Source organism: Amphiprion ocellaris, chromosome 6 (genome assembly GCF_022539595.1).
Source record: "Amphiprion ocellaris isolate individual 3 ecotype Okinawa chromosome 6, ASM2253959v1, whole genome shotgun sequence".
Taxonomy (NCBI): Eukaryota; Metazoa; Chordata; class Actinopteri; family Pomacentridae; genus Amphiprion; species Amphiprion ocellaris.
In genome coordinates, this window is record NC_072771.1 from 26,026,316 (window position 1) to 26,152,242 (window position 125,927).

The 125,927-nt window shown below is 40.1% G+C and overlaps 3 protein-coding genes and 1 long non-coding RNA gene across 11 annotated transcripts; 2 read left to right on the forward strand and 2 right to left on the reverse strand.

Moving 5' to 3' along the window:
- The first annotated feature begins 1,452 nt into the window (after nucleotides 1-1,452).
- pcsk5b (proprotein convertase subtilisin/kexin type 5b) lies at nucleotides 1,453-94,273 on the forward strand. Of its 3 annotated transcripts, XM_035953831.2 has the most exons (38): nucleotides 1,453-2,135; nucleotides 6,212-6,316; nucleotides 18,022-18,174; nucleotides 21,400-21,543; nucleotides 23,386-23,462; nucleotides 26,962-27,050; nucleotides 28,380-28,552; nucleotides 31,611-31,823; nucleotides 33,066-33,166; nucleotides 37,151-37,254; nucleotides 38,817-38,934; nucleotides 42,883-43,071; nucleotides 44,090-44,226; nucleotides 44,816-44,938; nucleotides 45,099-45,201; nucleotides 49,139-49,332; nucleotides 51,574-51,658; nucleotides 53,543-53,646; nucleotides 53,795-53,933; nucleotides 55,374-55,489; nucleotides 64,075-64,177; nucleotides 64,348-64,484; nucleotides 66,738-66,938; nucleotides 68,651-68,719; nucleotides 74,247-74,307; nucleotides 74,397-74,542; nucleotides 75,143-75,349; nucleotides 75,737-75,820; nucleotides 76,092-76,278; nucleotides 76,368-76,582; nucleotides 77,862-78,104; nucleotides 78,222-78,455; nucleotides 78,555-78,732; nucleotides 78,825-79,042; nucleotides 79,522-79,622; nucleotides 79,772-79,982; nucleotides 80,354-80,699; nucleotides 93,089-94,273. In XM_035953831.2, exons 1-38 carry the CDS (start codon nucleotides 1,956-1,958, stop codon nucleotides 93,282-93,284), a joined length of 5,784 nt encoding a protein of 1,927 aa, XP_035809724.2. In that variant the 5' UTR covers nucleotides 1,453-1,955; the 3' UTR covers nucleotides 93,285-94,273. The 3 variants fall into 3 exon arrangements, with proteins under 3 accessions (XP_035809724.2, XP_023138159.1, XP_023138158.1); XM_023282391.3 differs by lacking the exons at nucleotides 64,075-64,177; nucleotides 64,348-64,484; nucleotides 66,738-66,938; ... (13 more) ...; nucleotides 80,354-80,699; nucleotides 93,089-94,273 and adding an exon at nucleotides 56,928-59,179 and having other exon boundaries at nucleotides 1,464-2,135; XM_023282390.3 differs by lacking the exons at nucleotides 64,075-64,177; nucleotides 64,348-64,484; nucleotides 66,738-66,938; ... (13 more) ...; nucleotides 80,354-80,699; nucleotides 93,089-94,273 and adding an exon at nucleotides 56,919-59,179 and having other exon boundaries at nucleotides 1,465-2,135.
- Nucleotides 84,038-89,037, reverse strand: rfk (riboflavin kinase). Its single transcript, XM_023282393.3, has 4 exons — nucleotides 88,479-89,037; nucleotides 87,140-87,291; nucleotides 86,323-86,425; nucleotides 84,038-86,095 (listed from the first exon to the last, which is right to left on the reverse strand). The coding sequence occupies exons 1-4, from the start codon at nucleotides 88,558-88,560 to the stop codon at nucleotides 85,923-85,925; spliced, it is 510 nt and encodes a 169-aa protein (XP_023138161.2). The 5' UTR covers nucleotides 88,561-89,037; the 3' UTR covers nucleotides 84,038-85,922.
- On the reverse strand, nucleotides 86,058-101,371 carry LOC111576639 (beta-1,3-galactosyl-O-glycosyl-glycoprotein beta-1,6-N-acetylglucosaminyltransferase-like). Of its 3 annotated transcripts, none has more exons than XR_008602026.1 (6): nucleotides 96,630-96,666; nucleotides 96,417-96,510; nucleotides 87,140-87,291; nucleotides 86,631-86,973; nucleotides 86,323-86,425; nucleotides 86,058-86,095 (listed from the first exon to the last, which is right to left on the reverse strand). XR_008602026.1 is itself a non-coding variant. In XM_023282401.3 (5 exons), exons 2-5 carry the CDS (start codon nucleotides 96,923-96,925, stop codon nucleotides 95,019-95,021), a joined length of 1,281 nt encoding a protein of 426 aa, XP_023138169.2. In that variant the 5' UTR covers nucleotides 96,926-97,316; nucleotides 100,826-101,371; the 3' UTR covers nucleotides 93,736-95,018. The 3 variants fall into 3 exon arrangements, 1 of the variants encoding a protein (XP_023138169.2); XR_008602025.1 differs by having other exon boundaries at nucleotides 86,060-86,095; nucleotides 86,591-86,973; XM_023282401.3 differs by lacking the exons at nucleotides 86,058-86,095; nucleotides 86,323-86,425; nucleotides 86,631-86,973; nucleotides 87,140-87,291 and adding exons at nucleotides 93,736-95,504; nucleotides 95,635-96,039; nucleotides 100,826-101,371 and having other exon boundaries at nucleotides 96,630-97,316.
- Nucleotides 101,372-101,976: 605 nt separating this feature from the next.
- Nucleotides 101,977-117,214, forward strand: LOC129349147 (uncharacterized). Of its 4 annotated transcripts, XR_008602029.1 has the most exons (7): nucleotides 101,991-102,069; nucleotides 102,375-102,530; nucleotides 102,710-102,801; nucleotides 111,391-111,567; nucleotides 112,467-112,567; nucleotides 114,324-116,933; nucleotides 116,997-117,214. It is a non-coding gene; the product is annotated as an uncharacterized LOC129349147 (long non-coding RNA). The 4 variants fall into 4 exon arrangements; XR_008602028.1 differs by having other exon boundaries at nucleotides 101,977-102,065; nucleotides 114,324-117,214; XR_008602030.1 differs by having other exon boundaries at nucleotides 101,979-102,069; nucleotides 111,387-111,567; nucleotides 114,324-117,214.
- Nucleotides 117,215-125,927: the final 8,713 nt, after the last annotated feature.

Below are 125,927 nucleotides of genomic sequence, written 5' to 3' on the forward strand. Positions count from 1 at the left end.
CCAAATCATACTTAAGTAAAATTACAAACACACGCATTGGCAGAAAAATTTAGTTACATATTAAAATAAAACTCTTGCTTTGATTCCTCTGGCTGATGTAATATTATATATGACACCGTTAGAGTATTAATACAGAAGCATCAGTGTGTCAGTGGCATGTTACTGCTGGAGCTGCTGCTGGTGGAGCAGGTTTGAACTACGTTATATTCACTTTTATATTAAAGATGCCAGATAAATCAGAGGTTTGTCAGACAATTAATGAGGGAGAGTTAACCTGACACACAAAGCTGTTTTCAGTTTGAGGACATTTTCTGGAATGTTTGATTTGTTGGTGAGATATTGGATCATTTGAATATGTCTTAGTTTAGAGGGAAAATCAGCAGACATCTGAAATATGAGCTGAACTTTTTGTAAGACGCCAGAAGCCAAAAGGGTGAGAAAGCACCGGTTTTAATCGTTAACAATGTGTTGTGTTTTTAAAGCGTGAAATATTGTCCATTGTGTAAAATTCATTATTTTAAAAGTGAGTGTGGTGTAGTAGAAAGTGCAATATTTTTTTCTCTGAAATGTATTATTTAGGTGTGAAATGTATTGGAGTGCAGGTATAAATCAGTGCAAAACTGAAAAAGTATTTCAAAAGTGTACTTAAACACAATACTCGAATCAGTGTGTTTAGTTACTTTCCACTACTGCTTAAAGTGTGGCATGTTTGATTAGCTGTGTTTTTCTGCAGGTTTTGCTGCTTTTATACAAATCTTTGTCAGTGTTAAGAAAGGCAAGTTGTTAAGAGAACTCTCACTTTTCAGTCAGTTTTATCTTTGCCAAAAACAGACCTGAGCATGCCAACACTCCTTCCAGTTACTTACATCAGGCAGATGTTACAAAGTCTTAGTGGCCCACAAAAACATCTATCAAAAATCCTTTATTCCCACTGCAATAACCATCCTGAACAAACTAAAATAAGACACTAAACAGTACATGTGTGTCCTTATCGGCTGCTGTTTCTTTTAAACATTTCTTTTAGACGTCTGTGCGTTTTGAGCTTCTGTCCTAAGTGTGTTTTGATATGAGTTGCATCTCTGTCACCGCTTGGGGCAAACAATAAAGTTAATCTATTCTACTACATTCTATCTAACTGCAGATACACATTGTTGGGGGTCACGCTGCATTTTCCAAATTCAGCTGAGAGTTGGGACAAAATAAAAAGTGCTTCAAATATAAAGTACAACTTCCAACCAGCTTTGATTCTGAATTTTTTTCATCCTGGAGGAGGCCCTTGTATCTGGGCCCCCAAGTGACTCTCTGGCCCCCAGCTGGACCCCCTCCCTGCGCCGAATCTGCCAGACGGGCTGTCAGCAGACGATCCAAGCTGAGTGTCTTTAAGACCCAGCGGAGCTCGGCAGGGAAACCCCGCGGCTTTAGTTGTTTCTACTCTCCAGAGTGTCAGCTAGTTATTTGTGGGGAGGCGCTGTAGCCATTTCGCCACATGAAAGCCCGATGAGCTGAACGACCAACATCCGAGTTGTTCGCGGAGAAGAGAAATCAGCTTTGAGGAGCTCCGCGCGTACGCACACGTCCACCAACTCGCGCGCAAAGACGCACGGCGCACAGACACGCACACTTCCTCCTCGTCCTCCGTGGAAAAAAAAGAAGAGAGAGAGAGGAACAGAGAGAGAGAGACAGAGAGAGAGAGAGAGAGAGAGAGAGAGGGCGCACGAAACGCAAACTTCCAACTCTCCCATGTGGAAAGCAGAGGTTTGAAGATAAGGTGTATTTTTTCCTCTCCGGGGCTCCATTCCTCCCCCCTTCTCTCCCTCTCTTTCTCTCTCTCACAGCTTTTGCCCGGATATTTGTGTTTCTATGAGAGTCTTGCTCGGCGACAAGAGAAGTTTGGTTGTTTGCCTGGTCGGCTGAGGAGGAGGAGGAGAAGAGTCTGGTTAAAAGTAAGGGGGAAGATGGTCCACAACGCCGCTTGGAGAAGAAGCTTGCTGTGCGTCCTGGCGCTCAGTCTCGGCTTTGCGTCTCCGCCGTGCAAAGCTCGGATTTACACCAACCACTGGGCAGTCAGGATAGCCGGGGGACCCGAGGTGGCCGAGTGGATAGCGGAAAAATATGGCTATAGGAACATGGGACAGGTAGGTGGCTCATTGCTCCGGCTCAAAGTTGTCTCTTATTTATGTGTTTTCTTGTGTTTTGCCAACTCTTAAAAGTAGGACACGCCGTTGCGATGTATTATCCCTTCAGCAGTCGACAAACGACACGAAAGGTCTGAAGTCCAAACCTGAGCCCGTCTCAACTCTTCCTGCAGCTCTCTGACTCTCAGACAGAAGCTGCAGGGAACAAAGAAAGAAGAATAAGCGCAGGATGGCACAACAGGTGCCTCCTCGCCGTGTTTCCACGGATCGGTTTGCTGACCATCAGCCTCAGAGCTGCTGCACTCGGTGGTTCTGACACACCAGTGAGACAGTCGGGGCTGTTTGCTTTATGATCCTGGAAGGGACTTCTAAAGATCCTCAGTGAAGCAGATGCTTTCCTAACATTGTTTTGATAGTGAATGTGGATTTGACTCTAAAACATCCCCTCACACATCCTGGTTTGCACGGCAGCTTTACCTTATAACTGGAAAACATGGCATTTTGAGCGCTATATGGAGGAAAATAGGGGTTTCAGTGTTGCTCAGGATTGTTCCTGGACCAGCTGCTAACAGACGGAGCTGCTTACACTTAAGATGAATTCTTTAGTCGATGCTTCCATACATTTTATTATCAGCAAATTGTTTGGGTGAATCTGTTTTCCTTTTGTTTATGTGGAATAAAGCACCGCTAATAGACAAATGTCAAAATGAGTGTCATTAAAACAAACACTGAGCCAGGCTTTTAAAGTTAATCCAGCAAGCATATACATGCCTCCACAGTCCAAGGCCCTACAATATTCATTAGATCTGACACTTCTTCCAACAGCAGGTTGTCACTGCTTAGCGTGGTCTAAAATAAATCCTAACCACATCTGTTAAAATGTGTTCACAACCACAGTGAGGGGTGTAAGGTTTGTCTGTCTCTCTGCATATTGTGTCATTTTATTATTGAACTAAATTGTGCACATGTGAAGGAGGAGGAGTTTCTGTGGCCACTTGGAAATGTGTTTTGACAGAGTTTAAAGAGTAGTCATGTGCTCTTTGTGCACATTAGAAATACGCCTCACAAACGCAGACCCCACACATGCTCAAATACGACCGAAGTACGTGGGTAGTTCAAGCCTGCACTTGCCAGCATTCGACGTGAAGGCAGCATGGAACAGAGGGGGGCATTCTGACAGGTTGTTGTGGGGTAGCCTAGTCAACAGCTATTGAACCCCCCTCCCCTCCTTCTCCACCTTATCCAGCCTGCCCACCCACTATACTCCCCAGAGAGCAGGCCTTAATGGCCTCGTTTATCCCCTCTCTTTGACGGGAACTAATGTGTGGAGTCCTCTCACCCCCCCTCCCTCTTTCCATACCACCCCCCCATAGGAATTCCCCTGTGGAGTGCAATGTCGCCCCCAACCCCCACCGTTCGCCCTAATTTCCATCTCAATATGGAGCGTTCATTGGACTTTGACACCTCGTAGACAAGAGTTTTACTTCACTTCCTGGTTTTGGGGTCAGCTGAAAGCCGCTCCCATGGGAGCGATAACAGCACACTCTGGTTGCCTAATGTGAACTCTGACATCCCGTCATCAACCCTCCTCCCGTTCATGTCAGTGCACTGCTGATGTATATGGAGAATGAAATTAAACTTAATGAAGTGAGATGACAGAATGCAGTTTGATGATGCTCCCGATACAAGTGTTTTTAAAGTTATTTCAACTTACTCTGGCTATTAAAGATTGGAATGTTTGTGATATGTGATTTTGGGATCTGACTGCTAAATGAGAGAAGGATGAGAAATTTGTGAAGGGAAGCAAAGCATTTATAAAGAGACAAAGGGGGATGGGTAGAAAAAATGTGGCAGAGGGACAATATAGTCTTCTTGACGGGGTTGGAAAGAGGAGAACAGACAAAGATAACCACACACTGGGAGATGGAGGAAGGAGGGAGTGAAAGAAGGGACGATAGATGGACGGATGGATGAAAAGAGTTGGCATGGAGTGAGAGAGCACCTCGTTGGGGAATTCTGGGTAATCCTCTTAACCATGGAGCCCCCTTCCCAGACTAAGACACTGGCCCAAATTGAGTCTAAATCAGCTGACAAGGCCCCAGACGTGGATATCTGTTCAAATTGGTGTTTTGAAGAGATGGAGAGGACGTGGAGCTGCTGTGAGGGAGAGTCATAATCCTAAGCCAGACGTGGACAGGAGCTGGTGGCATCAGTAACAGTTTATGAGCTTATTTGTACAGTTTGTACTAATGTGTCAAAGGCATCATTGCAGTAGCGCTTTGGTATGGAACATTTGCAAAAATGCAGCATCTACAGTAACATGTAGCTGTGCTTCCACTAATGCTTCACTCATACTGATCATTTTTATCCAAACTGCTAAATCTCCTGCTCTGAAAACCGTCAGTATTTTATTCTCACACTTTTTGGTTCATTGATTAGCCTTTGGACACGGTTGCTGATTTTAATTGTCATTCTTGCCCAGTCGGTGTAAGGTATAGTGGGGTTAGGTGGGTGAAAGGTAGTGCAGATTGTTCTGAAAAGTGGATGAAGGTTGTAGAACACAACAACAGCAAAAGTCTCATCAGTTTTCTAACATCTGTCCACGTTTGCATTCAAATGCACATAAATGAAATAAATATTTTATCAGTATTGTCCTTGATGCCACGTAGCTGCAATAAGGCTGCAGCACAAGTTAGAAAACAGATATTTTGCAATTGCATTCACAATCCTTTTGAAACCTGAGATGTTTTTCTTTGCTAAGGTAGAATTTTGAAATGTTGGTGTGATCTCATCTTGTGTCATGCCCGTCGTAGTCCTGCATGAAAAGCGCTCATCTTAACCACCTTTTTTCAGGCAAAATCTCAAACTGTAGTTTGGTAGTTTGAGCCAGCTTTCTATGGGGAAAATAAATCTTATCACCTTTTGGCAGGTCTTAGTAGCATTCTGCATCAGATGACAGAGAAATTTATTTGCATCCACTGAAAGTTTGTTCAGCAAGACGTCAGTGAAACGTTGTTGTGCAAGTAGTTATACTCCAGAATTTGTTGGCAACACGAGTCCCAGTAAGCAGAGGTTATGCAGAGGTTGTGATTCACAAATTCCCGTTGACTGCGCCACCGGGCATAAAATGGGGGAGAAAACAAACATCAGAGAGATTTTGCACAACCTGCACTGAAGCTATGACAGTAGCAGTGCATGTGATTTTATCAGCACAATTTGTTTCTCGGTTTTTCGGCGAGTAAGTTGGGCAATGTGTGTGTATATACATGAGCTGAAAGCTGATCTAATGAGCTCTGTGTGGTGGATCTCAGCCACGGATCAGTGACGCATCACAGGACCCTTGGCAGCCATGACAGTTTGATCATCTGAGGGATTGTATGGTCTTTATCAATTATTAAAACTAATCACCGTCCAGCAGCTTGCCTTCTGTCTGTCATTGTCTGCCTGTGGTTCCTCTGTCCTCCTCCTCTCACTGTCACTCAAATGATTGTACATTTGTCTAACTCAGTCTGTGTTTTTGTGCCATTTTGCTATTTCTATAAGCTTTTCATTTAAACAAAATTACAAAAGGTTCATGTGTTGAAATAATTACGTGTTTTAAAATACTTTTCCACTTTAGTTATGGCCGTTTTCACTCACTACAGGACTTGTACAACCTGAAAAGGTGGATGTTTAGATTCTTATCCATTACACAACACTATTATGGAAGCACCTGATCAGTCCCAAATTCAATCTGCAGTACGACAACCAACACGCAGCCCTAAAGTCATAAAGAATAATAAAGATCTATCTTAAGCAACAAGAGGAACATGGAGTACTGCAGTAGTTGGTACAAACCTCACAGAGCTCTGATCTCACATAGACTCAGCTTGGGATTACATGAAGAGCCAGAGACAGCTTTGGCAAATTTTCCATGATTCTTCGAACAATCTACCTGTCAAGTACCTTGAAAAACTGTGCAAAGCAAGCATATCTGTAAGAATATTAATGCTGGAGCAGCTGTGATTTTTAGGGCATTATTTAAAAAAAAGGTTACGGAATGAAAATAAAATCTATGACTGTATGTGTGTTTTCAGATTGGAGATCTCAAAGACCATTATCACTTCTTCCATAGTCGGACTATCAAGAGGTCGACCTTGTCCAGCCGTGGTCGCCATAGTTTCATCTCCATGGAGCCCAAGGTAGGACGGTGGTATTGTTTGGTGAATTATAGGATAGAATCAAAGCAGTTTCAGTTTAACATATGGCCCATGTTCCAGTTTTTCCCAGATACATCATGGTGTTTTTTCAGGCAGAGTTTGCTCTGTTGTCATGGAGATGACTCTGTTGCAATCACATGACCTGAGTCAGCATCCTGATCATGTGACCAAACTTCCATTCTGGATGACGACTGAGCAAACTCCGACTGCTAACGAAGATTAAGAGATTCTGTAGAAAGCTCTGGTAAAAGTCAGTGGATCTTGGAATATGATGTTTTTATCGAACAGCATGACTGAGGTTAAAAATTGACTTTTATACTGAGAACAGTTTGCCAAAATTCTCGACATTTTTGGACGACTTTTCAGGCATTTCTGACCAAGGCTTTTCCTTGAACATTGCTCACTTCTTCACCGTGTGTGTTCATGCATCAATGCTGTGGACAGTGTGTGGACTCTGCTTTACACGCCAGCTCAGCTGACCCCACTGTTCTGTCCTCGTTCCTGCAGACAAGATCTGCACACAAATGGGGTATCGCAGGGACACACTGTTCATAAGGACAGGAACACTGCAGGAAAACCCCAATTTTCTTCTCATCTCATGCTGTAGTGATGAATCCTGTCCACATACAGCTGAATAATGCCATGGGGTGCATTCTGCTACTTTTCTAATCCACAAACGCATTAATTTCAGGTTTGATCGATAGGTTTACTTTGGATTCTATAAAGATAATTTTTCTTTGAAACAAAAAAAGTCAAAAACCTTGTTGGCGGCTTCTAAATACAGGATTGATTACACCTCGCAATCTAAATGTGTAGCACAAAACAACACACTGTTAACTCTGTGTTTTCCTGGTTTGCATTTGCTCACTATCACTGGCTGTTGGATGTGATTGAAAACACAATTTAATCAAAATCTATTGAAATTCAATTTTCTGTTGTAACCCATCAAGTGCACAGGGCCACTGAGTAGACAGAGTGGTGTACCAGAAAGAAGGACTAACCAGTTAATTGGATCTGTTTAATCAAAATTTCTGCAAAAGCTGGATTTCTTTTTCTGAGAATGCGGCTCACTTAAGTTAACAGAAAGCCTTGGCCTGTCAGCACAGCAGCTAATTCCCTCAAACTACACTGCTGTATGTGAAGTTAACCTGATTTTAGCCACAGATACCAGTCCTTAGTTGAACTGTCAAACAGTGAGTGGACCCACGGAAAATTTACTCCAGTGGTCATTTACTGTATTATACTATGATCAGAGTATTATGAAAACATAAAGTAGCTGACATGGTTTCTTCTTCGCTTCAGTTAGGTATAAAGTACAACCTTGCAAAGCATCTTAGTCAACTGAACAGTCTGTTTTGCTGTGATTTGGTTGAACTGGCCTTGCAAACAAACAAAAAAAACAGTTTGAAATATGGTAAACCTGTACTCTTGTCCTGTCAGTGCTCCACCAGTTCATCAACCCCTGACTGCATTATAAATGAAGCTTTAATCTCACAACACTCTGTGCTTTGTCAAAACACACGAGCCAAATTGCAAATCAAACTTGGTGGGTATTCAGTAGAAGCACATGGTGTATCCATTTTTCAAAAGACTTTCTTATACTAATGTTTTATTTAGATGTATGTGTAAAGAGTGCTGAAACGGATAGCTTCAAATGGGTCTCTGTGACAAGGCAGTGTGTGGAGATGACTCATTCTTGACATGTGAAAAACATTTGCTCCTTCCTTCACCTTTTGCATATTTCTGTCATCTTTGCGTCTGACTCAGACTTGCTGATGTCAGCCTGTTTGATGAAGCAGGCCACTTTATCAAACAGGCTCAGACTTGAACCCGGGAAAACAAGGCAAAGACACTTTTTGGAGATGTGGGGTTTTCACACAGCAGCAGGTGGATTCAGTATGCATGCATTAGTTTGAATCTGTGCACATGAATGCATGCTGACTGCAGAGGAATGGTAATGATGCGTCTGTGTGTTTTGAAAACGAGGATAAAATGGGAAGACGAGAACAGAAAGAAAAGACAGCGCCTGTCACCTTCTGTTATTCACTGATCTTGTTGTCCTCCGGCTCGTTGTTTCTTTTCAATTTCCTTTTGTCTCTGTCTGTTTTTTTTTTTTCGGTCCACTCAGCTTGTTTTGTCCACCTGCTGTCCTTACCTGTCATCCCTTTTCTTCTCGTCTCCTTGGACTCCCTCTTCTGCTTTCTTCTCTCATTGTAGCTTTCAGCATACTCATCTCCCTCCCTCTGTCTTTGGTTCTCGTGCCCTCTTGGGCCTGACACTGTGCCATAGTAGAGGAACGTTTGTGTCCTGGTGCCAGCTGGCTGAGAGACTGAGAGATTTCAGAAGACTAGATCAGAGAGAAGAGGTTAAACGGAAGAAAGGAGAAAATGAGCTATTACAACGGAAGGAGGGTGAAGGGAAGAGGGGAAAGATGGATTAGAGAAACCAAATCAAGAAAAAAGTGGAGTGGAGAGACATGGAGCTGTCAGTGTTGCTGTACCGTAATCTGCGGACCTGTCTGTGGGTTCGGGATCAACATGACGGCCAGTTTGGCAGCGGCGCAGCCTGGCATGCTGCTAATGATGTTTTGCAATCAGGTTTTGTAATAATGGCAGCCATGTGTGTTTTGTGTGTGAGTGAGTCAGAGGGGTGTAGCGATGCCATGAATGGCGCACCCTGCCATCCACAGTGCTCACTGGCACGCACGTTACCATGGTGATGCAGCACAGCACAGATCACCGCTTTATGGCACCCGCCTAACTGCGCTGTCACTTGCCTGTCAGGTCAAAGACGAGTTCCTTTTCCAGGCTGATGAAAGGTCATTTGCGCATGTAGAATATGCATCTTCATTTTGACCGTTCGCTTTGGTGCATTTCCTGTAAATGCGGCAACTGTGGCTCTGTGGGTTGCGGTAATTTTTGCAGCATTCTGCACCGACATTGCTATGGGGAAACAAGGAGAAGCGTGCAAAACAGGGATGATTGTTTTTCAATTATTAATTTAGTACTTTTATTCTCGATTAAATGACTAATTGTTTTGTTGTAAAATTTCAGAAAATCCCAAAGCCCAAGATGATGTTTTGAAAATAATTCAGTTTCATGTCAAAGACATTTTTTTTAAAAGTCAAAAAAGAGAAAGTATTTACATTTTAGAAACTGGAATCTGAATATTGAGACTTTTTTCCTAAGAAATGACACAAAAAAATTAATCCATCATTTGTTACAGGTCTAGTGCAAAACTAGGTGTATTTGGACACGTCTCATGGATCTGTTCAAATAAATATGATTTTTATTCTTGATGGTTTACATCCTCTGAAACACTTTACAAGTCTGACACTTTTTGTTTATGTGTCACAATGTAGAAGGCTGTTGATTCAGCTGCACCGTGTATTTTTCATGGTATAATGCTTTCCCTTAATGATAGTCTTTAGGTGCAACTTATTGCACTGCATAACTACTCAAATAAGTCGGAATAATTTTATATTTTTATATTACTTAAAGCTAGTTATGTATTACCCTTTTTGCTTTCTTAAATTGTAATTTAAGATCATGGTAGGTGGAAGATAATGCCCATTTCCGAGTTTATTGCTAGTGAAACACACATCACATGACCTTTTAAGTTTTGTGATGGTTTTATCTTACTATATGTAAAGCTCAGGGTTTTTAATTTCCAGTCAATTTTTTTTTTGTGTCTTGAAACAGGCCGACAGTGTTGACCAGTGCCACAGATTAATTTGTCGTAGTTGCAGCTGGATTCTCTCATTAGTGGACACATCTGTTTTACAAGTCTTGCATCAACTGGTCCCATGCTTAGCAGCAGAAGTTTTCTCTCTCGGCTGGTTGTGGAGAGTGGAGTCCACAGGAACGCCGCCAGCTTCCTGAGCTACATTGTCTTGCAGGGTGGTCCAGTTGCGTCCATCCTTTCTGCCTCCTCTTCTGTCGGAATTACCTGCCTGTCTGTTCTACTGAAGTTCAGATAAATACAGTTATTCATTAAAGTAAAATGACCTGTGTTCATCTTCACAATAGCAACAGCATTTGGACTTTCAAGTGTCCATTGCAGACAGTTCGGCTGTTATCAAACTTCGCCTCACACGTTTTAAAAAAAAAGAAGGCGATGTGGATGGATATGTCGGCTGATTAAGTCAGACAGCAAGTTGTCCCAGATGTAGATCCCTAATGCATTTAGCAATAATGACTTTTCCAGGCAGATACTTTGTGTTTACTTTCGGCTCTGAGACAAGCATACGTAACGCCTCATAAAAATCAGGCTTATTTGGAAAGCTGTAGGGGGCTCTCTGGGTGGAGTGCAGAATTAGCATGACCCACAGTCACTTTAGCCGCATTAATAGGAAATACGCCAAGCAAGCTAAACGAATTTCTCCTTTAAAGGTCCAGTTGGTGTGTAGGATTTAGTGACATCTAGCGGTGAGCTTGCAGATTTCCTCTTACCTCATCTTCCACTTCCACGTTTGCAGAAGAGCGTTGGGTTGCTACTAAAACTTTGAAAATTGCAAAAGACTCCTCTAGAGCCAGTCTTTGGTTTGTCAATTCTGGCTTATGCAGCAGCATGGCAGCGCAGCGTGGGAAAGGACCTGCTAGCTCCGTAGATATATAATCGAAAGTAACGTCAACATAATTCTTATTCTCAGGTGGTTATATACTCATGAAAACAGAATTATGAATATCCAATTTCTTTTATGCTAACACGTCCTCCTGAATTTGACACACTGGACCTTTAATTTGTGTGAAAATCTTTTTGTGTAATAGTCTTGTCATACACACATATATGACGGTAGCTTTTATACATGTATGGATAGCGAAGGCCCAAATTCATTTTGTATTTAAAGTAATGGGGCAAGTGCAACTTTACAAGATCATAAATTTCCATTTGAAGTTAGTGTTTAATCTCAGTCAATTAATCTGAGAAACGCCAAATGATAAAATATGCAGTGGTGCCAGTGAAATCTAAAGCAGCACTCGGTCTGCACCTTGCACTGCTATGCTGACATGTGCCCATGACTCATTCATACTGGGAGTTCCAAGAGCGTTTAGACAGCCGCAGATTTTTTTTTGTTGTTGTTGTTGTAGCTCTGCACTTTAGTTTTTGGTGTGAAATGAGTTCAAGTAAACTTAGTCTGCTTTCTCTGAAATCTATTTCCAGCAATTTCAAGTTTACTGTAAACAGCAATTACAGTACTACAGTGGTTGTTTCTGCTTTTATAATTCCCGTTTGAAGTCTGCAGAGATTAGTAGAGAAAAAACAACTGCTGAACGTCATCGTGGCTGTCTGTTCGTGGCGTTCTGCTACAGGAGCGTGGTGTTTCCAGCCGGTTTCACTTAGCGAGACTCTTGTTTCCTTCAAATCCTTTATCCTGACATGTGCAGGAAAACTGAGGGCCAGGTGTGGTTTGCAGCTGAATTCTCGCTGGGATACACTAACATGCAAATGACTGTGACAACAAAATGAAATGTCGATGTTTTTGTGATGTTTATGAGTCGCAGGCTTCTCGAAGTCATGGCGCATTAGGAAAGTATTTTACCACCTTGTAAAGCCGCTTGAATAAAGTCAAATGAGCTCAAATTCATTTACTAAACAGCTGAAGTCCGCTTAATATTTATCCCTTTTGGCTCACTGAATTTTTTGATCACCCAAGTGTCTTCAGAGCTTGCTGTGTTCATAAATATGTGGAAGACAAGGACACTCATAGCATCACAGAGCCTACACAGACGGAGCTTGTGCACCTGTCAGGACCTCAGGGATAATTTGCATGCCAGGTACTAAGAGACTACACACAGTCCCAGGTACAGACTTCCATTACATCGGGATGCTTGTGTGACATTTTGTGCGAGACTCCTGGATCTGTTTTTGCATTGAATTTGTTTAACAGATGAACCATTAAAGAGTCGACGCCCTGAGACGAGCACCTACAGCTGGCCAGCACAGCACCACGGCTCGCACCGTCTCTGAGAAGTTGTTCGACTCAGCGCCGAGTCTCTGAAATGCACTTATGTTCCAGAACTGGCTTCTCGTCTCATCAGTCCAAAGGTTGCTGTGGGGATTCTGCTCACTAGCCTTTGGCCTTTTTTTTTTCTTTAAATACCCTTGCCTTTTTTTTTTCCTTGCCTGCAGCTCAAACATCGTCACACAAACAGCAGTGAAAGTGGATCAATTTGTTCCCATTTGTTCTATTGAAGTGAACTCTTCCCCAGTTTCCCCTGGTTACTGACCCAGCCAGCAAGAGCCACCTGCAAACCCTTAAACAGAGAGCGAATGAGCGAGAGAGGGAGGGAGGAAGGGGGTTGGAATGGGAATGTGAGAGAAAGACAGGCCATCTGAGAGAGAAATGGGCATCTGCCGAGAAGAAGACCAAAAACGCAGTGAAGTAGAGACAGCGAGAAGGAAGCAGATGAGGGAGAGAGATGAAAAAAGTAAGAGTGAGATAGCGGAGGGAGTTGGAGAGAAGGGGAGAAAAGGAGGGCGATAGCGAGGTTCAGGTGCTAACAGATCATTCTTCTGCTCCACCAAGCTGGAGTTGGCTGAATGGAGTAGAAGGTCATGCCTCAGAGCCGGCCAGCGAATTGGCACTAAAACGACGACAGTGATACATGGGCAAGTTTAAGAGGGAATATTGTCTTTGTTTGGGAAGGGACTGGAAGATGTGACACAGCTGATGTGGATCACTGCAGGCTGTTGTCAGTGAGGGATTTTCAGCAGGCACAGAAAAAGAACAGCAGAGCTTTAGAAAAACTGTTGGATACCAATATTTGCCTCAAATCATCCTACGAAAAGCGTAGTTTTTAAAATAGAATCCACGTAAAGACACCAGCAGTGTGAAGATGAAAACCAGGGAACCACTTTTAGACATATGTTGCTGAAGTTACATATTTAACATCACATGAAACAGTAAAACATGTGCGTGTTACATCCATTCTACTGTAGTGTACTTAGCAGATATTTGAGGTATGTCATAATGTACTATAGCGAGACAGTGATTCCTGTATGATCATTAGACTGTGGTGAAACTGCTCTCTGGAACAGTTCTGTGTTTCCAGGAAAATCAATAAAAGTAAATTATCAACCCCTTTCCAAGTGTAAATGCTGAGTTGTTTTATATATAAATACCAGCAGTGCTGTTTAGACATCTTGATGTTAATGTCAACATCCCGCACATCCCCACTGAAACCTCTGGACTTATTTACTTGGCCTTCGTACTCATTTTGATGCTGTTGGTCACAGTTGGCTTGAATAATTTTCATTTGGCTTCAACGGTGTTTTTCCTCCTCTTTATCCTCTCAACATTCTTAAACAGAAAACCCCAAGTTGTGAATAATGTGAGGAGTGAAAATGAGGACATTGATGATCAGTTAGAGATCTTTCCAGGACTACATGTATTAGCTAGATTATTTTCATCTGCTGATTATTTTCTCCATTAATCGATTAGTCGTTTGAACTGTAAAATGTCAGAAAATGGTGAAAATAGTTGGTCAGTGTTTTCCAAAGCCCACGGTGAAAATCTCAAGCATCTTCTTTTGTTCACGAACCAAAGAAATTTAGTGTACTGTTGTAGAGGAGGAAAGAATCCAGAAAATATTCAAATTTAAGGAGCTGGAGTCAGAGAATTTAATTTTTTTCCCCTTAAAATCATTACTCAAACCAATTACTCACTTGGGGAATAATTTAGTAGACAACTTTAAAATTAATGAATTAATTGTTGCAGCTCTAATTGCAACTTTGCAAATTAAATGCTTTTGAAAACTATGTTCTCTTATTATAATGAAGTTAAAGAGAGTTTTTAGCCTGTAAACCTAAAGTGAGAAACATTGTTTTGGCTGAACATTTCATTTTTCAAAAAGTGTGACTAAACCAAAGGAAGGCACAGATTGCAAACCAGCCTCATCTGGTCTCAACTCTGTCAGGTAGATGAATGCGTCAGCGTTTCAGCAGAAACAATGCATCAGAAATGCTTTGAGTCTTTTATTCACTACACTGTCCGTATGTAGGATGGGAAGTATATAGCTGCAATAATACCTTGATTGATCCTCAGTCTTGTCTTTCTTTAGGGAGCGTGGAGGTCATCGTCAGCACCAGGCTGAAGAGTTAAGGGTTCTTGCTCTTCTAACTGTCAGGGTGTCTTGCTCAAAGGCACTACAGTCACGTGAATGTAGCATGTAGATACATTAACCCATTTCTATCAAAATGAACAGAAATCCTTGCTTCTATATGGTAAAAACCCATTTTATTGTGCTTTGCATGTTTTAAAAACTTGGACTTAAAAGCTGCAAGAATAAGAAGATGTTTGCTCCTGCCATTCCTCAAGCCCCACCTCATCTAGTTAGCCTCCCAGCTTTGCAAGCCAGTCAATTGTGTTCAGTTGGCAAGCAGGAAGGGAGGAACCAGTAGTTGTCCAGCTAGAAATTTGCATAATCCTGCCCCATCGCTACTTCCAGGTGAGTTATACAGAATGAGCAGCGGCCTCTAAGCCCACCAGGTTAGTAAACTTTCTTAAGCTGCTTTTGATAACTGTAAAACGTCTCCTCTATGAGCAAAACAAACCAAATGTTCTGTTGTTAGCTGCAAGAGTAAACACTAAAGTCTTGATGCACTCCCAGCATCTGTGGAACTGAAGCCTCAGTAGATTACTTTTATTATTGATGGTAATGTCACCACGACAACAGGATAATTCTTAGCGTTGGGTTATTAGGTGACCAGTATTACTATTCACTTTGACTGTATGCCAGCATGAGGAACACTCCGATGTCAGAAACTCTGAGACCAATTTGAAACAAATTAACAATGACTGTTACTGTGTTTAGCCTTTTGTTACCTCTTGGAAGCACTTCTTACAGCTAATTTAAATGTGAAACTGAACAGAACCTTCACTGTGCCGTATCAGTCGCCATGGTGATCTAGCAGGTTGAAAGAGCATCACCTTCATGACATGAACAACTCTGACTTTACGCTCAACATATCTCACTAACTCATTAATCCTGCTTTGTAATACAGCCCTCTGGTCTCACACTCATTCAGGTCTAGCTGGTACACTGTTTTTCTCCCCGCTGTCCTTCACAGATGCAGAGACAGTCTTCTTCCTGAAGGGGACATGGACAGCAGCAGCTAAGCTACAATTAGAGCTACAGACACTGAAACAGACCAGTTAGAGCAAAGCTAGAACAGGGGTTACAGAGTCATAGTAAAATGAACCATTGTTGTAGTGTTTTTAGCAGAGAATTGAAAGACACATGCGCTTTTGTTAATTTGTAAAGTAAAAAAAAGGCACAACATGGGTCCTTTTTAATTTGTAGGTCCAAGACATGAGAGGTAAACTACACAAAGGATCCAACTTCAGCAGAATCATTTCTTGTCCTTTTTATTCTTTTTCTTTGGCGAAGTCTTTGTCTTGTCAGTCTGTAGAAGAATTTATGACAGTGGGAGAGGATTTGTGGCGACGTGAGACACAGTAATTCACTCATCATCAGGCCTCCTTGGAATAACCAAGTTGCGGACAAGAGCAGTTAGGAGTTGCACTGCTGATCAAAGATTGTGGTTGATGCTATGCTAATGCATGCAAATTGTAATGATACACCAGTGGTTTTGCGCAGACACTCTCGCACAATTCCTGATGACGGTGTTGTTTTGCGGCTAATGGCGTGTGTAAACGGTTGCTTTGAAGCTGATGGTCCTGATAGAAGTTGGAGTGAAATGAGCTGAGACCTCGGCAGACGGGAGGAGCATCAGGCTAAAACGAAATATCTCACGGGGTTTAGACTCTTTATCTTTCTCTCTGCCCTGCTTTGCTCTTTTCTTTTTCTCCCCTATCTTGCCCTCTTAAAAGGGAGTTCTGCACAGTTATTAAATGACGTCACCTGCTCCATCGTTTCTTCCTCTCCCTCGTTTGCAATCTATATGGGGCTACATACTTGAGTTATTAAATCGATGTTATTTATAAAATCAATTATCCTCTCTCCACTTGCTGCCTTTTGGTCTCTTTCGCTATTTGTTTTCGCTTCCCTCCCCTTCGAGCTCCGTCTTTTTTTATTGACTCTCCTGGGACTCGTTCTCTTCAGCTCTTTATCGCCTCTCCTCTCGTCTTATCTTGTCTTGTTGCCTCGCTCTCCAACTCTCCGGAGAGCCTGGCAGATTGTTTCAGTGCATGAGACCAGATAATCACTCTGCAGTCATTATGTCAGCTATTCTCTTTTTTCTCTCTTCTGCGCTCTGTCTGCTGGAGCCGTATTGATGTGCAGAAATGCTTTGTCCTTACAGTTGGACATTGTTCACTAAAGTCTCTGGAACTGGCAAACTGGGCAACAAAACAAAACCACTTTTGCAGTGTGAAAATTATTCTAATGATTATCTGCTACGACTGGAGTTTCTTTGTCTGTACTTCGTGCATCAGCTCTTAGTTCACAGAGGATGGTGCAGGAAGCATCGCAGAGGGATTGCACATTTACACTGGAAAATACTGTATAAATAAGCAGTAGCTCCACAGCATTTCATCTGAACATGTACTGCTAAATTTCTCTTATAGGCTGTGTAAACTGTTCCAGAATCAAGTTTAGGTGCAACCTCGGTCTGAAAAATCCCCAAGTTATTTAGTACAGCAATATTTACATCTTTCACACAGATTTACACTTGCTCTCTCTCCGTTTCTTGTACGTTGTACCAGTCTCATACCTGCTAATATTTCAGTTTCTGTGTTGTCATCATTGGTGCACGTAAACTTCTGATGAAGTCTTTTTAGACAGATGAAGTCTGCTAGACTAAACATAAGACTTCAGGGTTTTAAAAAGAGTTGACCAGGGCCAAGCAAGTGGGTCCAGCCGTGAAATTCCGATCCAACAATGCCGATTTTGAAATCGGAAAATTCCGTCTGAAGGAGAGTGGAGCGAGATTCCTGCCAAGGAATGCCTTGCGCCTTGAAGCGCGCTCATAACATTTGAGAGATTGATGTTACCTGAGAGACATACAAGTCTTGGTGCACATGTGTGTGTGTTAGTCTGTCTATTCACAGACAGGGAGATATGTGCTGTTTTATTCACAGCAAAACTATTGCAGGCTAAATGTGTAAAGGGTAACATTTAGATGGCTAAAAGGATAACTTCTAAAAATAATAAATCTGTGTTTTTGTGAGGCTTCTTGAATATTTGCTTCCACAGGTACTTTATGTGCTGCTGCTGTTTCTCTGAGCAGCTTATTTTAATGGGTAGTTATTTTAACCTTTTTCCACGTTTACGTGCAGAGATCTCACAAAGCTTTGTTACGCGTATTTATGGACAATCCATAAGCTTGAAATTGCCTCACAGCTGAGCACTGACACCTTTACCCCCTCAATAAAACAAAAAAAAAATGTCCCTCTGGGCAGTGTCTCTGTCTACAGTAAGAAAATGTCATCTAGTCTCATGACTCACACATACAGAAAATCAATTCTCCTCTGCTGCTTTGTAATGTCTTCTCTGTCCTGGTTGGTCAGGCATAACAGTATCCTTGTCACATATATTATCTGGAGATGGTTGGTATCTTTGTTCTCTGTTTGAGTGCATCACATAAGGCAAACAATAAGAAGTATAACCACTACATATGCACTTTTTTTTGTTAATTGAAGATGAACTCTGTGAAGTAACTCTGTGTGTTGCTATTCGACGGCTCCTCAGTTTCTGCTATCTCCCGTCTTTGTGTGCGTTCAGGTGGAGTGGATACAGCAGCAGGTGGTGAAGAGGAGGATCAAGAGGGATTACAAACCGGTCCCGCCCCTTTCCCTGTCCAGCCCCGCCCACAGCAGCACGGCCCAAAACAACATATTCTATAATGACGCCAAGTGGAGCAGTATGTGGTACATTGTAAGTAGCTGTGCACCGAAATCCCTCTCTGTTTGCATGTCCACCGCACCAAAGCAGAAATATCAGAAGTTCTGGAGCACACAGAGCCAATGAGTCAAGTCTATGCCATGTTCGTCTGTTCTCCTCAAAGGATTGTGTGCAGTTGTTTGCCCACATTTATCCAGTTTGTGGGTCAAAGGCTGGCTGAGGTTATGGCATGGTTCTGATTACTGCAGGTTCAGTGGATCTCAGGGATTTATGTGTGTGTGGACTTGACTGAATAAAAGAATAGAAAGGTTATAGTAACAACATTTTTGACATACCTCAATTTAAAATGACACAATTTAGGGTCAAAGTAAGATTTTCTGTGTCTATTCATAAGTATTTGTCACAGAAATGTCCACCCACAAGTAGGAATTTCCCTGTCTCTGTTTTTGAATTTTGAAATCGTTTCCCTGTGCTGTTGTGCATTCAGTCAGGTTTTCAGGCTTATCACCTATTTACATACACCCTCAGATCATTGCTCTTTTACGTGGATCTGTGTGTGTCCTCCGCTCTGTCAATTAATAACTTAGTGTAGATAAATTATGATACTTTGACCAGAGGTTTTATATTTTTCAAGCTTTAGGATGGAACTCTGAACTTATTGCTTGTGTTTGTTTAGGTTTAGATAAATGCTTCCTCCGTTCAAACCTAACAAAGTTACCTGACATGGGCTATGGTCGTCAGTCTGGCTGTATATTTAGTTTTTTTTTTGTTTGTTTGTTTTTTTAAACTTATTCTAGAACACAAAATTCCCCTTATGTTCATGAAAAAAAATGTTATTAGTTAGTACCAGTAATTTAGTGTCATTTTCAAACTGGCATCACTTTGAAGTTACCTACAAATTATCAGAATTAATTCAGATTTTAGTGACTGTGTGAGATGGCTTTAATAAGATCTTGGCCTCGGTCTGTTGTCAGACTGACAGTATTAGTTGGAGGCCGTTGGTGTGTAATGAACCGTCATTTGTTGTGCTACAGTCTAACTAGAAAGTAGTAAAGCAGAAGTACATTATCAGGTCAGATCTTCCTTCGGTATCACTCGTTTGTTTAAAAAAATTGTAATGTTTAGTTTATTTATTCCTTTCTCCTTTAATGGAAAGCACAAACAAACCAAAACAGTAAACATCTCATACATAAAAGGCACATGTTCTGATTGACTGTTTCAATCTGAGTCAAATTTTTGCTTTTGTTTGCTAAAGCTTCAAATCGTCTGTCGGTCTCGCAGGTTAATTTTTTGGATTGCCCACCACAGATTTCAGCGCCTTCCTCTCATGATTTTCAACTTTCCCGTCAGACAGCTGAAAATCTTACAGTTTAAAATGTTCTTTAACCAGTTCAACCCCAAAACGCACAAGCATGTTTGAAAGCCATGTAGTTTTCTGTAAAAACTGAAAAAGCTGTCAGATTTTGACAGTGCTTGGGCTTCTGTCAGGAAACCAAATCAAAGCATAAAATTATGAAGTGATATTTCACATCATCCTGCACGTCCCAATTAAAAGTGGCCTAAAGCAAACCATTCGCTGTATCCAGATTTTATAAAATGCAAAGAAATTCTGTGCCTCTTGACATAACTAGGGAGCTATTAGTAGCACAGCGGTTGCCAGCAGTCACATGACAAAAATGTAGAGTTTTCAGCTGAACTGCCCTGAACTGCAGGCTTTGTATGCATGAAGTAGGCAGCAGACAAGTACAAAAACCAATTCAAACTGTATTTAGTGAAATATCTACAGTGTGTATTACCACCATACCTATAGGCACTTGGAAAAATGTCTAACATGTGGATTCCAGGCTTTTATTTTTTTTCTAAAATAAAAAAAATCTAAAAAGTGTAATTTTCATTCTTTTAGTTTTTATAATTCATAGCTTTATAACTGTCATACTGCGCAGACGACATTTTCGAGTCGAGTTGGAGGTGTGAGTAAAAACAGAACTGAAACTGCTCGGTGTTCAAAGGGTTAATCAGACGCTTGATAACAGATCAGCTTCAGCCAATAAATGCATTATCATAAGACAAGTTTACAAGAACTGTGAGTGGCTGAGATTCAGCTGAGTCAGAGCCTTTGGTTCAGTGCTAATGGACCTCAGGAGGTAGGAAGGTAAAAATGGAACACGTGTAAACATTTCCCCCCATTGATTTGATCTCATTGTATTCTTTTGGGGTTTTATCAATACTGGTCAGTTTGGTATTTTCAGTAACACAGTTTTTTTTAAATTTGGCATTTCATTCAAATAGTGAAACAGTATTTGGTTCAAACTTAATATTTTCACAAAAATAGCCTCAACTGAAGGATGTAAGCCATCTCATTGAACATTTGACAACTGATAGTTTGTCCTGCTGTCATAGTTGACAACCGAAGCTGAGTCTGGGACGCCTCCTGACATCCTGACAGAAACGCTATCAAGTCAGAATTTTTTCCGTCTCTCCCATCGTGTCACGGCAGCACACTCAGCACACACAACGTGGAAGTGAAAGATAGGCTGAAGAACTGTCCTCTTTGTGCAACCCATAGCGATTTGTTTATGTTCTTGTTTCCGGTAGCTGGTTCCTAGCACTTCTCTCCTGACGACAAGGACGATGACGAGCTATAATTGATGCGTGATCAGTGTGGAGTCTGTCATGCGCTTCAACCAAGTCACAGCAAGAGTGAATAACTCTGTAATATGGATTGACTGATGTGGTGTTTTCAGTAATTGGAAACGATATATATGCAGTGAAACTGATAATCTCATCTTCAGAATGTGGAATAGCACAATCTCCACACAAAACTTCACTGAAATGCCTTTTTTATAGTTGTCTTCCATATTTTGAATTAATAGAGAACTTTTCATCCTCTATTCTTCATTGTCGATAGGCCATGAATCATTTATTCTGACTCAGTCCCTATCTTACTGTCTCGTATATTCTGTTCAGACCTGGCATTAGACATAATAAGTGTAAGCTAAATGATTTTTATTATGGTTTAACAAGGCTATATGAAATTTTACATTCAATTTTTAAGACAGGCCAGACTTGAACTTGTTTGGACTTGGTTATGTCAGATTGTGCTCCTGTATGACAGGTGACAATGGACCTGCTTGGCGTACGTAAAGAAAAAGTCAAGTTGTACTGCAAGAGCCTGATGGACTTTGCTATCCCCTACCTCATATGTTTTTCTTTTCCCTCCACCTGCTCTCCTCTCACCATCTGCTTCCATCTCTCCAGCACTGTAACGATGACGTCCATAACTGCCAGTCGGATATGAACATCATGGGGGCGTGGAAGAGGGGCTACACGGGTAAAGACGTGGTGGTGACCATACTGGATGACGGGATCGAGAGGAACCATCCAGACCTCTTTCAGAACTACGTGAGTGTGTATGTATGCGCGTGTAGGGCGGCTATGAGCGGCAGTGTGTGTATGTGTGTGTGTGTGTGTGTGTGTGTGTGTGTGTGTGTGTGTGTGTGTGTGTGTGTGTGTGCATGTCGGATGGTTAGTCATCAGGGAAATCAGTGTTAACTTCTGTATGTGCCACTGCGTGTGCATGAGGTCTGGGGAGGTATGCGAATTCAAATGTTTATGTGTTTGTATTAGTGGCTGTGAGTATATCTGATTCAGGATGTGTGTAACAGGGCCACAGCAGTCTGATAACATATATGCATATATTCCTTGGTAGTTTTCCCCTTTTTGTTGATTTTCTACATTTAATCAGCAAAGATTGATAAAAAAAAAAACAGTTCCCTTTTCAACAAATTTATGTCAATTAATTAAAATATTAGATTGAGTCATTGTATATTTATTTATCCCTTTAATGTGACTTTCCTAATTTTACACTGCAGTCAATTGGTGCTAGAAGTCACGCAGTCGGTGAAAATAAATCATGTGACTACAGTGAATGTGTTTGAAGTGTCATAGTATAAATACAGCAGTATCTAGAAGGTAAAGTCACTGTGGAATTAATCCTCCTGACTATAACTTCACCATAAAGACAAATGGACGCTCTATGGAACTTAACGAAAAGGTTATCCAAAAGCATAAGTCAGGGGATGGATACAAAACAAATCCAAGTCACTGAATACCCCTTGGAGTGTAGTTAAAACCATCATTAAAAAATGGAAGAAATACGGCACATGCAAATAGAATAGAATAGAATATCCTTTATTAGTCCCACAAGGGGAAATCTGCAACGTCACAGCAGCAAAGTGACAGTAAGAAAATGAAGAGAAGACAACTATAAATTGAAGAGGTGAAGTACATACAGTATAAAACTGCCTCGAGCCGTCTGTCCTCAAAAACTGTGTTACAGTGCAACAAAAAGACTAATGAGTGAGGCCACCAAGACACCTATGAGTCCTCTGAAGGAGTTACAAGCTTCAGCAGATGAGATGGGAGAGACTGCATAGAACAACTGTTACCTGTTCTTCACCGGTCAAAGGTTTATGAGAGAGTGGCAGAGAGAAAGTCACTGTTGAAAAATGCTCATATTCTCGACTAGAGTTTGCTAGAAGGCATGTGAGAGCGTCTGAAGTCGGCTAAAAGGATCTTTGGTCTGATGAGACCAAATTTAGGCTTTTTGGCCATCTGACAAGACACTATATTTGGCTGACATCAAACACTGCACATCATCACAAACATACCATCCTCTCTGCAAAGCATGGCGGTGGCAGCGTCATGATGTGTGTGTATGTTTCCTCAAACCTGTGGGTGTACAGGTATGTGTGTGTGCATGTTTATTTGTTTGCGGTTACAGACTTTATGTGCATGCTGAAGTATGTCTGCCTCAGACCAAGGCCAGATAGTTAGAGTAACTTCTCAGCCTGAAGCAGCAGGTAAGACCATCAATCAACTGTGCAGATAAAATGATTCACACCCTGTTTGACAGGGCCAGCGCTGCTGTTATTAGCTACTCTTAATGCCTGAATTTGTTGATGCCGAGGGGCGAGTGGCACGGCAGATTGGGTTAGCTCTGATTGCATTCGATTTGCAAAACTGTTGTGAGTGATGCTCATGTGAAGTGTTTGACTCGGTTCGAGAAGCGTTTTAGTGTTCTACAAGTCAGTGATGCACACACACACACACACACACACACACACACACTGGTAATGTGTGTTTTCTAATAAATCAACCTGTTCACCATCTATATTCAGAACATTATTCCAGCCGTTATTTTGGTGTTTGATATGCATATTTTGACCCCCGTGTCTCCTCCAGGATCCTCAAGCAAGCTATGATGTCAACAGCAACGATGTGGATCCAATGCCTCGATATGATGCAACCAACGAAAACAAGTAAGAGAACAATACCGATCCCACAAACAAGAGGGACAAACATAATTTTAGCCGTTAAAATTGGGTTCAGGTAAAAATAAGCATGTGGCTTCAGTGTTTTGTTGTTACTTTTGCCAAATACTCTTCAGCGTCTCAGTGTTGATTGGTTTTCCCAGAAGCCCTGTGCTTCAATATGTTTGTATTTGCAGAGTCCTGACTTTGTTGTGGGTGCGATGAGCTACATTATTGAATTTGACTGTGACATTTGTGGGTGGGTTGTGGTTTTTCTGTTTGGAAGAACTCGTGTGTATTTGTCTGTACCGTATGTGTGTAACGGGAAAAAAAGAAACTCTCTTGCCTATGCACTTGTCTTGTGCCAGTTTGGCTTTGTGTGTGTGTGTGTGTGTGTGAGTGTGTGTGTGCGGTGGCAGCGGCTCAGTAATGTATTGTCTTAAAGAGACATGAGGCTAGAGAAGCAGCTTAATGAGCTGGTTCCCTTTTAGGGTTGAATCCACTGTTGTCTGTGATGTTTTGTTTGTGGGCAGAATTATGGTGTACTTTTGAACTTTTTATATGACTGTTAGCAATGAATTCTCATACGGGATTGAAGAACTAAAGATAATCATTGCGGTCACATCTTCAGTAGAAGCTGAATAAATATGAAAAGTTGATGTGAGATTCCCGGCAAGTTCAGACTGGTCATCGCGCCTTAAAGGCAAGAAGCACGTCGTCTGTTGGATTTGTCGGGAATAAATGAACTTTAGCTACATCTGGCAAACTGCAGACTGTTGTCAGACTTTGTGTCGTATAGCAACGAGAATGATGTAATGCTTGTGGATTTAAATCTGTTGTCTGTATATACAAGCGGCTCTAACAGCTGTGCTTTGAAGGTATGTGAGAGGGAAAAAATCGAGTATGTTATCACTGCATCAATCTCCAGTACAGTTCTCTAAGTAACACATTTGGATGCACCATCGTCTTTAAGCATGAGCTTTCAATGTGTGCTGAATTTTAAATACTGTCCACAGATCATCTATTGTGACAAGACAAATCTGGGAAAATCCTGTTATGTCTGAGTCAGATGTCCGTTCAAAGATTTGATTCATTATTTTACGAAAATGAAAAAACTGCAATCATTATGTACAATATTTTTTAAAGTGCCCTCCTGTGTTACCAATATATTAATATACCTACATATTATAAATATTTTACTATTTCCGTTTTGATTTAGTTTCCTACCTGCATTGTGTGAACTCTGCCTGCAGTTCAGTCCAGTTCAACCAAAAAGTCTTGGAAATTTTGGGACAACTGTGAATCACATCTGACTCACTAATGGCTCCTCCATTACAGATCTGGTTATAGCAAATACTTCATTTTCCCGAAATTTTTAAATGACACCTTTTGACAAAATATCACAATTTTCTGATCTAACGGCACATCACAGCTGACCAGTTGAAGGACCACTGAAAAGATTTACAGTTTCTGTCTGTGATGAATGGTGCCATTTCATTACTTCTTTTAAAGACAACATGCTTTTCAAGTCCGCTTGCATGTCCACAGATGCTGTAGATTTGTGTGTACTGTGACACCAGGAGAAAAAACTAATGTTCTTCATAATCTTACAAAAACACAAAGACCATCTCTTAACTGTCAAAAATTCCATTTAATCCCATTTAAAAAGTCTGGAAATGTATCTAGCCTGATTCACAAAAAATGACCAACTATGCTTTGATCATTGAATCACAACTTAATTTAGCAGACGCTTGTATCCAAAGGAACATACATCTGAGGGTAGATGCAACACAATCAAGGTAAAAACACAAAAAAATCTCATGCAAACTACAGAGAGTTAAATGCGAGTTCAAGTGACTGCGTCCTTATGAAACGTTAAGAAAGCTGAAGGGTATCTGCATTGAATTGTTCCCACTGACTCTTATCCTTTCCAGAAGTGTTGTATGGTTCTGGTTGAACAGAGAGATGCCTGAGTGACTGTGACACAGATGTGTAGAAAATGGAAAATACAGGCGAACACAAAGGCTGGACAGACGGCCAGGCAGACGATTTTATGGATTTCTGGAGCGAAGTGAACTGACTGTAGACTGTTGAAGCATTTCAAAAGAGCGAGTCAGCAGTTTGGCTCATTTACTGTGATAAAGTGGTCCATTACTGATTTGCCATCATTTTAGTATGTTTTACTTTAACCCTCACTGTTTCATTTGTGTCAACTTTTCTGTAAACTTCCAATTCTACACAGGATAAGAGGAAGGTTTTCACATCTGGACAAATGGTGTCTAGGCCTCTAATATCTAGACTTGAAATTGATTTACAATCAACCGATGGTTCTAATGCTGTACAGACAGTACAGGTTTGTTCAAGAATTCCTACTTAGAAGCATTTTTAAATTTATTTTAATAGTAGAAAGTACCAATGTTGCCGTATTCACCTCAGTAAAGCGAGGACAGTGATGCCTGAATATTTTTGTCGTCTGTAATCGTGTTAACTTGAGATCATGAGGTTACTATGAAACGGATTTTCCTAAGTCTGAGTGTTTCCCTAGACTCTGAAACTTCCTTGCCCCATTCCCGGGGGGGGGGTTTGATAGCTAGATGCTGGGTTTCCATGGCAGCGGTCATATCTGTTTCCGGGGGGGTGTGTGTGTGTGTGTTGTGATGCAGATGTTCTCTGCATGAGGTGCGTGTGTGTGCGAGTGTGCTTGTGCCGATGCAGAAAGTGGTGTTTTTGAGCAGGCGGTGGATGCAAACACACTATGTTTGTTTACGCTGGTCGCTGACCTGGACCGATTGTCACCACTGCAGTTACTGGTGGAATGTTACCCTGGTGTGAGAGTGTGTGTGTTTGTGTGTGCACGTGCGCATGGTTTTTAATTGTTAGAGAAGTGTGAGTAGTCTGATTTGTCACTGTTAGATGCTGCTGTCATTGTTGGGGAGCACATTGCTCGCATTCTGCCCTCAGGAAATATGAAAAAAGAACCAAACTGTGTCCTTAAATGTGTGTGTGTGGGGAATATTGGCACTGACGACCACCAAACATACTTGTTCTGACAGTGTTACAAGTGTTACGCTGGTTTCTCTGTGGGGCTACCAGGAAAAATCAAGAATTGTAGAAATAATATTTATGGCGTTTGCTTCATTTGTAACACTTACTCGACTCTAAGCAGTTTACGATTACTTCAACGGGAATGTACACATTTGTCAGTGAATGCGTGTGTTTATGTGTGCGTGTCCGTTCACTCCACTTCAAAAGCTGCTTGTTTGTGGCATAGTGTGTGTTCTCTCAGTTGTGTATACATTTCCTTAAGTTAACCTTGCGTGTGACGTTCTTCAGTTTAGACACATGGTGTGTGTGTGTGTGTGTGTGTGTGTGTGTGTGTGTGTGTGTGTGTGTGTGTGTGTGTGTGTGTGTGTGTGTGTGTGTGTGTGTGTGTGTGTGTGTGTGTGTGTGTGTGTGTGTGTGTGTTTAGGTTTATGTAATAAGCTGTTCATTCCCACTCTTTCCTCAGACATGGAACACGGTGTGCGGGTGAAGTTGCAGCAGCTGCAAACAACTCCCACTGCATTGTGGGAATTGCCTACAATGCCAGAATAGGAGGTATTTATCGATCTTTTTTTTTTTTAAATCATGTTTCTGTTTATTCAGCAGAGGCTTGTGTCATAATTATTTGTAAGTTAGTGTAATTAAGGCTTGTTAACCACTAATGAATGTGAAAGCCTACCGACAGAGTCTGAAAGCGCTCTAAAAAGGCGAAAACCTGCCATTACTGAACATTTGCCTGTTCTGGTGTTAATGCTTTGCTGACTGTCATTATGCAGAATTAGCTGGCCAGCTTGATGTAGCTAAAATGAACTCTGTTAAACTATGTCAGTTTGGTCTATACTGCATACCTGTGTGTATGTACATTGTTAGGATCCAGAGAACTGAGATGTGTTTAGAAGCTTTAGGGGTTCGAACCTCAAACCAACTTCTGACCACATGATCTGATACATTTTTAAGGATTTTGGTGCACAAATACACACATTAACCCTGTGATTCCCAAGCATTCCATTTTTTTGCTCACTGTGGCCTTATTTTTCACTGCAGTATAAAGTCCTGCACCCCTAAAGGAAACCGCACGACCACGGCTAGAAGTATAAAGAACTCAAAAATGTCAAAGTTATAATATCATAAAAAATAATCATAAAAACACACACTCAGATACTAAAAAAAGGTACCTCTGCATACTATAGATATTGTAATATTTAATACAATGTTTCGTCTCATATCGATTTTGTTTAGACTTCGACTGCAATACAGCTGAAAAGTCCCTGAATTTTTGTGCCATTTTTGTTTCGTGCGACTGTCCTTGCAGCTGAGTCACTTATAACTTCTTAATTGCAAATCAGCTGAGATTCACTTTTTTTCTAAGAATCTTGTTGGCTAATATTTGCTATATTTTTAAATGAAACAGGTGGAATAAGTCAATTTTGATCAAATATAATGATTTTAAGCTTAGTTTTGGTTAAGGTTTCCTGGCAAATCACAGGCAAGTAGTTCAAGGACTGACGGAAAGTCAGATGATTTTCTCTCTTTTTTACAGACTTTTTCTTTGATAAATGGTGTAATTTTGATGATTTTTAAAGACAACACACTTTACAAACTTGCCGGTGGGTTTTGTGGTTCTGAGAGTTAAAGAGGAATAACACATTTTAGTCTTCTCTGTTTTTCTAAGATGCTTTTATTGATACGGATGTTCTATATGGAGATGAGGACTGACATGGAAATACTTAATAGCTGATGTTCTGGTTCATTGGCCTGTTTTTAATTTATTACAGTAATCATGACGGGAGATGCTCCGTTGAGTGAATGTGTGGGAATACCTTGGAGACAGATTAAAGCTTAGTTTTCTTGCATACATTATTTCTGTCCTTGTTTATTAATCAGGTGTGCGGATGCTGGATGGAGATGTAACAGACATGGTGGAGGCCCGGTCTCTGAGCCTCCACCCACAGCACATTGACATCTACAGTGCCAGCTGGGGACCCGATGATGATGGGAAGACTGTTGATGGACCAGCATCTCTGGCCAGGCAGGCCTTTGAGAACGGCATCCGCACGGTGGGCACATGCACACATGCACACACATTTACATACAGAAATGTGTACAAATAAACATGTGCTTTATTCTTTAGCCAAGAGTTTGACATTAGTATTCATGTGGCAAGAAAAGATAGAAACACATACACAAACAGCTACTCTAACCAGATGTGTGCTTCATGCTAATATACTCGTATCCCGAACTCTTCTTTGGCTATCTGTACCTGTGAGGCTCCTGCGGACATTAGAGAGCAGCCCTGGTCTATTAGCATACATTCATTTACATATTCATAGATTATTTTGCATAACGACAAGCTGGTGCTGTGCTGTTGGCTGAGCGGAGAGGAAAAGCTGTAACTGATGTTAACAGGGGTGAAGCCATTTACCGGTTACATCTCACAAGCACACGTCCACACTTTTACAAAGTTTATCACAGCTGGTTATGTGTCATTTAGTTAAGCACCTTTGAGGAGGGGATGGGAGTTTAGGAGAGTCAGTGGTAGCGGTCAGGGTCCTCTGTAGTGTCACACTGACAACAAAAGGTGTGTTACCAAGAGGAGAAAAGAGGGGGAAAGAAAGTGACAGACAGGGAGGGAGTGTGAGGAGAAGAGAGTCCCTGTTGCTCCTGACAAGTTGGCCTTTTAAGACGACAGAGGTGAGGCTAATATCTGTCCAGATGGTGTGAGCTGGACATGGACATGTGCTTGCATGGCCACCTGCTGTTGTGTGCGTGAAGCTGAGTGAAGATGGCATGTTTGAAAGTGTAACATGTAGCTGTGTGACACCCTGAAGATAGGGTTTATCACAGAGATCTGAGGTGTTGGAGAGAACACTGGCAGCGTGGCCGAGAGTCAGCTGTACGTTCGATTTTAACAAGGCTTATGTGTGACAGTGACATGTTCTGTGTCTATCTGCCTATTACCTTTATTCTCATCTGATCGACTGCCAGTGACCGCCGATGATCAGTTTCGTGTTGCGTTTCACCTCCCCCTCACCTCCCTCTCTTGCTGACTGCTCTTTCAAAGTGCTCTCCATCACTCTCATCTGTCAGCGTTTGCTCCAGTCTGATCCCCCTCTCAATGAGGGACTTCACTCGCTTATCGCTGCCTGACAGAAGCCCCCTTTTGAAGAACTCTATTCTACCTTTATTCCCTCATACGTGTGTGTGTGTGTGCTTGTGTGTGTGTGTGTGTGAGCAGAGTGTTGTTTTGATTGGGTGCCTTGACAAACAGTGTGAATCTCGGTGTCAGTCAGGTTTGTCAGGTGTTTTTTTTCGCTGACTCCTGACTGAACTTCGCCTTCATAACTCAGTCAGTCGTCACCACCAAGTCCAGGGTTTAGATCATATTTAATGTGGCCAAATCTGGAAGCAGACTTTCTAACTGAAGCAACCACCAATAAACAACAAACTGACACTGAATACTAGTAAATGAATTATTGTATTTAATCACAACTTGAGCCAATCTGGAGCACATTCGGAACTAGTCGCAGGCCTTTTAATTATCAAGATCCTCTGAATATATCTGGGATGAGGTTTTTTTTTTTTTTTATGTACCAAAACCTGGCTGCACATGTGATGTGGCTTCGCTATAGAAATTGCAATGTAAGGAAGAATGGTTTGGAAAAAATATCTCATTGCGATTTCTTTCAGATGTTGCAATTAGGTTTACAATGTAAGTTTCATTTCATTATTCTCCGTGTAAAAGATTTAAAATTGTGACTGACACACAAGGAGGACTGATAAATTTGTTCAACTAGTGACATAACAGTTTAGACCCTACAACGTGGCTATTAAACAATGAGACTGGTCAGTGGAACCATAACATGTAGCCTGAACCACATGCAAAAAACCCCACAAAAAACACCTGAAAGTTTTAATCTCCCTGAAATACATAAGGTTGAATTACAGCATTATTTATGTTTAGTAATCACACCTTAGTTGCAGCGTTTTCGATTCACTAATTGCATCATTTCAACTTACATTTTGGTTTAAAGTCAAATAATTGTTCAGCCCATGTGCAGTTTTGTGAAATGTAAATCATGCAACTTAAATAGACGTAAAAACTATTTTTTTCTTGATGTTAACAAACCACATCAGTGGTTTTTCAAACATACTGCTGTGCTTCCTTTCACAAATTTGCACAATCAAATACATTCTAATGCTGCCTGCTTGTGCTCTTTTGATGCTTTTCTGTCGCTCTTCAAATACAGATCATGCAGTTGCTTCCGTAAGATGTTCAATGCGAAGTCTCAAACATAAAACATACTCAACTAGACTGCAGGAGAGGTAATGAAACAAACTAGAACATAGAGAACACAGCGTACCCGCCTCAAGAAGAAAGCAGCAGAGCCAGACAGAAAATATCACAACATGAAGCAACTGAATAAATCGGAATTAAAGATTAGAAAATGGCTTTAAAGTAAAATAAAGTTTAAAGAGAAATGGAAAGTTCTGTACGTGCTGTTTATCTACATAATGCCGTTCAAGCATACACGGCCACGTTTTTTTTTTTTACCACAAACAAAATATTATTCCGAGAAAGTAATGGAAAAGATAAAGCTGAAGTCAGACACCAGACATGATGCAATGAAAAGTGCTGTTGGGAAAACATGCATCTTTTTAAGTAATGTCTTGTAGGTGACATATTACTAATGAAAATGACAGCATTTATTTGGTTCTAGTAACAGTCTGAAGTCAGGCAGTAAATGAACTCCTCTGCTGCTCTGACGGGACAAGAGACAGAAATTCATTTCTCCCAGCTTAAAAAAAACTTAGCAATGCCAACTTTTCAGGAAAAAAAACATCCAATAGATTTTGGCCAATTGAAACATTATGATTACTGAACTGGGTTTAAATCACATCAGACCTGTTCCTGGACACTCACAACCTTCTGATCTTTCGCTGCACTTTTTCTCTTGCTGGTAAAGATCTTTTCTTTCTTGTGCAATGATTTCTGCACAGATTCAGCTACTTTCTTCCTGATAGGCAACAAAAATTAAGTCAAAACAAAGCCTGAGCAGTAATTAGTCTAATTTAAGCCTCTTATTAATGTAACCTCTGTGCATGTTGTCTTGTCAGGGGAGAAAGGGCCGCGGCTCCATCTTTGTCTGGGCTTCAGGTAACGGCGGGCGCAGCAGAGACCACTGCTCCTGTGACGGCTACACCAACTCCATCTACACCATCTCCATCTCCAGCACAGCCGAGAGCGGACGCAAGCCCTGGTACCTGGAGGAATGCTCGTCCACGCTCACCACCACCTACAGCAGCGGCGAGAACTACGACCGAAAGATTGTAAGCTTTCTACAACAACTGCTTAACTCACACACATTATCAGTTCTTGAAAGGAGTACAGATACCCGTGTCTTCCTCGCTGGTGTCCAGATGTCAGTTAAAATACGACAGATGCAACTTGTGAAAGGTTTAAGAGAGCTTTCTAAGGCTTGCTGTTCTTATGTCTTCATCTAAGTTTGCACATACAGATTATAATTTGAGTCAAATGTGCAGCTTGGTAGAACTTGTATGTGTGTTTCTGGGTTCAGCGGTTGTGACTTCGTTTGACTCAAACCGCTCCCATGACCCACTGGGATGGACAGTGACAGTTAGCTGCTTTGAGCTAACTTGTCTGGCAGCATCTTGCTACATTCCGTATACTGACGCTACAGACGGACACACACACTCAAACACACACACACACACACACACACACACACACACTCTTTACAGTTTCTTTCTCCTTCTTTATGCACTTAGCAGTAGAGCCTCATATATCTCAATGTCAGCCTGTCTGCTCGAACACATACTGTCCTGTCTACTCTAATGCTGTTGGACCACTTTCACTACTTACTAAACCGTTACAGACTGTGTGTGTGTGTGTGTGTGTGTGTGTGTGTGTGTGTGTGTGTGTGTGTGTATGTGTGTGTGTGTCTTCAGATAATCCCTCAAACTTTTTGGTCCAGGAAAGGTCCTTTGATGAGGGCTCAGGCTGGAAGTTAGCCAAGCTTTACTTGGCTGACAGACTGTCAAGCTGTCTGACTAGTTGGCTGATTAAAGTCCATACAATCAAAGCGAACATACAGCTCTTTAATAACATGTTTTACCACCTCTCGTTGCTTATTACACTGCGTCCTTTGTTTCTCCTTGAACGCTGAATTGATTCCTTCAGGGAAGTTGGTGATTTGTGTACTTGTACGTGAGCGTCTGTGTGTGTTATCTCCAGCGAGGCAGCGTATCAAAGCTGGAATGTGAGTTTTAGGAGTTTCAGGTGTGTCTAAATCCTTCTGATCCTCATGACTTAAATCTCTGTCTGTTGGTCTCTTTCTCCCTCTCGTCATGCCGTCACCGTCACTATCGTCTTCTCTCCTTCGTCCTCAATGACGATGCTCCCCTTCGTTTCCATCATCTAGTTTCCTTAACTTCTCCCCTTTCATCTTTGATGCCGACTCCTCCTCTTCCTGTCCTGTCATCATTGCTGTATTTCCTCTGCATCACTCTGTCTTCCCCCTCTGACTCTCCTGTCTTCTCTTGTACCTGCAGATCACAACAGACCTGAGACATCGATGTACAGACAGTCACACAGGGACATCAGCTTCAGCTCCCATGGCTGCTGCCATTATTGCTCTGGCCCTGGAAGCAAAGTAAGATCAACTTAACCTCTTTCCTTCGTTTCATCCCTTTGCCCCTTGCTTACCCGCTAATGCCCTCTTGACCTCTGAACTCATCGATCTATTATGGGAACTCAAGAGGCATTTTTTTGTAGGGACATCACTGTCGAGTGAGCGGTTGAGATGCATTTAACTACATGGAAGAGCAAGCTTTGCAGAGACGCAGTGGAAAACAAAACTATACATAGTTAATCCTTCGTTACAAATTAGCCTCTTGTTTTCTGCGTAATCCCATCATTTCAGTACATGTGCAATTAACCTGCATTGTTGTTGTGATTTCTTCACATTTGCTTCTTTTGCATTTGCAGCTCAATTCATCTGATAGAGGTATCTTGTGTTAAAGGTTTGCATAAATACAGAACTTCTGTTAGCTCTTCCAAAGTAGGTTTGCTTCTCGCAAATATTGTTACGTAGCTTTATGTGGGTGCAGATGGAAAACACTGTGGAAGGAATTATCAGCTGTTAAAATTTATTTGACAGATGTAGTGGACGGTGAGTTGATTACAAACCAGCATTTTGACTTTCTAGGCAGAGACGTGTTAAGACCTTCTTTTCCGTTTTGTTACTCGATACCGATTTGTTTCAAGCTTCTTCCAGATTGTGCATTTTCATCATCCTCCCTCAGTGGTGAACTGTACTTGACCTTTAGCAGGATTAACCCTCCACTGTGAAGTGGCCACCATATATAGCTGCAGTGTGTACATACTGTAACCCGTATAGTCTGGGGTTTTGCCAGACAATCCCTTATGGTACATTATGAATACACTTGTACAGATGTCATAACCATTTTGCACTGAAACAAATGTGAAGCACCTTCCGTGTTTCTGTTTTTTTACTGCAGATGTTTGAACTCTAAGCTGTGCTGCTTTGTGGCAGCTCAGCTTCTGCCTTTTTATGGCTGTTTAAGTTCAGATGATCACATGTGTTTATGTAGCTGTGCGTGCTGAGTAAAAGATATTTGGTACACAGTGTTCCATCTCAGCTGTCAATAAAAGTGAAGGCTGTATATAATGCAGTGAATAATCACATCGAATTAATAGATTATAACTACATTCTCAGTGACAAAAATTTCCATTTTAGAATACATTGTCCTTTTCAGGAACACACAAATTGTGCTATATTGTATTTGTCTTTATATCATTGTTATTGACAGAAAAAATTTGAAATATTGTCATATCATCCCTACAGATTTTGCACTTGCACAGTTTTGCTGTTCTGGAACATAAAAAACTTTAAGATTTTGATTTCAGGATGTCCTTAGTGGCAGAATAGTTGCACTTCTAAGGATTTACTTAATTTTAAGCTCTCTTCTGCAAACAATGGGACATCCCCGCGCCTTGGCTTTTCATGCCAAACATTTCTGCTAGAAGCGATTCTTTTGAAAAGTAAGACAGACACTTATTAAAAGCATTTTTTTCCCATAGTAGCTGTCAGTATGCTGTCCTGCCCTTGTGCCCTCTCGATGCCCTGGTTGTGTTTTGTACGAGACGCAGCAGGTGCTGGCGTTGAAACCTGTTGAGTGGCTTAATTTGTGATAAATTCATGAATTGGAAACAGTGTAGTGCAGGTGCAGGGACTCTGAATTAGGCCCATCATCACATGTTGAGCAGCTCAGTTAGCTGAGGTGACTTCGTTTAACCTGGATAATCCAATCCAAATCCTCCCTGTAGAAAATATTCTCGGTTTCCAAGCAGTGCTGGGCACATAAGCCTGTTTCCTCAACAAGATTATCACACACTCTCTCTTGCTTGCCTGCTTTCTTCTCTTCTGCTGGCTCTCGCTTCCTCCTCCTCGCTGTGCCTCCACCACTGTCACGATGGTCTTTTTTTTTCTTTGCTCCTCCGAGGCAAACAGTCTTCTCTTTCTTTTTTCTGTCCATTCATTCAGTTTGTTGCATGCATGCACACGCAGTAAGAGAGAGTACAGGATGAAAGAGGCAAACAGTTTAGACAAACTCTGCAGAACCGATCGTATCTGCTCTTATCTGGTGAATGAGGGCGAGCAAACTTTCTGTGATAAACACGTCAGGATGCCTAGACCTCACTAAACTCTCTGTTCTGAGGCATTTTCTTTTAGTCTGGGAGTACATTGGAAAATGGTACTTCAGAAAACTGTCCCATTCGCTGTTGGCCAAGGAGAAGACGTTTAAGTGAGTGCATGATTTAGCATGGCGAGCAGCAGCTTTTTAGAGCTTCAGAAACTTTTACTTCTTTACCGTTTCCTCATGTCCTTGGAAAGGAAGAAATGGAAAAGTGAGCGAACATAGAGATGGAAGACTTCAGTGAGGCATTTAGGAGGGATAAACAAGGAATGAGCGTGAACAACCTGCCATATGAACCTCATCTACTGGCAGGTTCTAAAAAACCAAAACAGGGACAGATGGGTGAAAATTAAACTCTCTTTCTCCATTTATCTGCTTTAAAATTCAAGCTCGAGAGAGTGAAAGATAATATTTATAAATTAAAGTTTGATGGGTAACCTTCCATCACTGGGCTGAACTAAGGTGAAATGTAGATGGAATGTTAAAATGTTTGACTTTTTGCCTCCCTCACCTCTCTCTTTGCTTTCTCTCTTCAAATTACCCGTGTTTTCATCCATAATTACACTTGAGAGAAGCACCAAGAAACCTATATTAGACTACTGATTTGCTGCTGGTTTTCCCCAGTATGTGAGCTACTCTATTAATTAGTATTGGCTTGTTTATGGGAAGGCGGTCATGGCCTATATAACGATGCCAAAGTCACTTTTAATTAATGACCATAAAACATTTATGGAACCATAATTACACAGTGGCAGCTAAGCCTATTAATATTGATCTCACCGTTAATTATTCTGACTTTTCGTAGGACTTCTCTGTGCTGCCATCCTTTAATTATTCTTTACTCTATTTTCAGCCTTTTAGTCTGTGTTCTACAATAGGATTTGATAAGTGTGGCCTCACTAAGAGCATTAGGGAGTTTTGGACATGTATATCAGCCTGTTCATGTCTCTTGATGTAATGTGTCTGGTTCACCTCAAAGAAGACAAAATCTTTGTTCCTTATAAAATTCCCTTCTTTGTGCAATCTTGATTAATTTCAGAAAGCAGATTGCCTCAAATATAACGCTGAAAATTGCAAAAACGGAAAAAAAAAAAAAGCTTTACCGTATTGCAAACTGTGTAGTTTTCAGATGGCAAGGGAGTGACATGAGGGGAGGGAACAGAGCATCTGGCCAGCATATGAGATGGAAGGGAATCCCAGGAAACTTGGTGACCCACTTCTTCCTGGTTTTTCCTTTAATGTAGCGTTTGGACATCAAAGCAGTCGAGACACATGGCTGCCATCTCGTAATGGATCTCACGTGAGATCTGAGCAACTAGGGACGGACGAACAAGCGTCTATGCTCTCCATCTTGGTCCTCTGTAATTTTCTCTCTCAGTAATCTTCCACCTACTTTGTATTGCCATGTTTTCTTTACCTTGTTTTACATTTCGTCTTCTTTCCCCCCGTCTCGTGCTTTGTTTTAAGTCTCCTTCGGCTTTTACGCTAAACTTTTTTACGTCTCTCTTTCACCCACCTATCTGCCCCCGTAGCGTTGTCTGAATTTACTCCTATAACAATGATCTCTTCGTCTCTTAATGTCCGTTCTGCCCCTCGTAGACATTTGGTTTATGTCTCCATGTTCTGCTCATCCTTTCACAACACAATAAATTATTCAATAACTTTCTCTTGCTCTGCATCATCATTCCTGCATAACCTTTCTATTTATGTAAGTGCATGTGTGCAGATTTACATATGCTATTCAAAACATATGCATATGTCTGTTTGAGTACAGCATGAAGGTCTTTATGTCGCATATTTTCTTAGTTCCTGCACATTTATGGGCTCCTACGCTTTTTTTTTTTTTTTTTTTTAACATTATGACAAATAAATGAATATATTTGTGTGTTTCTCCGTTTGTGTTTTCTTCCCTCCAGTCCTCTTCTAACGTGGAGGGATGTTCAGCACATCATTGTAAAGACCTCAAGAGCCGGACATCTCAGTGCTCCTGACTGGAAGACGAATGCTGCTGGTTACAACGGTATATGAACAAACACACACACACACACACACACACACAGAAAGACTTGCATACAAATTTTAAAAAATAATTAATTTCCTTTGTGGTAATATAGAAATTGAACAGAATATGTGAGCTTATCACTTCAGTTCAGCTAAAGCATTTTTTTTTCTCATCCGTGGATCTATTTGGTGCAAATTTAATGTCAACATCTTATCAGCGATGCCACTCAATACAACTAATCAGTGAATTTAGTTCATTTATCTTCAGGAAGAACACTGTAGAGCTTTACCTTCCACTGTTTGCAGTTTGCACAGCTGGCAACCAATAAAACCAATAAAAAGTCTTAGAAATGATGTTGATTTGATTTTACCTGATTTGAGTGTCTCTTTTTAAAAAGTCAACTAAAGTCTTATTAGATGTGAAAATTTAGTTTGATATTTCTTTGGGGGTTTTGATTCACTGCTATAAATCTGTATACCTTCTTTTCATTCCATCAGAAAATTAAGCAAACGAAACGATTGAGGATAGAGCTAATAAAGCTTTATAAAGAACTTTGTAATTTCTCTTAGTTTTCAGTTGTGTCTCTACAAAAAATGGAGGTGATAGTAATTGTGATAACCTTTTTTTTTTTTTTTTAAAAAAAAAAGCAAAATATTTGTGAACTACTTCAAAGTCAGTGTGAACACATGACATTTAGCAACATGTCAATTAAGCAACTGTTGCCTTTACCGTGCTTGGTGGAATTTAGTCTGTTTAAAGAACAAAAAACACAAGGGTTACAGAGACATCAACATTTAGTGTTTTCTCTAGTTAATTAGTTTTTCTCCAGTCAGAAGAGGGGTGATGAGCAGTTTCCAAAAATTCTTGCTCATTTAACTACTGCGCCACCAGCTGCCATCTGTCAGGGTCCGTGTGGTGGGCGCTATTTTGTAACTTTGAGCGTGGTGCTTGATGCGTACCTGCATGTGCAAGTGTCGGGTGTGCGTATGTTGGGTGTGTGTTTTGTGAGTGTGTGTGTGTTGGACAGAAACCAAGAGAGTGAGAACTAAGGGTCAGCCAGGCTGCAGGCCCAGTGTGCCTGGAGATTTTCCAAGTGACAGAACAAGGGAGGGGGGTGAGGAAGTATGAAAGGAATTCATATTTGATTAGCTGAACCCATAAGTTGAGTGCTTTGCAAACTTTATTTTTCATTTTGAAACAATTACCTAACTCAGTATTTTTATAGTATACTCAAGAGACAAAATATCTGTTAAAACAACAGTGTCTTCTGAAGTTTCACTTTTGTTGAAATAATCTGTCTCTGTAATAACCTACAAAGCAATCCTAGGAATCTGAAAACAGTGTTACTAGATTCCTTTAAAGATGGCTCAGACTTCACGAAGTTGCTTAATCTGACTTACTTATTCGTATTATACATGGCTGCGTGAATTTCAAGATCACAAAAATACCTCTCACAAAATCTAGCTTGGGAGTCTGAACTACAACTGGATGTTTTTTGACCAAGTATCGTTGATATATGAAGCCGTAGATTCAGTAAAGGAGTGGTGTGGTCAGCTGCGACTTTTCATTCTTTCCTGCAGTCAGTCACCTGTACGGCTTCGGCCTGATGGACGCTGAGGCGATGGTAAAGGAGGCGGAACGATGGAAGCAAGTCCCTGCTCAACACGTCTGTGTGGAGAGCGCTGACCGACAAATCAGGTAGAGCTCAAACACCAACATGAACGCAACCATAAATCTTTCTGCCTCAAGCCTGTTTGAGGATTTCACTGTACATTACATGACCAGAAGTATGTGGATGTGTTTACTTAGCATTTCTAACATATGGGCGCCAATCTGCTACTACACCAGCCTCCACACTTTAAGGATGATCCCATTCAGCAACGAGGACTTCAGTGAAGTCTTTCTGTGTTGTAGTTGGTATTCCGGTTTATCACTAAGATGTTGGATGGAACTGAGGTCAAGGCTTTGTGCAGGCATGTCAAGTTTCTCCACTTCAAATTTGGAAAATCGTTGCATTTTCCAGACTGTGCACAAAGATATGACCTGTTGTCCAAACTACTGCTACCATGCTTGAAGCGCAGAAACTATTGTGTGCTTCAAATTTAAAGAATTCAGACCGAGACAAACAGTGTGAAGGTTCATTGCTGTGGCCATTTCATTGTAGTAGTTTTTCTGACATAAAGAAATCCAATACTGTCCATTGACGATATAAACAATATATTAGTTTGACAAAATATGGTTCCATTGTGAATACAAGAATAGGTTTTTGTGCCTCTCTTAGAACTCGAACCCCTCCGTCTGTTCCAGTCTCTCTTTGTTGTACTGTCTTTCTTTTCTTTCTTATTTTTTTCGGTCTCTGGTGTTTTGCATTGGCATGTGTTTGAGAGTGCGGTTGTGCAAGCTGTACCTTGATAGGGGCCAAGCATTAGTTCTGGCAGGGTGGTTCTCACATAAGACCTTTACTATGTGCACGCACACACACACACACACACACACACACACACACACACACACACACACACAAACACACACTTACTCACATAGAGAGAGCCAGGGCTTCACAGCTTGTTATTCTTGATGCATCTGGAAGCCTGAGCACTGTTCTGTGTTAGGCTGGCTGGCTGGCTGGCTGGCTGGCTGGCTGGCTGGCTGGCTGGCTGGCTGGCTGGCTGGCTGGCTGGCTGGCTGGCTGAACTTGGGCCCTGAACTGGTTTGCTTTCAGTCGAAGACTCAGTGTCCAGCATTATCAGTGTCATTCTGTCTGTTCTGCTCTTGTGCACCAGTCAGCCTATACGAGACTTATGTAAAGTCTAGCTCGTGTCAGAGGCAGCCGTGCGTAGGCCTCCAATCTTGTTTAATGCGTGTTGGCTAATGGAGAAATAGCCAGTGTTGTTGCAAGAAAAAAAATGTTAGCCTTGTCCCCGCCCCCCCTCATGTGCTGTGTGTTTATGAGCGGACTTAGATATATGTAAATTGCATTATGGCCTTGTTTTCCAATAGGATTATACTTCCATCCAGCCATATGAAAGTATAAGCAGACAATTGCCAGAAAACAGAAGGCTTTGTTTTATTTTGCTTTTGGGATGAAGGAAAAACAGCCATGAAAGTTTTATGTGCAACACAATTCAAAACTGATTTTTTTTTCCTTTCTCTCTCTTTTTTTTTTTTGAAACATTTTTTTCCGAGCACTTAGTAGAGAGTTAATTTATGTATAATGTCGTGTGTGCGCGTATTTGTGCCATGAGTCTGCTTGTGATTGTGCGAGGGGGAGAACAAACCAAGCAAAACAGAACAATCTGTGTTTTTACATAGATGTGCTTTTGGAAGCGTCTTTGACTTTGCTGGGTGTGTGCGCTGTATGCATGTGTGTTCTGTGCTTCCAGTGTAACTTGCTACATAAGCGTTGCCGTCACCTCGCTGCTGTGTTCCCACACACCCTCTGGCTGGCCCCTCTGACTGCGTTTGGTAATGTCTGTCTACAGTTGATCTCCCAGCTCCACTTGGAGTATGCACCAGGAAAACTGCATGATCTGTGTGCAATCAGGCTGGTGGTAATCAGCTGTGCATCTGTTGTTCTTGGTCCCAGGCGAATGCTTCAGTTATCTGTGCTGTGTCACAGAGAAGCCAGAGCCGTTAAATCAGCTCGAGACTCCCCAGACATTACCGCTGACCGCTTTCCAAACAGTCGTCGAAAGAGACGATTGGTATTTTTTCCATCGAGTGTACTCAAGCTCGTGCCATTTTGTGTTTTTCTGTTTTCGGTAGTTTCAATGTAAATTATTTATAGTGACTCAGTCCCTCACTGGGCTGGTCAGCCTTCTAGTATATAAAATGATCAGAGACAGAGTTGGAGGACAAATGAAAAAATATATAGATTGTTTTCCTTTCTGCATGCTGGAAAGACAGTTCATGATGTGCTGCTTTGAATAACAAAACTCTGTTGTCCCTTTCATACCAATTCACTGATCTAATTGAAATAAGACAGATTAATTAATGCACCAATGTTGCTAATTAATGCAACATTACTCAGTGGAATTTATGAGTTTCATCTTGATGCCTAATTTTGGTCTTTCACAAAAATAATTAATATTTTTAGCAGTAATTAATAACCTGTGGACAAGCATTACACAGTCTGAATGGCAAAAAGGAGCATTTTTTGTAATCAAAGAATCTACTAGCCAAGTGTTAGGAGTGTTTTTCTTCTATTGAAAATGCTTCACCTTTCACACGACTGCCCGCAATCTATACCAACTGATAATTGTTTCACTGTAATTTTCTTCTCAAAGATAAACATCAGTGCTGTATCACGCAACGAAAAAATGTCACCGCCGTGATTGTAACCCCGACAACAGGGGATCTAATAAAAATAGTTTCCAGTACAAGATCAAACAGCACAAGTTACTGGCGATAATTTTCTTGCGAACCCTCCATCCTGCAAAAAAAAAAAAAAACTATTATAGTTATCCTTTTGTATGTTATTTTTTGCCAGCAAGTGTACTTCACCAGCTCTGGTTTAGTTTCCAGTGAGTAAACCCTGCATGTAATCCAGTTACTACAGTGAGTTAATGTGTTGAGTTGGCTCAGCTGCTCTGTATGCAACTGCTGTGCTGCAGCAACCAATGACTCTTTTTCTCCAAAGTCTTTTTGCTGGCAAGATGGTATTCATTGTCCCCTCTTCTGGACCTGTCCTTGTTTTCGGTGCTGTATTGCTATTATATTAGATCATACTGCAGATGTTATTCGCGGGGCCTTTAGATGTTTTTGTTGGCAGTTCAGTCAACTTTCTGCTGCTGAGATGTGCATAGCAGACAGAACAAATGATGTTCTTCGTCTTTCTTATCAGGTTCTTGGTTTTTTTGGCAAGTTGAGGTTTAATATTTTAGTGCTTGCCGTTTTAGTTTTTTAGTGTTAAATCAAAAGAAGTACACGTGACTGCTTTTAGGTGTATTGAAAACTGATGTTGAAGGTTCTTTGAGGCAGTAACAGCATTTTTGGCGAGAGCTGGATGTCTCGGTGTAGAAAAGCTCCAGCCTCAAAGAGCAAAGAGGCTGCAGTGTACTATTTTCATACAGAGTGGCTTTCATGTCCAGTTTTAATCTACTTGAACGATGATTCCAGTCAAAATGGTTGAAATAGTGACGCAAAAACGTGAGAGCTCAGAAGACTCAACAATTTCACTTTGTTTTCCAACTGGTATGTTTCCTGGAGTCTATCTAAACTCAGGTACATCTGCGGTGATGTGTAACTTATCTATCTCTGTATCGTAACTGCAAGACCTTAGTCTGATTGGCCATCTATGTTTTTGTTTGCATCTGTGGCAGTGATGTGTTTTTTGTTACAAAAAATTGCTAAATGTACTGATACATTAACTGGATATCTTTGGCTAATATAACAATCGCCTTAAATTTGGTTTTGCAGCTTTTTGTCGGTGGCGCTGGCTGTATGTGGACGTTCTTGTTTTCATTTGTGGATTTGCATGTGCTACTAGAAAGGAAACTTTTGGCAATAAAGTTAGTTTTGATGTGATTCAAATGCGATTATTATTGTCTTTAACTGATCAAGTCGTCAGTGCTCTCATAAATTCCATGGGCAAATAGTTCATTACCGTGATATTTCTCTTACATTTGGATTGGTTCCATCCTCCAGAACCATCCGTCCAGAGCACGTGGTCCGGTCGGTGTACAAGGCAACAGGATGCACCGACAACCCCAACCACCATGTGATCTACCTGGAGCATGTGGTCGTACGCATCACAATAACACACCCTCGCCGTGGAGACCTGTCAATCAATCTGACTTCACCCTCAGGGACCAAGTCTCAGCTGCTCGCCAACAGGTACACCACTCAAAGACGTTGTTGGGGCTTATCTGGACGTCATATCACATAACTGAAAGTGAAATAACACTCTTTTTTTATGTTGACTGTGTATATTGTCACAGATGATCAGGCTCAGCATCCGTTGTAGCATTATTAAATAAGAAATTTTAAGACTTGCACAGTTAGAGACTAAACTAAGATAAGTCTTTGCCTTGAAATAAATTCCTTTTATTCTCTAAGATATTGCCAAAAATGGTCATTTTTAATTTTGTCTAAAACCCCTCAGAAGCTGAAGGGATTTGATACTGAACGTAATGCACCAACAAAACTGCCATTTGTAATTAAACAACATTGTTATTTGCACTAGTTAATTATTTTCTATTTTAAGCATGAAAAATATTTATATCTAGTTAAACATGAAAGGGTTGCCAAGCTTGGAGCGAGAGTTTTATAATCCTGCCAAGTTTCAAGACTGGCAGAGAAATTCTCACTGGAAACAGAGATTGGTGTTGTGTTGTGCGGCACAGCGTAGTAATAAAACACAGAACTCTCTGCAGGCTCCATTTCTGTGGAACTTTTGTTGCCTCTCTCGCACTCCATCACTCTTACCTGTAGGAGTCTTCACCATATCTCTTCATATCTCTGCATATTTCCACTCCAGCTCAGCCTCAGACATTGTTTAAGTCCTCTTTTCTCTTCCTACCGTTGATCTTGACTTTTTGATGACACTCAAGTATAATACATGTTAGATTGATGACGTTTCATTTATTCTTTCTTCGATTGAGTGTCCACTTAAACTGCCAGACTAAGTGTTAATTCACACCTTCCAGCCAATCAGAGTCTAGATTTTTTTTAGCGACTACGGAGTAACGTCACGTAAACGTCATTCCTCTATAATGTTTGTCCTCAGCTCATTAGAGGCTGCGATTGTATTTTGTTGAGCGGCTGTGGTTGTTTGTTCTGGTGACACTTCAGTCGTTTTCTCATCTGATATAATTGTGTGATTTCTATGTGTGTGTGTGTTTTTAATGTTCAGGTTGTTTGATCACTCCATGGAGGGTTTTAAGAACTGGGAGTTTATGACCACCCACTGCTGGGGAGAGAAGGCAGCAGGCGACTGGGTCCTAGAGATCTATGACTCACCTTCTCAACTTCGCAGCCAGAAAGTACCTGGTATGACACTGTTAATAACGTCCTGAATTAAAAAGGAAGCACGAGTCTCCACTGGCATTGGTGTTTATATAGTATATTGTAATTTACAGAGAGAGTAGAAGTAGAAAACATTTTGACTGGGATAGACCAGCAGGGGCACACATGTTGCTCCGGAGGCAGCGAGCTTTACAACTATATCTACCCACTAATTTGGAGTCTCGCATGGGGCGTAGCAGTTTCTCAAAAGCTGTTACGTCAGTCGCCATAATTCCATGTAACTTGGCTCAGTTTAATGTTGGGTATCATTAAAGTTTCATATGATATAATCTGCTTGTGGTGGCTAAAAATACAGGGCTGAAAAATTCATACTCGCTTCCCGCTCTCTTTGCTGTTGTGTTGTGATTGTGAAAGTCAGGTTGCAAATAATAACGTTACCACTGAGCTGAACAAAACACTTGTCTGACATTATGCACCTTTTTCTTTTTTTAAACTTGACCTAATTACAAAGTGCAGCTTTATAGATCATATGTCAGAAGATTCTCAACCATTGGGACAGACTGAAATATCTCTGTTTATAAGATGACCATTACAAGGCTTCTTTTTGTATCAGGCAAACTAAAGGAGTGGTCGCTGGTGCTGTATGGCACCTCGGTCCACCCATACTCGTCCCACATAGAGAAGCCTCGCTTCGCAGATCTGAGTACCGATGAGGAGTTCACAGAGGAGTACAATGGTAAGCGATAAATCAGCTGTACACTGATTGTAGCATGTGGTTTAGAGATGCTATTAAAGACTGTTAAAAAATAAATGATTATTTCTGTGAAAACTGTTAATTTTGATGTGGCAATTAGACTGCAGAGCCAGCAAGTGTCTCATTCTGTGTGTCTCTGCAGGTCCCTGTGACTCTGAATGCAATGAGAATGGCTGCGAGGGTCCCGGACCCCATCAGTGCATTAACTGCCTCCATTACTTCCTCAAGTTCAAGAACAACACGAGGTCAGACGGATTTGCAACATCATTATTATCATTTTTTGCGTGGCTTATTTTGCTTTTGGAAGTATTTCTATTGAAGTCACAAATCATAAGGGGAAACTTGTGTCTGTTTTGTACAACAAATTCAACATCTTCTGCTGCCTTCTACGGATTCTCATTGTATTTTTACACTGGAAATAGTTCAGAAACTAAATATTCAGAGCAGTACAACTCAAATAAATTATCAACAGAAGGTAAAATATTTTTTAGAAACTATAAGTTAACAAGTTAGTAAGTCAGTGACTAAACTTTTATTTTGCTCCTATTTAAGCGCTTGGATAACAAAGTTTCAACTGAAATTAAAGACTTTTCCAACTTCCAGGGGAACGCTTTATAGTTGCTCAAACCATTTATATGAAGATGTGAAAGTAATCTTGTTCTGCAGGCCCCAACAGAGACAGCTTGTTTTTTTCTATTAATTTAAAAAGTGCGTCCGAGATAGAAAGTTGCAAAGTGAAAATATACATCAGGCTCATGTTGTTTCAGCAGCATTTGATTGTTTTAAAGCGCATGAGTTCCAGTGAAAAGACGGATCAATATTAGCTGAGGGCGTCTCAATCACAAAGTTTTACAAAGGTAAAGCGAATGCAGTTGCATACCAATCCCTCGATACGTGGATTTAATCAGCTGAAGGCGAAATTTCGATTGTGTTTACACACGTCAAAGAAACATCTGTTTACCAGCCTACTTTGCATGATTGAATGCAACGTTCAGCTTACTGGCAGAAATATACAATCTGTTTTTCACTGTGAGAATCCAGCAAACGAGTTACTCCATCTTGTGGCTTTTTGACAGTTGAATTAAAAAAACTAAAAGAAGGAATCTGACTCATGTATCTATTCATGTTCTCTCAAAAGGCATCTGTTTCAGAGCATTGTGAAACTGTTAAAACTGCGGTTGGTGTAGAATTCCCTTCAAATAGCACATGTGCACGTTTCCCTATTTCATACCTAAGTGTCCCTGTTTCAACTTCACCTCATCGGTCTCATGGCAGAGATGCTGTTTTCTGTCAGTCACATTATATTCTGCCCAGCTTTCTTCCTGTTAATCATATGTATATAATGCAGTATAAGTTTAAATGTGTGCATGTGTGTACATTTGTGTGTGCCCTTAGTATCCCATTAGGATCAAAGTCTGTGGTAATTGCCTTTGTGTCGGCTTGTCTCTGCACTAATAAAAGGGAGACCAATGCAGGTGCATGAGAATGTGCAAGCTTAGGTGCTGCCTTATCATTAGCCCACTTTAGTGGTGTGCTGCCCTTTTCTGCCACCACAGGGAGCAATTGATGAATGAAGATTGGGGGAGTGGTTGGAAGAAGGGGACGGGGCGGCAGTGGTGTTTAATGTTGAGATAATTACATCCCAACATATGTGTGTTTGATGGTCTGCAGTCACAAAAACGTGTGCGGGTCTTTGGAACTTTGCAGACTGTTTTTATGCAGTAAGTTCCGAATCATTTTGACCAAATGGAAAATTCAACATTTTAACCATTTTCCTTGTTTATTTTGTAATTTATTTTTTAAAAAATGGTTCCATATTTCCCTCTTTACCTCACCAGGAGTTCTAGTGGGACGATTTATTCAATAGTTTCTAGTTAAATTGCATTTCATTGTAATTGTTTCTGAGTTATGAATCGGTTAGTTTTCTTTCCTCTGAGATTCTGAAAAAATCCAGTGAAGCACAGTAATTGTGGAATGTGTGTCTATGCATGCGAATTGGTTTTTATGCATTTATAAAGTGTTATTCATATCAGTGTGCTTTATCAAAACGTACAGTGCTTATGAAAAGTATTCACCCCACATCGAAGTTTTTCTTTTATTGCTTTTTGACGCTGAATCATGGTCAAGTTAGTTGGACTTTCTGACAAGAATATGTTTTTAAACAGACCCTTTTGTGTCAAAGTAAAAACTGATTTTAACACTAATGTCAATTAGAAATATATAATGTAAAATGACTGACAACATAAGTGTTCACAGTCTTTAAAATGACTCATCAGTTTCAACAGGAAATGGCCAATTGGGCCTGGATTAGTGAAATGGAGATTTTCTGCTATTTTAGTATAAAGACACCTGTATCTGGAAGGTCCAGTAACTGGTGAATCGTTAGTCTATGTGTTCTTCTCTGAAAACACCTAATTGAATTGACCAAGAGTTAATGTAAAGCAATAAAGGGAGAGAGCTTCTAACGCGGGTGAACACGTTTTATAGTCACTGTAAGGTAGCAGACATTTTAAATGTGTCTTGCTCTGTCGCCCCAATGCACGATGTTGCCATACTGTCAGATTCCAGCAATGTCTTTACACTGACGCAGCCTCCTGATGTAGCAGAAATGATCTCTACGTGAGGGGGCTGCCGTGAAATCGTTCTTGTCCGTTGCCCCTCCATTATCCGAAGGAAGTGCTTTGTGGCTCAGATCTTTGCAACTTCAGAGGGATTTCAAGTGTGCACCCCCCCCTTTTGGTGTTTTGTTGACTGGCCCACAGCACCTCAGAGGGCTGGACAGTAGAACCAGACTCAGGGGACTCCCAGTGATCTCTAGAGTGATGCACTGGGAAGCCCCTGTGGGGTAATTCCAGCAGGAGGTTCAAAGCTCCCCATGCCCTCTGCTGGCTTTCAAGGATGAGGGACTGACTTTTTCCCAGCTTGTACTCGTGCACCTTCTGGATTCTTTTCTTCCAGGGTACCATCAGCTCCATAAGGGCCGCTAGTTTTGTTGTTCATGTCAGGTCAGAGGCTGGCGTCTGTAGTCTGGAAACTTGAGTTGCCTTTCCAAGTCATAGAATGTGTCCCTGCACCCCAAGCCTTCTTAGATGCCTTAGCCCCTGGTCTGATGAGGCTGACTGATAAAGCGAGTACCTTTGGCCTGGAGCTTGGTGTTCCTTCGTTTATGGTCTTTCTCCACTCCCTTGAGTAGCGGGGCCAGCACCTGATCACGCCTCCATCTGAATCCTCCTCCATCAGACTTTTTTGTCACAATGATTCTCAGTTAGTGTCCACCTTTGGAGATTTGTTGGTGTTGGCAGGATGCAGAAGACGCAGCAGGCAAGGATTAATCTCCAATTATTCTGGTGATTCTAATAACCATACCCAATAGAAATGATGGTAAAAAATACAAACATAAACATTTAATTCAAATAACTTTTACTACAACTTTTGCACTGACAGGTGTCGGTCAGGAAAAAGCAGTTTAAAGTTCATGTTTAGCAGTGCCCTTGGTGAAATTTTACAGTAATTGTCTAAGCTGTGTAGTTTGAATATTCATTTCAGTGTAGCAGAGAAACGGTATTGAAGTTGGAGGACAAATGAATGGCAGTGTGTTCCTGCACACGTGGATTATGTGTTTCACACGTGCCATATGTGTTTCTTGGCAGAAAACTCTGTAGTGTGCGAATACGGCTTAAAGTGTGTGTGTGTGTGTGTGTGTGTGTGTGTGCGTGTGTGTGCGTGTTTGAGTCTGTGTGTGTGCTCTTGAGGATTTTGGAAGTCTTTTTCACCTTAGCAAGGGAGCCTCTGGGTGAAATGAGGGGGTGACGAGGGGCTGTGAAGTTATTCAGCAGATGTTGACCTGTTCACTGTATAGCTTCGACACGCACACAGCTCAGTTCGCCTGCTTCTCTATCTGTTCGTCTCAACTCATTATGTGATCTTTTTACTGCAAAAATATATTTATTTCTATGAAACTCCATGCCTGTACTACATATGTTTTACATTTTGAGCCTGTAAACATTACACTGAACTGTGTGGTAGAGATTGTTAATCATGGAACAATGATTTGGCCTTCGTTGTGCAAGCAGAAGAGGCAACCTGAATAAATCTGTATTGTGTTTCATTTTTGCCTTTTGTGATGCTCTTTTTCACCTAATTCTCCCTCTTTTCTGTCCCTACAATCACTTCTCTCTGCAGGATGTGCGTGTCTGAGTGCCCCAGTGGTTTTTTCCGTGACGATAGGAAGCGCTGCAAGAAGTGCTCCTCCTTGTGTGAGACCTGTGTTGGAAGTCGCAGCGACCAGTGTACCTCATGCAGGACTGGTTCCCACCTCAATGAGGGCTCCAACACGTGCGTCACCACCTGTGCCGACGGCTTCTACCTCGATAATGGTATGTTTCCCTGCCGCTCACATTGGCTCTACAACGGACAAACACTTAACCAGTGAGAACATACATGGCAGCGCATAATGCTCTCAGGCAATTGTTTTTTTTCAGCATTCGTTGATGCCAGTTTGGAGTTTTTATGAGCTTCTTCTGCCTTTGAGAGTGTCTCATTTTTGCAGTCCCAAAATGCAGCAAACAAGCTTTATTTGACTTAGCAGTTGTGGAGACGCTGCAGCGAACTGCACCCGTCAGCACAGAGATAGATAATGACTACTGTGTGCCCACCCAAGGTCGCTGATTGTCCTCATTGTCCCAGCAAGTCCACTGTTACTTAGCTGTCCATTGAGCTGATTATCGAGGCCTGAAGTCCCTAAGATTACAGTCTAATGAAATGTACTGCAAAGGGAGGAGAAGGTAACCCACTAATAGGAAACAAACTGGACTTTAAGAGATATCTGTCTGCTACTGGCAGCACAAAAATGGTCCTAACTATCAGCAAAACTTTCAGTCGCTGCCTCAGAATGATGCCATCGTGCCCTTGATGTAATGTCTAGCCACATGTTTATTTTTATGCGCTTGCTAAACTGGACAGGACTGAAAGGTCTATGCCATTTTTTTTTCTTCCAAATTAAAGTTGCACGAAACCTGAAATAAAACAGATCTGCTGAAGGACTGTCTTTGGACTATATTTTAGGTAATTTGTCTTGTTTTCTCTCTGTTTATCACCAGTTTTTAATAAATGGAGAAGTACAGCAGTATTCATATCCTGGTTTGTCTGATGTTCAAGATGTATGCCCGGCTGGATGAAAGCAAATCAGGAATGGGAGACTGAAACTGTGTATATCTTATAATTATGTCTATATATTTGCTTTGTAGCCAAGATAGTGTAAGTCCTGGCAGCTGTGAGAGTCTCTGGCAGCAGATCTGACATGATCCCATCCAAGTTCAATCATAACATTTCAACTGGCCAAGATGTAGTGGATACCGTTTCCCTTTAGACATGTCAGCGCAGCTTAGCATTGTGATGTTTCAAATGAGCACACAAGAGTTTTCTTTCCCTTTTATCATTCTGAAAGCAATGCGAGTTGAATTCTTGCCTTTACCAACACGTGGGCATGATTTTAAAACTGGTCAAGATATCTTTTTAGAGATGACAGATAAAGTGTGATTTTGACTATTACTGTAAAGACACTGTGGAGACACTTTCTCACACTCTTGCATGTCCGTAAAACATCTTGTCCAGGGTTGTACTGGGTTGTTTTACTTACTGATTAATCTTTTTATTGCTTTTTAATTGGCTGATTTATGTTCACTGTATAAAATGTCAGGAGATGGTGAAATCACAATTTCACAGAGCCAAAGCCGGCGTCGTCACTGTAACCAACTGTCTGAAATACAAAGATGTTCAACAAACTTCGACACAAAACAAAAAAGGTGGATGATCACACCCCTGTTTAATTCACATTTAGTTAAGCAAATAAGACAGAGATAAGATAATTTCAATTTCCAAACCTCTGCAAAAATGGGGGAAATAACCATCTAGAGGCCATGAAAAAATACATATTCTTTTCATGGAAATCAGTCTGTGGCCCATCCATATCCAGTATCCAGTCTTAAATTATTTTAAGATTCCTAAATGTCCAACCAGCAACCCTCGTTTACTCAATCTCGTGCTCTTTGCACTGATTGTATCACTAACCCAAAGAGAACGGCGAAGGATGTGTCATACAGAAGAAATGCTTTTCGGAAATGTCGAAATAAGAGTTTTAATTTATAGTCATAGTCTTCTCCCCGGCTTCCCCGGAATGATAAAACATGTTATTCGCATATCTTTTTGGCAATCGTCGTTGGCGCTGCAGGCAGAAGTGTCCATGTGCATTGTGTCAAAGCGTGTCATTGCCTTTAGCCTGCCTTTTGAAATATTCATCTACATTCCCATCCTCCCTCACCAACACTACAATTTTCTTTTTCAGCCCCGCAGATTCCTCCCCCCTCACCCCTCATCTTGCCATCTCGCTATGCACCCCCCCTCCCTTCTTCCTGTTTTGTTCATGTTCCGCTTTTTCAACTTATTCTGTCGTTTTCCTCCACTTTCTTCCACATCTCACTGCTCCTCCTCGCTGGTTTTAGCCCTTTTCATAGTCTTTGTTCTCTTTCTTCTCCGTTCCCTTCCTTTTCTCCAAATGCAACCAGACTTATGGTTCCTATTAGCCACTGTGTATGACTGGCTCCCTCTGTGTCTTTCAGATTCCAACATTTGCAGGAGATGTCAGGAGAACTGCAAGAAGTGTACGACCTCCAATATCTGCACAGAATGTAAACCTGGGATGAGGTGAGCTGGGAGTCACACGGAGTCTAACAGGAGTTGCTGTGTAGAGTTTAAAGCCCTGATCATTTTGGTGTCTTTGGAAACAACTGGTCTCAGTCTTGCTGTACAGTAATGAGGTTGGACGCTGGCACGGTGCTGTGACATTAAAATTTTTGTAAATTTACACACTCATTTAATGCAGTAGTTGGTCAACTGAGTGGAGGTGAGAAAGTTAGCAGGGTTTAGCTTTTCTCTTTTCTATGTCAAAACAAATGCAGAATGAAAGGTTGTTAGAAAGCATCCACATTATGATGGCAGCTTTTTGCTCCACCTTTAAGCGTGCTAAAATCGAAACACTGCCATAGAAACCAGTTTGTTTTACAAAATTCACTACAATTTGCCTCTCATTCACACACACAGTTCAATGCTTTGTCCCATGACACTTCAAAAGGGGGCAGCCAATCCTGTGATTACTGGACGACTCGCTTCACCTCCTGAGTTACACCCAACCGTTATGTTCCACAAGTATATAAACAGTTTAGTTCATATGCAGCTCAACAAAGCATACACAATCTAATTTGCTATCCGTTAATTCTGTAATGTATTATAAACATGGTGCTCTGTGTTCCTAAAAGCTTTGAACATTTAATTTTGCATCAAGTTGGTTTTAACGTCAGTGTTGTGGTTTCAGGATAAAGACCTTTTGCGTTCATCAAATCTAACGCAGCAGGAGCACAGTGCTGCTAATTTAGACCAGCACATTATGCTACACTGTGGTTTGGATTCGCAGCATGAATCAGTGAAACCAGGGCTTCCCAACTGTTTTCCGCTTTGGACCCAAATTGAGTAAACTGAGTTTCACCCGGTGACCCAGGCTTATTAAAACCCACATATACTCATGTCATGTGGATACCCACAAGAAGTGGATCTGTTTTGGGTTGTAATCCTCACCCTGAAGAGTCTCTGATCTCAACCACTTAGTTCACCAGGCAGACATGTTCCAGTTCATTTTTTGGCCACTTCCACAGCAGCCTCTTCAAACCGACCCAACTACACTTGACCTGACAGAGGATAGGGTGTTTCAAAGTGCTGGAATTCCTGATAGGTCATGAAGGAAACACTTGTGAAGTGTTTTAAACATATTGCGGTCTTGAACCCACCTCTAAGTGTTCAGTGTAGCCAGAGGTGGAGGTGGGGACACTCGAAGGCCATAATTTCCTCAGCGAGATCACAGTTACACACACACGCACACACACACACACACACACACACACACACACACACACACACACACACACACACACACACACACACACACACACACACACACATACACACACACACAGCCTCCCCTCTCCCATTTACTTCACCATTAATGCTCAGTTAGGAGTCGGGGAGGAAGAGGGGACCAGACGAGATCGTTTCTGGGAAACTTTAGCTAACACAGACCAGCTGTTTTTCAGCTTAGCACAGCAAGCTCACCAACCTGTCCTCACTGTGACTTCACAGAACTGACTTTATAACCTCCAAAACTGCTTCCTAACTGACCTCCACCCCAACACGTGACACCTTCAAAGTCATTTACATTGTGCGCTGATCAAAATGAGACTGCTCTGAACTACGTTTTTCTGGGTATTAGTCAAAATGTGAACGAAAGGCCAGTCATCATTATGCACTCCCACGCATGACACAGTATCACTGGTGCTTTTTTTTTCCCTTTTTTATTCTTGCTAAATCTTTGTCCAGAGATATTTCTGCAGCAGTTGTTATTTCAGGCCAACTTTCACTTATACAGAGCCAACAGATTGAATTTCATGTTGCCAACAGAGGAAATACAATATTCTTTTCTTTTGGTATTTACTACAAAGGTACAAAAGCTCATCTTTGTCTGTGTCTTCTACTTTCCAGCCTTCAAGGAAACAAGTGTCAGATGACCTGTGACCCAGGAACTTATTACAACGGCCACAGAAAGACCTGTGAACTCTGCCATCGGGCCTGTGCCACCTGCGCAGGTAGGAAGTCATCAGACTTACAGTAATGAGCTAACACTTTATGAGAAGAACAATTATTATGTAGGTCGGTGCGTGCTGCTGTTTTTTTTTTTTTTAAATACTATGGCTGTGACAGAATTCCTGAAGCGTGTGTTCATGTGTTTTTCAGGCACAGGTATAGAAGCATGCACTAAGTGCGCAGACAGCTACTTACTTGAGGATTGGCGCTGTGTGTCAACATGCAGCGCCGGCTACTACCTGTCAGAGCAGACCTCCGACAACGGGCAGGTGCAGAGGTCCTGTAAGAAGTGAGTCAGCACGCCTGCCAACACCTCTGCACGACAGTAACAGGCAAAAAAAAACTTCCAGTCTGTGGAGATAAACAAGGAAGTCTGCCTTTCCTGAGGCAGTGTCGTACACATGTCCTTATTTTAAGATTAGTTTAGCATTTTCTCTTCTTACACGTCCTCTCTGCAGTGCACACTATTTGATTTCAGAGTTTCTGCTTTGGTGAAATTGGCCTGCAGATGATTTGTTGAATTACACCTGTATTTAAAAGTGAGACTCAAACAGGAATAATTCAACAAAATTACAGTTATTGTGACAGTTAGCAGAAAAACCTACAAATGAGTTTGCTGTCGATTGCAGTTTACATTACATGACAGTAAAAAAATAGTTATATTTCAACAAGCCAATCAGAGCTGCCATCTAGTGCAGTCATTGTTTCCGTCTTAAAGTTGTGTGCTTTTCCCACAAACAGTTCCTCACTAATGTTGACCTGGATGAGGAGAAAATTGAGGGAAAGAACATGTAAACATACTCATATTGCTATGCATGATGACAGTTTGATGACTAGTTTGTCTCCTATCACACCCACAGTCAAACTCCTCCACAGACTCAGACATCTTGTCTGCTCTTCTTATCGTTTCCTGTGATGGGTTTGCCTCCCTGGTATTTTTCTCTCCCACCTTGAATTATTTATTACTCACTTGATCCTTTACCTTTACTGGATTCCTTTATTCCCGGTCACCACCCCCTTGTCTCAGAAACTGTTATCAGATAATTTCCGATAACTGTTTTGCCCCATTTTCACACTAGTACGATGGTAAATGATAGAACTGTGTTTTTTCTGTTGCCTTGCACCGGCCTTTTGCTCCCGAAGCAATGTTCAGATATTTTTTTCTTAGAATTTCCTTTTTTGCGTAATTTTGAAAACCTTCAGCCACAACACTGTTCACTAATATGAATTAAAAGGCCTGAAGGAATCAACTATAGATAGTTTTCAGGTTTTTTTCTGAGCTGTGGTTGATCGGACTTCCAAGGCATTGTTTAATTTTGTATTTTAACAATTTGGAAACTAATGCTGGTCTGTTACACACCTCCACAGTTTATGATGCACGCTAGGCCAGAATTTAGTAACAAGAGAAGAAATCGTACACATAAATGTTCTGTGATTAGAAGAGGAAGACTAATGGTTATTTCACTGCGATTATTTACACAATATCTGATATGACTGTATATAATCTAATCAACTGACACACACTTGCTGTGATAACCTATCTAACGCTGCAGCATGAAACACCAAGCTCCAAAGGAGTGTTTGTTACTTAAAGATGATTTACTTGTTCCCTTGGAGCATGTAAATGTACGTTGTCTTTAAGGAACGATTCGAACTTTGAAAGAGGATATGTGCGCAAAGTTTAGTGCCATCTAGACCGGAAGGTAATCCTTCATCCAACCTTTGACAGGTGTGACAATAGCTGCTACGAGTGCTTGGGGCACGGGGAAAGAAACTGCAGCAGCTGTGTCAGTGGTTACAACCTGGAGGCAGGAGCCTGCGTGGTCAGCACCATCTGCAAAGATGGTGAGTTGTCAGCTTTCTCATCTCTAAGACGCTCTTGACGTGTGTGATACTTGTTTCATTGCTTCTAGCAGGCAACACGATAGAAAAAACATGCTTTAAAATGAGAAAAAAAGAGCTAATTTCATTTTTTTGCCAAGTGTTAAACCCAAACATACACTAATTGTGGACTAAACCAACTTGGCTAATCAAAAACCTCAGAGGGGCAGTTTTACGTACTGTCTCCGGAAATTAATTGCGTTACATATCCCACAGGGTGAAAACAAAAATGTGAAATATAGTTTTCTTAAATGGAGAAAAGGATTCACTTGTGGCCTCTCTAGTTTAGTAATCTAAGCTTTGTACTAACACCTTGAACTAAAGTGCTCACTGGTGCAGCTTTATAGCAGGAAGTCTGTCCTTGCTTTAGGCTTTTGTGCTCTTTATCTAGGTCTCATTCAAGTTCTGCACATTACTAATATAATATCTCACTGGGATTACACATTCGCACATTCTTGTCCTTTTGTTTTAATATCACCCCTCTTTTCCTGGTTTTTCGCTGTGCTTTGGATTCTTAACACCATCTACTTAATCTCCTTTTTGCTCATATGTTCAATATCATCTGCTTCTCTAATTTCGCTTTGTCTTTAGTTGTACTCTCCTTTTCCTGCTGCGTTTTGCCTTTTTTCCTAGTTGTGCATGTTTGGTTTGTTAATCTTTTAGTGTAAATATTCCTAACTGACTGACGTGATTTTCTGATAATGAGGTTTTCAGTATAACCCGTGACTTGCTGCTTTAGCCATAACCTTCTAGTTAAAATGAACCCACCGCCATGAAGTCTCCCAGCTGGTGATGAGATAAAGCTATGAGGAGAAAAATATCTTTACTGTGTGGCCTTTCTGTTAATGATGAGGTCTTTGCTTAAAGTGCACACTCAGTCTGTTCTCTATTGGGGATTTTTTTTTAATCGGTAGCTCAAAAGGGGATTTCTGTTAAACTGCTTTTAAATGAAAGAATTGGCCTACAGGTTTTACAGACTGGTGGTCCACTTTAAATGTTTTTTTTTTTTTGTTATGCAAAATGACACAAAGTTGTGAATTTAAAAATCCTCAATTTGCTAATTGTGTGACGTTTGTTTTTTCTCTCTCTCTCTGTTTTTTTTCTCCCAAATCTGTTTTCCCTTTCTTCTGACATGGATCCAATCACTCCACTGGACTACAATCACTTTCCACCTCGATGAACATCAACTGTGATTGGATCAAAAAAACACTCTTGCTGTCACCTGAACCCTCTCTCCGTACAATCACACGGCTCTGCCTGTCATTCAACCATTGCTAATGGTTCTGCCCTGTGTGTGTTTCCACATGTGTTTGTATTTGTGTGTATGTGTCTCCCCCTCCTCCCCTCCTTCCAAACTCCCCCCCTGTATCTCTTCTTCCTGGTCTGTGGAAAGCAAATGAAGAATCTTGGGCAGAAGGCAGCTTCTGCGTGCTTGTTAAAAAGAACAATCTTTGCCAGAGGAAAGTGCTGCAGCAACTGTGCTGCAGAACGTGCTCGCAAAAGGGGTGACGGGACGTAGTCGCTGGGCGTAAAGGGAGTGCAGGGGGGATGCGGGGGCACAGGGGGCACCCCTCCTTCTCAAACCCCCTGCCCACTCATTCATAGTCACATAATTTATAAGAGAATCTGTGCCTCTTAAAGGGACTGCATCGGAGGTGCGATGACAGGACTACAACAAACCTACCTTTTTTTCTGTACTGGGACACACACACGTGGTCAGGGTGTAAAATGACTGGGACTTACTTCAAGAACAAATGAGCAAATGAAAAACAAAAGCGAAAACAAACAAAAGAATAAAAGTGTCGGTATTTTGTGACCAAAGCATTGATGCCAAAATAATTGAACCTTCTTTTTTTGTTGCCAGTGTAGGAAGCATAGCTAAAAACAGGAGCCACTCAGCCTGTGAATCTCTGAATACGTCTGTGTGCATTTTTATTTTGGCTCCTATTCCTCCTCTCTTTCCAGCGTTAACGATAAACAGATGGAAAGTGAACATACAGTAGGAAAGGCCGTGGTTTTCTGCCTGTAAATATACGTCAAAGGAGAAAAAAAAAGAGAAGCTCACTCAGTAATGTGAAAATAATGTGTGTCTGGGCTGACTTTTGGCTGTTTAGGGGAGAGAAGACAAATTCACACACAGTTATATACACTCACAGATGCACATGTGCCACACGCACACTTATAAACATGAGCGCAGACACATAAATCAGCCACCACTTGAAGTTATAGACACCACAGTGTCACTGTATGCCAAGATTGATGCACGTTACTGACCAAAATCACCTCATTTCATTTATTTAAAACATAAACCTGCCCTCTGAATAGTGTGTGTGTTTGTCTTTATTGATGTGTCCAGGAGAATGCCATTAATTCTTGATGTAAGCCCAGACAGCATTGATTCATTCAAAAGGTACTACAAGACGAGTTGATAGTCATTCCTTCCAGATCTTTCTGCAGGGAAGGAAACACTGCAGTGAGCTGTAATGAATTTGTGGTATTAGGGATGTACCGATGCCAATTTTTCACTCAAGATGAAGATTCTAGATACTAAACTTTTGCCCAAAACGGAGTATTGATTCCATCCATTACTGTGACTAAAAGATTTAAAGCTCCTCCTTTACTTTGTTGTCACTGGATAGAGTTATCGAAATATAACTCATATTTGTTACAGGGACCTGAAATTCTTTTATATGTTGGTTTCCACATGCCATATATATCCCCGCTTAAGGGAATTTTGTCCATTGATGGTATTTTATCTGTATCGGTGCATCCCTACATGTTACTGTTCGCAAATAAAATAGAGTTTTAGAAGTTTCTACTCTGCGTCATTCTATTATAATGGCAATGCATATCAACTGAAGTACTGCGCTACACTCTGAACACAGAAGGTCAACGTTTGGCACAGGAAATATTCTGTGGTTATCACGTTTCATCTGCACGGGAAGGTCTCAGACAGGTGGCAAACTGCTGCGGTGCAAATCAGCGCTCTGACGATTTTACTTTCAGTTACTTCGGGCATAAAAATTGGATTTTTTTTTTCTATTTGCATTATAATAAAGCTAAAAGTGAACCGACAACATCACCGCAGAATCAGAAGTCGTCTCAGAAACATGCATCATATTGAGCCAAATCTACGCTTGTGATAAAAGGCCAACAGACTTCAGACGCCTGGTTTCTCCTCCTGTTTGTCTCTGAACTTTTCCTGATGGAACTCAAAGGTTATTCTGGAGGTGCTGGTTTCTAATAAAGAACCGCAAAAAAAAAAAAATAAAAATAATGTTTAAGATTCTTATTTTGTGTGGGTGTTCACACCTGCAGCTTGAGCATTTACAGTATTAGATGAATTGTTGTACTGTCACCTGGTTATGGTTCTTGATGATTTGTAATAAAGATTGATGAATCCCCTGGTTTGGTTAACAAAAACTTAATCTTGGTCATTGTTTAAGATGACCTGTGTGTGTGGTAGTAGACAAACACAGACTTACACTCACACACACGCACACACGCACGCCCACCCCTCATATAAAAGCTGTTTTTATTGTGTACCTGTGACATATCTGTGACAATGCATTATTAATGTTACTCAGAGTCCTAGTTTTGAAAATCTTTTTTTTTTTTTTACTTAAGTGTTCTTATTAAAATGTTTAATCTGTTCATGTTTTTGTTTTCTTTTAAGTTCTTATGTTGACAGCGTATCAATCAGTATTAGTTTATCTTTTTAGCATTTTTGTTCATCGGTTTCACACTTTTTAAAACATTAAGTCCCCCGTTTTGCATTCTATCAATACATGTTTTACAAGTTCACGAAAGGAAATGACGTAATTGAAATTGAGACGCCAGATTCTTTTTTTTCCGGCACTCGATCACATTGATTAAATGAAAGTGGCACCCACCCCAGGCAGAGCATTGAAAAGATAGATCTGTGCGCTCAATGACAATTAGGCCGAAGTTGAAAAAAGGTCAGCAATGCAGGTGTTAGCTGCTTTCTTATAGGTGCAAGCTTCATTGTCTTGTGTGGATTTAGTATAGTTTGCATTCATGAGTGGAATACAAGGAGCCTTTTTTAGGTTTTCTGTATTTTCTCTTCTTGCCATAAAGCAGCCGTTAATACCATAACATATATCAAGAGGTCTGAGGCTACAAATCAGATCATATAAACGTATCAGCTGGAGGAGGGAATGTTAGTCGTTGTTAGATTGTTGTTTCTAATCACAAGCTTTTTCTAAATTAAGAATAACATTAGTAAAAATATTGAACAATCATGCAGTAGCCCTCCACGAAACATTTCGGTGCTACTGGACAACCTTAATTTGCTTGCAATATACAGAAGATATTACATTTCTGCTTCATACAATAGAGCAGGTGGGTCAGTCCATCACAAATCATTACATTTTTTAAAGGATTCCTGTTCGACCATTGCTGATTTGCCTACATTTTTTTACAGCTTAAAATATTAATATTTGTTAAGCTTTTTGTTAAATTTCAGTATGATGTATCAAATAGTTTCTAAGGTACTTTAAAACATTGCCTGTGGACCCCTTTCAGTACATTGAAATTTGGGGCTACATTTGAACAACAACATCTCAAGAGCTATTTAAGATGAGGGCCTGCAATTTTCACGATTGTTTCTCATTATGTGATTAGTTCAGAATCGACAGTATTAGACAAGTAGATCAAAGGTTCTCTGATGACAAGTGAGTTGAACTATGAAAAAAGCTGTCATGGAAAGTCCCATCATTGAGCATATTTTAACAAAGATATTGATAATGCAGGTGTCAACTAGGGATATATTCTGAGCTGTATTTAGCTGCATTTAGTTTTCCAGATGCCATTTTAGATACTAGTTTATTCTTTAAAAAAAAAAAAAAAAAAAAAGTTTCAGGCAAGTCGGAGACAGTTGAACAGAAGGCATCTGATCATCTGAGATGGAATAACCCAGGTGTAACCTCCCAGATGCCACTATGTCATAGAACTGGTGTATATCTTCTAACATTGGCAAGTGTGTTACAGCAGGAATTTGAGTGCGTTTTGCTACAATTTTTCTTTTCATCAGCTAGAACTTGTTTAAAAAAAACTTGTTTAAACTGTTGGTAAAAGTGATTTATGATGTTTTTTTCAAAGATTATACAGCGATATACAGTTCCTCAGACAGCGGTACACCAAGACAGAATAAATGTATGAACAATCCTGTAGTTCAGTTCTGACCTACTTTGTCACTTAAATGAATCCAACATGATTTTCTGGGAATCCCGTAAGTGCCTTAAACTCAAACAATGCCACGGATTTTTACATCACACACGGATATTTTTTTTTTTTTATTGGTGAAATAAAAGTCAGCATCCTTTATATAAATGCTGATTTCAGTCCACATCAGACTCCAAGCATATGTTTCTGTGAAGTGCACATTTTAAGTGCTAAATCTGGCCATAATTAACATTATCCAGTAAATTTTATCATGTACTGGGGAGCTGTAATTCATGGCCAGCTGGTACTAAGCCTCTGTGATTTTGTGTTTTTTTTTCATGTTTAGGTGCTTCCAACCTCAAATTACATTAATGTTTGGTAATAATCCCGAAACCACCCTTTAACACAACACTTGGTTACACTGTAAGAAACAATTGTTGTTTTTACGGTAAAATTCCGGCAGCTGTGGTTGCCAAAACCCTACCACAAAATCATGGTAAAACATTTTCTACATTTACTGTAAAGAACTGTATTAATATTGTTGATATTAGGGTTAAAAAATGGGCTTCGTTCTATATTTTACTATTAAAAAAAGTTTTAACTGTTAAAAATTTGAAAATTTACATGAAAATACTATGAAAAATAAAGTTTGTGTAACTTATTATAAACATTAGAGCATTTTTTCCATTATCAGCGCAACAGTTAGTGTATTTAACATTAAATATATGTATTTTTAGCAAAAATTACAGTTAAAGCTGGCATAAATATTAAAGCATATGTCCGTTATTAACACAAAAGTGCATTGATTTGACCTGTAACAAACTGTATTTTTTACATGTAATAAATGCTGAAATTGCCATGTTACTTGTTGTAAATATTGCAGTATATTTCCATTATCAGCACAACAATATGTACATTTAACTGGGAAAAACTGTATTCTTTTCTAGAAATAAATGCAAAAATTATAGTATTGTTATACATATTATGGCATTTTCCCATTGAAAACTGTGCAGGAGTCAGGAAATGTATTTTTTCAAGAGGAAAAAAAATCTAAAATTCACCTATTTATGGTGATTCGGTGTTATATAAACTGCATCAAACTGTGTTAGAGTTTACAGATTTTTGCCATCATGGTTTGACAGTTTTTTCACCGTAAAATGTACAAACATTTTCTGCAGTGTACTTAATAGTGAGAATAGGTAAAGCCTCCCCATCAGGATTAATAATGTACATCTTTACTCAGGTGATGAAGGAGGAACGACTCCCTGTTGTGTTAAAAATCACAGCATTAAATAAACAACATACCTAACATTCTCTTGACCACCTGCTGGGCCTACATATATAATTTTTCCTACTTTCTTGGACCAAGTGTGCACAAGCGTCGGGAGGTGGAAGGGCCGGGGAATTGGGATTCAGGAGCAGGTGTGGCGGATGTCAGTGTGATACCTGCTGGCAGAGCTGACAGAGTCGACTGTCAGTGTCCTCACCAGGTCGGCCGAGTCCAAAACAGAGGAAAAGTTTTAATCCCCTGAGTGACAGCCTCTGTATCTTCTCCACTCCATTCTTCTGCCGTCTGGCAGTGGGAGTCCAAAGTGTCTGCTTTTGCTGAGTGGAGTTGTGCAGCTTCCCGTCCCTTGAGAACTTGGCTCTCTGTTTGTTTGTGAGTGTGAGTGAGGGGGAGACAAACAGAAAGACAGGGAGACAATTTGTGTGTGTCTGTGTGTGTGAAGCAGAGCGGTGGCGTTTATTCGGGGGCTCTTTGAATGGTTTCAGCAGAGCTCTACTGAATGGGAAGCCACCGCCTGTTGTGTTTGTACACAAAGAAGCTCTTTTGTTTTGAAAGGAACAATTGAGCTTTTCACAGAAAGCCAGAGAGCACAGACAACCTCACCGCTGCCTTGAAGGATGCTCGCTCACACACACAGACAGCTCCATCCCTATGCCTGAACCAGTGTCTATCACCTTTGTCTAATACAAAAGGTGGATAGGAGACAATGTTTATGCCTCCTTTGTTATGGCTCTTTTCAGTGCAGCCGAGATTGAAGCTGAAGGTTGACGGGTTTCTTTAAAAACTTTTTTCTTTATTCTTTAGCAAAATTGGACACAATAGCTTACATGCATTTTATGTGTGAGCAAAGATTAGTCACTTCTACCTGAGAAAGAAAAGGTAACTCAGTAAGAATAATTTTATTAGCAGTAGTAGTATTATTTCTTCGTACTATGAAATGACTATAACATCTACCTGGAATCTGAAAATGTTTTGATCAATGCAAGTGACTCAACAATTACTTTGCCAGGTGCTGAGGTTTCTGGAGCTCAGAACTCAATTTCCTGTCTGCTTTATGATAAAACTTTCCAACACCTACATACATTTTCAGGATTTCATCCTTGGAGGATGTGTTTTATAACTTTACCTATGATATGTGATATTGTAGATGATTCTGTTTCATCTCTGTTCTTATCACTAAGCACATTTCTGCTCCAAACAGCTGTAACCTGGTCACTGATACTGGCTACTAGAAATGTCTCTTTTAATACTTAAAAAAATGTTAATGTATAAAAAAAAAATACACTAAGGTAAATAAAAAGTGTAAAGTATAAAAAAATCGACGGCTGAAAATCCCCCAGTTGCCTTTAGCCTTAAGCTGGATGATGGAAGAAAACCACACAAACATGGAGAGGACATAGAAGCTTAACACAAAAAGTGATGAATTCACTATGAAACTCCTGCAGTGAAGCAGCAGTGCTAAGAGCTTATAGTCTCAACAAAAATTGTTATCAGTTTTCATTTTCTTTAGATTAGAGATTTTAAAACTATGCGCTTGTAATAAATATTAGCTTTCACTTGTGAAGTAATGATAATTCATAATGTGTTTGTTTCAAAAGCATTATTGTGGTACACTTCTCTGTGTTTTCTTGGCTCATAAGGGGCAAAAATGGGAAAAATCTAAATCATATCTCTGTTTACTTGGATTACACTTAGCATGTGGCACTTTCAAACCTGGCATTTTCAAAGATTTTTTTAAAAAACCTGTGAGCTGTCTTCATACATAATATTAAGATGAAACATATAATTATTTTTGTGCAGGTGATGTCAGAAACCAAAGGATATTGAGCAAGACTTTCAATGAAATGGAAAAAATAACGACTGACTGTTGGTTTTAATTTGTGTAACTACATCCCACTATCAAATCCAGTCACTCAGGCAGAAAAAAAAACTGTTAAAACAAATCAAAACAAAAACCTGGAGCTGCCAAATTAGTGTATGATACATTAAGTATGAAATTAGTGAAAACTAAAGGTCAGAATCTGCAGGTGTAGACAGCAGGTGTGAGGTGATGTTCACTGTGGCTCTGTGTCTGCAGGAGAGTACATGAGTAAACATGAAAAGTGCCACCTGTGTGATGCTACCTGTCTGCAGTGCACAGGTCCGGAGAGGGAGGACTGCACCAGCTGCCCTTCAACACGGTGACAACCTCCTGACACACAAACATCTACATTTACAGGATGTAGAGTGATAAAGCTGGGGGAGAGTAACAAAGCTTAAATTGGGATAAAGCACATGAACTTATCGCGCTGTAAATACGTTCATCACATACAGTGTCTGATTTTACTTGTTTCTCATAAACCACTTGCAGGTTCTTTAATGATGGCCGCTGCGACATCCGCTGCCAGTCGGGCCATTACGCCATGGACAGACAATGCCATCTCTGTCACCACACCTGCAAAGAGTGCAACAATGAAGGACCTGAAAACTGCACGAGCTGCGACAAAGGTACACAAAATCAGCATTTGATATGTCCATTTAGTGCAGGTGTGCCTCTGAATGCTTGTCTCTCTGACACAGGTAGATTTCTTGCAGAGGTTCACTTAAAAACCCATCTATCTAGCTGTGACTCGAATGCAAGTCGTGCTTTTTTGTAACATCACATGGATCAAGCAAAGGCTCATTTGTGCCGGACTCCTCTAATCAATCCTCGAAAAGTAAATGAATCTAATTAAAGCAGTAGCTCAGCCAGGAGCTGCTGATAGATGTGCTAAAAAGGGGAATCAGTCATCTGTGTGTTGCATCCTTGCATAGAGGTCACACAAGTTTTTTAGTTAAAAGGCACAATTTGTCTGCATTTGATGGCTTTTAAAATATGTAACTTCTGGTAAGTTTTGTGACTCTGTATTGTGCAGCCAATCTAAAGTTCATTTTTTGAAAAAAAAAAAGTATTTTTCCTCATAGCAACAATTATTATTACAAAATCCTGACGCCATTAGATGATCACAGCTGAAGAAATATCAACCTGAGGGTGGTAGGTAGTAATGACTGTGTTTATCACACTGTTACAGACAGTATTATGGCTGTCAGAATGACTGTATTTACACTGGGGAGATTCTGTTACTCACATCCCTACCTACACACACACACACACACACACACACACTTGGAGATACCAGGCAGCCAAAAGAAGATTAACACCAGATTTTCCCTTCACACACACACACTCTCTGTCACCTTCACATGTGCACACACACTCTCAATTAGCCGGCAAAGTTTGTCAGACTGTGTTTGAAAATGTGGTTCCATTTAATTGCAGGTCTGTCTGAGGCTCAATGAGACATAACAATAACAGCATGAGGAGACCCTCTATCTGTCTCTTCTCCCCACATCATTTCTCTCTCAAAACAAGCGCTCTTATCTTGGCCAGTCTCACACACACACACACACACACACACACACACACACACACACACACACACACACACACACACACACTGCCACAAACTGAGAGGACCATCCTTGATACTGACCTTTGATTGTAATGTTTTGCATTACAGCTGCTATCAGAGGGGAAAAAGAGAAAGAGATGCAATGGGGAGAAGAGTAGGGAACAAAGAAAGACAAGGAACTAAGATGGAATATGGAAAATATCAAAGCGTTTCAAGATACTGATGCACACACTCATGCTCAGGCATTAATTCAAACTTTTTTTTCCTATCTCCATGGCAGACTCTAATATAAGACAAACAAGATGGTTTGGATTTCATGAGCAACTGAATACCTGACTGTGAATATGTAGCCATCACTGAACAGTTAATGTGGAAATTTAGACACCGCTAACTAGTGCTGGGCGATATGACATACATATCGTGAGAATGATAGAAAAGTGTCTGTTCTGATTCTCACGGGAGTTTGCGACATGCTTTATGTTACTTAACTCATGAGTGTGGAGCGATGGACGTGCAACAGGAATGGCTTATTCGGGAATATTCGGATCTCAAAATTAATATCCGCATACCACCATGGGGACCAGATATTCGGGTCCAGCCCTAGCAACAGGTTGAAGTTTCATGGAGAAAAATAAGCAATGAAGTTTTTGTCTAACTTTTCAGAGAATAACTGAAAAGATACTTTATTGTGGTATGTCGTGATATATACCGTTATCATGATATAAAATAATCCATATCGTGATATATGATTTTTTTCATATCGCTCAGCACTACTGCTAACTTTGTAGTTTTGATATATTTCACTTTTAACACTATATATCTCAGTTACAGTTGTTTATCCTTCTAAGTTCCACAAATTCAGATGGAAAAATCAAGTCTTACATATTTTCTAAAGTGTATACAAACAGCTTAAATTCAATTTTGAATGCAAATATTCAATTCAAGTCAAAGAAAATAGGTTAAATTGGATGGTTGAAATTAATCACCACTGTTCACATGAGTGACATGGACACAATGAGCTAAAATCTAGAAAAAAATCAAAAGAATAAATCCCATTCGTAATATCTATCTATCTATCCATCCATCCATCCATCCATCAATCCATCCATCAGATTGTGCCAAATGTTCTTTCTAGCTTTCTCAAAGTGAAAATGAAAATATTTTGTCCAAACCCACGTCTGACTCCTTGTCTGAATATGTCTGCATAGTGTTTTTAATATGCCGCACATCAGCGCTCCTTGTTTTTCACTTGCCAGAGTTCTTTTCCCTTTAAAAAACAGATTTCGTTCTCTTTTCTTGCTCTACCCAGATAAGTTTGGCGACTCCAGGTACCTTTTTAAGGGTCAGTGCCTGGATGTCTGTCCAGAGGGGTTCTTCGGCTCTGCGAGGAAGCGCTGTGAACCCTGTGCTGCAGAGTGCTTCATCTGCTCTGCAGCAAATCTCTGCCTCCACTGCAGCCCAGGATACAACCTCAAAAATGGCCTCTGCATCCCACTGAAGTGCAGTGCAGGTGGGACACAAAACTCTTTGTTCCGTGGTCGTTGACAGGTCATGTCCCTTTGAAATGCACATTTTGTTAATTTTGCAGCAGCATTCATCACCATAGGTACTGTGATACAGAGTGAAATATGCATAATTGACAAATATGCCATCTACATCTCACTGCTGGTGAATAAATGAAGTGTTTTTTGGAAGGACTCTATAATAGCTGCTACTGTCACTCAGAACCAGTGTCACAGAGCTGGCCTGAATTTGGCAAACGTCACCTCTGGGAGCCAACATGTAGCGCAGTGACCCCATTTAAAAGAAAGTATTAAAATTCAAATATGCCAACACACAGAACTTCAATCGACAGTTTAATAGAAATACTTCTTTAATGGAATTACTTTTTCACTTTGAACTAGGACACTCTGTGTAGCACTAGTTATACTACTTATAAAGGTGTTTGAATTTCAGTGCCAGCTGTAAAAAAAAAAAATAAAAAAAAATGTGTATTTCAGAGGAGGAATTGGAACATTTCAGTAATATTTCACAAGTGAATCGAGGGCCATTTGAAGGTTCGTTCATAATGTTACATGTCAGTGAGGTGATTCAGGTCAGTACTTTTGATGTTTATATATATAGCAATATAGGAATAATACAGATTACATATATTAATAATTACAAAACTGTGTTAAAAGAAAAAGCAAAAATCCCAAAACAGAAATACTAAAACATTGCATATGAGTTCTAGTAATACATGTTGACTATTGCTTTAGTTAAATACTAAATATTTCTTAAAATAAAGAAGCAATCAGATAATTTACCTGGGCCTGCTTGGTGCCTATGTCCTCTAGCTTTTACTTCTTGTTTCTACTTTATTCAACTGAGGAACATATTTTAATCCTCAGAGAGAGATTGTGAAAGATAAACAAACTGCACTTCATCACATTGTACGCGATCAAATGGAAATGCCAGCCAAAGGAGGATTGAGAAAGAGCTGAGGTGTTGTGAGTGAGATGTTGTGGTTTTTTGAGATGTTAGAGATAAAGAGCAGAGGTGGATGTGGGCACTTATTTCACCAGAGAATGTCAGACAACTATGAAGAGTAATGATGACAGTTTGTATGTGAGGAAATAAGGTATATGAGGGGGAGTAGAAGACCAAATTTATATCATATGTGGCCACAAGTTTCAACAAACCCCATAGAGGCCTGCTATGAATTTAGTGTTTTTTCCCTCTTCTCTTCTCTTCTCTTCTCTTCTCTTCTCTTCTCTTCTCTTCTCTTCTCTTCTCTTCTCTTCTCTTCTCTTCTCTTCTCTTCTCTTCTCTTCTCTTCTCTTCTCTTCTCTTCTCTTCTCTTCTTGTAAACATAAAACACAATGAAGCTCAGATTTTTGAAAGAAAAAAAGACGATGACTAAATATGTAATTCTAAAATATGACAGGCTCTGGCGGAGCGGCACTGTCCTGTTGATTGATGATTACACTGTCAATTCCTGAGACAGGTAGCAATTTGATCGTCATGTCTGTAAGATATATTGTGCTCCATTTAAAAATATTGTGACACATTTGTTGTGACAAGCAAAACACGTGCAGACTTGAAAAGTAGCTTTGAGTATAATTAGTTTAATGATGATATCAGAGTATTTTTCTTTGTTTTTTTTATCTGTATGTCATTTCACTGCCCTTTTTTTCATATGTATTTCTTTTAATTCACAATTTTACATTCTGTGTGCATCAGGTGAGGTTTCAGATGAGGAGAACGAAGACTGTCTCCCCTGCGATGAGGGTTGTGAGCAATGCAAACGTGGTAAATAAACAACATCTTTTCATTTCTCTCTTACTATCTCACTTATTTCCTCATTAACCAAACTTTCGAAATAAAACCAAGTGTACTACAATGCCAGGAGAAGGAGCAACCACATGGCCCATCTCATAATCATAAATCAGTTATTAGAATCTGTGAAATCTGTACTGTTCAACTTTTTCTGTTTAACAGTTGAGTGGTTGCCAGGATAAAGTATACAGTTAAAGTGAACCCCAGCACAATAGCATTTCAGTGTCAAATGATCAAAATTGTATCACCTTGCATTATTTCTGAGTTGACAAGTAGAGTATTTCCTCTTATGAATGTTCAAAATTTACTTTGCGTCGAAGGACTATACTGCAACCACAGACTCAAAGCAGAAACTCATTGCAACAAAAGTGAGTACGCATGTGATCACTGAAGCAAAATTAGAAACACAAGGTCATTGAAAGCAAAATGAGTACATGTGGGATTTCCAGTTAGCTAACTGCATGAACATGGTTATAAAATGACCTGCGAATGCGAAAACGTGCTCAGTTTTGGACTGATGGGTTGTTTATATCTTTATGTTTGCATCATGGCTCCTGATACAAAACTTATTGCCAGAGGAACTAAAAAATCAGATTGTGAAACATCACAAAGGTAGAAAATGATTGCAGAATGTTGGTTCCCAACTCAAATATAATTCAAAACACAGTTGCAGCAGGAATCAGCAGCTAAAGAACAAGCCATCAGAATCAAATCAGAATCAAAATCAGCTTTATCGGCCAAGCATGTGAACACATATAAAAAAATTGAGTCCAGTGTTTACTTTTTTGTACTTACACAAAATACACACGAACTGAAACAAGGCCAACAAGTTATGGAAGGAAAGTTCATGTTTATCTATTATGCACACCTACAGATATGTGTAAAGATCATGTTTAAAGTGACCCATAGTTTTAGAATCACAGCCAACCAAAGCTTAGTGCAACTACGGTTATTAAACACTAAATACAAAGTTATTGACTCTTTTATAAACATGAGCTATGTGACCGATGCAATGAAACAGAGAGCAACCTTTTTTGAATGAGACATAAACAAGTATGGGATATAAAGCATGTACAATATATACAGTGGTTCAGGGTTGGCATTCAGATTCGTACCACTAATCAGAGCTGGAGTGGCTGTTGTCTTAAAATGATGTGACAGAGAGTGTCATACATATACAATCTCACTCTGAAAAACAGACAGACCGGTGCTTTAGACTTTGCACAGGAGTTAATAAGTGAAATCAAAGTTTCAGTGACATCTAAGAAAAACACCCTTGCTGGTTCTTTGACACAAAACTACAAGATTAACTATGTTGAAGAACATAAAAAGAAGCCTGATTGAAGTTGGGGGCACATTCTTTGGTCAGATGACCAAGATAAAATAATTTGACTAAATTAGGTTCAGCATGTTGTGCATAAACCTGTCCAGGACTACCACAGTGAACGCATAGTCCTAACAGTGAAGCACGGAGGTGGGAGTGTGATGGTATGGGCCTGCATGAGCACTGAAGGTGTAGGGGGGATTACATTTTACAGATTGTACCATGAATGTCTGTGGATGTACCTAAACACTGTCTGACAAGAGGATTTCCACACTGCAGGGGCTTTGCAGAGGAGGAATATTCCAACACGATAGCAATCCGCAGCGATCCTCAGCTTTAAATAGGAAAAACTTGAAGTCGATAACCCGGCCAAGTATTTTGTTAGATCCAATAACACCTTTGGGCTATTTTAAAGAGAAAGACAGTGCAACACAACCCCTCCAGCAAAGAACCGCTGAAAAAATTGTCTCTGAATAAGAGCAGAGCAGTTCTCGAGAAATTTATGCAACTCTGGTATCCTTCAAGCCGAGGAGGATTAAGTCTGTCATCATAAATAAATGTGGGGATACAAATTATTGGAAAAAAAAAAAAGATTTGAATCTCAGCAGGAAAGGTGATCTAGTTATGGTAAATCTTATCTGCTTTGTTTCAGTTTTACATGAGTACAAATCCCTTAATGTTCAACTTAGAGATGATATCATTTTGAATCATTTGACGTTTAAGTGATACTGCACCAGGATGTATTCTCTTCAACTGTATAATGTAGGTGCAAGATGGTGCTTCTGCATTTACTAATGATGTTGCCGTTCATTGCCGTTGCCCCTCACGCTTTGCTGCAGCCTCCCCTTTACGGCAGATACATAAATGAACTTAAATGAGCCCCAACAAATGAGCTAAGTTTTTAAAATGTAAGGTGTTCTGCAATTACTGAGCATTTCGTTGTGCAAATCAACTTAGAATACCTAAACTGATTTTTTGTTTTCTCCACACTGTGTATGAGCACATCTCATTCCTTGTGCTCTTACACCTCACCCTGTCAGCACAAGTCACAGAAAGACGAAAAGATTTCCTCCTCCCAAAGATGATTATCGACATACCATTGAAAGTTGTTATTGTGAGCTGAACTAGTCTGAGGTGGAGACGGACTGTTATTATGTCATTATGCATTCTGGGTGGAATATCTTTCTTCACTCCGTCTCCCACCACAGCCTCCCTGACACCTATCTGCTCATAGTAATCATAACTCTGCAGGCTAAACAAGTCAGCCAGCAGATTAGAGATCTGAGATGATTGGCTGTAAGGTGAAGATGAAACTGTGTAGTGTCTGAACCTGGTATCTTATATGTTTATGTGTGTGCTTATACTAGGTGTCATCCTATATATTTTTTAGGTTTATGAAATCTAATTTCATGTGGAGAAATGTGAAATTGTTTGGTCTGGTTCTTACTTGTTTGTTGGCTATGTTAGGATTACAACCAGAACTGTGATTTATTAAAAGAAAGACATCCATATAAATTGGAATATTATATTTTAAAGGCCATGTCTGTGAATAAAAAAACGCTGAAAATCAATTGACCAGGCTGGTTATTAATTCCAAAAGCCAACAGAATACTACAAAACTGTTCTGAAGCCAACATTTGTTCTTGTGTTGGGTTTTGTTTTCATTTGCCTGTAATATTAGGCTTACAAGTTAATAAATGAGCTGCATGTGTTTTCATGTCTGTTGTATGAGTTCTATCAATGAATTTGCCAGCCTGACAGTCTGTGATAAGATGCAGCCGCCTCTTCTTTGTTCTATCTTCCCCATCAAATTAATTCACACTTCTTTTTCACTCATCATCAGTTTTATACCCTTTAATCCTCTCAGCATACGTCACTTCTTAATCACTGGCTAGAGGTTTGAAAATATTTTATAATTGGATGAGTCATGTTTCTGGGTCTGGATAATTTCAGTGGCATTGAGGCACGTCTTGGTAAGATCTCTTTCCAGCCATCGAAGTCACCTGATGTTGTCTTTAACCTAAAAGACATTCACTTTGGTCCTCTTTCACACATGGATCTGTGACTTTTTCTGTTTTTGGCCGACACTGTTGACATACTTCTAGTCAGTCTGTGTGCCTTATTGTAATTCTCCAAACACACAAAAAAAAATGATTTTGCATGATGTCTGTGTCCTGTCTTTGCTTTCATCACTAAACTCCTGAACATCACCTTTTTCGTTTCAAAGAGGCTTCTCACAAACCGCACAATGCATTTTCATTTCTTCTCTCCTTCTGAATATCAGCTTGATCTTTCCTAGAAAACAGCAGTAATACCTTCCTCCTTTACTGTGAAGCTTCACTCTCGCTGCTCAGAGGCTGTTTGCACACTAAAGCTCTGTTTTAATAAAGTGAAGCCCATTTCTGTGCGTAAAGAAAAAACGTCTTTCTCTTTTGATTCATTATTTTCACACATTTATTCCCTTTTTCTGCATCGGCACTGCACTTCTCAAGAATTTCTTGATAACACACAATTAAAGTAAAGTGATGATTTGAGCTGATGTTAAAACTGAGGTCATCCATTGCTGACTGTGTTTTGGCTTTGACTAAATTTTTACTGAGACTGAGTGCAAATCTCTGGTTATGTGCATGTTTATCATATGTGTCCTACATAATATGTAGCTTGTGAGTGCACGTACACTGTGAATGTGCGAGTGCTTGCACATTCCACAAGTGAATACTTCAGGATGTGTGCACCAGTTTAAATTCTGTTGAAGTCCCCCCCTCCTCCCCTGACTTGCACAGTTAATATTTATGCGGGCGCTATTTTCTCTCTCACATAGACACAGCCTGAAGGCATGATTTCCGGCTCCTCGCTCGCTCTCTCTTCTTCTATACCTCTGTCCCTCCCACCTTTCCTTTCTCCCAGTCTCTCTCTGTATGAGTAATTGCTTTCACAGGTAGTGGCTTGTCGACTGCATTGAAGTGCAAACCAGCGCAGTGTTAAGTTTTGGGTGCTGGAAAGAGGCAGCCAGAGGAATGGGGTGTGGGGGTCGATGGAGGCTTTTCTAGAGAGGATGAATGTCCCAAGGGAAAGTCTGCAGAAGCAGCTTTTTAAGTAACCCTCCTTTTCCCATCCTTTACTCTCTCTCTCTCTCTCTCTCTCTCTCTCTCTCTCTTGCCTGCCTTTCTTTTCCCCTTGCCCCCCTGCTTCTTGCTCTCTCTGTCCTTGGAGATGTCTTGACATCGTTGGACTAAGGGATGACAGCGTGACTCTCCCTCAGTTACCAGCTGGATGGTTTTGATTGACAGCAGGAATTAATTAGTTTGGGAGAAAATGAGCTTTCCTTCGTTGGTGTGTGTCTCTCTCACTCACCTGAATTACTTATTAATAACCTCTGCATATGTTCTCTGGTCTCCGATGGCAAAATAAGTAAACAGAGGACCTAGTAGCACATATCACAACTTCTCACTCATATTATGTTCGTTTTTGTGCTCAACTAAAGTACACCTGCAGTGAAAGCTGAACAAACAATGCCGAAAATCACACACACACACACTAGAGTACAGCAGCAGCATCTGTCTTCTTTGAGCTGAGAGAAACTAACCGATTAACTGATATCATAGATGTGAACTAAAATGGCCTCAGAGATTGTTTGACTTTTGCGTTTGTCTGGAGGCTTCTCTATTAGATTTAGTCCTAAACTGATCTCTCTCAGGTGGTGATTGATCTGAGCCATTCAGCACTACAAGGGAACTGAACACGTTTATTGCGTGTTGTCAGAGTGCCTCCTGCTGGTGCTCCAGAAAACTGGGTTTAGGAAAACTACAGTGCTGCCTTTAGGTGCAATGTAGATGTCATGTTAAATATATAGACCTTAAGCAGTTAACTACAACAGTAATATCATCTTTATACTGATTCGATCATTTTTTTCACCTTTTACCATAGAGAAAATAGAGGGGACTGTCTTAAATCTGGTGATGTTAGCTATAAACTGGCTACTGCTGCTTCACCTCACATGCTAAAAGGTTAAAAACTACAGCATCATATTTAAAAATTATTTGATCAAAATCTGCAACAGTTAGTGCTAAGACTCATTCATCTTTTATGGCTTAATTTGTGATCACAAACAGAGCCATTTAACGAACAAATTCAAATCTGCTGTTAATGACTTGTTTATATTTCTACCCTTTGCAGATGACTCAGGAGATGAGGAGCAGAAAACAGTTTGCCTCAAATGTGAACATGGTTACTACCAGTAAGGGTTTTTCAGATGAGTGTTTCATGGAGTTACACCCCCATATTCCTTTGCCATCATACTGACCGTGCTCTTTTTCTCTCTGCCAGGTTAGGAAATAACTGTCATCAGTCTTGTCCGGATCAGACCTACAGTGTGAACGACACCATGATTTGTGCTCCATGTGAAGACAAACAATGTGCAAACTGTGACGAGTCTCAGTGCTACTGGTGTAAAGAGGGATTCTATGTCTCAGGTAGCCTCTGACAAATGATTATTTTGGGTGTTGTGCTGTGAATGTCATGTGCTGTTCCTTTATTTATCCATGATGCTGAATTCATGTACAGGCATCTTGCACCTCTGTAGCATTTTAGCACAGTATATACATTAATGTCAGTGTGATATTTTACTTTTTATTCTTCTATTTTTAATTTAATTTGTATCTTATTTTAACTACCACATGGCTGCTACTACTATAGTACAGTTGTTGCTGCTGTCCAACTGCTCTATGTGCCTTGAACTGCCCCCAGGGGACAAATAAAGTTTTTTTTAATTGAATTGATAAGCATAATATCCTTAGACTGAGGCACCCTAAGAAGCTGACACTTCACCAGAAATGTTGACTTCAACGTTATTGCAGTGTTCTCTGAATCGCATCTGATTTGGATTAAAAAACACTTTAATTTAGTACATGTTCCAGATGGTATTTTCAGTGTCTACACAATAGTAAAACCATACGTTTGTTAACCTCCATCACTGCAATCATCCAAGGCACAAAAGATTATTTCTTTCATTAAAAAAAAAAAAAAAAATATCAGTTTACATGAAGAAACAAAGGATGTATTTGTGTGTCCAGAGGGAGAGTGTGTGGATCACTGTGTGGAAGGTTTCTTTGTGGATGAGGAGAGCCAGGAGTGTGAACCTTGTCACCGCAGCTGTCGTGCTTGTGGAGGACCACGATATGACGACTGTGACTCCTGCGAAGATGGCTTCACGCTGAAAGACGGGGAGTGTTTAGAGGGCAGACTGATGACCCTTTGCCCTGAGAAACACTTCAGAAACAGTAAGGCAAATGTTCATTTTACCTCAGGACTAAATGTCACCAGCATGACCTGCCTCTAACCTTTTGATCTGGGTGATAAAATACTTAGAAATTGAATCAACTGAATCATTTCTCTGCTTGTAATTGTAAAATGTGGGGCAGACTTTTTATAGATTTCATCACTTAAACATCAATCCTATATGAAGCTGGAAAAATTGAAATCAGCTGCAGCTTCTGAAACATGTTGCAGTGACATATGTTTTCTGCTGTTCTGTACTTAGTAGCACATACTTTAGGAAGTTTTTCATTCCATACCTCATGCCTTGACTTAGTCAGTCATTCCCTTCCATTTTTCTTCTCTTTAACGTCATCTTTGTCTCACTATTTTGTCCTGCTTTGTGCCACCAGCTAAGGACAAATGTGAGCTGTGCCACTCCTCCTGTAAGACTTGCATTGCTGAGGGCAGAGAGGACTGCAGCAGCTGCTACCCAGGTAAACATATCCTGTCTGTATATTGTGTTGGAGTCTAACACTAAAAAATATTTAGTTTTGTCTTCAGTGTTTTAGAAAAGATTCTATCAAAGCACATGTATTTTCATCAGCAGGTGATGTGAGCAGGGCGATTGAGAATGACATCAACCTTGATCCCATGTCATGCCGTGGTTTACATGGAGCAACGTAACAGAAAGTCGCTATAAACTGACCCCAGATGTTGACCTCTATGTATCCTGTGTATTTTCTTCTTGGACCATTTCACCTTTAGGTCATTTTTTGACTGCTCAGCAGACTTGTTCGTCTCGCTGTCCGTCTGGTACGTTTGCCAACAAGACGTCTGGCCGGTGTGACGACTGTCTGGAAGGGTGTGTCAGCTGCCAGGACGCCAAACTGTGCCAGCGGTGTCGCACTGGACTTTATCTGCAAAATGGAGTGTGTGTGGTGGAGTGTCGGAGGTGCTTCGTCCTGTTTTCTCATTTCTTGAATTGCACAGAAACCTGCCATAGGCCATCAGCAGTGACACTTCTCTATGCTTCTTTCACAGAGGGTTTCCTCAAGGTGATGCATGCCAGCTGTGCTCCCCAGAATGTGAATCCTGTGAGGAAAAACCTACCCGCTGTCTGAGCTGTGAGGAGCGGTTCTTGCTGCTGGATCACTCCTGCAGATCCTACTGTCCAGAGGGCTATTATGCGACCGACACAGAATGCCATCACTGCCCTGATCACTGCATCAAGTGTAATCAGGACGGCCTGTGCGAGAGTAAGTACGCTGGATGGAGGAATGAAGGACATGGAGCGGAGGATTAAAGGGATGCGAGTTTCTTCCCACTGTAGCCAACTGCTTGCTCAAAGGGAATCCAAAAGGAATTCTCTGTTCCCTTTGGATTCTCTGTTTGAAATATATAAGGGCTTCACCTTACTATGTTAAGTTCTATGAGTTGGCATATGTTGTGAACTGGTGCTATATAAATAAAATAAAATTGAATTGAACTGAAAAGTAGCTGAATAGAAGAGGAAGAGGAGCAAGAGGAAGAGGAGGTGAGAGAGCTTCTGTCTCTGCTCCTTGGACTGAAAATGGTTACTTTTGTCTGGGACAGAGTGGTTTTATTAGTAGGACCTTTGAGTGCTATAATAAAGTGTATTTACTTTAGACAGACGTGATACATCGTTATGTCTGAAATTGACAATATACACCCTGTATTAGTACTGAAATACAAAGAAAAAAGACAGGGAATTATTTGACATGACATAAACTAGGATTTCTCCAAGTTTACTGGATTTTCTTTTATTAGTAGTGATTACATGAGCACACAAAGGTGATAAGAAGAACAGTAGAATGCATAGGAAATGTGTGTGCTGTGTGTGGACATGAAGAGGATTTTTAAAAATTTTTTTCTTAAAAAGCGAAATAACAACAAATAACTGAAATCTTCAGTTTTTGTCTTTACATTGATTTTGGAAAATTATGTTTACTCTCGTCTGTGACTGGACTACTGATTTTTTAAAAAAAGTTTTCACTGTAAATAAACAAAAAAGAAACACAAATTAAAAAGCTGGGTGGCAAAGTGGTTTCGTGTTTAACACTGTGGCCTCAGAAATTTCTGGGTTTGAACCTGCTGTTCAGCTGAGGCCTTTCTTCGGGTAGTTTGGATGTTCTTTCTGTACATGTGTGGTACTCTCCACCTTCCAAGACATGCATTGGTGATTCTAAATTGGCTGTGAGTCTAAAACTGATGATTATTTGTCTCTTTGTGTTGGCCCCAACGCCAGCTGAGATAAGCTCCAGCTCTACACGACCCTCCCCAGAATGAAGCAGGTGTATGTAACTGGTGGATGGATGGAGAAAGAAAAGCTACTTATAAACAATTAAAGTCAGCCGCAAAACATTTCTTGTTTAGAGGAGCTTCACAACAATTCTTGAAATCACTTTATGGGTTTATGATTCACTGTAAGTCAATAGCAAGCAGAAAAGTCAAAGTTTTTTACTTAGATTTCAGTTGTTGGTCTTATCTTGAATACCTTTTTCTTCTCTGTCCCAGAGTGTGCACATTACCACTTCTTCCATAATGGGACATGTGTGGACGATTGTCCTGATGGTTATTTTGCTAATGACAAGCAAGACGAGTGTGTGCGTTGCCATGCTGACTGTGGCTCATGTGACGGACCAGGATTTGATGACTGCATTGAGTGTCGCAACAAAAAAGCTGTCCGTTACAATGGAGAGTGTCTGCCTAAGTGTCCCAAAGGCACTTACTATGATGAGACAACCAATGAATGCAAAGGTAGGGAAGGTGGAAACCTAATGTGATCATGCAATAATAATATAATAAATACATGTAACTATTTGAGGGTTTTCCTCCTTTGTAGTTGGTTGTGTCTGATGACCTCTTATTTCCCAGATTGTGACAGGTCATGTCTGACCTGCTCAGGTCATGAGCCCTCATCCTGCCTCAGCTGCGACACTGACAGACGTAAAGATGCCAGCGGACACTGTGTGTGGTATCGTCAGTGCTCCTTGCAATCATACGTGGATCAGAATGGGGAGTGCCAACAATGCCACGAACTCTGCCATCGCTGTTCTGGACCAGGCAAAGACCACTGCCTCAGCTGCAATGAGCCGTACTTCCTAATGAGTGAGTCAGACATGTGTTTCAGTCTTTCTTTTATGCTTCTTCTCTACAAAAAGGACACTTCTTCTCCAGAAGTTTTGACTTTGCATCTGTCTCCATCAGATAACACGTGTGTGCAGGAGTGTCCTGTGGGTTACTATGCCGACAAAGACGTTCGTGTGTGTGAGCGCTGCCACTTCACCTGTCAGTCATGTGTTGGCCGTCACAGTGTGGAGTGTCTCATCTGTAAACCTGGATTCTTCAAGCAAGGAATCAACTGTGTCGAAACCTGTTCAGAGAGGTTAGAAGAACAAGTGCAACAGATGCAACCCCCTCCCTCCTCTAGTCTCCTCTTTTTCCATCAACTAAACAGATGTTCTCTCTGATTTTCAGTCACTTTGGCAACAAGACCACCATGCTTTGTGAGCGATGTGACCCCTCTTGTAGCAAGTGTTGGGGTCATAGTAACAGAAACTGTCTGAGCTGCCGGGAGGGTTATGTCTACCTGAGACCGTGGGGACAGTGTCTGCAGAGATGCCCTCTAGGCTACTACCAAGACAGTCAGTCCAAAACCTGTCAGAAGTGTCACCCCACCTGCAAGAGCTGCACTGGTAAAGGAAGCCTGTCATGGCTTGTTACTTTGTGTGTGTGATTTCCATGTTGTTGAGAATTATTTGTTATGTTACAGTTTCTATCAGGAAATGTTTGAAGGATACATTGTAATTATACACATTAGATCAAAACAGCTGACAGATGAAGAACTCTTTCTATAGCTGAGCCTTTGGTTATTACTTGTTAATCTTTAACAAGAGTGAATGCCCATTATAATTATGTTTCTTGTAGTGATAAAGTTTAAAATAAACAAAGACAAAGTGAATTAAAATAGTGTATAGGAGGCAGTCATTTTGCATTGTCAAATAAGTGTCTGTCTCTTTGCGCTTAAAATTAATGTCATCATGTTACATCCTCCCAACCCATAACATATGTATTTCTTCTGTGCATCTTGATGTGATTTTTATTCAGACAATCTAGTTTAGCCGCATGATAAAACTTGATGTTTCCTGCTGTGTAAAAATCTCTCTCCTTCCAGATAAAGGTGCTCTGTCCTGCGAGTCTTGCTTTGATGGATTCACTCTTATGAGTGGCATCTGTAATAGCCCATGTTTCGTGGGCTACTATGCTGCTCCACAGGTGACAGTGTTTTGTGTATACTCAACTGAGCTTTGAAATTTGCCTCATGTGAAGATGAATGACATATTACATCTGCAGTATGGCAGCATGTACAGAACAAATGTGTGAAAGTAGCACTTAGTCTGCTGTGTATTATTTTGTTGCTTCAGGGCCCTGGGCTAAAGAACAATGAACCAAACTGCAAAGCATGCGACCCGTCTTGCCTGAGCTGCCGTGGTCCCAGCATGTGGAACTGCACTGAGTGCCACACGCTCCCGTTCGTGTCTGATGACGGTCGCTGCTTGAGCTGCTGTGGAAATGAGTCGCGCCACAATGATAAGCCAGTACCCAGAGAATGCTGCAACTGCGAGTCATCAATAGGTACACACAAACTTCCAGCAAAACACACACATTTTACTAATGCCCCTTGCGTCATCACGACAATGCAAAGTTTGTGAATAGATAAAAATAGTGTTTATGTGTGCATGAGTCACCAGCCTTCTTCAGCTATTTGTTGCAGTTGCAATGTATAATTCATCTAATTGATAGGTTTCCCACAAACCAGACTTGAATTTCTTCCTCCTGCCAAATGGATGTTTCCAGTATTTTTCAAACTTTCCTTGCATGTAGCACCACAGAGAAGACATTTCATTGGAACTAAAGTCTTGTAAACCTTATTCATACCAAACAGAAATTCACTACAAACAAACATTACATTTGTGCAATGGTCTGCTCCTTCTCCTTCTTTACAGTGGAGTGCATCATGGGTGTCAACTATGTGATGAGGGAAGGCGATGAGGCTCAAGGCAGCACAGCCGAAGTCTTTGTCACTAGTTGTGTTGGGCTCATCCTCATTGTGGGCGTAGGGTCCTTCATCTTCCTCAGTGCTCGATCTAAAACAGCCGCCGTTGCACACAAAACCAGAGCTGGAGGATATGAGAAACTGGACACCAATGGAAGTGTTGCGTCACAACCCGCCACCTCTTCGTTTGGGGAGTACAGCGATCGAATCATCGAATGTGAAGATGATGATGAAGAAGACGAAGATGACGATATTGTGTACATGGCACAAGATGGAACGGTGTATCGGAAGTTCAGGTACGGACTCTTGGATGAAGATGAGATTGATCTAGAGTATGATGACGAGAGCTACTCATATAGTTGAAAAGAAAGCACCTTGAACGGATTTAAGGAGTTCTTCCATTCATATTACTACTCTATGTTGTGAAATATTTTTCTTGTTTTTGTTTGAAAAAAGCTTGTCCCTTAGATTATGCTGGTATATTTAGTAGGCAGAGTAGGGTGATATGTTAATTTTTATGGTACATTCAATGTATATTGAGAGGAGTTCTGGGTATAACAAAAATAACATTTTGTGCTTTAAATTTTGAAACCTCAATATCTTGGCCTAATCAATATTTTCCCTGCAAGTGGTTGTAATCATCTCAAGGATTGATTTAAAAAGTATCTTAGAAATATAGATGTTATGATCCTGCTCCAGAGTCTGCCCTTCTTCCTCCTTTTCTCTTTTTCCTTCTGTCTCCCATTGTTCCTCATCTGTTTGTTTTGACCTGTCTCTCTCTCTCTGGCTCCCTGTCTGTCATCTCTCCCTCCTGTCTCGCTCTCCCTGCTTCACCTGCCTGCAGTCTGTTTTGTTGATGACTACAGTGAGTTCAGCTGCAGTAATCAGTTCACACCATTCACCTGTTCTCCACCTCACCTCCACCTATTTAAGCTCTGTCCTTTCATTCACTCCCCGCTGGATCATAAATTCACATTCCCTTCTTAGATTCTGTTGCCCTCCGAGATTCAGTAACCCACATGCCTTCATGGACTCTGCTTTTGGATTCAGTTTTCCCTTCCACTGGATTTCCCTCACTGGGACTCAGTTCTTCTTTTGGATTCTCACCAGCCCTGCTTCAGTCTCCAGCCTGTTTTTCCTGTCTCGTCTCCGTCTGTCCCTGGGTTCCCTAAGCCTGTCTTCCCCCCCGTTGTCCGTTCCTCCATCTTGTGAGTACCCCTCTTAGCTTAGTTTTGTTAATTCACTTTAGTTTTGTAGACTTCCGTTTTTGTAATATTCATGTTGGTTTTAGTATTGTGACTTATTTAGCATAGATTTGGTTTAGTTTCGCCCCTGTTCGGTTACCCATTTTCTGTACTGGTTTAGTTCCTGTTTTGTTAAAGTAAAAACCTCTTTCCCTTGAACCTCCTGTCTGCCACTATCTGTGTCTGTGCCTGGGTTCTCTGACCCCTTCCCCGTAACAGTACAGTGAAATTCCTGGTGTCAGTACAAGTTGCTCTGTGAAGCTGCACAAATCATCTAGATTCAGTTTGCTGATTAAGTCACTGTGAGTGTCATCTGAGACATAAACTTACCTTTGGTCTTGCTGTCTGCCTTAAAATCAAGAAAAATTGGTTTACTGTTGGAATATGCAGCCAAGTCCTTTGATTGGACCTGTCTCATTGACATGCTGTGTAGACGAGTTAGGCTTCTTTGTTAAGTCACCAACCTCAGGGGATTAATGTAGCTAATGTGTATGACAATCATTAATGTTCAGGTGTTTGTTTACTTTTTCTAGAATAAATCATTTCATTTGAAGAAAATGTTTACAGCATAGAACAATTTAGGAATGATTGTCAAATGGTACAATTTATGGAAAAGATACAATAATACATTCATCTTTGCAGGAGTGTAGTTCAGCTCAACATAGCTTTGATTTTTCAGACTCACCTTTGCACACATTACAAACAAGATTACATTTAACTAGAAATCAAATGTTTCTCCAAGGCTGGGCAGAATGCTTGTCTGATATACCTCCTCTCTTTCTGCGTCAGGTGGTTTAAAGCATTCGGTAATCAGTATTGTAGTATTACCATTTTGTACTGCAGTATTGTGCTGTTTCTTTGTTTAACTGGACTGTGTGTCACACTAGTGGAGTTCCTTGAAAATTCAAGGCAAAATTCACACCAAAGCACAGTCTGACCTGTGTCGCTGGTACATTTTTATTCTTTTCAAGGAGATTTACACAGAAAGAATTCAGTCTTTTTTTTCTTGTTTAGACTACAGACAAAAGTTGTGTGCATCTGTTCAGACATCTGCTTTAAACACAGCAGAAACTTGTGGGTGAAGTGATTTTCTCAAGATTTTCTATAAAATAACTTTCTTTTTGCAGTACTTAAATGTTTTGACTTCACCGTTGCATATCTAGCTTGTATTGTCTCCCTAAGACACTAACGATCTACTTCACAACCACTGGAAAGTGTGCAATTACAAATAATATTTTTTTTTCTTGTACTTCATTGGCGTAAAACATGCTGTGGATGACTGTTTCATAATAACATTGGATTCTGATATGTGCTGCAAGCTGTGAATTAATGCATATGACTGTTGAGCTGAGTAACATGTTCATAGTAAATTTGGTGTGTTGAGGTTATACAGGGCCTATAAAAAAAGTATTCATCCTCCTTGGAAGTTTGAACCTTTTTATGGCTTCTTAGCTCCGAATTGTGGTCAATTTAAAAATCAGTGACTGCAATGGGAGAGACTGTGTATACAACAACTGTTACAGAGTTCTTTACCAGTCCAAGTTTTTTGGGGGAATGGCAAAGAGACAGTCACTGTTTAAAACACTCATATTAAGTCTCCCATAGTTCACCAGAACGTACATGGGCGACTCTGAAGTCAACTGGAAGGACGTTCTTTGCTCAGATGAGACCAAATTTGAGCTTTTTGTCCATCAGATTAGACGCTATGTTTGGCGGCCACCAAACACCGCACATCATCACAAACACATTATCCCCACTGTGAAGCATGGTGGCGGCAGCATCATGACGTGGGGATGCTTCTCAGCAGGATTGCCTGAACACTTATAAACGTAGAGGGTAAAATAATTGCAGCCAACAACAGGGAAATTCTAGATGAAAAATTGATAGTCTGCTAGAGAAGTGCAACTAGGGAGATTTGTTTTCCAGCAAGACAAGAAACAAAGCATGCAGCCAAAGGTACACATAAAGAGCTAAAAGACAACACTGGAGTGTATACTAATCACTAATGAGTACAGTTTCTTTTAAAGTCTATGCTGATGGACACAAGTTTCCTCTTAACTCCTGTTTCTGGATCTTCAATCTTAATGGGATCTACTTTAATTTGACTACACACTAATTCAAAGTGGGCACCATAGGGGGCAATGCCAATTAAAGTATTTTCTTTAAAAAAATATTTGCAAGAAATTATTTTAATTCTAATTAACATCTGGGTCTAATTACAGAAGCTAGGACAATAGCAACACTCAGTGTCAGCTGATGATTTCAACTGACAAGAAGTCAACAAGCACAGCCGTGTTAATATCTTGTCAGAGGGTGTCCAGATTTTTATGGTGTTCAACACATTACCCATTACATGTCAAAGTCTTAAGAAGAACATAAACTCTTAAGTGTTTATTTGATCAGATTATTTATTTGATTTAAATTATACAAAACACAGAAATGAAAACACAAAAGTGTTGAACCTTCAGCCTCTACATGCTGTAACCCTGGTCCCTCTGTAAACTAGAATAAATAACTGCAACGAATGAGACTGAAATACATTTAACCCTACAACAGTGTGTTTAAAGGTATAATGACACTTCCCTCTTAATCTTTGACAGGTTTGACGAAGCAGCGCATTTAGTTACTTCAGTCCCTTTAAGTAAAGAAAACAATTCAAATTAAATATGTTAAACTACCAGACTGAGAATACAAAGGTACAGGCAAAAACAGGTAAATGTTTCTTGTGAATAGATCATGGCTACTGCTGCATGATAACTGTCAGCATTCATAAAATGCAGTCATATCTTTTACTCCCTAAATAGCACTTTAATGAACCAAAATAATGCAATACAAAACAGGTTTAAATGAAAAAAATCACATATTTCTTCTTTTAGAAAGATTTTTACAGTTCAAATAATTGCAGACACTTGTAGGTTTATGTTTCATGTCATTCTTCTTGTAAAAGCATAACAGGCACAAACTCTATGGAGAGATACTCCTCTTTCGGGGATTTGGAATATATCTGTTAACATTCTTAAAGAATAAAAAATATTCCACATAAAAATAAAGAAAATTAGGTGTATTGTAGAATTTTCCTGCTCAGATTTGTTTTAAACCTAATGGTATACATTAGTGTTGATGCACTTTAAAGACTGCTAACGTCTGCAAACACAGGGGAACAGAACAGGAGCTGTGAGCTTTTGTTTGTCTTCAATTCACCTGTCAACGCTATACTATCTGTAACAAACCCCATAGAGACTGGCAAGGTCACAGAAAAAACAAAAACTTATCCAGTGTGCATAAGAACTTAGTCGCCAATTCAGCGATAGATTCCTTGAGATAATTTACAACTCTCTACCTTAAGATAATTTACAACTCTCTATCGATTCACCAAATTGGATAAAAGGAAAACATACAAGACTGTTAAGTCCGGAGGATAATTATGCTGAAATTATTTAAAAGGCCTTTGCTTAAAATATGTTTTTGGAGGTTACTAATTTTTTCTGTGTGTACAAAACCACTGTATAAGTTTCATACACTTCAGGGCAGTGATAAACAGAGTGTGTCACAATGAAAGGGAGAGACTTTCTAAAGAGGGAAGTGAAGAGAGACAACCAGGAGGAACTTGAATACCAGTAAATGTACAGAATTTCATTCTTCAACTACCGTTTTCACAGCCGCCTTGCATTTAGTCACACTGTTGCATAACGTTGTCTAACCGTGTGAGCTGTCTTTTTGTTACAGATAATAATGCCCAAACCTCCTCCTCAACCATCTGAGGCAGAAACAAATCTCAGCACAAAAAACTTAGATAAGTCACATATTATTAACTCTGGCTAGGTTGTGTTAACAGGTTTGAGTTTATGGTCTTAAGTTGATATTTTATATACAGCTTATTGCAAAACTGCCTGTATTTGTAGTCACCCTCATCTCAAGATGATTTTTTTCAGTGCCTTCTCTTATAAAAGAATCCAAATATACAACAAGACCAGTGTGACCCACAGAGGCAATCTGGTGTGAATATATACAAATAAACATATTCAGTGACTCGCTGCAACAAAACCATACGGAAAGCTAAAGAGCTCTTTAACACAGAAACAGTGACAAAGTATAAGAAAAATGCAACAAACATGATTGGTTGTTTATGATCATATCCATGTGCAGCTATAGCGACAGCTGAGAGATGTCAGAATGAGGCTGTGCATTTACACAGACCTGTATGTACATAGAAACCTCTGTGTTGCTCTGGTCTTTGTGAGTGTATGCACAAAGTGCTGCTGTCCCAGCCAGCTGTCAGTGACCGTTCATAATAGTCTGTGACGTGGATGCAGTGGTGGAGGGCAAGACTGAAGACGAGCTGGCTGTGCTGGTGAAGAAGTTGTCTTCTTTTAGTTTGAGATGCTCTGGGAGCTCCAGCTTCAGTTTGGCCTCCTCAATGTCACTGTTGATTGCCGCAATGAGGGCTTCTGTTAGGACAAAGATGTGCAGAAAAGAAGCGAGTAAAGTCAGAGGATGTGTGAGACAGAGGTGAAAAAAGAAGGATGTGTGTCTAGAAAAAGTAAAAACACTAAGTACTACTGAATAAAATATGGAGCCTTAAAAATCATCTATTTTTGATTTAATGAGGCTTCTGACCCCAGTGGCACAGATTGCAGATTAGGTGGTAGAATGTGAGTGTGAGAGAAAACTGTACCAAGTGAGTCGTAGGTTCTCTCTGGACGGATGTATCCCACCATGACAACACTGAGAATATCTCCATAAAAGTCCTCTTTGAAAGTGTGAATCACATGAGTCTCCTACAACAACAACAAAAAAAAAATGTACAAGTTATTTTCATATTAAAACAGCAAATACCAAAATTTACTACATTGCACTTGTACCATCAAATCAGAAAATATTAGAATTTCTAAATATATGGCAAAAAATACTAGTGTATAAAGTGTCATTAAATGTTGCAATACCATTTGCATAATTGAAAATATGACCAAAAAAAAAACAAACTGTGAGGATGTGGAAAGGATTTCCCCGGTTCCTGACACCCTGTGATGTCTCAGTGGTTTCCATCAGAAGCAAAAAATGGCATTCTCAGTATTTTTGCAAAGCCTTCATTGAAAAAAACGTTTTAAAATTGGTAGTTTTTCATAAGACAGCAAATAAAGACAACTTAACTGAATTAGTTCCAGCAACTTTCTGCCAGTTTGCCTCCAGAGAAACACCACAAAGAGAGCTCAGTTACGTGCGACATCCAGACCCAGGCCAATGTTAAAGTCAGTACAACGAGAGTGACTCTTGTTTTTGATACAAATGCTGTCCCACTGTGGAAAATCTGATTTACCAGCCAAAGCTGTGGAGGAAGAATTTAACTTGTGACCAAACCATCATTGGCTTAAAATCTTGGTTTGTCAGACTAACAAAGACTATTTGACATTTACAATGTGCACAATTCTTCTACTTTCTGAATATAAAAATCAAGCAATTTTTCAGGGATTGTGGTGTATCTTGTTACTTACCATGGATTTCTTGGTATTTTTGTAGTAAGGGTTCCACCCAATGCTCATCACCATTTTGTACACATTGCCATTACCAACACAGGCCCAGCCATAGTAGATCCCTGTGGCAACATCTGCTGGAAGATGGTCCACCACTGAGTCTGAAAAGTTGGCTGTAGATCAGAGGAAAGAGCCAGAAGAAGGATGGAGAACAAGGGTTACCATGAAAGAAATCAGAGACTTGTTTAGTGGCACTCCAAAGAAGAGAACATAGAGAAACCTATCAACTGCTTGTTGGAATAAAATGATTCACAAAGTCTTTTATTATGTTGAAACATGCCAAAGTCCTTGGTAAAAGCTAATTTTAGTTTACAAATAATTCTAAACTAAAAAAATTCTAAAATTTGAAACAAAGATTTAAATTTGAACTGCAAACGTATTTCGGGTCCAGCCATCTTCAGTAATCATTGTGGGCAGAGCTAAGGCAATGATGCAGCAAAATAGTGACAGGGGAACATTTGCAAAGTTTATCATTAACATATCTAATTCACCACAAAACAATAGGAATACTCCCTTACTGCAAGATCCAACTCCTCAGCAAAACTAGAAACATGTAGGCTGCTGCTCTAAAGTTGTTTCCTGTAGTGAGGGGGATTTTGAAAATGGTAGCACATACATAACAGAAGAAGTAGTGAAAGTCGCGTCAAATGTGCGGCCGATTTCAGGCTTATACCCACAGTCTACATCCGGTGATTCAGACTAGTGTGGACATGGAGGCCAGCGAAGAGTTCACATCTGATGACTTTACTTATTTAATGTGTATACATCTGAGATCCTTCCACTATCCTTATTTATTAGAACTTTTAAAATGATCAATAATGACTGGAATGAGCTGAAATGAAGCATTTTATTGAGATCATTATTTTCTGCTCTATGGATCAGTCCTTCGTCTACATTACTACATATTTCTCCAAACAGCCATAATGGCATAAAAGACATTATTTCGGTAAAACAGTGCTTTCATTATCTGCCAAGTGCAGTTACTCAACTCACATTCAACGCAGGTAAAACGGGGCGGGGCTGGTTGCGTAAAAAAAGCTGTCGTCATCAGAGTAGTTCAGGACGAGACAGTAAAGGGGCAGGTTGCCAACATAAATTAACAACAAACTATCTACCAAATTATCTTGCATGTAATTAGTAACCAAACACCGTCAATGATCAGTTTACGACGTAAGGTTACTCTGGGTCTCTGGCTCCGCGGTACGTTATAATCTATTCACACCGACTTAACGTTATCTGCGTAGGCTAGATTAAACGTTAGCTCGCCGTAAAAGCCCCAACGGTCGAATAATCAGCTCACCTGTGGGAATACCGAGTTCTTTGCTTCCTCTCCCAAAGCCACGAATGACCTCTCCCCGGCAGAAGTACGGGAGGCTCTTCATGACTGGTATCCCGATAACAGCTGGCTATCTACGCTACAGAATGACCTCGAACGACACAGGGAAGTCAGACCGGCTAATCAGCCAGAACCACTGTGCCGGCTAACGCACCGCTTTGACAGCTAGCTGAGGCTGAAATCTTGCCCTTGTAGAGTTCAGGGTCCGCCCCTGTGTTCAACTACGACGTTAGCTTCACTCGCCTGGTTAGCTCGCTAGAACCGGACAAAGTTGGAGCTTCGAGCAGAGGTGGGTAAAGTTCACCAGCTATGCTAGCTATGCTAACAACCGTTAGATTCCTCGGAGGCTCGCGCTTCCTGAAACGGTTTTATCCAGGGAGTTGTCTTGGAAAGTGATGGCCTCGGTTTCGGTCAGGTCCGCTCACAGTATAATGATGAAAATGAAGCCCGATGCGCACAGAGAGCCGGTGATGTTACATGTGTTGAACCGTGAACACATCTGCGTCCACAGCGCTGCGTCTAACGTCACTGACCATGTGACCAGGGCTGTACGGGAATCACATGCTGCCTTCAGGTGTTGTAGGAAATATAGCAATTACAGATAAGACGTTCAGCACAACCACAGTGTCTCCAAGACGATCCCTCCGAATCAGCTGATTTTTTTGTACAGTAGGTTTAGTCTATTTACTGAGGCCATGCAAAATTTAACCGCCACGCTATGATTATTTAATTACAGGCCAGTAAAGCACATAATTGAAAATTCCTCATAGCTTTAGAAGTACAAGTGATAACCACATGAAAGTTTCAAGGGTGGAAAAACATTTGAGTCGTGACTGTAATACAAAAGTATTTTGGCACAGAAGAAATCATTGCTACAATATGTGCCTGGCATCAAAATGGGGATATAATGTGACCATTCAAATACTATAGTTAATTCACTTGACTCCATATACCACATGGTGATATGACCCTTGAAAGTTTACCCAAAATGTACTTTTTGAACTATTTACTGGTGAATTATCTTGAAAAAAGACAACACGTCCAGGGTAACAATCATAATTTCTATTATTCTGTCACAGACATTAAACTAGTAAACTAGTGCAATTTTGCAATTGAAACTGATGTAACATGATATTCCTGCTCAAAATTGCTTATAGAAAAATTGTGCTGAACAGAAGTACGATTTTGGGTTTGGATCACAACACCTGCCACTTGTGGAAAATTGATGGGGTTGCAGTTTTTAACAGAATTCAAATGTATTTTTGTTTTCTGTTAAAAACTGTGACTTGGAAATCTAATACATTGTACTTGTGAATTTGTAAGGTCGAAAAAATGTTAGAAAAAGTATCACAAATTAAAAAGCACAAAATTCCAATCCACACTTCTGTTTAAGTCATCATCAGAAAATTTAATTTGGGCAGAATTATCACAACACACAACACAGGCAGCAGATTTGCTCTGACAATTATTTATTTGGTTTGTTGTGATGTTGTGTTTGGGACTCCATGGGTGCACTGTTTCCTCTGAGCAGAACATGGATCTCTTCTTCTAGGAGGTGAGGAAGGTTTCTGATCGCTCCCTCTCACAGCCATAGTTGACCCTGGAGCAGGGAGTTTCATCGACTGTAGTTTAGCCATAAAATTCAAGAATCCAAACATTGTTTAAGTTTGTCACCATAATTTTAAAAAATTTTTTATTGAAAAATAAAGTTTGTTCAGAGGTTGGTAAGAAAAGTTTCTCATACAGACAGGTTAAACCCTATAATTGGGTGGCTGCTTGCAATAGGTTGGTAATTCACAGGGTTAGATAAGATAAGATAAGATAGTCCTTTATTTCTCCCCACACCAGGGGAAATTCACATTGTTACAGCAGCTTATGTAGCAATAAACATAGTAATAGTAATAAAATAATAATAAAATAGTAGTAATAATATTTACAATATGTACAGGGATGAGAAATGAGAATGAAATAGTACAGTACTGACACACTGTAAACAACAAAATATAAAGTGGCTTGAAAAAATAAGTTTAAAAAGTGCAAAGATGTAGCAGTGCAAGAATGTCTGTGCAAATTTTATGGTTTGGGGTGGTAATGATATAGTCCAGTTTATGTTAACATCAGCCAGTGATGCTGATGTTGTAAAGTCTTACAGCAGATGGGATGAAGGACCTGCGATAGCGCTCTTTCTTGCAGGGTGGATGTCTCAGTCTGCTGCTGAAGGAGCTGCTTAAACATCCCACAGTGTCACGCAGTGGGTGAGAGGGATTGTCCATGATGGATGTGAGCTTTGCCAACATCCTCCTCTCACCCACCTCCTCTATGGAGTCCAGGGAACAGTCCAGGACAGAACCTCCTCCTGACCAGTCTGTTTAGTCTCTTTCTGTCCCTTTCAGTGCTCCCTGCTCCCCAGCAGACCACTGCATAGAAGATAGCAGACGCTACCACAGAGTCATAAAATATCTGGAGCAGAGTCCTGCACACTCCAAAGGACCTCAGTCTCCTCAGCAGGTGGAGACGACTTTGGCCCTTCTTGTACAGGATCTCTGTATTGTGTGACCAGTCCAGTTTATTGTTGAGGTGAACACCCAGGTATTTGTATGTGTCCACCATGTCAATGTCCAAACCCTGGATGTTCACCGGTGCAGTCTGAGGTGTCCTCCTCCTGCAGAAGTCCATGATCATCTCCTTCGTCTTACTGGCATTGAGCTGCAGATGGTTTGACCCACACCAGTCAACAAAGTCAGAGATGACCGTCCTGTACTCCCACTCGTCCCTCTCAGATACACACCTGACAATGGCTGTATCGTTGGAGAACTTCTGGAGGTGACAGCTCCCAGAGTTATAATGGAAGTCTGATGTGTACAGGGTGAAGAGAAAGGGGGAGAGCACTGTCCCCTGTGGACCTCCATGCTGCTGACTACCACATCAGACACACAGTCCTGAAGCCTCATGTACTGTGGTCTGTATGTGAGGTAGTCGATGGTCCAAGCAGCCAGGTGACAGTCTACTCCTGCTTCTTCAAGCTCCACCCTGAGCAGAGAAGGCTGGATTGTGTTGAAAGCACTGGAGAAGTCAAAGAACATGACCCTCACAGTGCTGCCGGTGTTCTCCAGGTGAGTCAGTCAGTGATCTGTGCAGCAGGTAGATGACTGCAACATCCACTCCAATGTTCGGTTGGTAGGCGAACTGCAGTGGATCCAGATGCTGGCTCACCTGGGGACGGAGGTTCCTGAGGACAATCCTCTCCATGGTCTTCATCAGATGAGGTCTGAAGTGGTTAGGCTCCCTGGGGTTCCTGGTCTTTGAGACAGGAACCAGGCAGGAAGTCTTCCATAACAGGAACCCTCTCCAGACTCAGGCTCAGGTTAAAGATGTGCAGCAGCACCTGACAGAGCTGGTCTGCACAGTCTCTAAGGAGTCTGGAGCTGATTCCATCAGGACCTGTGGCCTTTCTGGTCTTGATCTTTAGTTGTCTCACACATAAGTGATCCAAAATGGCACCAGGGTTTGCCCTATAGGCGTATTTGACCCGGAAGCCTTGTAAGATGTCTGCTGCCATCACTGCTTACATCAGAGAAAAATAACTCTCATTGCACAAACAATTTAACTTACAGACTATTTTAGGGCTTTGTTAGTATTATTACAGCATGCAATCCTAGTAACCTTAACCCTAGCCCTGTGATAAACTGGTGACCTATCCAGGGTGTCCCCTGCCTTCACCCTAAGTCAGCCCCCCACCCCCGCGACCCTAATGAGGATTAAGGGGTGTATAGAGAATGTATGGATGGTTATCGAGGTTTTCTGGCAGAGAGGCGGATCTGCACTAGTTTTCCAAAAACTGGCAATACCATTGTTCACCACAAGGAGGCAGCACAGATCAAGTTGAAACTGTGATAGAGCCTTACATTCTGAAAAATGTCACCCCTGTAAGAGAGCAGCCGATGATCAAGCCAAAATAAGCAGGTGCAGAAGGATTGAATTTGACAGTGCAAACAGATTCAAGTGTTTTACAAATCCCAAAGGAAAATAGAGGTGGGAACATGGCTATACAGAAACGTGACTGGGTTAGGGTTTGTTATTTGCTGGTAACCATAGGACAACGGGTCAATGGGTCCCTGGGGTTGAGGTCTTGTTTTATGTGACAGGTTGTTTTTGCCAATATTGTGTGTAGTTGTGTCTCTTTTGGCAGTGGTTATAGCAATGATAGTTTATGTTTTGGATCATTTTATTTCTGTGCCTATGAGCAGACACTCCAAACAGGGAGCTGGTGACGCGAATCAATGAAAATTGTCACGCACTTGACTTCAGCTGCTAATTAGTGGCAGAGTCTCCTCCTTTCCCTCTCTCTCCCTTTCCTAGGTGGTGTGTGGTATGTGGACAGGTGCAGCCAATCACAATCAGTGGGACTGGTGGGTGAGCAGGTGGGAGTGTGTCTCATCTACACTCCTCTCCCATAAAAACCTGACACCGTCACTACTCATTGCTGGATCGTGAACTACAACTGTTAGTGTTGGCCTTGTTCATGCTAACTCCTTGTTTCGTGCATATGCTCACCAGCACCCCTTTTCTTCCAGTTCAGCTTCCTGCCCTTCAAGTCTAGATCTCTCCTGTACCACCTCGTGCTGTCGTCCTTTCCACCACCAAGACACCACCGCTGCAGCACCTGTCCGCCAAGACCGGCTTCCATCTGCCACATGCCACCTCTCCAACCCTACCCCTTCCCGCCATCGTTTCCTACCCTGGACAGTTAAGTTCCCTGCCACTCTCTGAGTTGTCAGTACCTGTGTATTTACGCCAGTCAGGCCTATACTTTTCATCCATCCTAGCATTCTGTTGGTTCAGTCCAACACTGAATTAGTTGGCAGCTGTGTCATTCAATACAAGTCCTGTAATTGTAACTTTCCTGCCTTGGTTATACCAAGTTCTGGTTAGAGTAGATTATTTGTATCGTTTCTGCACATTGAGTTCTGTATTAGTTTCCCTCTGGCCTTCTAGGAGGCTCACTTCAGTCTCTAGTCTTTGTGTTCTACAATTTGGCTTGTTTTTTTTGTAGTACTTCCTGTTGTTCCTTGAGTATTTTTGTAAATGAATATTAGAAACTTATTCTCGTCTGCCGTGTCTCTGTGCTGGCATCTGAGTCTCTGCTTTAGATCCATATCAAATATTTTGCAATATCAAGATGAATACAAATTCATCACTCATGAAAGGACACCACCAACTGTTACAGCCAACCACCTTTATTTTACTTGGACATTCTTCCAACCTATTGCTCCTCCACAAATTGCATTGTTTTCCATATATTTTGCAATTGCATGGCCAATAATTAAGCTAGCATGTATTTTTCCATTTGAATTTTAAGTAGATGGATGAAATTAATTAACACACTGCTAGACTAACAGCAACAGCTTTGGATTTTTATCATTGTAGTTTCATTGAACTGCATGTGTATGTGTTCTAATTATGTGTGTGTACACACACACACTAATTATCTGTAGTCACAGACAAATTGTCATGATCCCTGTTCCAGCCTGTTTCTCTGCTCCTCCTGTTCTGTTTTGATCTGTCTCTCGTTGACTCCCTCTGTCTGTCTGTCACCTCTCCCTCATGTCTCTCTCTCTCCCTGTCACTCGTCCTCCTGCTCTCCCTGTTTCACCTGCCTGCATTCTGCTACCTGCTGATTACTGCAATGAGTGTCAGCTGCAGTAATCAGCTCACTCCAGACACCTGTTCGTTTAAATAAAGACCTGTTTCTGTTGCCACCTGTCTGCCATATCTGTGCCTGCACCTGGGTTCTCCAACCACCCCCGTAACACAAATCAGACTTTGTAGAGTAAGCAGCTTTCATAACTTTGGATTAGGTTTGTTTCTGAACTTGTCAATGTAATTTGACAATTCAGTGTATAAATACAGTTGGACTAATAAATATCTCCCTCCCTTCAACCACGGTGACGTTCACAGGGTACACATTAGAAACTATACAAAGAAAGATGAATATAAGAATCATGTTTAAAAAAAAAAAAAAATAAATAAATTCAGAGAAAGGTGTCAGGAGGCCAGAACAATGCACCCTATTATCTCAGGCACTAACATATCAGTGATTCTCTTGTTCCAAAACTGTTATTACACATAAATACATATATACCAAAGACAAACTCCACACTGGTTATCACATTATCAGAACCTAAAACATCAACACAACTAAGGAAAGATTGCCATGTCAGTGTAACCTTGGAAACTAAGAGCATATCTAATCTTCTCCAACTTAATAACTAACAGCATATCCTTAAAAAGTTGTGTACATGGTGGATGATTACAATCTTTATACAAGTAAAATATACTGTCTGCCCACCGTTGAGTGAATTGAATAATTGTCTTTTTACACTGCAGTTTTGTGTTGGGAAACATTGGTTCCTGCTACTTTGGCATGCACCACCCACTTAAACATTGTTACGGGCCAAGCACCCCCTTCCCTGACTCATTCTGAGTTGACACAAAAATCTCCACCTAATGTAACTCAGCCAGCACCTTTTGTCTCAGATATTTCTCCAAGCAGTAGATGGCAATGGGATCTGTGTCGATGTCGAACTTGTTGGCAAAGAGGTGATGCTGAGCAATGATCCATCGCAGGTCTCCAGCACCATACACACATATTTCCCTCACATGGTTACCATGACATTCTGAATACACTGCATCCAGGGAATCCTGAGGACCCTCATGGCCCTGCCACTTCACCAGTCGAGCAACTGCATTCATATCTGTCATGTCGTATTTACGATTTGGCCTCGTTGAGCCAGGAACACCAGGGATTCGTTGAATGGTTGCCCAGAGAAACTCATCAGGACTGTAGGTGTCTTTGGCCCACTCTATCAACGTCTGTATTCGATCATCTTCCAACACACTGCGGATGTAACCTCGACTGACCACAATGTAGGCATTTCCTGAGAAAATGGGCAGGTTGAAGGGTGGTGGCTCCTTTTGCTTTCCTATCCCCTGAGAAAGTTGACGTAGTACATTATTATGATGGTGGCAGTCAATGAGGTCAGTCCTAACAGGACATTTCTACAATGTCAAAGGTACTTCATCTGTCTAGGTATGCAAAAAAAATCTCCAAATTAATTACCTGAATTTGCCCATTAACTAGCTGGTGAACATTTGTCACCCTCCATTTCTTTTCAGCTGGCATTTGTTCTGACTCCATGCTGTTCCGGCCCTTCAATGAACGCAACATCCGTACCATCTCCAAATTGGTTTTCAGAGGGAAATCCTGGCCACAAACGTTGATGAAGTATTTCCATTCTGTGCTGGCATTATAAAGATCAGCCATACAGTTAAGGTCAGCCTGGACTCGTGGCCAGGCAGCATAGACCACACTGACAGGCCGTCTGACCATGAAGACGTTCGGAAAACAGGAGGTGATGGCCATGATGGCAGCAAAGACTGAGGTCTCTGATTTTTTGTCCACATGGACACAATAAATATTTTGAGGTGCATAAATAGCTCGCAGTAGTCGCTCAAAATTCTGCACCTGAAGTAAATAGAGAGAAAAAACAATCGGCGAAGGAATGATTTGCTTCCTTTGTGCATCAGTTCAAAGGGGTACTTCCTGAATGATGTGACAAGTTCCACAAAAGGTGGACTTTACATTTCCTTATAATGCAGCTCAGCAGTCATTTATTAGATCTCTGTACCTTCAAATGTCCACTGTCAAATTTTACATTTGATTCAAAATTTCACAGCCTGTTATTACATGTCAATAACAACCTTCATCCTGAAGGACAGTTTTCCAGACTTTGCAACACTTCCTCTACAGTCAAGGAAGACATTATACAGCTGTACTGTAGACCTACTGCACAGTCTTTCAAGTTTATATAAGTTTGAATTCAGGCTTCTGAGTTTGCATACCTTGTGATGGACCACCATAGAGAAAGCCAGAGGAAACTCCTCTTCTTCCTTGCTTAATGGGAATGTGAAGTATTTCCTGCTTAACTTGAAGTTCCTGTAAAAGCACAAATTTGAACAACAAATGCTACTCAAGGATTTTACTTTTACTGAACACATTTCAGTAATGGCTCAGAGTTCAGCAATTACTGAAGGCTGTAATTTAAAGCAACGCACCTGCAGTCTTTGGCTGCATTAATGTAATACTCATCAGGGATCTCAACACTCTTCTGGAAGTCTTCACTGAGAGTCAGTAATTTGGCCTCTTCCAGTGCCTCCGTCTCTCCCTGTAGGATTGCAGAACAGTTGCACTGTTTCTCCGGACCGCCATCGACATCTGTATACTCCCACCAGCCGTAGGTAAGACTCCCGTCTGTTCTCAGTTCATTGAGTAGAGAAAGCATCCACACTGATCCCAGGACAAGAGTGAGCCCAAATAGCAGGGACAGTCGACCTCGTTTCAGTAACCGCATTATTTTAGAGGAGAACTTCAACCACAATGTTTTTATAGTGTGAATTCTGTTTATTATTCAACTGCAACTTATATTAGCCTTAAAATGTATTTCACAGTCCTTAATGTATTTTTTCTGTCTGTAAAACATTTTGCATCTAAGATTAAGAAATAAATCACTACAATATCATGGCATATGCGCAATGGATCTGTTTGTCACTAAGTCAGACTTAAATCAAAAATTTAAGCTGAAAATGTGCAATGGAGACTATGTTCTCTGACACCAGTGTAGTTGTGTTTCTGCTCTTTGCTACATGCTACAAAGCTTTAATAAATGTGTTTGCAGTAATGTTTAAAAATGTTCAGACAAGTTCCTTTCATTATGAAGTCAGACAGATTAGTCCATATTACCCCTGAAAACAAAAAAGAGAAATTATATGAACACATCCATTCTTCTGTCAAACCTTTCCACATATAATAAGGTAAAAAGATCATCATAAAGCAAAGGTTATGTTTACATGAACATTATTGTTAACATTAACTGTTTATGGTAATGGCATGCAATCAAAAATAATGTCATTAATAAAAGCACAAGTATAAAAAGAGTAAAGAAAAGAAAAGTAAAACCAGAGGCAAGCTATACCTTTCAGCCTTCTAAAGATTAAATAATGTGCTGCTTTTTTGCATAACTGTCCGTTTATGTTTAGTCAAAAAGTTTCCATACCAGAAGTTTAGCTTTTACAAGAAAAAGATATCACTTAAGTTACAGTATTGAGTATAGCTGTATGTTTGTTGTCTATTGGTTGTCAACATTTTTTAAATTTACAATTCATTTTTATTTCATCTTCATGTGCTACCTTACTGAAATACTGCGCAAAGATCTGTCACAAGTTTTTTTTTAGCTACAGTAGTAAAACATAAAGGTGATCGTAAAACTAAGTTCGTGTTTTATATTGAAAAAAGGATCTTGGTCTCTGATGTCATGCCTCAAGACAATGAAGTTAGCTTTGAGAGAGCATACTTGACATCAATTAACTCTTTGTTAAGCAACATGAAATTTATACACCTTTACTTATTGTGTTTTGAGCCATCCTTTTATTTTGAAAGATATGTGCACCGACACACGGAAGTGAAATATTCTGTGAGTGACGGGAAACTTGCTTGTCGTTTGGCGGTCTGTGTTGATGAAGTTCATAATTAACCCCTTCGGACCCTGTGTCCATTGGAATGGTCATGACACATTTTTGTCTCTACACCAATAAATACTCTGTAATTGAATGATGTCAGCGATGGAATTTACTGATTGGATCCTGATTATCCAATCACAATCATGCCATGACTTTGAGCATGCTCTGAGAGAGTGACAGACATCAGACAAGACAAGCATATTTTGAACATATATCATATCATTAATTTATAGGATTTTTTTTCAAAGTCCAATGTCCATTGCAATGCACATCAGGAGTTGGGCGAGTTTAGCCAACACTCACATGTTTAGTGTCAATATATAAAGAAACAAAACACCTGTAAGCTTTTCATAGGTAAATTAGGGTGTCACAGTTTATTTATTCATGATTATAAAATTTAATATATATATTTTGTACATAATGTTGTTATAGAGTATAAAGTCGAAGACTTCCTTGAACGTCTTCTGAATGGAGAGTTATCTGAACTTGACTCCTTGAATTCAGGAAATGAGGAAGAAACCAGGAGTGAGATTGGTGGTAAGTTTAGGAATTAAGAGTGTTTTTAATTCTTAGTATGTGTTTTTTAAAATCAATTTAATGTCTTATATGCAAGATATAAATGGAATGCATAAGAGTTCAAGAGTGAGAATACATAAAATTAGTTAAAATGTCATTGTTTTGTTATTAGAGAGGGACAGTGGAGAGGTTACATGCATGCCAGAAGAACTTGATGTGGCAGATGAGATTGAGATAGAGGAGACAGACAGTGTAGTGACAGAGGAGAACAGGAAGAGATGACAGTAACCAGGAAGGAAGAAATCAAGTGGCATCACAGGCCGTTCACTACAATCATAGACACTTCCTTTGAGAGTCCTACAGTTTATGAGGATCATCCCATGAGACCCTATAAATACGTCAAACAGTATATACCAGATGAGATCTTCAAATTAATGGCTGACAACACAAATGTTTACACCATGCAAAGTGGCACACTAAGTTTCAAACTGACAAGTTCAGGAGTGATCAGAACCCTAATCGGTCTCCACCTTGCTATGGGAGTGATGAAAATGCCAAGAGTCTCCATGTACTGGGAAGCTGGGATAGACATTGATATTTTTCAAAACACCATGCCCCGTGACAGATTCTTCCAGCTCCGGTCACATTTGCATTTGGTCAACAATTTGGAGAAGCCAGCTGAGAACAATGATGTGTTTTTCAAGGTACGTCCTCTCTATGATGCCATATGCAGTAGATGCTTGGAGCTTCCACTAGAGGAGAACCTTTGCATTGATGAACAAATGGTGCCTTTTCGCAGAACTCTGTCTGTAAAGCAATACATCAAAGGCAAGACATGGGGGGTGAAAATATACTTCCTATGTGGGAAAAGTGGCATGGCCTACGACTTCCTGCTACACCAAGGCACTACAATGGAGCTATCACAACAGCACAAGAAGCAGCTAGGACTTGGAGCTGGAGTGGTGTACCTTACTGCTGTTCCCTACCCACACTGTGATACACCTATCAAGTTCATGTGCACAGACTGTACACAGACTCAAAGCCATGCAAACATCAAGTTCCAGATGTTTAGGTCATACCTGATTGATTACCATGTGGAAAAACTGAGCCTTATTTTTCATAAGTTTTTCTGACATTTTACGCCCATCTTGTCATGGTGTCCATTGGAATGGACATGAAAAAATACTATTAAAAACAAAATGTTTTTTCCACTTTGTTTTTATGTTGGATAGGAGTCAGAATCAGTTTAAATTTTTTTTTTTTTGCCCAGGCGAAAAAATGCGAGTCTGAAGGGGTTAAGATGTAGCAGTTATATCTGTTCCATGAAGACACTTGGAAGTAGTTACTTGCTTATCTTTGGTGTCTCTTGTACGGAGTAAAGAAAACTGGTTCTTCAAGTACTTCAGTGACTTAAGCCAAGCAACATGTTCGCCTGTTTGTACATTAATCCTCTTTTGACATCACAGTTGCTTTTAGTATTTAGTAATTGAAATTAGATGTGGCTGTAATTCCCACATAAATATGATAATAACTGAGTAACTCGACTATCCATCCATCCATTATCTATACACCGCTTAATCCTCAATAGGGTCGCGGGGGGGGGGGGGGGGGGGGGGGGGGGCTGGAGTCTATCCCAGCTGACTCAGGTGAAGGCAGGGGACACCCTAGACAGGTCGCCAGTCTGTCGCAGGGCCACATACAGAGACAAACAATCACTCTCACATTCACACCTATGGGCAATTTAGAATGATCAATTAACCTCAGCATATTTTTGGACTGTGGGAGGAAGCCGGAGTACCCGGAGAGAACCCCACAGGGAGAACATGCAAACTATGCAGAAAGATCCCGGGAAAGCCGGGACACGAACCAGGGATCTTCTTGCTGAAAGGCGAAAGTGCTAACCACTACACCACTGTGCAGCCCAGTAACTTGACTAATGATAACTAATTATTATTTTTCAAACTGATATAAGCAAGTTATGGGCTGTTTATTTCTGCAGTTATAACATTTCCACTGTACACCAATATACAATTTGAAATTACAGTGCTAGCATACAATACATGTAAGAAGAACAGGATTTCTTGTTGAATACTTAAGAATAAAACATCATTTTTAATAACCAGAGAACAATCTGTGGGATAAAATCAGTTCATTTGATTAGAGTCATATATGGACATAAATCGCTTTCTTAAACAATAAAACATGTAAATTCTTCCTACCTGTGATTTTACAAACAGAGGATAAGATCCGATGCTTCTGCGTTTATCTCGTTCTCTGTTTTGATCCTTTTCTTCCTATATGACAAGAAACCTGTTGGTGTTCTTGCCTGGTTAGTTTTTTTTTTGAGTTGCACAATCAGTTATCATACCTAGCATTTGTTTCAATGTGTTACGTGTTTTCTTTTTCTTCGCTCCGCTATCCCTCTCTGTTCCTCCCCACACCCTCATGTTTCCCTGCTTGCTGCATTTTTTTCGTCTTCGTCTCGTCTGTCTGACTTGGAGCGATCGCTTGGCACTGGACCTTCGAAACACCGATCATGGCACCCCTGGAACAATAACAAACTCCTCTGGAAGTTTCATGGCCAAGAGATAGCTCTCCTACACCCCCCCACTTTCCCAAGGACACCTGTTGACATTTGGACCGGGCCAACCGAGGACGTCTCCATAGCAACCTGCTGTGTTGTCGCGCTCCCACCCTCGCGAACTGAGACACCGGAGGTCTGAGACGGAAGAAGATGGGCTACTCTTACTCCATATGCTCCCCCCTCCACCACCCCACATCCTTATCCCAACTATCCTTGTCTAACGTCATGCTTTGCCTGTTTGCGGGTTTGTGTTTTTTTTAGGTTCCTTCTCAAATTGAATTTCCCAACATTGGAGGTTTCATTTGGTACAACGAGCCTTTTTTTTCCCCTTTTACCCTCTGCTATCCCTACCCAGATCCCAACATGTCCTTTTTCTTTTTTTCCTCAAGAAAGGTGCGCGCAGCACTGCGCAGCAGCCGGAGCTGTCATTGGCAGGGCAGCTCAAATGAAATTTCGTTGTATATGAAAGTGTGCAATGACCAATAAAGATTGATTGATTGATAGAATCCACCCCTTGCATTTGCCTCAAGTGTTTATCTGTTTACAATAACTCTAACTGGCTGCTGATTGCGACATGACGGAGCGAGCCTGTCACTCGATGAAATGAAACACTGGTGTTGTTTGGATTATATAACTTTTACTGTGACATTAGTTCTACTCCTTAATTTTTGAGTCAACACAAGCAGGTTTTGTTGCATTTAAATAGAAGTGTGAGATTTTCTGGCTAATAAATACAGCAGTTTTAAACCAACATAACCAGCTCCCTTTAAGGGAACAAAGAATGTCCCACCACGCTTTCCATACTCGCACTTGTGCAATACAGACAAGGACTGCAGGAGGGAAAGGTGCCAATTTCATTTCAACTGCTGCGACGTGTGCGTAAGCAAAATTCTCTCCATTCCTTTTCATCCATAGACTGTATGTTTTCATCCATCTCCGTCCATCCATCGGCAAGTACACAGCTCCATATAGCAACATATATTTTAAAATGGTACATGTGAGTGCTGTGTATGCATATATATATGTATATTTCCATGTAAACGCGAAGCACAAAACTTTAATTCCGAATGAGTTAATTCCGAATTAATAATTCTGAATTAAAAAACTTCATGTAAACGTGGCCACTGTCTATCAATGTTTACTTTATGATATTTAAAATTTTTCTGTCTGTCAATATGTTACAGGTAAATGTTGAATTCACTCGTATCACTACAGTCCCCTTGATGTCGACCTCTATGTCCCAGCTGGGTCAGTACACCAGCCAACTAATGAGGGTGTTTAAGAAGAAGGGAGGAACATCAGGATGCAACATCAGCATGATCATGGCAGCCATGGACAAGGTACGTATTTTGTGTTTGTGTAGTCTGAGCTCTTATATAATAATGTTTCTTTGTGTTACTGTCTTTTACCTCTTTCCCTGTTGCTTTTTTTCATCAAAATAAAATCAGGACTTTAAAATCAGCTTAAAGATGCTTTGTTTCTAAAAGTTTGTTTACAAACAGTTTTTGGTCTCCCATAGAATCCAGTGTTGAAGTACGACTGGAATGCATCCTAAAAGCATTGTGTTTGTACCTAAATGAAAATCCAGACAGCGTCATTAAGGAGTACTTGGTAAGTTGCAAGGTTCCTTGTTCACCATAGCCATATTTTTTGATACAAATACTTCTCTTAATGTTTTGCTTTCTCTTTGATGATTTTGTTTGAATGTTTTAGCTTTCTGATAAATTTTGTCACTGTTAGTGACATTGCTTTGATCTTCACATTTCTAATTAATAGCAACAGATTCGAAATGCAAATGCCACACTTAAAATCTGAACTCTAGACCTTTTATCTGCTCACTTGTAAATTCACTTAGGGAATAAAGACCATATAAATAACTTGTTAGCCGGGACTATTGCCACAGGATCACCGGGACACTCAAGCCCCTCCACCGCAATAAGGTGGCGATTCATTGTGAGGTTAATGTCAACTATAAACCTCTTCTCCATGTTTGTTTTCAGAAAAAAAGCTTTTCATAGTGTGAAATTAATCAGAACAGCAAGTCATGTCATGCACTCAACTTTTGCTTTTTTCTTAGATAATAGGTAACCACAAATAAAAGCAAACATGGGCATTTTTATAATAACTATGCTGAAGACATCCTTTTTATAAGCAAACATTTCATTTGCAAGAACAATCCAAAAGCATTTTCATTGAAGCTAGCTTAAAATTGATGGTACAGTAAAAGAAAAAAAAGAAGCATTTGAAATGGTGTAGTAAAACACAAGAAAAGCAACAAAAGTGGTAAATTTGAGTGACTGTTGTACTGACGAATTAGTGCTAGGATGGTGAGCACTGTGTTAAATACAGATTGTGAATTGTTGAGCTGTACAGTAGATGATTGCCTCCATGTTTATTTGTTCATGCAGGCACATATGCAGTGGCTGAGATATTATTAATTTTTTAAGTGTCTTGATCTGAGTGTAATGCCTTGTACGCCGCATGCACGTTTGGCTGCCGGTCCTCCTGTATGCTTTTCCCCCGTTGGCTCCTCCGCGTCTGGACAGAGTCAGGGAGCTTTGCCACACACTATTCTGATAACGCCGTACTGGCCGGCCATGCACTGGCTGGCAGAGACATATCAGATCCTGTTGGGACATCCCATAATGAGACATCCAAACAAATGCTAGGAATGAGAACTATAGGTTACTTGCATTACCCTGGTTCTCAGAGTAGCATGAGTGAGATATCTCACCAGAGAGCCCTTCTTACCGGGCGAAGCGAGAAGAGGTGCTTAGTTTGAGTGATGCTGCGTGGTTGCACAGACTACTATAGGTGGCTTCACCTGATGCAGACATCACGATTACCAGCCAATCAGGATTGGTGTAATGAGATAAATGCTTCTGAGGCATGCCTACGGGGCATAACCCAAAGTGAGACATTTCGCTCATGCTTCTCTGAGAACTGGGGTTATGCAAGTGACCTATAGTTTTGCAAGTCAGACTTTCAGACAACATTTTTCAAAGTAAAAAAAAATAATCATACATCTTAGCCTGTTAAAGCATGACAAATAGTTTGTTGACTAAGACCAGAAGAAGAAAAATGTTTTTATCAAATCATACGGACGTATTCCATCATGATTTGCTCTTCCTCCAGCATGTTTTAACAACTCGTCTCTGGAACTTTCCATTTCCTCAAAGAAAGTGCAGTGTGGCAATCAGATCCTTACTCATATGCTAAGGAATCTCTTCATTAACAGAACAAATACTGTCTGTGAAGAAAAGGACTAATGACATAAGTGAGTTTTAAGAGGAGATCTATCAGGATCAGTGATCATAATCATCATCATTACAGAATCATCATTACAGCCGCATTGGTAGGAACTGACTGTTATTCAGTAGTAAATAAATAATAATAATGAGATAAATCCAGAAATAAATAATAAATCAAGAAATAAATATATTAATAAAAGTAATAATTAAATAACTTCAGTTTCCTGACACTACATTCCTGTATTTCACACAACTTTTATTCCATAATGTCATATTTATTTCTTTTAATAGGCTTTTATTTCATGTCATGTTTATTTATCTCAGTAGACTTTTATCCCATAATGCCACATTGTTTATTTTACAGAGATCTATATTTTATAATGTCACATTTGTTTATTTCAGGAGACTTTTATTTAATAAAATCACATTTATTTTATTCGGGAAATTGTTCGGTCTTAATTTCATATTAACTAAATTCAGAGGACTTCATTTTATATTGTCGCACTGATTTACTTCACGAGACTTTTACATGAGAAGCTGTGTAACCCGCCTTCAGCTCACTTGCTGCGATTTAAGCCTGGTTCAAGCTTCCACTAGTCACAAGAATGTAGACTCAGTTCAACAGTTAGTCTTTCTCAGGCCTCCCTGTAAATTTTGGTGCTCTAAAACCGACCCTGGCTAACTTGTATTCTCTACCATCATGCAACTGCTTTGTCTCTTTCCTGCTAAACCTGAGGAACACTCTGACTCACTCCATCCCAACCAGTTCAGCCTGGTTCATGAACTGTAGTTTAGCCATAAAATTGAAGAATTCAAAAACTGTTCAAATTTATCACCATATATTTAATTTTTTTTGTTACAATATATGTAAGGGAGCAGAACGTCTTGTTAAGTACTTAAAATAATCTGTGAGGAGAAATCACTTAATTTAATTAAAGTGACATGTGGGCATAAATTAGGAAATAGTGATTTTCATTTACAATTTTTTATCACTTAAACAAGAGAACATGTAAACAATTCCTACCTGTGATTTCATGAGCAGACAATCAGATCTTAGGCTTGCCTTTTGGCTTCATTTCTTTGCTTGCTCCTCCCTTTACCTGTCTGTCTGCAAAACCTGCAGAGTTGCCTGCGGCCACTTCTGACTTTTACTCTATTGTAAGTGGCTAACATATTGTCCAATGTCTTCCTTATTTTAAATATTATTAAAGATATAATTTTTTTTACCTTCCCCTTTTTAAGCTTTTCACCAGTTTCTCTTCTTACATGTTTAATTGTATCTCTGCTGGCTGTTAAAACGTGGTAACTTGATCCAGTTTTCTTGGCTTTAACCAGGTGTTGCAAGTGCCTTCGATACACAATTACTTCACAACTGGATCACAAAGGTGAATCCAGTTTAGCCATGGCAATGAATGGAAAAGGATGTGATGTGATGCTTCACTGAAGAACACAAAGAGTCACACTTTAAAGGCCATACAAGGTGCAGTTTGTACGTCAGCTCTTCTTCAGCATCCTGTCAAACTAGTCTGATGACATAATCTCGTCCCTAATAAGCAGCTACCCTGGCATCAAACTTTGTTTAGTTCCTACTCTGGTCAGACAGGTGAGAAACAGACATACAGTACTGTCAGGTAACAAACATCCATTGCTGGATGTCGACAGAATGTTACCTGCATGTTAAAGTCAATGTTAAGTAGAAAACCAGTATGTGCCCTGGGGGAAAATAGGCGAGTATATATAATTAGGTTTGAACTTTTGAAAATAGGCAGGGTTCTCTGTTACAAAAATCTGAGGGTGTGCCTCTGAAACTGATGACTAACAGTTGTAGACTTAATCACATATCTTGATAAACACACAAAGCAACTCACTGCCTGGCATGAGCTGCTGTCTGCAGCCGATGACAGCAGCAGATCTTGGCAGAACTGTAGGATGAAGGCCCATAAGGGACATAGTTGGTCAGCGCCATTTATTTATCCATGAAGCACAGTGACTAACATCTGTAAAACTACTGGGTGTTTAACGGTCAGTGCAGGGGTGGATGTGATTGGTGATCCTCAGCTTTCCATCAGTATCACTTTCACAAAGTGAATCCTCCTCTTCTTCATCTCATCATTCTTTAGGAAATTAGTTCAGCAGACAGCTGCTCATTTGCATTTGCATATGTAGCAGAATAGCCCTGCTCAGTGCAAATGGATTTATTTCCTTTCTGGCACTATAGAATCCAATCATGGCGGAGAAGGGTGTGTCTGCACAGCTGGAGGCGACAGTTGCAGGGCTGCACCGAGAGGGCTGCCTGCTTACGGCCACACATTAAAAGCATTTTTGAAGGACAGTTACCTCAATAGATGATTACTAAAGCGTACAATTTACAATTTAAATGCACAGCTTACGGTTTTAAAAGATGATTTCACTCAAAATATACTTAGAATTTAGAATGTTTATTCAAGGAGTATTCCACTTACGTTTTGGCAGTCGGAGGCGACACTTTCAGGACCACACCGAGTAATCCACACAGAGTACTACTTCATATCCTAAGATTTTAAAGGTTTAATTCATCCAAACAGTACTGACTACAATATCATAACTTGGATGCTAAGACTTGCATTTAGACAAATTGTGCAATTCTCAGGTAAAATAATGATGGAATCATCTGTAATGGCCTTTGTGGTGTCTACATCTCAACCAGTTCAGCCTGGTTCATGAACTGGAGTTTAGCATAAAATTGAAGAATTCAAAAAATGTTTAAATTTATCACCATATATATATATATATATATATATATATATATATATATATATATATATATATATATATATATATATATATATATATATATTTATTTTTTTTTGTTACAATATATGTAAGGGAGCAGAACGTCTTGTTAAGTGCTTAAAATAATCTGTGAGGTGAAATGACTTCATTTAATTAAAGTCAAGCAGGACAGTCTGAAAGGTTGGAAAGAGGCGAAACACAGGGACAACTCTGGAGGCAGATATAAGTTTATTTACACAATAACATTAAATAAAAATAAAACCTAAACACAAAAACACACAAACTTAAATTAGCTCTATGACTCCCGCAACGAAATCTCTGATCTCACTACCTCCTGATACACATAGAGACAGACATTAACATGCATAGGCAGATACAACACTTATATATCCAATAAACTACATATTTCACTTTTTTTTACCTTGGTAAAATATATTTTATTTTTAGCATTTCATGCCACTATACTCCTGTCTGAAGTGAGCACCACCTCCCGACTGAACTGTCTTCCTTCTTCCTTCAACTCTTTCCAGCCCTTGACAAAATTCCTCCACTTCACAGAAATAGTAGACAACACTATCACTGCAGGGTTGACAAATACTGCTAACACTTGAAAAAGGGTACATTCACTAATACTCTTTACTTAAGATGAAAACTACTTCTGTTAGTAAATAGTTTAAAAAAACAGACATTTTAGGACATTGTGTAAATTAAAAAAAAATAATACATGCTTTACTATCACCTTCAGTGGTAAACCAGACCACTGAAGTGCTCAGCCTCCTGCAAGGACAGAGTTTTCTGTACAGACAGACCATATATGATGGCCTACCAAAAGACAATGGTTCATTTTTAAACAATATAATTTACATACACCATTTTACACCAGAGCAAGCTGTGTTAGACAGGTAGATACACAAGAAGTGCCATGAAAGGTGCTATTTATTTAGGCACAGAAACAATTATTTTCTGGAATTTAGGTATTCTTTTAAAACACAGCCACAAAATGTTATGTCCACTGATAATATTGCTAAAAAAGGCCTAAGTGAATCTTTTCTGACTCAGTCTGCAATGATGAGAAAATAGGAACATTTTCAAAGTACCATCAAATCCTGCTCGACTCCCTTTGACTGTACAGTGAAGTCCAGCAGTCAGTGACAGCCTGCATGTGGAGTGGAAAGTCCCGAGTGATGGCACACTGTTTTGGCTCTCTATAAACTGCTTTAAAGGTTCCCTGGAGCAAACTTCTGGCTTCATCAGTCCAAAAAGCAAATCTCTGGCCATGACTTTCAAACAATAAGATTCATCAAGGTATTGAATGGAAACAAAGCTAATACATTGGTGAGCAAATTTACATGCATAAATACTCTCAACAAAGACTGCCATCTACTGTCTGGTGAACTTAATGCCGTTACCAGATGCTCTACTGACAAGGTAATGACAGTGTGTTACAAGTTTGTAGAAGTGGAGGTGAACCCCTAACTTGCCTCTAAAATGAATATACACGTTATGTTTACAGTTGTCGTACTCCTCTGTTTGGAAATGCTCCAGGAGAAGAAGACAAAACCACTTCTGGATCAAAGGCACTTCCATCTGAAAGTATTGTGACAGCAGAAAGAAGAATAGAATTCTGAGTTCAAAATGTGTCCTTTCTCTTCAAAATGAATGGTATGTTTCAACAACGGAAGCATTTGGAAAGAGCAGTTTCTTCTTTGTGTAAATGTTTTTTAAACTAACCTCCTGGAATTCAAACCCCTGGTTTGTGACAGTGGGAAGCGTTTACTGTAACAGGTGTCAACAGCACAAAAAATGTGATAATGAGAATATTAACTATGGAAAAAATCTGCTTTCACTGTTTAACCTTTTTCACAGCAGACATTTGGACTCATCACAGGTGGAATATCTGTTAAATAAGGTCCATAAAGGTTCTGTCATAATTTACTAAGAACTTTTATGAACCTCATAAACAGCAGAAGCTCTAAGAAGAACCCAGCATTAATACATCTCTGATTTAAACTGGGGTCAGTTCAGATACCTGCCACTTTATTAACATCATAAGCCTGTAAAACTATTAGTATTAAACATTCACAGTGAAGATTGTTGCTATTTAATGTAACTGACAGACAGAGATCATTTCATGCTTCTATCATCTGATAATGGATTAATTAATATGCTGACTGTACTTAATTATCATCATCTGGAGCTGGACTGATAAAATCTGGCTAGGACTCAAACAAATCAGTCAACAGGTTAAGTTGGTTTTACAGCAGCTGTCACTATATAAAAGTGGTCGTTTTCACTGCTTAAGTACGAGTTCAAGCATAGTTTGTTTCTAAGTTTAGCAGGTTGACAACAACTTTGCTGTGCAAATGAAAACATCAGAAATGTTTATAACGTTAAACAAATAAAACGCTTTATAACATTACTAACCAATAAAACGAGTACTCATGTCGTGGTAGTCTTACATCAGGGTGATAAATGCTGTTCGCCAGGAAACACAAACACCGGAGCCCTGCAGGAAGCAGGCAGCCTCTCAGTGCAGACGCACCTTCTCCTTCTGCCTGCAACATGCCGAAGCCCAAATGTACATTTACCAATGAGTTGCAGAAGAAATTCCCCACTTACCGTCCCGGTCGGGACAAGCGGGAGACTACGTGCACCGTGTGCAAACCTGGAACGTATGTTTCGGTGTCCAGTGGTGGTGCCAGTGATCTTAAAGCTCACACGGACACCGAAAAACAAAAAAGCTGTGCGAAGTGAGAGTAGTTCAACAAAGTTGACGGAGTTCTCTGTTAGACCTGAAGAAAACAGAGGATGCTGTGAATGCAGCGAAGGATGCATTGGCAGTCCATACTGTGAAACACCATAACAGCTACAGAACCATGGATTGCACTAGTGCATTGCAAAAAAACCCCAAAACATTCCCAGATTCTGACACCGCCAAAAAGTTTAATAGTGCTCTCACTTAGACCGAAGCCATTGTGAATGGTGTTTTAGCGCCCCACTCTGTTGAAGAGGTTGCTGCTCTCAGACTCTGATTGATGTGGGTTGCCCAGCATACATACTAAATAATTGTGTTCATCGTGGGGCAGACACAATAGATGTTGACCTTGAGGACATCATGTTTACAATCTACCAGTACTTCCACATTTACACTGTGCACACTGAGAACCTGAAGGAGTACTGTGATTTTGTTGACATTGAGTAGAGGCGGATGCTTTGTCACAGCAAGACAAGGTGGCTGTCACTGTTCCCAGTCACTGAGAGGATGCTACAGGTGTTTCCAGCTTAAAAGGTGCACTCACTCGTGTCTGTGTTCCACACCCACATTCAACAAATGGGAAAGGAGAACAACTCCATCATAGAGGTGAATAAAATATTTAATAGCACCCACAGCATTCTTCTTGAACGTAAGAGCAACAATTTCATGTCCCTTAAAGTTAAGGGACTACTGGCAGAAAATCGCAGAGATGTACTGGGTGAGGGCTGTGACCTGTTCAGTGCATGTCTGGAGTATCTGGAGAAGTGGATGACTCCCATGGAAGAGTTCTCAACACTTATGTGGATGGATATGAGTGAGCCACCAGATTAGAATTATGTGGAGGCCTGTATCAAGTACCTAAGAGAGAAGGGGGTGCCAAATGGTGATGTCAAGTGTTTTGACCAGGTCGCCAATCTGAGGAAATTCATAGAAAGGTGTAACAGTGATGAGAAGTTCGTTGGCCTGCAGGTGCACCAGAAGTGGACCAAATACTTTGAGAAGGCCAAAAGCATTACATGCTACTCAGAACTAGTCAAGAGTTTTTTATTTTATGTTTTAACTGTGCAACAACAATGGTGTTTTTGAGCTAAAGTATGATGAATGATTAAATCAGTTTTTATGTTATAAATATATATAAAACATAAAAAACTGGTTTATAATGGTCCGTGTATTTATCTGGCAATGGGATTTTCCGTTCTGAAACGAGTATTAAACAAAAAACGAGTGGTTATTTGATTTTCGTATTACAATACAAAAATTAAAATTGAAATACAAGGTGTTTTTACTTTTCATGATCAAAAAGGGATCTACGAAATTTAAAAAATGCTTTGATTTTAATTTTATATTTAGAATAACAAAAAAATAAAATCAGTGAGAGACAGAAACGAAAAATGGTCCGTTTTTTTTCATTTTCTGAGACAGGAAGTGGTCATCAGGAAGTGTGGAGCCAAACGACAACAAGATTCTCAGAGGGCGGAGCCAGAGAGCAGTGATTGGTCAGACCATACACATCTGTAGAAGACTTCCATATATTTTTATGGTCAGCACGTGTGGTAGCATCTGTGGCTGCTGTTGACTTTGTTTTTGGAGTAAAACACGGTAAGAAGATAAATACTTCTAACCAGTAGCGTTGTTTTGCTGTACGTTAAGTCAGCGACTTGTGAAGAGTTGTGTTTTGTCGTGTTTGAGCAGCTGGTCCGGACGCGTTAGCTTGCTAAGCGGCTAAGTTAGCTAGCGGGCTAATTAGCACAGGTGGCTAACTTACCGCTGAACACCTGTTAGTTGCTGCCACAGTTGTCCGTCATTATTAGGCTGAACTTCTCAACCTGTATTTCTCTGCTGTGTATTTCAGCTTTTAAAAAAGTTATTTTACTTTAAGGTTAACTGAAGCCCGTTCAGCTGCACTGAAGTTTAACATTCAGCTGGTTTGAATTAAACCGCTTAACTTAACATTGCGCAACATTACCTCTCTGAATCTCCATAATTTCATTAAATTCCTTCTCTCTTCCACTGCTCAAGTTCAATCCAGTATATAAAATGACATTAATAGTGAATAAACTAACAAGCAGCCATTGTATTTATTTATTATTGCATGTGTTTGTAGTAAAACATGAGTTGAAACATCCTACTTTTGGATCTAGAACTGCACAAGCCGTTCATTTTCAGTCACCTGACGAGTTAAACTCCGCGTTTTATGTGAGATTGAAGCAGAAAGTCTAAGTTAACAAAGAAAGTCCTTTATAATTTGCGATACCCGTTATCTCTGACTGAGGCTTTAGTTTTTGTTGAGCCGATTTACACGTAGAAACTTTGTTCAGGAAGATTTCTCAGTAGCTCAGAGGACAGGCTGCTTTTTACACAACCTTGTAAGAGAATGTCTGCCAATGCTTTCAGCAGAATTTAGAAATACAACACTTCCTAAATAGATATTTTGAGGCTGTGAGGTTGAACATTTGAGAGTGTATCAGTGTGTTTGCTTGTGGTCTTTCTGTTTCTAGGTGGAAGCTGAATTAGTGAGGATGACTCCTGCTCCTGTCATCTCTAAGCTCCTCACACATCTTTACCTGCACATGAGGAAAATCACTCCTGTAGAATGCAGGTATGTTTGTCATTATTATAAAAAGATGTTGCCTGGTGACCTGTCAGAAACCCATCATACAGAGTCAGCCAAAATAATGTTTACACACATCAGGAAAAGAAAAACTTGAATAAATATTTCAATACCAAATTTTTTCAGACATCACGCGATTAATAAAAGTTATCTTTGGCCTCTACAATTACAAGAGGGGCTCAAAGTGGTGGCCACTGGCTTCCAGACATTTCTGTTCTGTTGTAGACGTCACTTGTTGATGCTCCATTCATGAGGGTAGCGCCATCTGTTGGGAAAACATCGTACAACAGGACACAGAGTTATCGTGATTTGATCAAACTTAGAAAGATGTATCTATATGTATAGAAGTACTTATACAAATGAAATATTTATAAAAGTTTTTCTTTTCCTGATGTGTGTACATTATTTTGGCTGACTCTGAACTTAATGAGAACAAAACTGTCATTTAATTGTTGCTCTGGAAGCTTCTTTAGTGAAAACCGGCTGGTGTTCTGCTTTGAAACAAACTGCTGTTGAGGTCTGTGTTTTTAGGTTTAACCCCACAGTTTCTGAATGAACTGATAGTTGTTTTTTTTTCCCTGATCAATGTGGATGTTATAATTGATGGTAACATTTACTGATTATATAATCAGCATGACAATATAACAGTATAACATTCTGACCACCTGACTAATACTGTGTTGGTCCCTTTATGCTGCTAAAACTCCTCTGACCCAGTGGTTCATCAGAACCTCTGGGGATGTCCTGTGGATTCTGTGGATCCTGTGGGTTGCAGGGTGGGTCCTACCTAGACCAGGCTGATCCTGGACCGTCCCACAGATGCTCCATCAGATCTGGATGTGGGGAGTGTGGAACCCAGGTGAACAGCTTAGCTCTGTTGTGTTCCTCGGACCACTCCTGAGCAGTTTTAGTGTGTCCTGCTGAGGGTGGCAGCTGGCATCAAGGACTGCTGTTGCCATGGAGACTAGGGGGTTGTTTGTCCTGCAGTGTTTAGGTGGTGGTACATGTCAAACATCCACATGAATGTCAAGGTTTCCCAGCAGAACGTTGCATTAGAACAAGATGATGGATGTTGTTCTCTTCAGCTGTCAGTGGTCAGAATGTTGTGGCTGATCGGTGGATCTGTCTGCCTTTACTCTGACATCCAGAGTTATACAGAAGTGTAGTATGTGTGCAGTGCAGAAGAGATTTACTTTATTGTATGCAGTTTTAGTGGTCCCATCAGAGAAAATCATATCCATATACAGATTTTTATTAATTCCAGGGCTGGTTCAGTAAAGATTATAATAATAAGTACATCAGATAATTCTTGGTCGCAGTTGGAATTTTGCAGACTGAGAGATGGTTGAGAAGGTTTGCAGTTCTTGTTTTAGCAAAATATGTTTTAATAGAAGATCTTTATTGTCATTGTACATGAAATTATCTGCAAACCAGCAAAATGCATGTCTGAGATATCTAAAAATAAATAAGTAAAGAAAAATGCTTCTAAAGCCAATAATAAACAGAATATTTTGAGGGAATATTCTAAAAAGGAAAGAAAAGCTCCATTCTCACTCCTCTCAGGATAAACTGTCATTAAAATTGACTTTAAATTTAGCTTCAACACGAGATAAAAACATTTCCTTTCATTACCGATGTTGTCAAGTTTTAATAAAGTTCATGCTACTTTTATAAAATGATAAAAGTAACTAAATTGTGTTTCTGTGATCTGTGTTTGATTTCTGTCTTTTCTCCTGTCATCCAGATGTTCAGAGGGAGATGATGCCACATCTGGTCCAGCCGATGGAAGGTCTTGAAGTTCTCTGACTGGCCTCGACTGAAGATGGTCGTCTCACTGGATTTAAGGTTCAGATGCTCAGTAACAAACTCCACCAATGAGCCAACAGGGAGGCTTTAGGTTTATTAAATGTTGCTATGAAGGTATCACTGTTTTTCTTTGTGAATGCAATGTGCTGCAACTGAAACTTGAATTAGAACTTGGAAGTAAATCCTTCCATCTGAAAGGATTTAGTTGCATTAATAACCTCATAACATTCTAATTTTTATTCCAGTCTTAGTTGGAAATAGAATCTCTGTATTGATTCAGGTAAAAACTGAACTTCACAGCATGTTGGAGCAAAACAACCAGATGAAAACTGTGATGATGTTGGATTGTCAGACCGTAATGTTGCAGCTCAAAGCAGCTTTTCTAGCTCAGTTCATTCTGACATTCAGCTATGAATCAACACAGCAGATGGTGATCCATGCTGTGGAAGTCTCACATCTCCTGATTTAATGGAGCTGCTTTGCACTTTTTACACTGTTTATTCACCAACACTTTATTTAATAAAAGTCCCATCTAGTTTTTATGAGGAATGTGATGTTTTAATTTCTCTGTGAATAACTGCAGTCTAATGCAACAGCTGGAATTGTAACATCTGTCCTGATATTGATCATGAAGTATTGATCAGAATACTTATGGTTAGCAGTCATCCCTGAAATTTTACATTAAAATCTTTACTTGTGTTGTGAACTTTGGTAAGAAGCAGAAAGTTTAGCGTTGCCATGGATACATGAGTGTTAAATTCTGTCCATGTTTCCATTGTGGGAAATTCAGTCCAGCAGATCAATCTGTTTTTACTGCCAGCTACCATTCAGTCTGAGATATTAAGAATAAATAACTGTGCATAGTGTGGAAATGAACAGATTCTATTTTTATTTATTCCTACAGCTGAGAGAAGAATGTGGAGGAATTTAGTCTCACAATCACAGACAATAAATATTATCTGAAAGTCAGGTTATTGTTGTTTATCAGCACAATACAAAAAGATTCATTTTAGAAATGTTCCAGTTAAGACTCTAGAATATCATGATTTATGTAAATTTACCTCAATAATATGAATGTTCAGGTTAAGATTGTGCAGTGATATTATGTAAGTTTAGCTCATTAAAGTTTGACTCTGCACTACAATATTATTTATTATTTAAATTTATATCTTTATTATAATATTTAGGATTAGACCCTACACGGTGCCCGCGGACACCAAGTCGCCCGCAGGCCTGTTCTAAAAATAGCACAACTCGCAAGTGAGCTGCGTCTAAGATGTAATTTTTTCTGCTGCTATTTTTTAAAATCACACTTGCATTTATATAGATTTTAAAATGACAATGTCTTAAAAATAAAAGAAAATAAAAATGTTTATTATACGTAAAGTTAAGGTGAACCTAGTTCAAAGGTCTGTATTGTACGCATGACAAAACCTTCGCGCTTGTGGAGAGTAAGCTAGCGGGCAGTGAAAATGGTGAGCGGAGTGCAGTTTCCTACCCCAAAAACATGGCAAAAAAAAGACAGAAAATTTATCATTTTCAAAGTGAATCGGAGGAAGAGTTCTTTTTTACTACTGTGAAAGGAAGCTGCGTGTGTTTCATTTGCGGGGTGACTGTGGCGACAGCGAAGCGGCACAATGTGGAGCGACACTTCACTACGTGTCACGAAAGCTACAATGCTAACTATCCACCGGGAAGCATTCTACGGTCAGAGAAGGCCCGTGAGCTAAAGGCAGCTTTGGATAAGCGGCAGTCTTTTTTTACGAAGCCGGCGAAAAAATCCCGAAAAGCAACCAAAGCCTTATTTAGAGCTACACGTTTTCCGGTAAAGAAGAAAAAGGTCTTTACAGACTGCCCTACAGTATTGAGATTAAGAAATCAAATATCCTATAAAGTGTAAATACACTGAACTAATTTGGATATATTTAAGTGAGACTCTACAATATTATTTGACACATCTATCTAAATCCAAATTTTAGTAATTTTTACTCCAAACATTTACTGGACTGATTTAAACATTAAAATCACTCCTTTCTAATCCTCTGCTGTATGTTCAAACCTGAGGCCTGAAATAGAAACACACAAGTATCTGATTGAAGGAACTTCTGCAGAGTCCTGGTTCCAGAACATGATGATAGAATTATAGACAAACTTTAACAAAAGCTGCCTGAGAGTTTACAGGTTTTTATGTTAGATTTCTTCAGTAATTTAGTGAGTTATCAGCAAAAATCAAGTGTTTGATTTGATTTGATGAACTTCATTTCCTAAAACATCCAGAATTGGAGCTCATATCTTTGGCAGCTATAAAGTTTCTGCTCCTTCAAAGTTCACAACACAATGAATGAATTCCTAATACACTCTCAATGCTGGAGAGCGTTTGTGATGCTGAAGCAGTGACCAGTTTTTCTGTTTCTTCTCTGGAGATGCACAATGAGGGACGTCTGCAGCGACTGAGAAAGAGTCTCACCACATCCTGACATGAGGAAAAAGACTTTATTGAAGACTACAATGAGAAAAACTATCAGACAGCAGACAGCATGCGTTCAAGGTGAGCTCTGAACATTTGATCTGGAACATGAATTCAATCACGGCAGCATGAGCTTCATTTCAGTCTGTAGCTGCTGAATTCATGGATGAATCATCTGGCACTAGAGAGGAAGACCATCAAACATCCACGTCAGCTGATGGAGGTCCAAGAGTCTCACCAAACAAACAACCTACAGAGTGAAGACCTCGAATCTGATTGGACGGCCTCCTATTCAGCCACATGTGTGAACAAATGCCTCTAAGATGATTTGTTTTCTAAAATAAATCTAGTTTGAGTCCTAATCTATGTCTGTGTGTTTGCTTCTTTACACCGCTGTTAACAGTTTAGGCTTTTACATTGTTCCAGATAAGACAAGTAAAAGATTCTTCAGAGCCGTTCTACCACGAGGCTGACAGGAAGAACTCCAACAGCTACTGAATGTTCCTGAGGTCCCCTCAAGGCTACAGGAGGAGTCCTACGAGGACGAGCCGGTCCACCTGATGGTGGCCAGTCGCTGCGGTTCAAAGCTAACACCGACTACGTGGACTTCTACTGGACCACACGGAGGCCTTCAAACCTGGACCAACGAGTTCACCGACTCCCCGACTCGTGGGTCTGAGGATGCCGCCGAGCCTCGGTCCAGCCGGCCTCCTGTCTGTGGATGTTTGAGTGCTGAGAGGTTTGTGGATGCATGTGAACGTGTCTGTGTTGAAACAGCAGCTTTTCACTCAGTAACGCTGGTAAAAACCAAGAGCTTCTTTATTTGTGACTTCCACTGAAAAAACTGATGAAAATATGTTTGCCACGGTTCTGACTGATAACAGATTATTAAATAATGAAAATAACCCTTTAAATATTCCTTTAAAAATGTCGAAAAAAATGCGATTTTTCAACATGTAAAAATGTGCCATATGATGAAATAATGTAAAGGAGGCCGTGAAAAACACTCCAGAAAGGTTTTCTTTGAAAAAAAAAAATCATCATGAATTTTGGCGCAAAAAAACGCCATAGTATACTATGTCGAAAAAAAATGCGATTTTTTTAACACGTAAAAACATGCCATATGATGAAATAATGTAAAGGAGGCCGTGAATAACACTCCAGAAAGGTTTTCTTTGGAAAAAAAACATCATGAATTTTGGCGCAAAAAAAAAAAACGCCATAGTATACTATGTCAAAAAAAATGCGATTTTTCAACATGTTGTAAAAAAGTGCCATATGATGAAATAATGTAAAGGAGGCTGTGAAAAACACTGCAGAAAGGTTTTCTTTGAAAAAAATCATGAATTTTGGCGCAAAAAAACACCCAAGTATAGTGTCGAAAAAAAATGCGATTTTTCAACATGTAAAAACATGCCATATGATGAAATAATGTAAAGGAGGCCGTGAAAAACACTCCAGAAAGGTTTTCTTTGAAAAAAAAAAAATCATCATGAATTTTGGCGCAAGAAAACGCCATAGTATACTATGACGAAAAAAAATGTGATTTTTCAACATGTAAAAACGTGCCATATGATGAAATAATGTAAAGCAGGCCGTGAAAAACACTCCAGAAAGGGTATACTATGGCGTTTTTTTTGCACCAAAATCCATGATGATTTTTTTTCAAAGAAAACCTTTCTGGAGTGTTTTTCACGGCCTCCTTTACATTATTTCATCATATGGCACGTTTTTACAACATGTTGAAAAATCTCATTTTTTTTCGACGTTGCTCCTCGGCGACCCTAGTCCGGGTCGTAATGTTTTTTGAGCAACACACCATACTATGACGTTTTTACAATGATGGTTCTACTATGGAACCAGTTTGACATGTTCAGGCGTTCTTTGTGTGAAAACTCAGAGATTTCAGGTAGCAGAAGGTGGTTTTCAACCTTCTTTGTTAACTTTCTGCCTCAACTTTAAACTAAATTTCCCTCACTAACCCAGCCCTCTGGACTTCCAGTAAGCTGTGTTCCTATTGGCTGTCCAGGTGGCTGCTTGGTGTTATCAGGAACACCTGAGCAGCTCAGTGTCTTCCTGCTTTATTTAGCTGCAGCCAAACATTTCCTCTGCTTCCTTCACCAGTGAACCGGGTTTGGCTCTGTTGCTTTAGTTATTTCTTTAGGTGTTGGCTTGCAGCTTCCAGCAGTAAAATCGTCTTTAATGTGTTTCTTGGTGTGTTTTAGGGCTTTGTACTGGATAGTTGTCTTGGTAAATGTGGTTCTTTAGCCACAGTTAGCACATGGTGCTAATGTGTGCAGTGATTAGTAGATTTGTTGCAGCTGAGTTGTCTTTATCTTGGCTGTAGTGAGTCTTTAGAGGTTTTTGGACAGACACATTCTGTATTCATGTTTGTGAACCAGCGTTGGTTGTCCAGAAGGTAAGAGTTCCTGTCCTGATTCTCTGTTCTCAGAGGTTCTCTGGTAGGCTGCAGGAGACTTTAGTGTTTGGGTTGTGCTAGTTTGGTTTTTGTATGGTTTCATTTGGACGACTATCTTGAGGCCCCTCCGTATGGTTTAGTGAGGTTTTCTTCAACAGTTCTACAAAGCAACCTGCAGCAGAAGAGACTTTGAGAGTTTTTAGGAAGTTCTGGAGAGCAGACTTTAGAGCAGCAGAAACATTTATCAGCAGTTTGAGCAGGAGAAGGTGAGCTTCAGAGTAGAAATGACACAGAAACCTTCTTGACCCGTGTGGTGAGGTCCTGTACCAAGAGTTTGAGCAGGTTGTGAAGAGTCTGTAGTTCTTTGGTCTGAAAGCACAAGAAGAGTCGACTCATTAAAGAATAAAACGGGAGATATTGTTGGTTCTTCTGTCGCTCTGCAGTTTCCTCAGACTGAATATCAAGTTTATATTTTAAATGATTTCCCATGTGAGCCCAAGAAGACTTCAATAAATTCCCTCCATCCCCTGGACACAACATGTTTTATTAGGATGTTAAATCTTTTTTTTTCTTTTAAATGTTTTTGAGTTTTAATTATAGTTTTAGCATAGTTTTTTTTCTCTTTGCTTGTTTAGTTTTGTCATGTGTGTGAAAGGTGCTAAACAAATAAAGCTGAATTGATAAACTGACTAATTGACTAACTCATGATTGTGACAACAGAAGTATTTTCATTGTGATTTAAGAGTTTGTTTAATTTTGAAGGTTGGGGTTAAAATCTTGACAGAAAAAAAGATTAAAGAAATAAACTACATTAAAAAAGCAATTAAATAAAAGGAAAAAAACATTTAATACAATAAAACTTTTAAAAGAAAATTAAACATTAAATTATATTAAAGAGACAAAATATTTAATTAGATAATTCAACTGAAGATACAAAACGTAATTATGAAATTAAACAAAGTTTTTTTTAAACAAAAATATTAAACATTAAGGATGAAATATTTTAGATAATTAAACATTTAAAAAATACAATTAAACAAGAAGAATATTAAACATTTTTATAAAATGCAAAACATTTAATTAGATTATTAAACCTTTAAAAAGACAAAACATTTAATTAAAAATTAAATGTTTAATTCGAAAATTAAATCTTAAAGACAATAAAACTTTAAATAGGAATTAAACAGAATATACAATTAAGCATTTAAAAAGAAAATTAAACATTAAAAGGTGGTAAAACATTTAAAAAGAAAAACCTTAAAGATTTAATGGAAAAATTAAACATTGGGAAAGAAAAAAAAAATTCAAACAAGCCGATAAAACATTTGAAAAAACAACAAACATTAAAAAGACAAAACATTTCAAGATCAAATCAGACATTAGAAAAGAATAAAAGGTGAGAAAAGAGCAAAACTAAACATTTAAGAAGACTCAAACTAAAGACGCAACATTTGAAAAGACATCAGTTATACTTTAGAAGATCAAATTAAACAGAAGAGACAAACGATCAAAAAGAGCAAAAACAGATAGGTCTTAAAGTGTTTTCTAGTCTGAAATGAAAACATCAAGTTGTTTCTTCAAACATTTCATCTTTCTATGTTCTTGGTTTGATTGTGGACAGATTTACTAACAACTCATTTCAGAAAACTGCTTTCCAGATAAAGTCTACTAGTAGTTGAATGCATCGATCAAACTAATGTTACCTTCTGATCTCCACAAACTTCACTGTTCAGTGAAGAGAATCAAAGTTTGTTGAGGATTTCTAAAAAACCCACAGGTGAAGGTCTGAGAAGAACTCAGATGGATGGTCTAAATGTGAAATCGACTCATGGTCACAAGGTTTAAGGCTTCTGTTAACCAGAAAGTTCAAACTAACAGAGAAGTACTGAGAAACTTTTAAAATTTCAGTCCTCAGACTGTCTAAAGGTTCAAGCTAACTAGAAGTACTGAGAAACTTTTAAGATTTCAGTCCTCAGACTGTCTAAAGGTTCAAACTAACAGAGAAGTACTGAGAAACTTTTAGAATTTCAGTCCTCAGACTGTCTGAAGGTTCAAACTAACAGAGAACTACTCAGGAACTTAGAAGATATCAGTCCTTGGACTGTGTGAAAGTTCAATCTAACAGAGAACTACTGTGGGACTTAGAAAATTTCAGCCTTCAGACTGTGTGAAAGCTCAGGTCCTGAGGACTTGGGAGGTGTGGAGGCTTGGAAAGTCTGGGAACTGAAGGTTCAGCCCTCCAGCACAAAGGCTGAAGTCCAGCCTCCTGAGAAAAACGGTCGAGACGGGACTCGTTGAAAAAAAAAAAATCGAAAATGACAAAAAATAGATGATAAATGCGCAAAAAAAGGAAGAATTAGTATCTGAGCGAGTAGCTCAGGAGGATAAGAAGAGGACTACCAAGCGGAGGGTCACAGGTTCAAGACCCGCCACCGGCCCTTTTCTTTGTTCTTCTTTGTCAGGATTTTGAGAAAATTTAAGAAGTGTCTGGTCTTGAACCAGCGACCTGCAGCTCCATAGGCAAATCCTTAACTCACTGAGCTACAGATCAGATGAAAAGAAATAATTTCGTCGTCCCTTTGGCATCGTAGTTCCTCAAGTGACCACATGGGCGGAGCTGAGGCGGAGTCTGGGTGGGGTCAGGGCGGAGAGTGGGCGGGGAGGTGGGTGGCGGCCTCACCCCTCTACTCCCCCACCTCCCTCCACCACCCACCACACCTTCCCCCGCCTCACGAGTTCTTCGAGTCGCCACGAGTTCTTCGAGTCTCCGCGGGTTTTCCCCAGTTTCTGGAGTTTCCACCAGGTCCCAGGCAGAACAACTTGTCATGAAGAGGTGTTGAAGTCAGCCAGGATGGACTGACTTTTTACAGCCACTGGAAGGAAGACCACTAGAAGAGCAGGTCTTTAACCACCATCCAGATAATGCGTGGAGTTGGTCAACTTTTATCAACCTCCATCCACATGTTCAACTTGATATCTTTGAGATTTTTAGCACCACAAACCTTTAGCATCACACTTTATTATCAATTATTAGGACTTTAATGGAATCCACCAGCAGATTTACTTTTTGTTGACAAACTTTATTCTTGTCGTCGTGGGACTGCAGTATTTAAAACTCTTCCTTCTATTTGACCTCATGTTTATTAGTTTTAGTGGAGAAAGTTACATTAGCTGTCCATTAGTCTCTTAAAAACCAAATAATAAATTGGATTAGTCAAGATGTTTACATTTCTTACTTTGTCATATTTTAATGTCATATTTATTTTAATTTTATGACAAAAAAATATAATAATAAAGCATCTTGAGACAATTTGACCTGTATTTGGCGTTATATGAATAAAATTGAATTTTAAACTGTATGTATCTTGTAATGTTGGAGTAATTCAGCCATATATGTTGGAAAACACATTTTCTTTGTCCATTAATCTGTTGATTGTTTTCTCCACTAATTCATTTCTTGTTTTGGTTTATAAAATGTCAAACCCAAATATATTCAGTTTACTGTAATAAAAACCCAACAGATTTACATTCATGATGCAGGAATCAGGCAGTTTTTCATTTTTTGTCTTAGTTTAGTCAGAAAGACAGTTGATAATGTGTGAATTGTTGCAGCTTGTGAGCCGTAGAAGGTTTTAATCTTTGGGGCCGAGTGTCAGAAAACATTTAGAAACCAACATCAACAAAACACTCAAAGATTTGAACATCATTAAAGGGAAATCCAACTTTTGCATGACAATGTCTAATTAAAGGACATTCATTTCTAACGTAAATGTGTGATATTCATCCTCTGGAGCTTTCTCTTCACATCGTCTTCCACCTGGACTGGTTTGGTCGGGAGCATGTGCAACAAACATTTGAAAAACTGCACTTTAACATCAATGAATGACGCTGAAGTTTAATCTCTACATAAATGAGACTGTGTCTGGATGTGCTGCTCTGTGATTAACTCCTAAGTTTAGGGAAAGTTCAAACAAAAGAGGACAGTTCAGATCAGACTTGAGAATGAGCTGATTTTGAACAAACATCTCAGACTTTCTGAGCTTCAGCACCTCTAGCAAGATATTTTAACAACAAGCAACTCAACAGATCCAGAAGTTGGAGAGAGTTAGCTTTAGCTGAGCCAAAGAACATGCGGGATGCTAACCTAGCAAACATTTCAGACTTTTCTCTGTCAATTCTGAGAAATAATTTCCTGTTTAATGACAGAGCTACACATCTGAACTCAGTCTCATTAAAACAGACACTAATTCAGTGTCATCCATCCATATTAAAGTGCAGTTACCCAAAATGTTTGTTGCATGTGCTCCAACAAAACCTGTCCAGGTAGAAGGCCACTTTGACAAACAGGAAGTGGAAGATTCCAAGCAGATTTATAGAAGGGGAAACCGGACTGTACTAAGTTTGGTCGAGTATAGAGGGGTGTTTTGTGGGTTTTTAAGGCTGATAATGATTATTACTGAGACATTTGGAGTAGATTAATTTACAGTAACTGAAAGTATTTAAAATCTTGGAGTTAAACTTAGAAGAACACAAACTAACAGAAAACTTTGTTGATACGTTATTGTTTTGTTTACAGATGTTATGTTAAAGGAGTTTTATTCGTGACGTATAGCCAATCAAATCACTCCAGAAGACAGAGCGACCACAGGTAGATAAAGGTTCAGAGCCAAAGTAGTACCATTTTGAATTGTATTTATTACCGTAAATCAGTAAAAAATAAAACACTGATAATCAGTAAATCAGTCAGCCCACAATTACTACAATTCTACAATGTAAGTGTCTTTCCTTTGACATGTTATTTGTACAATATATGATGGATATGATGGTGTTTTTTCATCCCAAAGGCTAAACTATGATGCTTTCTAAGAGACATACCATGCTACTCTGTTTGTTCTGGCCCTGGGTCACTGCACTCCTCCTCTGTTGTTTTCTGGATTGTATTCAGCTGCATGCCTTCGTCCACCCGGCCTCCGTTGACTCGTCCCGCCTGCCGTCTCTGGAACTGAAGCTGGACTGGAACAGACCAAAGTACAGTCCAATCACGATGCCAGCTGCCTCTCAAAAGGTTCCTTCATCTGGCAGGTGGCGGCACTTCTTCTGAGGGGAAGCTGAGCTGGCCCGGCAGAACTTTGGAGATATGTTCCAGTGGTTGGTGGATGTGTGGGGAGATAGAGAGGGACCTTTGAATTGTTCAGAAAGGAAAACAGGAAACCCATTGGTAGTTTTAGTTTAGGGTGCTACTGCGGTGTGTTTTTGGGGTTTCAGAGGTGAGCAGGAAGAGTTTTTTTTTTCGTATTGATTACCTATTACTTTGTTCCTGGTTGGAATGCCCATCAATGTCAACGTGAAGTTCACTTTTAGTTCTGTTCATTTTTATTTTACTAACACCCATTTGTTTTTAACCCCCTCACATGTTGTGTTGTTGTAAACTTACTCTTTCAAATAAATCCTTGTCTAACCCTCTGGAAACCAGCGTTTGGACTGTTTTTGTGTTGCTCCTCACCTACTTCAGACAGCCAGGACATAAAAACGTTTTGTGGACTAAAGGCTAAACTATGACATTTAGGCTAAACTATAAACTATTAGAGCGACATGCTATACTATGACGTTTTTAGAGCGAAATGCTACGTTTTTTGAGCGACATGCTATACTATGACGTTTTAGAGCGACATGCTGTACTATGACGTTTTTAGAGCGACATGCTACACTATAACTTTTTAGAGCGACATGCTAAACTATGACGTATTTAGAGCAACATCCTACACTATGACGTTTTTTTGGGCGACATGCTACACTATGAAGTTTTTTGAGCGACATGCTATACTATGACGTTTTTAGAGCGACATGCTAAACTATGACGTTTTTAGAGCAGCATTTTCTGAACTACATCCTATACTATGGCATTATACACAGAGTGTTTTGGTTACATGTTGATTTTTAAGCTAGATTTTTTTCTGCTTTGTTTTTTGATGGGATTACCACAGACTTGACCGTGAACACAGTTGACACCCACCTGAGGGAGACGCTGCCTAAGATCTCAAGGCTGCTTGGTCGTGGTCTTTCTGGTCCTGCTCCAGAACGCCTTCATCAACTACGTCTTCTTTTGAAGAGGCCCCCAGATGCTGCAATCTCTGACCTTCAGGAGGAACTCCTACTTTCACTCTGTAACGAGATGGCGGTTATTTTAAAGACCCAGCTCCTGGCGGCTTGGAGTGAAAGTTTAACACCCATCAAAACGGAACTACAGTTAAATCTGAGCTGTCAATCAGTATTTCAAACATCAAGTTTGACCCGGCTGTCCTAAAGCACGCTGTAGATGAAACGGAAACTTCACTCTCCACATCACCGACGACATCGTCACACTCCAAAGAAGAGCACCTGTCTGCTGAACTTTTAATAGTGGACTATAAATGTGAAGAATGTGAGCAGCAGCAGACTGTGAGCAGCGGAACAGATGTGATCAGAAAGAAGTCATTTTCTTTTTTATTTTCTTTCTGGTTGACTTGATGCTGTCAGATGCAGATGTTGGAGCTGATTCTGATCTTTCAGGATAAAAAGCTGCTTTTCCTTTGCAGACTTTTCAGGAAATTATTCTCTCAGGTTTTCTCTGCTATTTATATTTTTATTATCTGTGATTATTTCATTATTTCTTTATT

Excerpts from the sequence above, each read along its gene's own strand:
- pcsk5b (XM_035953831.2), top strand. The coding sequence starts at position 1,956 with ATGGTCCACAACGCCGCTTGGAGAAGAAGCTTGCTGTGCGTCCTGGCG. Across the intron at positions 6,317-18,021 it reads TCATCTCCATGGAGCCCAAG|GTGGAGTGGATACAGCAGCA; the intron begins GTAGGACGGTGG and ends GTGTGCGTTCAG. Across the intron at positions 79,623-79,771 it reads GCTACTATGCTGCTCCACAG|GGCCCTGGGCTAAAGAACAA; the intron begins GTGACAGTGTTT and ends TTGTTGCTTCAG.
- rfk (XM_023282393.3), bottom strand. The coding sequence starts at position 88,560 with ATGAAGAGCCTCCCGTACTTCTGCCGGGGAGAGGTCATTCGTGGCTTT. Across the intron at positions 86,426-87,139 it reads AAAATACCAAGAAATCCATG|GAGACTCATGTGATTCACAC; the intron begins GTAAGTAACAAG and ends TTGTTGTTGTAG. Across the intron at positions 86,096-86,322 it reads GAGAACCTACGACTCACTTG|AAGCCCTCATTGCGGCAATC; the intron begins GTACAGTTTTCT and ends TTGTCCTAACAG.
- LOC111576639 (XM_023282401.3), bottom strand. The coding sequence starts at position 96,925 with ATGCGGTTACTGAAACGAGGTCGACTGTCCCTGCTATTTGGGCTCACT. Across the intron at positions 96,511-96,629 it reads AATGCAGCCAAAGACTGCAG|GAACTTCAAGTTAAGCAGGA; the intron begins GTGCGTTGCTTT and ends GTGCTTTTACAG. Across the intron at positions 95,505-95,634 it reads TAGTTAATGGGCAAATTCAG|GGGATAGGAAAGCAAAAGGA; the intron begins GTAATTAATTTG and ends CAACTTTCTCAG.